Here is a 144,179-nt window from a genome sequence, read left to right as displayed (position 1 = left end):
GAGAAGCTCAAGACACAGTATATATCCCATGATGCTCCACTGTAAACCCCAGATCTAGTTTGCCACTGCAACGGATCTACAGACTCGTCGGAGCAAGCTCGGGCCAGTGTTAATTTTTTTTCTATATTTAGAAATATTTTTGGAAAATATTTTCTCTTGGAGTGTTAGCTAGTGTTATAGTATTTAAAAAATAGACTTTAGATAGACTTAGTGTGTAGATTAGAATACTTTTGGAGTGTTTTCTTAGTGGCTGTTTGTTCTAGGCCTTTCTTAGTTTTTTGGGCGTGACAGAGCTCTGTCAGCTCCTTTGTGTGTGCTAATTTTGTTAGTGGTAGTTTAAAATTAGTTAGAAATTAGCTAGTTATGTAGAGAGTTAAACTTATAAAAATAGTTAAATAACTTTTGTGTTTAATACTCAAAGTTTTGAGTTCAGGGATCTGAACTTATATATATATATATATATATATATATATATATATATATATATATATATATATATATATATATTCCTCTCTTTCTTCTAACATGTCTGAGAAGCAAAAGTCTGGCTTCAAAAGGTGTGAGTGTGGTCAAAAGATGTCTGTGACAGACAACCACTCCACCTGTGTCTATTGTTTAGGATCTATTCATTTGCAGGAAGTGTGCTCTATCTGCCACTCCTTTAGCACCAGGGTTCTTCTGGAAAGGTGCAGGAAGCTGGTGGATAGAGGACTCCTGAAGCCTGATTTTCAGGCTGCGTGGGACAAAACCGACCTTTCTTCCAAGTCTTCGAAGGGGTCGAAGTCGTCCAAGGGGTCCTCGGAGCCCAAGTCCTCGGCTCCGAGCTCCTCTAGTATGGTTCGATCATCGGCTCCACAGCCTTTGGAGCTGTGTACCGATCCTTTATCTTGGAGCCCAGTTGTGGATCCGGTGTTGGAGACTCCTCAGTCTCCGATTCTTCCATCGGTGCCGTCTTCGGCCCCTTTGACCCATCCCACGACCCATTCTTCGAGGTTATCTGATGTAGACCTGGACCACGTGGTTAAGAGATTGCTAGAGAACCAGGCCCTGAACAAAATGCTTTCTGATTCGAGCCACTCGGCTTCGAAGCCTGAAATTCCAGTCCTACTTTCTACTCCTCCTCCTCCGAAGCCAATCGAACTCTCGGAGCTGGTGCAGAGAGAACCGATGTTGGTAGAGCCCTCGGAGCCGAGGTTCAATCCAGCTCCCTTGGCTCCGTCGACCTTGATCTCCTCGGTTCCAACCAGGGAGTCTCAGAGCCGACTCTCCCTTGCTGGCTCCGGGGTGGAGAATCGGACCAAGACTTCGGTTCCGACCCTTCCCCTTGGGGCTTTGGCGCAGGTGGGTTCAGCTCCGTCCTCTGGATTGAAGCACAGGGTCTCGGCTCAGGGAGGGCTGCCGGCCTCTTCGGAGCTGACAGACTTCTCAGACCGGGATTCTGGTGCCTTTGATGCCATGAGGAAGGTCATGTCTTCTAAGACCACTACCTCCTCAGATCTTTCTTCCCCTCCCCCTAAAGAGCATCGTTCTGTCTCTTCCCCACAGGTCCCTACCAAGCGTCGAGACCCAGAGCCTCAGGTATCCCCATTGGGTGGCCCCTCCTCTACAGGGACTTCACCTGACGCTCCCAACGATGAAGTACCTAGGAAGAGACTGAGCAAGAGGAGGCACTTGGATTCCCCACAGGAATCCCTGACATCGGATACCGACTTGGAGGAATCAGAAGGGTCCCCATGATCCCCCTCAGACAATGTCTCATTTGCAGACATATTGGAGATCTTAAGGCAGAGGGGTGATTGGCAGTCCCTTGCCCCTACTGAGGATGAGTCGGTACTCCTGAAGGCCTTTGGGTCTCAACCATCCACCTCCTGGGTTACTCCTCCCTTCGACGAACTAATGGATCTAGTTGCTCGAAGGGCGTGGGAGTCCCCTGATTCAGTGGAACCGGTCCCTCGGAGGCCCAACAAGTTCATTACTTCCCCTGCTGACAAGGCCTTTCTTACCAAGGGAGTCCCAGTTGATGCCATGGTGGTGGTGGCAGCCACCAAGAAAGAGATGTTGGAAACCTCTTCTTCTGTCCATCCTCCTAATAGGGATTCTAGGACGATGGACAGGTATGGGAAATGCATATTTAGTTCTGCTGCATTTTCAATGAGATCGCTCAACTACCTGACCCATTTTACCCGCCTTCAATGAGATCTCCTTAAAGAGCTGGGAGATACTCTACAGGGTAACACAGCTGATGCAGTTTCTGAGAAAGTGACTGCACAACTCAACACCCTCAATTCTATAGTCAATTCATCCATGCGGCTCATTTCTTATGCCGCCGATGGATCGAGTAGGGTGGCAGGCTCAGCGATAGCTCTTCGGAGGCAGTCCTGGATGCGCCTTTGCTCCTTTCTGGAAGCCTTCAAGTCTTCCTTCGTTAATACCCCATTCGATGGTTCTGCCTTGTTCGGGCCTAAAGTTAAGGAGACGCTTACTAGGTGTGAACAAGAAGGAAAGACTCTGCTGTAGGAGTTCATTTTTCCACTCCAACTAGACCGTACCCCAAAGGGCAATGAAGTGGAAAAATGTGGTTTCCAAAGCCCCAAGGAGCTTTCCAGAACACACCTATGGATACCCCCTCTAGGGGCAGAGGAGGGGGTAAAAATGGAAGACGCCATCCAAACGGCAGAGGGGGTCCACAAAATCAGGGTGACAGGGAGCAGTTCTCTGGTAAGCCCTATCAATGTTCCTGAAAGGAAGCCCGGCTGTCCTCCTCTGGAGGCGATCGGGGGTCGCTTGGCTTTATACCCAAACGCCTGGCTAAACATTACAATGGATTCTTGAGTATAAAGCATCATTTCCAGAGGTTACTACATCCCCTTTACAAAATTCCCTCCCATGTGTACAAGTATTCCAGACGTTCCACCCAGTCTGCAAAAACTAGCAGCCATAGAGGTTCAAAACCTGCTAGACAAAAGAGTCATCCAGCCAGTCCTGGCGGACCAGATAGGATCCGGAACTTACTCAAGGTTCTTTTTAGTTCCAAAGAAAACAGGGGACTGGAGGCCCATATTAGACCTCAGCAATCTCAACACCTTCATCAAGAAGGAAAAGTTCCGGATGGTTATGCTTCAATTGTTACTTCGGTTCCTAGAAACGGGTGATTGTATGTGCTCTATAGATCTCAAGGATGCTTACTACCACATCAGAATGGCCAGATTATCCAGAGATCACTTGCGTTTCTGGCTGGGGGCCAGTCATTACCAATTCAGAGCCCTGCCTTTTGGTCTCACCACAGCCCCCAGAGTGTTCACCAAATGTATGGCAGTGGTCACGGCTCACCTGAGACGCTTAGGATTCTGGGTGTTTCCATATCTGGACGACTGGCTCCTCACCGCCACCTCCAGGCATCAACTAATTCAGGCAAGAGACTACACTATCAACCTGTGTTCCCAGTTGGGCATAACCTTAAACTTCGGAAAAATCTGCGTTATCGCCCTCGCAGCATATTACCTTTATAGGAGCAGAGCTAGACACTGTCAATTCAAGGATCAGGTTGCCTCAAACAAGGATCTTATCCCTAAGAGGTCAATTGTCCAGTCTGTTGACCCAGAACAAAGCTCATGCGTCCCAGATATTGAAGCTATTAGGCACAATGGCAGCGACGCTAATAGCAGTCCCATTAGGGCACATGCACATGCGGATACTTCAGTGGTTACTCTTCACACAATGGTCTTACCAACAACTGCCCATGTCGCATGGGATTCTGTTAACAAATCTTTGCAAGAAGGATCTCAATTGGTGGCTGAACAGCAACCAGATAGTAGTCGGACGTCCCCTTGTTCTTCCCCAGCCCACAGCCACAGTGACCACAGATGCTTCCCTGATAGGGTGGGGGGGGGGCTATTTCAGGGAAAGACTGTCCAAGGTACTTGGTCAAGCATGGAATCACATTTGCACATAAATGTCCTGGAGTTGAGAGCGATGTTCCAACACTTTCACGACTGTCTTCCTCCAGGGACAATTGCAATTCAGACGGACAACATGTCAGTAGTCTGGTACATCAACAAGCAAGGGGGAACCAGATCGTATCCCTTATGCCGAGAGGCCCTAAGAATTTGGCAGTGGGTTGTATCCACCAGGTGCTTTCTGATAACAACGCACATCCCGGGATCATCCAACGTGATAGCGGACAAAATGAGCAGGGCCATCCTGTTGCCTCATGAGTGGTCCCTCAAACAACAGGTGGCAGACAAGATTTTCCGCAGGTGGGGCCAGCCTTGCTGCGATCTGTTTGCATCTCCGATGAATGCCAAATGCAGAAGCTACTTTGCCCTTTATCCCCCACCAGGGAGCAACCCGAGGGACGCACTTGTACACAATTGGCCCCCGGGCCTCCTGTATGCCTTCCCGCCAATTCCCAAGTTCATACAGAAAGCCAAAAGTCTGGGATGGACTGTTATTCTGATAGCCCCATCTTGGCCCTGTCAGATTTGGTTCCCCTTCCTACAGAAGTATTAAGTGGAAGAACCATGGGTTCTGGACCCAGTGCCAGACCTTCAGACTCATTCGTCGGGGGTTCTTCATCCCTCCCTCATCTCCCTAAAACTGACAGCTTGGCTGCTCCAATTCCCATATTAGCCAGGTCTCAAGATTTGTCTCCCGTGGTCCAACATATTATAGTTTCCTCTCATAAACTGTCAACCAGGAAGCTATATAATAGCAAATGGAAACAATTTGTTCACTGGGCTTCTCACCACGACGTTGACCCATATGTTGCGCCTATTCATACCATATTAGAGTTCTTGTCCTCCTTGTTCTATGATGGCACAACAGCTGCCACCATAAGGGTTCAATTGGCTGCCATTTCCAACTTTCATGTAGGGTTTAACGGATCTAACATCATGTCCCACAGACTATGTAAGGCCTTTTTGAAAGGGACCCACTATCTCAGACCACCTATCAGACACCCTGTCTCTCCCTGGAATCTGAATCTTGTTTTATCCCAATTGATGCTTACCCCTTTCAAATCCGCATCATCTTGTGATTTGAAGTTTCTGTCAAAACAATATTTCTGGTAGCCATTACATCTGCGCGTAGGATCTCTGAACTCCAAGCTTTATTTTCCAGGCCCCCATATTTCATCTTCCACCCTGATAGGGTGTCCCTCAGGACAAATCCTACCTTTCTTCCTAAGGTCTGTTCAGAAACTAACTTAAATCAGTCCATTGAACTCCCAACTTTTTTTAGACACCATACCAACAGACTGGAATATATGTTATACAAGCTTGATGTTCACAGACAATTGAGATTCTACTTGGACAGAAAGAAAGATTTCAGGCAATCTGATCAACTCTTCTTCTCTTATGCAGAGAACAAGAAAGGTTCTGCGGTATCAAAAGTCTCATTATCTAAGTGGCTTTCTGATTGCATTAAATTCATTTATTCCTCCACTAACCAGCCATTACCAACTAAAGTCAAAGCCCATTCTACCCGGGCTGTTTCTACGTCATTAGCTCATGCAGCTCGTTTACCCTTGGATATCATCTGTGCAGCTGATACTTGGTCCAAACCTCACACGTTTATCACTCATTACAAAGTGGACAGGGCTTCCTTTGGTTCCACTGTGCTCAGGAATGTTCTCCCTTGAGCTGCCCAGGATTAGGGTGCTTGGGATGCTACCCACATGTAAGAACAAAACGGCGAGATAGAACAACTTCACATAAAGAAGTTATGTTCTTACCATAACATTCCATGTGAGTTGTTCATCTCACGTTTTTCTTCTTACATTCCCTCCCACCGTCCCCCTCCTGGTGAGAAAGATGGTTGTCTTGGTGGATTGGTTGGTCTTGTCAGCCTGTCTTCTTAAGACAAACTGTTTTCCTTTCTGAAAATCTAGAGGTACCTAGATAGGTAGGTATTGCAGTGCTTATTTTTTTAGGCTGTCTTTGGGTGCAGCATACTAGATCTGGGGTTTACAGTGGAGCATCATGGGATATAAACTGTGATTCGAGCTTCTCTGAGAGTTTGAGCTTGAAATGCGGCCGACTCGGAGCTGAGGGATTGGCTCTGAACCCACGTGTAAGAACAAAAAGGCGAGATGAACAACTCACATGGAACGTTATGGTAAGAACATAACTTCTTTTTTGGTTATGTATTGTGGACACTTATACAGGAGGTTTCACAAATTGTGAAGGAAAACTGGTATAGTGTACATCCATTGCGATTTTTAGTCACCTTAATATAAAACTTTTTATAGATTTAATAGTGAGTGATTGTGTGGTACATAAAGGTTACAGTATTTGAATGATGTTTCTTAGGTTGGTACTAGGCTATCAGCCCTAGGGCCTATACAAGCCTAGCCATAACAATTCCCTGGATGTTTCCTCCCACAATATTTACTTCTCTGGACCCCTGTCTAGCAGGGCGACTGACGTGATCCCCGGGGTGAATTTCGTATCTCCCATCCAATCATCAAGGTTCCTTTTGAAGAGGGCCAAGGAGGCGCTCTGCTTGACATGTATGGGCAGTCTTTTCCAGAGTATGGAGAGTCTCTGGGTCAGGAACCTATCCCTCCAGCATGTTTTGTTCATTGTGATGACAAGGTTTACTTCCCTGGAGCATGTAGCTCTGAGGGATTGGGATTTCTTTAAGTGGAGCATGTCCAACAGCTCAGGGTTTGACATTGCCTTGTATGTTAAGCAGAGATCGCCTCTGAGTAGACGATATGCCACAGAGTATAGCTTTTAGACGGTCAGCATATGGCGTCTGCTTTAGGCCTGTGATTCTTTTAGTGAGGTATTTCTGTGGCCTTTCCAGCTGTTGCAGATGTCTTGTGAGGGGCATACCAAATGGGGCATTATACTCTATAATGGGTCTAATGAAGGGTGAGTACAGTGGGACAATGACCTCCTTTTTTCTGGATGAAAAGCCCTTAGTGATGAGGTGTGCCACATAGAAGGATTTCCTGACTGTTGTGGCGATGTGGTTATCGAAAGTGAGACCACTGTCCACCTGTGTCCCTAAGTCACTCATTACACTTTCGATGTTTAGTGTACTGCCACCTATGTGGTAATTCATGGGTACATGTTTTTTTCCAAAGGGGATAACTATACATTTCTTGGCATTAAGCTTGAGCCCATGGCTCTGGCACCAGGCATCTGTTTCTGTAAGGCCCTTTTGTAGAATATCCACATAATTTGAGGATTCAATAATGGCTCCCAGTTTGCAGTCATCTGCAAACTTTGTTAGCCAGAGTCCCTTAGTGTTGGCCTGTACTTCAGAAAAGTAAATGCCAAACAAGAGTGGTCCCAGGACTAAACCTGAGGTACTCCACTTGTCTCTTGTCTGGAGCTGGATTTGGAGTCGGCTACTTTTACAGTCTGGATTCTGTCAGTAAGCCAGTTGGCAACCCATGGAGTGACGTAGGGATTTATGCCCAGCTTAGTAAGTTTATCTATGATTCCAGAGTGGGGATGGTGTTGAAGGCCTTGGCAAGGTCCAGATAGGCTGTGTGGACCGGCTTACCCCCGTCCACAGCTCTGGAGACTTATTCGAAGAAGTCAATCAGATTCAGGAGACAAGATTGACCCTTCACAAACCCAAACTTGGTGGGGTCCAGTGTTTGAAGGTTGCCAATGTCTTTGTTTATAAGTTCCATGATAATGCGTTTCATGCCCTTGCAGATCAGGCTTGTCAGACTGATGGGACTGTAGTTCCCGGGATCCAAGGTGGATCCCCCCTTGTGGAGTGGGATAACTGTAGCTGTGCGTCACTCAGTGGGCACGAAGCCTAAGGTGAGGCTATGATTAAACATGACACTTGGGTGAGTTGCCCGTTAATTTTGTAGTCCATGTAGTACACAGCCTGGGATGTCATCTGGTCCCATGGATGCAGTATTCTTAGCTTTGGAGAGTACGGTTTCTACCTGTGTGGCCGTGATTACCAGAATTTGGCAATCTTTTGGTATTGAGATGGGCCCTTTAGGGGGTGAACTTAGCAGTAAATTGATCTGCCAGGATAATGGCAATATCCTTGGGATCAGTATATTTAATGCCATTCTGTTGTATCTCAGAGCAGATCTGAGCATTACTATTTAGATTCTTGACATAACTATAGAATGCCTTGTGGTTGTCTTTGGAATCTTTGGCAATTTTATTTTCGTAACTAGCTTTTGAGGATTTTATGAGGGATCTCAGCTTCTTACTGAGGTTGGTGAGGGAGTTTTTTGCATCCTGGGATTTTCCTCTTTTCTGCAACAGTTTCTTCCTTCTGTTGTATAGTTTGTTTATAGCAGGGGACCACCAGATTGGCTTCCTTTTTTTGGAGAAGAGCATCTTGGTTCTATTTGGGATGGAACGATTCATGCACGAGTGGATGTGCTCATACAGTGCCTTAGTGTGGGATTTTGCAGTCGAGCTTTCAGATCCCGTCTGCATGGGTGTCATGAAGTTTGTCACTTCTGACTTCAGTAGCATGAAGTTGAATTTGGAGAAGTTTTTTAAGGAGGTTTCCTTACTGAGGGGGGGGGGTGTGGCTGTCAAGGGTGATTTGTTTATGGTGAGACCTGATCAATGAGGGGGTGACCACTGGTGTGGAGCATCTATCTCCCATGTTGGTAGTGACCAGGTCTAGGATATTGGAACCCCTGGTGGGACAATGGATTAGTTGATCCAGGGCATTGGAATTTATGAATTCCAAGAACTGTTGGGAAAAGGAGTTGGTACCTGAGTAGTTTTCCCAGTTAATGGCAGGGCAGTTGAAATCACCCAGTATTAGGGTGTTTGGTTGTATTTTAATATTTTCCAGTATGTTTAGAAAGGTGTAGTGAGAATCTTGGGGAATGGTGGAGGATCTGTAGCAAGCTACAATTTGGATTGCAGTCTTACCTAGTGTTAGTTGCACCTGGAGAATTTCAGATGCATTGTGTTGGGCAACTAGCCTGGAGGTGTGAATATCCTTGGTGAATATGGACACTCCTCCACCTTTAGTGTTTCAGTCTTGGTTTTGTGGCCGAAAAGTGTGGTAAGAGTTGTAACCTGGTATTGCAGGGGTGCTCTCTGGAGCCTTGAACCAGGTCTCAATTACTGCACAGATATCGATGTTCTCCATTTTTAGGAGTGCCTCGAGAGAGAGAGAGAGAGTGCATTTTGAGGTTTAGACTTCTAGCACTGAGTAGCATTACCTTCAGATTTTGCATGCTTGTATCTGTTACGGTGGTGGTTTTATCCTTTGAACCTTGCCTAAAAAAGGCACTATAGGGGTGGCAAGAGCTTTAGGCAATAACCTGAATCCCAGGGGTGACAGGTGCAGACCATCTCTGGAAAACCATCGTGGTTTGTCGATCATGTCTTCCCAGGCAGACAGATACTGGATCCCCTTTGAATGACACCAGAAGCTTAGCCAATTGTTGAAGTCAATCATTTTGTCCTTATACTGTGGTATCATTCTGGGCGAAGGCAGGATGCTACTCAGGGCTAGGGTCATACCTGCCTGGGCCACATGATCCAAGAGCTCTTCCATGGCTCTTTTCATGTAGTCCAGGGAGGTACATCTCAAGTCAATCACTCCAGCATGGACAATGACAGAGTCATATTTGTACTTGTGGAGTGACTTGAGTGCATGTGTTATGTGGCGGATCCTGGCACCCGACAGGCAGCTAACTGTAATTTTCTCTTTGTTCAGCCTGGTGAGTGGGACATCAGTGTGCCTGACTATAGAGTCACCTATGGCTAAAGTGTTGGGTACATTGTCTTGCCTTAGGGGCTGTTGTTGGGTGGCACACTGGTGTTGTGAGCTATGTGTCACTTTGGTTGTGACTGGTCTTTGCGTTTTAGCTTCGGAGGTCCTTGTTGCTTGGGCAGGTTAATGTTAAGGGCCTCTGCATATGTGGGTTCAGTGTTGCTATGTGTGGGTGTTGATGGTGTGGGTTTTGAAGGGCTATGAGTTGCTTGAGGTGTAGTGCAGGTGTTAACCTTCTCCTCTTGACTGTCTAGCACAATCTTGGCTGGAGAGAGCTTTGCTTCCAGGTTGGCTCTGTAAGTGCATCTCTCGCAGGTTGTAGTGTTGGGTGGTAGGAGGAGCGGATTGTCTGTGTACATGAGGCAGTTGCTGCATTGCCCCATGCCCAGATTCACCAGGTGAACAGGAGAAATCACCAGAAGCTGACCCTTGGACATGCCTGTTTAGGTGCTTTTTTTGTAAAGTACAAGAGCTGTTTTCCCTTACCTTTGCAAGGTACTTTGCAATTATAGGCTGTTTAGTACCTACGATTAATTTCTCCTTATTAACAAGGAGAGTTGAGTGCTTGTATCAGTTTCAGGCTTTCCAGCAGGTTCTAGAGCAAGTGCTGGTCACAGGGGTTCAGATTTTAGTGCTACTGCTGAGAAACCAGCTAGTTCTAAGGGAAAATTTGAAGAGCAGACTTTCTGGCACCTGGAATAGTTTAACTGTAGCCTCGCAGTGCTGCACGATGCGAAAAATGTGCAAACACACGTGTTTTTAAGCCAGAAAGTTGAAAGGGATAGAAATCAGCCCAAAAAGGCTAATAAAATTACAATTTCAGAGCTGGAAACCACTCCTCTAGCATTAGATAGGCAGCACAATGCTCACCACTCCCACTGGTAAGCAGTAGGACTTCCCTCTACCACAGCAATGTCTGGATAGCTCTGAACACAGAAAATAAATTCCTGAGACAAGCAAAGCCTGGGATATGGACTGGCTAGGAAAGGTGGGAAACGAGCAAGCGAGGTAGTATATATATGTATTTTTTTGTTAAAGCAAGCTAAACAATACAATAATACAGTAAATAAACACAGAAAAGGCTAACACACTTGAGTGTGTAGTCCTAAACAGTAAATGCAATTAAAACTCTACAAAATTAGCAATTTAAAACGTTTTAAATGAAGCAAGGCAAGTGCACAACTGAAAAACGATTTAAAGGAGTAAGAAAGGTAAAATGAGATTACTATGAGGATTAATTTTTACTCTGTATCTAAGAGCAGGAAGATAAAGTCCCATATTTTTTGATATGTAGCCCTTTTACAAAAATTAGTTATTAATAGTTTTTGTGAAGAGATATATTTAATGGCCAAAGACTTAAAATCCCTCCAGGATATTTTGGAGCGGTCCATCCAATGTTTGGTGATGTAGAATTTGATCAGGAGGCAGACGATAATTAATGCACGAAGTTTAAACTTAGGTATATAAATACTCGTGATATGTAATAGGGCCATCTCCCAGGACAATGTAGATTTATGGTATCCCATTTTCTCCAAACGAACCTTAAGTGAGCACCAGATACTGTGAGAGTACCTACAGGACCACAATATATGTATAATATCTGCATGTGAGTGCGAACAACAGGAGCATGCAGTGGAGATATTCGGGTTAAATTTGTTCAAATGTACTGGAGTTAAATATAGATTATTATAGATTACTCTTGGTTTCTGCATTGACTCACCTATTCTTTCTTAGAAACTACCCTGGTAGATGGATCTGGGAAAGAAAATTACGTGACACCTAAAGTACCCCCTTTCTGCAGGACTATAGGAATAAATTTAAGGGCAAAGGTAGCATACCACATGAAGGCTCAACAGGTCTTCACAAATACCTAAATGATATTGTTTCTTTACCCTTTCTGTTTCTGGCACATATGTAGATATGTGTATAGGTTATATTTTATTTATTCCTGTACTTTTTATGTAAAACTACTACACAAATTATTGTAACATGCTTATTCTTCCTTTTGTTTTCTGTAAAACAATAAAACTGTGTTTAAAAAAAAAAAAAAAAAAAACGATTTAAAGGAAAAGTCCGGGCTCAAACACAATTAAACTCAACCGCGAGTCTTTTTCTCTCCCTGTAAACTCATCCCAGCCGTCAGCAGTTACAGAACACACAAAGAAGTTTTCACTTCTACATTTCTGCCTTTTCCTAGCGTAGGTCAGGAAAGCCCATCCCCCAATTCTCTGGTATCGCATGCTTTCAGGTGGAGTTGGTGTCCACCTTCCTGACGTACCTTCGACATAATCAAATCAGTAGTCCCCTCTCATGCTGATCCTCCCACACTGTGACATCAACATTATGTAGCCCGGCCCGCTTAGCAGCCACTATAAACTACTGCAAAAGTTGTTGTGGAACTCTCTTCTGTCCACAGTTTCTATCTGGAGAAAAAAACGGCATTGGAGCCAGTAACTTCTCTAGCAAGACAGCAGACAAAGTTTGTTGGGAACGTACAGCTTTTGCTGCAGTTGTTTCGGTAACTTGATTTCCGTATCTAGACTGCATACAACATCTGCCCACAATGCTGCCATTAAAGTATAAAAACATATTTTTCTCCCTTGCATCTCCTTTTCAGCCTTAGCTTTGTACTGCAAATGTATGCATATTTCTTTCCAAGTTTTGTTATCCAAAGCATTGTAACAAAATCTATGCTTTGCTGTACGCTATCATTCTGCAACTACCCAGCTGCAGTCAGTGCTTGTATGTGTATGAGTGTTTCTGTCTGCATGTGTGCGAGTGAATGCGTGTCTGAAAGCAGTATGTACGTCTAGGTGAATGCAGAGTAGGTGAGTTTGCATGCATGTGATAAAGTGAGCACTGCAGGAGAGAATGAAGATTGCATGCGAGAAAGCAGTATGTATGTCTGTGAGCATGCAGAAAAGGTTGTGTCCGTGAAAACAGAATGCGTGTGTTTCTGAATGCAGAAGTCAGGGTGAATGTATGTGCCTGAACAAGAGCTACCATTATATGAGAGAGTGTTGAGTGCGTGCATGATAGCAGTGTATATCTCTGTAAGAATGCAGAAATGGCTGTGTAATGTGTATGCCTGTGTGTGACACAGTTACCATGCTTGAGAAAATGAACAGTGTGTGTGTGTGTGAGTGAGTGTGTGTGTGTAAGCAGAATGTCTGTGTGTACGAGAGACGGGTGTGCTTGTCCTGCATGTGGCCATCTACTTAGGGTGACAGCAAGGAACATAATTATATATTGTTTTTTGTATTTCTTCCCCTTACTGAGAACAGGGTAATGTAGATCTAACTATAATAAGCCGATCGCTTACAATGTATTGATCGGCTTATTATTGTGCAGTTCCTTTTTTTTTTTCTTTGATGCTTGCAAATTAATTATGGTGCTACCGAGCAGGGGGTGTAGATCTAACTGTAATAAGCCGATCACTTACAATGTAACAGTCGGCTTATTACAGTGCAGTCCGTTGTTTTATTTCTATTTTTTCTTTGCTGCTCGCTACAGAGTTATGCTGCTGCCTTGAATGACAGAGCAAGGGGGATGTACATCTCCGTGTAATAAGCCGATCGTTTACAATGTAACGATCGGCTTATTGCTGTGCAGTTCCTTTTTTTTTTTTTTTTAAGTTATTGGTTTCTTTTGCTTCTTGCAAAGGCGTTATGGTGCTGCATTACACGACAGAGCAGGGGGTGCAGATCTCACAGTAATAAGCCGATTGGTTACAATGTAACGATCAGCTTATTACTGTGCAGTCCATTGTATTTTGATTTATTTTTTTATTGCAGTTGATACTTGCTGAGGGGTTATGGGTAGGCCTTCTTGATCCAGGTGATCAACTTCTAAAGAATAATCCATTTTTTTTTTCTTTTGGTAGGAAGGGAAGGAAGATTTTGTCCTGGTTGCAAGGCTTAAATATCCTTTAGCAATCCTTTGTATAAAACAAACCAGTCAATCTTGAGAGGTTTAAGGATTCTTTTTTTTCCTAGAAGAAACCTGTCTAGCTGTACGAGGGGAAATGTGTTTTGTTTTCTGATACCTTTTTTGAGGGATGTCCACCTGAAGCTTCCTTGGAAAGTGTTAGACTTAAGTCTATACTGCAACCTTAAATCTCTTCTCTGATGAGTACCTGATGAAATTCCTCTTCAAATTTTATTTAATGACTTCTTGAGGGAGGTTGCCTTTGGATGGCGGACAGTAGAAGAGACAGGCTGGTCTGTAGTGATGGATGTGCCTTTATTCCTGATCATAGCGGCCTCATAGTGGCAGGGGCTGCAAAATTGCATCTCTGGGTTCTGCCATTTCAGATCTAGAAGAAGAAATGGAGGTCCAGCCTGAATTGTTCACTTCTTTGAGCACGTTTTTCCTTTACTTCTTTTTAGCTGTGGGATAAAACATTGAACCTGAAGAAGAAGCAGATGACATAGCTGCAACACCACCAGTGATAACCTCTTGTTCTCAAGATAATGGAGAAGGGTCCTAAGGTGACTTAGAGTTTAAACCCTGACAAACTTCACAGGGCTTAATGTCATGCTCCACCCTAGACAAAATAAACAACTAGTGTGGTAGCCACAATAAGGTATTTGTTAACCACGGTCACACTTCCCCTTTTTTGACACAAACATAATATTAACACCCCCAAGAAAGTCTTTAGTAAAGGAAGAAAAAATCCCCATTGGGTACTTATCTGCCTGAGGTTCAGAGATGGTAACAGGTGGTACAGAAAAATGCTTGTGATGCTGACTGATGTCTGCATATATGAATGTGGCATGAAAGTTCAGAAAATTGTTCAGATGCATGTATCTCTTACACCAGCACCCTGGTGCATGTCTAGGGTCAATGTATACCTCACAGGTGAAGGATCCTGAGCTTTACATGGTTGGCCAGATGGATAGGACCTTTGTGGTGAAAGTCCCTGATGTTAAGAATACTGCATCAGTGATCTAATGAAGAATACTTGCAGTGCTTATTAAATTTAATTTGTGTGTATTATGGTGATTCTACTGTTAGATTTTAGCTGTCTGTTTGCAAATAAAGAAAACATATTTCAGAATAATACAATCACATAACAATGATAATAATGGTAGTAATAGCAAAAGAAAATATTGAAGTGAGCTAGTTTCTGGTCTAACAGTAAAGACCATTAAATCTAATTACTAGTGAACCTCGATGATTGTATAGAGTGATAAAGCCCTGACTATGGCCCAAGTGAAACAAAGGTCAGTTAGCAGCTGGGACACTTGACAGCAAGACAGAAAGGATGGACTTGCCCATTCTGGGGGAGGGCACATAGTCAAGCACACATCTGTGATTGATCTCTGGTGGTTGGCGATACAAGAAGGTAGCATTTTTGTCTGAGTTGCACACAGAGGTGTGGATGATATTCCAGAACCCCATTCCATGTCACCACCTTGAGCTGCATGAGTGAGTGCAGGGATGGAGACAAACCTAAGCAGGAAAAAACTTAAATCACCAACATTGTGATGCTGCAACAGGAAGCTTTGACTTGACTTCAGAGTCAGTCCAAGGGCAGCTAAGGGGTTTCATAGATCCAATAGATGAGTTGATACACTAGGAGCAGACAGTGGTTAGCTGCAGGAAAAAAACACATAATATACAAGTTTTGTTATATATGCAGACCCCCCCCACCCAACCATATTCAATATGAAATCTAATCAAAGCAATATACAAGGGAATCGATACCTTAATGTCTCTGCTGTATATTGCTCTGAAGATGTCCTTCACAATTCTATAACAGCAGTGTACAACATAGAGCTCACATTCGCTGAAGTTAAAATGATTGTCCACTATTATTCAAAGATCCATTGCAATAGGTACTGTATCGATAATTACATGATCTATAACAGGGATATACATTGCTGGATTTTCTGAAATATAAAACATTACATTTTGAGGGTTAAACACTGTCTTATAAGTTACAAGCTAATTACATAAGCTGTCCATTATTTTGAGTAAAAGAGTTTGATCATCTACATTACCCACCACAGTCCCAATTTTAGTATCATGTGCATATTTAGTAGTCCAAACAACAACAGTGTGGCCAAGATGATGCAAAGGGGGCAGCCATCCTGGGCACAAAGTGTTAGGGGGTGTAACTAGCCGATTCCAATCTCTCTTTAGTCTATACTGGCATTTAAATGCTGATATTGCATTTGCCGTCTAAACTGAAGCACTGTAGTGATAGCAAGCAATTTATGCTGTCTGAGAAGAGCTAACAACTTTTTTTTGCTCTTCAACTATGAGAAGAACTGTTTTCTTCAGAGGGACACTAGATTGAAGGGACAGCACTGGGTGCACAAAACAACAAGCTACACCTCTGCCAAACTTTCCTTGTGGAGGAAGAAGTAGACATGAACACGTTAAAAAGCCTCAACACAGAAACCTGTGGCACACCTACATTAACAGTTACTTCCTCAAAATATTCACCTTTGACTTTCACTCTTTCTCTTCTCGTATGTAACCAGGCTGTTATCCATACTATTATTAAGTTATCAAAGTTTAGTGATTTCATCACTCAGTATCTTCCTATGTAAGAGAGTGTCAACTTACTTAGACAAATTGAAGTAGATGGCATCTGCCTGTAGGTAGACTGTATTCAAATGAGTATATCAACTTGATAAGAGCACCACTTAATTACTTTAACAACATCAGATGGATGTAAGCGCACATTGCGTGACATTAACTGACTGTTTAATAGTACTGGAAAATACTGGACAGGATGATCTTTGTGAAAAACCGAGGGGATGCCAGCCCAGCCAGATAGAATCTTGTAAATAATTCTATGTTATTTGTAAATATTAATATAATCCACAGGCTTGGTTTACAAATGTAAAGAGAACTATATGTTATGATTAAACTATATGTTGTACTGAGCTTCAAAACTATAACCACAGTGCACTCTGCTGGAAGAAAGCTGATAAGTCAAGCATTGTATGACTGATCTCAAGCTCAGAGACAGGATGTCTGGGCCAGGAAATTCTTTCTAGTGCCTTTCTTGATTTAAGAGGTAATTACTAAGATTTTACATGTATAATGTCTTTTATTGCTGTGGCTTACTGGCCAGGTGCAGCTTACTAAGAAATGTAAATTTTGAGTTTCTGTTAGCATAATGTGAAATGACTCAGCAGTAATGTGTTATCAATTTAAGACTTTCTCAGAGAGAGAATTAAGCATTTTGGATTTTGTCTGAACCTGAACACATCAACTGACCAGCTCTTGCTTGCTCTGTAAGTAAGATATTTATTTAGAACAATGATTTCTCATAGAGATAGATATAAATAGCCAGATTACTCTAGCTCTTTTTTATATTTATGACCGACTATTCTACAGTATTATTTTAAAGCATTTTTCTGTGATCTCTGAACTCTGTAATGTCATTGTGTTGAAGTAATAAGTATTGTTTTGTGTTCTTTATTATTTATTAATTATTTTTAAACCTTTCAATTGTGGCTGTTTTATGTAGAGATAATTTAAGCTCTAGAGTACTTGCATGTATTTATTGATACTGTACTAGGCCACTCCATAAAAGCCTTATCACTGGGTTACACTTACTATTTGGATAACAGTAGAATTACACAGTGAAATTGGTCACCCTGTGGGAAGGGCCTTATTAGTAGCTGATAAGAGTAGCTGGTGGCAGTGATTACTACCTTATAGCCTAGCTGGAGAACCTGTGCCAGCCTTCCCCAGGAGTGTGTGTTTGTATATAAACCAAGTTTCAAAGTGTGTGTGTGCGTGTGTGTGTCAGCTACTTGGGCAGGGACACGAAGCACTGGTTGGACAGAGAGGGTACTGGAGGTTTTGGCTTGACTATTCGGCTGAGATCTGAACCCTATAGCTGTTCCAGTGGGGGGGGGGTCTTATGGGGGATCTGGAGGGAAAGGGAGAAACCAGCCCCAGACTGACTGTAATCTCTGTGTGCTCTTAAGGGAAATTGTACTTTACTGTGTGTGTACTTATTATCCTTCCCAATGTGCACACCCCTCACTGGTGCTAGTGGTGAGGATTGAGGCTGCTTGATTACTGGGCCAGTGCACGGGTGTCACATATTAATTAGTTGGCAGTGGTGGGATATCCACATTACATATTAATTGCTTGATTGATTGATTGTGGTGAGTTAGCCACATCACATACTAACTGTATTGTAGCAGTGTGGACACTGAATTCCTGTAGCTTGTGTACAGTGATTACTGAAGTTTTTTTTGTACTCTAAATCAGCCACACAGTGAACATTCAGAGTTCAGATCACAATTGTTTTATTTCTTTTGTTAGCTTAGTCAGTCTGGGAGAGCAGGCAAGCATATCAGTAGAGGAGTATGGCAAGCTGACAAGGAGCCAATGGGCTGAGATGTGCCAGGCTAAGGGACTGGTACATGGAAACCTGACTAAAGCAGACATGAATGCAGCTCTGGTCCCAGCTGCTTCAGACAATAGCAACCAGGATGCTGATCAGACTGGCCGTGGAGATGTACAACACTCAGAGAATGGACAGCTCAACTTTTGTGCAGAAGACTTTAAAATCCATCTGGAGTTAAAGAGACGAGTTGGAGGCCAGGCATCTGGAAATGGAAGCTGAGGAGAAGGAGAGGCAACATGAAAAGGAGATGCTTACTCTTCGCCAGAGTCATGGAGTTAATTGGGGAAGGGAGTAACCGGACCCCAGAAGCACAAAAGGTCAGTAAATTTCTTCGACAGTTTACAGAGAGGTATAATTTTGATAGTTTTATTCATATGTTTGAGAGGCTATGTAAACAGTACGATGCTGACCAAAGGCTCTGGGTACGGCTACTGACCCCCTTATTCCATGGTAAAGTGGTTAACTGTGTTGTCCAAGATATCCGATCGATGATTCTTTTGATTATACTGCTAAGAGTTGTTTGCTAGAAGTTTTTAAGCCAACACCTGAAGCTTATAAAAAAAGTTTCATGAGCAGAGATGCAAGTCAGATGAAAGTGTGTGCGAATATGTTGTTGAACTGAGCACTTATTTTCATAGGTGGGTGAGTGGATGTGAGGTCACCACTTTTGAAGGGCTGGCAGACCTTTTGGTGAGGGGAACAAACCCTTAGCACTTTGCCCGAGGACATGAGGATCTGGTTAGTTGATAGACAATGTGCTACTTCAGATGAGTTGCGGAAGAAGGGAGACCTATACCTAGAATGCAGGGCATCACAGGCAAAGGCATCAAGGTGCTGCTCATTGGTGTAAAGGAGCCCATGGTGGGCAGTCAAGACTGCCCCAACAAAATCTGCCAGTAGCAGGGGAAGCCACTAGTCCAGGTACATGTCTGGGACCTAGGATTAAATGTTTTGAATGCAACCAGTGGTTACAAAGACAGACTTGAGACAGGCTCAGCTCTCAGACCCTACCATTGCAAGGCTTCATGCAGGTAGCTAGTGAGCCACATGAATCTCAAGGGAAAGGGGGAATCTGTATACTGGGGACAAAGGGTTATTGTATAGAGAGTGGACCCCTGAGGGAGGGCTAGAAGGTGAGAGAATACAGCAGTTGGTAGTGCCTAGAGCCTACCATCTGGCACTTCTAGCTGTAGCCCATGATATTCCCTTTGCAGGTCATATGGGCATAAAACGTACAAAGAGCTGTATTATGCAGAACTTCTATTGGCCTGGAATTTCCAGAGATGTAACAGGGTACTGCAGGACTTGTGAGCAGTGTCAAAAGGTAGGCAAGGTAGGAGACAAGGTGAGAGCTCCCTTGATGCCTTTGCCTGTGATTGAGGAGCCATTTCAGAGGGTAGCTATGGATATTGTGGGGACTCTGAGTACCGCAAGTTCCACAGGGAAAAAGTATATCCTAGTGGTAGTGGATTATGCTGCAAGATACCCTGAGGTAGTGGCTTTCTCCTCCATTGAGGTGGAAAAAGGTGGTAAATGCTTTGTTAGAGGTTTTCAGCAGGGTAGGTTTCCCAAAAGAAATACTGACTGACAGAGGTGCCAATTTCATGTCAGACCTGCTGGCTTGTCTGTGAAAGTACTGTAGGTTAAAGCACCTAAAGACCACCCCCTACCATCCCCAGACTACTGGTCTTGTTGAAAGGTTAAACTCTTACACTCAAGTCCATGCTACGGGCATTTGCCCCATCTGTTGTTTGCTTATGGAGAGGTTCCACAGGAATCCACAGTTTTTTCACCCTTTGAGTTGTTCTATGGGCGTAGGGTGAGGGGGCCTCTAGATTAAATTTGTGATGAATGGGAAGGTGACAGTGAATCTCTCTGGCTGACACAGATATCCTCTAAAAAGGCTTTACTGAGACAGACACTTGGTGTCAGTCATGGCCTCAAGCTAAATGCCAAAAAATGCATAGTCATCCCATTTGAGAAAAACAAAACACCCATGAATTACCACATAGGTGGCAGCCCCCTTAATACAGAAGAGGTAATAAGAGATCTGGGGACCCAGGTAGATAGTAATCTCTCCTTTGACAATCATATTGCCAAAGTAGTTAGGAAATCCTTCTATGTGGCCCATCTAATTAGTAAAGGGTATGCATCTAGAAATAGAGGTTATAGTGCCCCTGTACTCGTCACTCATCAGTCCCATCATAGAGTACAATGCCCCATATGGGATGTACCTCACAAGACACTTCCAACAGCTGGAAAGACCACAAAAGTACTTCAGCAACAGGATTACTGGCCTCAAACATATGTCCTATGCAGACCAACTGAAAAAACTCTGGCAGTACTCAGTGGCGTATCACTTACTCAGAGGTGATCTCTGCCTGACTTACAAAGCCATGTCCAACTCAGAATTGATGGACATGCTCCACCTAAAGAAATCCAAGTCACTGCGAGCTACACTCTCTAGTGAGCTAAACCTTACCACAACAATAAATAGAACATGCTGGCGGGATAGATTCCTGTCACAGAGACTCCCCATGCTTTGGAACAAAATTCATATCTACATTAGCTATAGTTAAGGAAGGCATTAGGAATGAAAGCAGGAACCCCCCAACAAACCCATGTAAGATTGTCTTGGCAAAACCTGCCCTGGCCTGGAAATGATGTCCACTCTGTCATGTTTTGTCAAAGTGTGAACCAAACACAAAGTACCAGCTTCAAGGATATAGTTCGTAAATAATCACCTGAAGTAATGCTCCGATGTAGCCACTGGCCTACTGGCATGTGCCCTGTCAGAAGAAGACAACTGCTTCCAATGAAAAGAATACCAAAGAAATGGTCTAGGAAATCCAGGAGGATGTAGTTTGCTTAGAAACTGCTAAACCCAATATCCTGGTATGAAAAGAAACAAAAAGTTGGTCAGATTTTAGAAAGGCCTTCGTTTTGTCCAAATAATATCTGAGCTGTCTATGCAAATCTAAGGTATGAAGAACCTTCTCACTTGCAGACTGCAGAGAAGTGAAAAAGGAAGGAAACTGGCCGGAGTGATTAATGGGTTGGCTCATTAACCACCTTTGGCATATAAGAAGCATTTCTACTGACAAACACCCTGTCTCTATGAAGTAAAACATAAGAAGCAGGACTGCCATCAAAGCCAGGGGTCAGACACCCTTCTGGCAGTATGACAAAATGAGCAATAAAGCAGTCTTTGAGACTCAATGTTGCCAAGAAGAAGCAGTGTTAGGCTAGAAAGGAGGGTCAATCAGTTTTTCAGTGACAAATATAAGAGCCCAAGAAGGAATACTGTGCTGATATGAAGAATGTCTTTCATTACTTGCTTGACATCAAATTTAGGTGCCAAAGGGGGAATTAGTAGCAGACATGCAGAAATTGGTGACAAGTGAGCTTTCACTGAAGAAAATGCCAAGCTAGCATGTAGCAGTTCACACAGGCAGGAAAGAACCAAGGGGAACCCCACTGAAAAAGATCCTGGTGATGCTTATGACACCAGACACAAAATCTCTTACACTTGGACATATATGATTTTTATGGTACTGGGATTGCTGGCCTCCAGCACGATCCTAAGCACAGCCTTGTGAAATTGGTGTCACAAAGGATTCAAAACCCTATCACGCAAAATATCAGTTGAAGTGTGGACAAATGAGGGTGAAGAAGAGATCCTTTGTTGTGTCAGCTTTTCGCAGAATGTCCAGATTTTTTACTCCAATTGTTGGTCTGTTCCGCATACAATATGTGGTTTCCTGTCAAATCAGTGGGGAGATGTAAGGATTGTAGTCATTAAGTAATGACATATATTTGCATTCCAAATGTCCAATCATTCAGAAAATGTATGTTAAAACAAAACACGCCTCCAGCCCTGTGGAGGCAGCAGCAGTATGATTATTCAACAGTGTGCGGACTGGAATGTAATTAATATTCAGCATCTGTGCTGATAGCAACCCAAATGATATTAATGTAATGTTGTATTAGGGACATAAAACTTCATTCAGTACCAAAAATGAAATGTTTTATCAGGGACATTAAAACTAAAATACGTGCAGTAAATCACCTTTGTCAATCAATCGGGCAGAGTTCACACCATTTCTCAAAATGATACTGCTACATTTTAACAGCTTTAAGGAGTGGTGCTTGCAAGGCATTGGGGGTGTGGGGGGCTCTGTGCAGGGGGGCTTGCCCCCCCTGAAAAACGAGAAAAAGTAAAAATTTATTAGAGGATGGAGTTCGTTGAGTGCCTGAATATTTAGCAGTTTACACAAACTGACATGCGAATTAGCATCCCTGTCAGTCTTCCTCGATATCCCCGCCCATTTGGCATGCCAATAAATGATGGCACGCCCAAAGCTGCGCAGAACTAAGTGTGAGGTACTACAGTTGTAGATTACCAAAGGGTATAAAGTAATACAAGTCAAAATTCAAATAATCTCTTAGAAGATAGGAAACTTAATCCGTTGCTCTAGATTCAGCTCATTGTTAACTGTCAAATTTGATTACTAGCCTGGTAGCCTTAGCAGATATATCATCACATCACAATAAGAATATTACAACAATGGGCATGTTGTGATCAAAGAAATGTACAAAAAATATACCCTGTGAGGTTTGTTTTATAAAACAATAAAATGTACAAACTTTGAGTCAAAATATGTCCGCCATCTGTAAATTAAAAATAAATTGTTAGACACAGGCAATAATGTATAAATACTAAAAATACATACAGTTTACTTGAAAACTTGTAGGTTCCTAGTAATTACATCACTGTCAAGTAAAAATCAGCTAAGGAGTTCTCATAGTATTCTGTAAAAAAATTGTAACTGTTCCCGTTTTTAATATGGTTTGAAATCAGTATGAACTTTTAACACAAACCTTTTGTTGGCATTTAACAACAGTTGCCAGTGGATTGCACCTAACAATTTCAAGGAAATAAAATGGCCTTTGATGCTCTTTTTAATTAGCTGCAGTAGGTGCATTTGAAAGTACATGAACCACATTTATTTTATGTTTAGCAGAAGCAGTGGTAATTTTGAATTTACGCATTTCTCTCAGGTGTTCATGTAAATATTTGTGAAATAGTGGTTCCGTTGTCCCTGCATAAAAACATTAAAACAAGGACCGTTACTGTATACCAGGTTACCACTGCAGTGGATGTACAGTCTGCCATTTCATATAAAACACATTTTCAGTCAGTCCCTGAATGCCTACAGTGGTCTGTCCTGGTTGTGAAAACCAAGCCTGTTGTTTTCACTGGCACTCAAGTTGCAAGTGAACTGCTCTTCTTTCAACTCTGAATAAGTTACATTCCGGTTGTTAAGCAAAAAAAGGTTCATAGGTTCATCGGTTCATAGTTGTGTAATAGCCTAATGGCCTTGGAGCCTTTACAAACCTAGCCCTTAGAAGTGCCTTAGCATCATGCCTCCCTAAGTTAGTTCCCAGTACCCCTCTCAAGTAGAGCCACTGCAGTGATCCCCAGGGTCACTTTTCCATGCCCATCCAATCATCACAATGCCTCTTTAAGAGGCACAGTGAGGTGCTCTGCTTGACATGTATGGGACGTGTATTCCAGAGCATGGGCAGTCTCTTGCTGAGGAATTTGGGCCACCAGCATGTTCTGTTGATTATTGTAATTGGAATTCGGGCAAAGATTGCCTCTTAGTAGGCGATATGAGACAGACAACAGCTGCATTCTTTTGAGTCTGTCCATATACGGCATGTGTCTAATGCCTAGGATTCTCTTCATGAGGTACTTCTGTGGCCTCTCCAGGTGTTGCAGGTGTCTAGTGAGGTACATGCCAAATGGGGCCTTACACTCAATGTTTGGTCCAATGAGGGAAGAGTAGAGAGAGAAACTCCACCTTGTCCGATTTTTGTCAGAAGTAAATCTCATGACCCTAGCTTACATAGCTGTGATGCTGTTGGCTGTACAAATGTGCCAAAGGCCATCATGGTCAGAGCTAAGCATGCCTTGTACAATAGGCACAGATTACCTCTCAGTAGTTTGTATGAAATAGGGTATAGACATATGTTTTGGAAGGGATCTATGTAAGTCATGTTGTTTACACACTGTACTTTCTTGAGAGGAGCCTCTATGGACATTCTAGTTGCTGCATGTGCCTCATCAGGTACATACCTAAGGGGACATTGTACTCAGTGATCCATCTGATGACTGAGAAATACACAGGAACTATGACCTTGCTGGACCTGGATGGCCAACCCTTGCTTGTAGGCGGAGCATCACAGAATGGTTTCCTTCCAATCTTAGACACATGTTGGCCAAAAGCAAGGCTACTGTCCACGTGCATCCCCACATCCCTGAGTAGTGCATCCCCACATCCCTGAGTACTGTGTCCACACACATGGTTGTTAGCAGTGAGTTAGTTTCCTAGGGGGGCTGATTTCCCTTAAGGGTACCATTGTGCAATTTTTGACGTTTAATTTTTAAGAAATAGCTTTGCCACAATTTATTTTTCTGTCTTACTCCTTCCTATAGGATGTCATCATCTTGGGTGGGGGTGGATTATGTGTATGATTCTATTGTTCAGTCATAGGAGTATACTAGGCTAATGATTACTGTGGCCCTTATACACATAGCCATGCAGTTCAGCCCAATTGAGTCCCTATAATATGTATCAACTGTCCATATTTTGCCTTCATGTTTTTGTTCTGCTCTTCATAAAATCTGTGGGTATCCTACAAATAACTGAGGACTGCAGTCTTTGAATATTGACACATCTTAGAGTTTCCGATTCTATATCCCCCAGAAAAAAGCATACTAACTGTCCGGATTTCTTGAGCTAAGAGGTTGAGCGGTATGTATCATGGGCATTTCGTTGAGGGGTACGTTTGTTAGGAAGATACTCTGTGCCTCTGTCTATCAGAGACATGGGGGCCAGACGTGGTATGATTTTCCAATTGGCCATCTATCACTCAAGGTTACATTCAAATATGGATAGGGGTGCACTCTGCTTCACATGGAGGGGCATCTAGCTCCCGAGCATGGAGATTCTGTGAGACACATATCTATCTCAGCAACATGTCTTATTCATGTCACAATCAAAATGTAAACCCTTGGATCTAGTGGTTCATAGGTAGGTACTAGGCTATTGGCCCAAGGGCCTACATAAGCCTAGCCAACAAGGTTCCCTGGCTTATGCCACCAAAGAAAGTTATTTTCCTGTGCCACTGTCGAGCAGAGACACAGAAATGATCCCCGGAGTGTATTTCCTATTTCTCATCCACTCATCAAGATTTTTCTTGGAGTGCTAATGAACTTTGCTTGACATAGATGGGTAGCCTGTTCCAGAGTATGGGAAGTCTCTGGGACAGGAATCTGTGGTTCTGATGCTGCTTGTTAATGCCATTTAAAAAAAGTCCATCAGAGGTGGATCAAAGAGGCTTGTCTGCTAGACATAGATCGCCTCACAGTAATATGTGGGAGACCCATTATACAGATATGGCTTTAAGGTGCTCCATATAGAGCAATAAGGGCAATGTGTTTATAACCTGGATTCTCCAGGTAAGGAACCCTTTGGAGGCATTCCAACTGTTGCATATGTCTGATCGGGTTCATGTCAAAGGGGGCATTAGATTCAATGATGTGTGTGAGAAGGGCCAAAAACGGTGGCACTATGACTTCCTTTGACCTGGCATTTACATTTTATCATGCATTTCATTATTTAAGGAATTTCAAATGGTATTTACTCTAAAGCCTCAGAGACGAACTAATGCTAGGCCTCAAGTCTGCACACAGGCATCTTCTTGACTTGCTATCAGTTTCCTGCTGTGAAATACTATTCAAACACCATTAATCACCTTAGAAAGTGTTTACTACACATTAGCATTTTACCCTCAGCTGCATATGTAAAATTGTCAAGAGGTGTTGAATAACTGTGTTTGGCTGAATAGTGTCTGCTGCCAATTAACAACTCGATATATTACCAGTGTAGCAGTAAGATTGGAAGTGTGCACAAAGACAGGGAGTGCCTCAAAGTAAATTTACTAATACGGTTAAAGGAATAGAGGATTGCTAAATAGTTTCAGCTGAATTAGATAAGATCATATTAAGTTCCCAAAATGCATCAGTTATCTGCATTATGCAAGTGATACATACATGCACAAAATAATTAGTAGCACCCCCCCCCCAGAAAAAAAAATCACTGCATGGAGTATAGAATGCAGTGAGTTTTCAGTACATTCTTTTACTGTGCCAGCATCATAGACACAGGGTTGTAATCTACTGTTTTGCAATCCTTTAAAATATGTGGAGATGATGCAAATGTCAGGAAATTATAGAAACAGCATGTCACTAGACATAGAAACAGCACGTCACTAGACTGGTGTTCCTCAAAGAGATTGGAAAGCAAAAATAAGTTAACATAATAATGTCTTGTGGAAATCAGGGGAACTAAAAAAATCAACACAATGAAATAATAAAAAATTATCTGAAACTGGTTTACGAAAATAATTTGAAATTGTTTACATAAATTTTTCTGCTGCTGCCAAACAAATTAAAGAACTAAATGATTCTGCAGACAGAGAGGAAGACATTTGAAATGACACTCCCTTCCTTTCAATTCTGAGCTGTCAGTTGCCGTGACAGTTTTCACACCTCTGCAGTAGTGTGGGAGGAGGGGACTGTCAATTCATGTTGGACTACAAAAGAACACTTAGAACAAAGGCATCCAATTTAGCTACAACTCTGGCTGCTCTGGATCTTCTTCTTCTTTCGGCTTTTTCCCAGTTAGGGGTCGCCACAGCGGATCACCTGTCCACTCATGACTGGCAGTGGAGTTTTACAGTGTCGAGTTGCCAGCCCGGTGCCCAACCTTCCACAGAAGGCACACACACACACTCTCACACCTAGGGCCAATTTAGAGTGTCCAATCCACCTGCAGCATGTCTTTGGGATGTGGGAGGAAACTGGAGCACCTGGAGGAAACCCACGCAACCACAGGGAGGACATGCAGACTCTGCACAGAAGGCACCTCAGCTGAGGATCGAACCAGAGAACCTCTTGCTGTGAGGTGACAATGCTAACCACTGCACCACTGTGGCTGCCCTTAACTCTGGCTGCTGGTGGATAACTTCAAATTATACTGTAAAGCAAGCTCTGAGCTAAACATAAATGAGGGTCATTAGCAACAGGAAAGAAGCAGGCCTAACACAGAAGGAATACAAACTGACAGTGAGTCACAGATTTCCCATTGTATGTCAGTGGCATGGAAATTCACAGTTACTTCCTTATGTCTGGCATGAGTCACAGAAAGAAGACTTGAAATGCTTTATGGGAAAGAGAAAGGCTTGAAGGAGAAGATCACGTTGATATAGCAAGCCCCTTCGGTAGCCATGTTGTGGTAAACAGGCTAAAATTACAAATAAAGCACTTGAGTCATTTTTAGGTGTTAAAATATGTCTGTAAACAAAGATAGACTGAAAAAAAACATTTTTTTTTTTTTAGTTCTAGGGTGGAGTTTTCCTTTAAGAGGCAGTAATACAGCAAAATAAGTAGCTAGTCTGTAATCTACATATACAGAGAAGTCTATATATACAGAAAAGCAGCTAAAACACACGGCAGTGCAACCTAGAGCACTTGAGTTGTAGCAATATTAAGGCAATTACAGTTATAATAAATGCTCTAAAATATACTCTATATTTCCAAAATGTTTAAGAAGCACAGTCAGAACACAAGGAGATTCAGGCAATTTTTTTTTTTCCTTTTTTTTTTTTTTGAAAGGGAAAAAGGAGAAACAGAAGACCTTCTCAGATGTTCTCTTTGTATTAGGTAGAATGAGCTAATGACACTAGACTGGGAGGAGTGTCCCAGATCATATTTACAGTAAGGGCGGGCAACTGCAAAGCCACCAAGTATAACAACAAGACACGAATGGGAGGAAGGGTGGGGACCAATACTAAAGCTATTAACCTACACTCTTTAGACAGTAAACACTACAGAAAGCCACAAAATGAACGTTTTTAAACAGATAAAGGAGCAAAGAGACTCTGCAGAATGCTTTTAACTGCAAACAAATCTGTTACCCGTGCAGATTAGTTAATAGCAATAAAATGCACTAAAAACTGTGCAGCAGGCAATAAAAAGTGCTGTATATAAATTGCTAGAAACAATAATCAGTATAAATAATCCAAAAAAACAGGATACTTGTATATCTCAGATCAGAGTTGTAGTCAATGCCCCTCCTCCACTCAGTTCACATTTTTTTTTTTTTATTATTATTAGTGGTCATTTTAAAAATCTTGGGCATAGGAATTCTCAGAAAGTGGTAGTACATGGCTTAGATGCCCTTTAGATAAAAAAAATATTTTGGGCAAAGTATAAGGCAGATGAGGAAAACAGTGCAAGAACATGAGGGATATCAAAAGTACCCTTATTTTTAGCACTGTAGCAATACATTTCCAGGAGTAATGTAACAGTGATGCAAGAGGGTTAAGATTTATTATGTATATTTACCATAATTCTGACATTATTTTGAGTGAGTCTGATCTCATGTTAAAAAGAAAGCCTGGCTGACCTTTGTTTATGGTACATTGCGACCAAATAGCTTAAATAGTAAAGTACATTTATTATGAATTTTACAGTGTATATTGTAATTTGAGAGGGAACTTTAATTGGGGTTTCTGATTGTTCATTTAATGGGAATGGCATAACTGGATTGCTTTTAGAATAATGAATTTAGAACCACTGAAGGCATGTGCTGAGGCTCCAGTTTGTTTAAGTGATGAAGTTAGCATTTAGCACTAAGTCAATTAATGAAGGCAACAGGAATAGGACTCTTAGACTGCTTCAATTAGCACATAATATTTTCAGTAACTTTTCAGATGTTGCCTCAGCAGAATGAAAGAACATATTTGGACAAATATGATATCAAGATCATGTCATAACATTCTCCCATCAATCCTGAGTAATAAATTACAAGTGATAAAAGAGATATAAAACCACTTCTGCTGTAATGTATATTTGTCAGTGTCTAATCAATTTTTCAAGTTAGGATTCCATTGTCTATTTGATCCATATTGCACAGATGTAGTCATTGCTGTTCAGTACATCTTTTTCGCAGCTGAGTGACTCCTCCTTAATATCTCTAACTCAGGTCAGCATTGAAAGTTGCGGAGTAGTTTGCATGTACTGGTGGAACAGATGGATAAAGCTCTGACTGTGGCCAAGGTAATCCAAGTTAGAAAAGGTCTTAGGTAGTTCATGACATAGGCAGAGAAAATTTGCATGTCTATTCTGTGGTCAGGGGGCACACTCACTTGGAGCACATGTGCGCAGGTCAAGTTCACTGGTGGAGACTGTGAATAAAATGTATGGTACTCCCTGTGGGTGGGCAAGCAGTCCAGCTGTGAAAGTGGGTGGTGGTATAGCACTAATGCCATTGTATACCCCTTAGACAGATTTTTATTCATGTGCAAGAAGATAGAGCAAAAAAAAATTGAACCACCCCAGTGAGCTCTCTAAAATATGGTCCCTCTTGAGCTCAGTGATAAGGGAAAAAAAATGGGCCACTGGCTGAGAAGGGTATGATGATCAGCAGACAGTGGGGGCAAAAATAAAAAGAATGAAAACAGTTGTAGGTCTAGGCATTCACAGATATATTGCATTGTGTACAAGCATCTTGTGCAGTGTGTCTTGAACACTGGTGCCCAGTGCTACAATTCATGAGCATGAAACATGGTAGAGGGAATCGGTGTACAGCTGTGATCCTGTGTTCTTGAATGGTGCAAAAGCATCCTTATAACCTGCTCAGGATGTGTGGTAGTGCTGGGGATCAAAACAGTACTGCACAGTACAGCAGTAACGGGTACAAGACAGTACTACATAGTACAGTGGTAACAGGTAGCCTAGTAAGTTCTTTTTAACCTTACCATGGAGCTACATGTAGGAAGTCAATGTGTACCTTATAAATATAGCATACGTTTCTGAACAACCTGTCACTAATTTACTGTGCTCCATCTTTTTGTCTCAAAGTGCTTAAAAAAATCATTCCCTAGATGAATGCAGACCAAGGGTCATTATAATTATGATAATGAAGGGGATATGGTGCCGTGCAGTGTCTCACTGATAAGAGCTTGTCAGCTTCAGTGCAAGGGGAATGGGACACATTTAGTTTGATAGCAGGTTTGCCTCATCAGATGTTGCCGATAAGGATTTTCTTAAATGCCACAAAACTTTTCTATACTTTTTTGTTTTATTTTATCCTTGCTAATAGTTACTCAGCTCTGTCTTTTGGGCAGCATATTATCTCAGAAGCAGGATTGTTGCATTGCTCTGGGCATCATTATCTTTGGGTAAGTGGTTTAATACCTGGGGGTTACCACATTGGAACCAGACAGTACTCTTAAGAATATTTCTTTGACTGGAATACATGAGGGAAGACCTGATTATCAGCTATATGTATGTCTTTAAATCATTAGTAGATTATTGTAAGCACTTGGCAGTTTGCTGTGGTGACAACCACTGGCAGTTCATGCATTGCATTGGTACAGACATCTCCCATACATTTCCTACATACATTCCAGTGCACCATACACACACACACACACACACACACAAAATCCCTTACCTCTCAGCTACCATAATAGAGAATGTCCATCACTTTGCCTGCATTATTGCCCTGTACAGAGATGCAGATCATCACAGTCTGTTAATAATGGCTGACGTTAGTATTTCATATGTCTTTTTGTTTGGAATATGCTACCTGCTGCAGAAAGTTTGTTGTATTGACTTTTAACATCACTTGTAATATTTAACAGTCCTTGGTGTCTGGTATCCCCCACCATATCACAGTGACAGTCTTTACTTTTTAGTTTTGGGGAGTTTAGAGACATGGCATCCCCTCATAGTGCACACACACACACAATAGATCGGACATTCTCCACCCAATCGCAGTCATGGACACAATCATGTATGCGTGCACAAAACATCTGTATTTATCAGCTAATTAACCCTATGCTACTATAACTACTCAGGCAGACACATACACTCATGTGAGACCACTCATGCCTCTGCAGACACTCAGACACACACTGCTACAGACACACACATGCACACACTACCACCTACCACCACCCCAGGTGGTGTTCAGGCTTTGTCTTTGTTTATTGAGTTGTTTAGTTACTAAGGATAGCCATGGGACAGGGTTGGCTTTGACTGTTTTTATTGGGGGGTGGCAGTGTGTTTAAAATTCCTGGGAATATTCTGTTGAGCTCAGAATCATCATAATGTATGGGGACAGTCTTGCAGTTAGAGATGTAGTGCATTAATAAGTATCTTTATGAAAAGTAGTACATTTTCCCACCAGGTTGTAATGTCGTCTTTGGGGCTGTTGCTTTGGTATCTTATGATGTAGATTGGTAAGTCATCACTTGTTCTGTCCGACAGAGTTCCTTGGGAAGGTATTTTATTTAGAAAGGATGTTAGGATCCAATCAAGGGTTGATTGTCTGGTTATGACTTTGCTAAATCTAGCTGGTGTATTTATAAGTTGGGTGAACTTGTACAGAGGTATATTATTGTTTAGATTTTTAGATTGTATTGTTTGCCACTCTATATTAACATCACCTAATATTACAGTTTCATGAAGGATTTTTGTGCATCCCCAGCAAAAAATCACTTCGGGTGTTTTAGCATTCTTACCAGGGGGTATATATTTGTGTGTGTGTGTCTATATATGTATATATATATATATATATATATATATATATATATATATATATATATATATATATATATAGTTTACTACTGAAATGTCGAACGGCACTACATCGACTGTACTATAGTCGAACACGGAAGTTCAAAAATACTAATGTCGACGACAAAAAAACAATCTAGGGCTGTGTTTTAACATAGGTTGAGGTAGGGGAGATGTTTGTAGTTCTGAATAATACTGAACACCTACCTTGACCCATGTTAAAACCATTCCTAGATTGTTTTTTTGACGTTGACATTACTATTTTCGAACTTCCGTGTTCGACTATAGTACAGTCGATGTAGTACCGTTCGACATTTCAGTAGTAAACCTACATATATATATATATATATATATATATATATATATATATATATATATATATATATTCACACACACACACACACACCCATGATTGCAAGTGTCTTGTGAGTTTTTACTTTAGCATGGTTAGTACAGTTTCTAAGTTGGGTAAGGGAGATATCTAATGTGTTTTTGTAGGATATAGTGCCACTGTCTATTTTTTTTTTAGCTCTGTCTCTACCAATTCTTTGTGTTTATTTAATTTACTATGAAAGCGTGTGCAGAAATTTTGAGCACGTTGTCTTCCCAGTACCTAGGAATGTTCAAAATCTTTTCAGCCTGAGACTTCATTTTTAGCTAGCTTTCTTTTTCTAAAAAAATGTGTAATTGTGCCATTTTGGATGTTTCATTGATCCTGAATCATTGTAGTTTTTTCTGAAGCTAAACCATCTACTGCTTCAGCAATGGTCAGTGTTCAACAGTGGGTTGTGCATTATTTACCCAAGAATGCTGGTCCTAAATCATAAAGGTAAGGTCCAAGTGGTCTTATAAAAGTCACAAATAGATAAATGCTAGACAACTCACACTCAAAACTCTGCTTATTATTGTTATGGCATGGTTATTTTTTATTTAAAATTGTTTTTGAGAGTTGTGTAGTAGTGGTAGCATAGCAGGGAATGTCTAATGCTTAATGTGTCAGTAAAATATGACTGTTTTTTTCCAAGTTTCTTTCTTTCTTTATTGAACTTTTAAATATCTTGCTCCTGTCTTCCCCTAAACCATTATACCTCATTCCTCCTGTAGGGCCAATCATTTACTTCTTTTACTGGGTTTTTGAAAGTGACAGCTTGAGGTCCTATATCTGTGATCTTGTATGGGATAGCAGATTTTGTTATGTTCCTGTCTCCCTCACTTTTTAAATAGTAAATACCAATTCAGTGTCTGTTCAGCCAACCCCCCCCCCCCCAATTGGTGGTTGTTATGTAAATACAAGCCCTCCTTGTTGGTTCATACTTCTGAGCCTATTATAAGAATATGGTTATTTACCTTTCCCTTGATGACACTCCTGGCAGCAGGACCTTACCATCACCCTTCCTCAAAGATATGTGGGCTGGCATTGACAAAACAATTGAGTTACTCCTCGTCTGGCTGTTTCAAAGCCCAGGCCTGGTCAGCTGAGGTACAGTCAGGGTTCTGTTTCTTTCACTGAATTTTTTAATTTAGTGAAAGATCTGAGAATATTTAACGATAGCCATAGCTAAAGTGCTAAAAGTAACACCTGTATTTAAAAAAAGACAGATAGCATTTCTCTATCTGGCACCTAAGAGAAGGATGTTGACATAAATAAAAGCAGGTTTGGTGAGAGAGCTTGAACTGCATTGTTTTTTGTGGTGCCATTTGCAAAAAGGTATAAAATGTTTGTAGTTTGCTCACATATCGAACTGGAACAGTGTTGTGTACTGCTCCTTTTCTGAAGTTGAAATTGTTTGAGCTTACATTAATGTCTGTGGGATATTTTTTTGTGGAATTGTTCTGCAGCAGTGATACTTTGAACAGCTCTGTCTTTTCTGTGTGATAGTGTAGCAATGTAACATGTTTTGTGGAAGTATATTTGTCATATAATTTGTAGTATAACTATTTGAACTGTACCATATAGGGCCACCCAAGAGAGATAGGTCATAGCAAAGAAAATAGGATGAATGGTGGTTCACTGGAGAAAGTAATGCCAGGCCAGGCCAGTCCAGTCCTGTATTTTTGTCAGGAAACACCTATGGGCAAAAGCAACCAGAAAGATTTTGAAATGACACAATATGAGACTGTTAATTCTGATGACACCCAGCAAACTGCTAGGGGTGAACCGAGGACATCTACGAGTACTGATAGTTTCACAAAGGTGGATTAAACACAAAAGAATGTCCTTCTGATGTGCTTAGAGGTAAAAAAAAATAATAAAAAAATAAAAAACTATTATTTTCAAAGAACACACACACAAAAAAAACCTTGGAATGTGGGAAGTTGAAACCAAGGTAAACTTGAAGTGTTTAGGTATGACTTGAGGAGAACATTGAAAACTTTGGACTTAGTGAACTAAAATGGACTGGAATGAGTCATTTACATTGGATAATCACCAAGTAAAAACTTCAACAAAAACAGCCAAGCTAGAGTTTTCACTGTGTTATAAATTAAACCTCCTTGAGGGTGATTTGCATATATCCTATGGGCCTCCATTAGAGTTGCAACTCTAGCTTGTCTTGTTTTCTTCTTGTAGTTTTTAGACCAGGTAATTATAAGATCTTCTTTAGTCAGCAGCCTTGCTAAAGTAATGGAGGAGCCATCATAGTTAATAAAAAGGTGTCAAAATCATTGCTTCATTGCAACCCCAGAAGTGATATCAGTCAGACTACAAGGTAAGACATTTAACATCACAGCTCCAACTACAGATCCTCTTCAGGGAGAGGATGGCCAGTTTTATGATGCTCTGCAGAAACTATTAGAAAAAGCACCAAAAAAAGATGCTACATTCAGCTTGCATAACTAGACTGTTAAAGCTGGTAGTCAGTATACAACTGGAATAATAGGCAGGTTTGTCATTGGGGTATGAAATGAAGTAGGACATAGACTAATAGAACTCTGTCCAGATAATTCATTGATCATAGCAAACACTGTTTTTCAACAGCCTAAGAGAAGGCTTTATACAAGGTTATCACCAGATTTTCAATATCAAGATCAGATTGACTATGTACTTTGCAGCCAAAGAGTTCTATACATAAAGCAGGAACAACATCCAGTGCTGACTGTCGCTCAGACCATCCATGTCTTATTGCAGAGTTTAGAATTAAATAAAACAGGAAAACGTTCTATGTCCGGATCTTACAAGCTCAATAAATTTCCAATGGATATATATAGTAGAGATTAAGAATGGGTTTAAGTGATTACACCTGATGGATAGAGTACCTAAACAACTAGTGGTGGATGTTAGTGATATCCAAGAGGTCGCCTTTAAAAAGTATTCTGTAGAACAGTGTGTCTGTGTGCTGTGTCTTTAAGAAGCATTTCAAGGACTGAATGTGCATACATAAATAGCGAGCATGTCCTATACTCGGTGCCATTTTGAGAGTGCAGCCAGAGAGTGAACCTGAGTATAATAGCTAGTATGTTATAACTTTACCTACATTAATGTATTAAGCCTAAATCCTGATGTGTTTGTACATAATAAAGCTACTTGAACAGACTCCTTGGGGGTTGGGAGGGTGGCCTAATGGTTAAAGGTGTTTGCCTTACAAACACAAGGTACAGGGTTTGAATCTCACAGGGGATAATTGGCTAGGCTTAAAATGGTCCGCAAGGGCAGTTAGCCTAGTACTAATCTATGAACCCACTAAATCTCGTCTATTGTGTCCTGACTAGACGAGTGACATGGAGTCAGAAGAGGGATGCCAAAAACTGATATTCAGAGCCGCGAGGTGCAGAGATGAGTGAAGATAAACTAAAAGAAATGAGCATGTAAACAAGCCAGAAAAACAACTAAGGTAACAAAAAAATTGCACGAACAGTTTATATTGTATATAAGATGAAACGGAGCATTACAAGGGCACAAACCGCATTATTAAGCAGGCATAAGGCACAAAAGGTTTATTAACTAAGTGAAATGTTTAAGGCAAACAGAACACAGCTCTGGATAAAGTGCCCCTGATAAGTAAAAGAGCAAATCCAATGAAAAAAACTCCAGAGGCACACCACAACAAACGGAGCCGACCTGATGAAAATCTTTTTATTCACACAAAGAGCACAGAACAATGGCCAGTAAGCGCTTTCACGTTTCTCTGAATGCTTCTTCAGACTTAAAAAGTACTCCTTCTAAAGTACATCAATATAAAGGCAGGTTTAACCAGCTTGCACCAATCAAGATCATCCCATTACATTGTTAATTAATGCAGTAATCAAGAATCAGTTAAATCATCTCTGCCTAGTAATGTTTACAATACTGAAAAATGTAGTGTGTCATCACATAACAATGCATATAGAAAGCATATGCAAATGTGTGCATGCAATAAAAACAAACATATATATATATATATATATATATATATATATATATATATATATATATATATATACACTAACTAATAAAATGTGCATAGAAAATATATATAACTAGATACAACCATTGACATATAAGATATGTGCATTCATATAAATGTCCTACATCTAAAAGCATGTTTATTCTGGCCATTTAACATTCATAATGTCAGTAAAATTTCATTACTATAAAAATCTGCTATTCCAAATAAAAACTACTATTCCATAAAAACTTCATACAAGTGTATATATAAAAACATGTATTCATGCTTGTGTACCAAGGTAATAAATAGGGGTCTGCCCATTAAAGGTGACTAGTGAGTAAGGGGTCTATCTTTAAGGAAGGGTTTCAGTGAAACCCTATCATTTAGGCCGTGTAACCTATCTGCTTGTAACCTCAGGATCCATCTAGCTTCCTCCTTCTCAGTATGTTTCCTGACATCACCTAACCTTACTGTTTTGTATATTAATTCCATCACCGTAAACCAAAACATGTGTGTTGTATCTGTATGCATTACATGTCTTGCAAGAGCATTACTCTCATCTTCTCTACTGATTTCATAAATATGTTCCCTCACACGCTCTGTCAGCATTCTATTGTTTTTGCCAACATAGAAGCAACTGCATTTCTGACATACAGCTAGATACACGAGATCCCTTGTCTTACAGTCTGCATATATCCTAAAAGACAATACATGACCTGTGTCACGGTGAACAAATTCCTTGCTCCCAGACATGAAACTGCAATAGTTGCATGACCTACATGGAAACGTCCCTACTATGACAGATCTGGTCCTATCCCTTCCAGTCTTCTCATAGCACAATATCCTTTTCAATGATGGAGTATTCCTGTATGTAAGATTCGGTGTATTCCCTGCTGCTTCTCTGACTTTACTGTCCAAAGTGAGTATGTGCCAATTATTATGATTGATGATCTTAATCTTTCTACTATTGTTTGTGTAGGGTATCACTATCCCATTGATATTACCAGTACCTCTGGTTCCATTAGTCAATGTACATAATCTCACTCTCTTCCTCTTAATGTATGGGTTACCTGTGGTGTCCCTACTGGTCACAGTCTCATCATGAATATCATCAGTTTCATAGCTATGGTACCCTCTCCTTAAATTCATTCTCTAAACTGTCTAACCTGAGCTGAAACACAGAATCTTTACTGGTGAGCCTGGAGGCCCTTAGGGCCTGACCTTTAATTATATTTCGGTAGATGTGTGGAGGGTGCATGCTTGTGCAATGTAACAATGCATTCTTCCTACAAGTCTTCCTAAACATCTCTGTCTTTATCCGTTCATCTTGTTTACAAACTAACACATCTAGAAATTCTATTTCTTTCCTGGACCAATTCCCTGTAAAAGAAAGAAGTGGTAGTGCCATTTATATACTCTACATAACTTTTTAAACTATCATCATCACCCCTCCAAACCAAAAAAACATCATCTACAAAGCATTTATAGTATTTGATCTGAGTTGTATACTGTGTATTCTGCATCACATAGGTATCCTCCCAATGCGCCATTACCAAATTGGCATAAGAATTGGTGCCCGGAGTCCTCATCGCTACACCTTTCAATTGTAGAAAATAGTTGTCATCATATATAAAGACATTGTTTTTCAAGATAACATCCACGAGCATTGCACATCTAATTATCAAATCTCTTGGCATACTTTTCTCTATCAAGAACAACCTCATATATTCCACACCTGTTTGATTTGGTATACTAGTAAACAATGAGGTGACATCTAAAGTGACTAACAAATCTGAGGATATATCACCTCCTGTTGTCACATACTCTGTCAGAGATTCCAAGAAATGCTGAGTATCTCTAATCACTACTGTTGTCGCATCGACTACCTGTCTTAATTGCTTCTCAACATAAATAGATACAGACTCTGTTAGCCATCCTTTACTCGAGACAATGGGTCTCATAGCAGGATTTAGCAAGCATTTGTGTACCTTAGGTAGTCCCCTTATGATTGGAATCACAGGTTTCTCGATCAAAAAATACTTGTACAGCTCAAAATCTATAACATTACATATAAACATATCATATAATGTGCTATGGACATCTTTTATAATCCTGTCTAACTGTACAGCCTTCAAATTCTGATAGGTCCCTTGCTCTCCCAATAAATCACTCATTTTACTTGCATAAACATTTCTATCCATTAGAACAATAGCTCCGCCTTTATTGGCGGGTCTAATAACCATTCCTTCGTTGCCTTCAAGAGTCTTGAGTGCTTCTCTTTCCCTGATATTCAAATTGTAAAACATCTTTCCTATCAGCTGTACCTCTCCAATAAGTTCAGTAAATCCCCCTCACAAGCTTTCTCAAACACCTCTAACAAGGGATGTAACTGGGGTGTAAAGGTGGATGGTTTAAAATGTTTAAGATTGTTATTTGATGAAACAATTGTTAGAGAAGCTCATAAAGGATCAGAAATTACCTCAGAGTTGCAAAAGGAGTACGTTTAGAGCAAAACGGGCATGTTTAGAGTAAAACAGGCACAAGAAAAGTACAATGGGCATAAAAAAAATTACGACTGCATGTTTTGGGCAAAGTGTTGTTTTGACATAAAACTACTGTTTCGCATTAACTAAAGCCCTAAAAATCATAACTAAAGTTATTTGAAGTATTTCACAGTGTGCAAAAGTGTGTGCTTATTACTGTGCATTTATTCAGAAGAATCTGTTAGTGTGCGAAGTGGGATTATTTCATGGCGTACAGTCAAAGTACAGCTATTTCAAAAAGTTTCTTGTTCTGGATGTGTCTGTTTGCAAAGTGGCACCATTACAGACGGTGTTTTGCACTGTAAAGAGTTGCTTAGTGAAGTACAGCCATGTTGGGGAAGTTTGTGTGCTGTGTACTGTTTATTCACAAAATGCAATTACTTCGAAATGTTACTTATTCCGAGCTTCTCCTCCCTAGTTCATTCACACAGTACAGTTATTTGAAATGTTTCTTAGACTGATAGGAGTGATTTCTTACAGTACAGTGATTTCAATAGTGTTGCAGTGTCCGGGAGACTCATTTCGCAAAGTTCAGTTATCCACAGGCTTATTGTGCTATTGAGCATAGTTACAAGTGATGGCATACATTTCTGGCATATGTGTATGTCTGTGCATATTAACAAAACCCTTTACTGGTATCTGTTAATATGGCAGATGGATTTTGAAAGCCCTCACCACTTGTATTTGATCAGAATATTGCAGAGAATTGGAGAATATTTGAGCAAGAGTATGATTTTTTTATACAAGCCAGCTTATTCAGATAAAGATGCATGCACTAGGGCATTCAGTTTGCTAAACCTAGCTGGGTCAAAGGTGATAGAAAGAGAGTGTTCATTTGTGTATGCACCAGCAGTATATGAAGGCGAAGGTGAAAACCATCATATTGTTGTACAGGCTGAATCAAGGGAAGACCCTGAGTGTTTGAAGCGCAGATTCAGAGAAATGTGTAAACCCCAGACAAATATTACATGAGAGAGGCATTTGTTTTACACAAGAGATCAGAAACCAGGGGGAAACATTTGCAGCTTTTATAACTGACCTGAGAAACAAAGCTAAAACGTGTCAGTTTGGTGACCTAAAGGATAAGCTGATAAGGGACAGGCTTGTGTGTGGTATTAATAGTGCTGCGGTGAGAAAGATTTTGCTTTATGACAGTGATTTAATGTTAAGCAAAACTATAGAAATTTGTCAAATCCATGAAGTCACAGAAAGGCACACAAGTATGCTTGCAGGTGATAAGAGTATGGTTTCAACAAGCTGTAGAGTATATGTAGACAGCATGCAACATGTGGCAAACAGAAGCAAGCCTAAGCACATGGCAGCCACAGCCCCTGGGGGTTCGCCAGGGAAACCACACAGTGTTCCAGCAAGTTCTAAGAAGGGTTCATGCTCAGTGCAGTACAAGCATGAGTCAGCAAAACCCAAGTCCAACATTATTGTTAACTGTCATAATTGTGGAGCCATTCATGAGTCTGAAAGACAGAAATGTTTAGCATTTGGTCAGCAATGCCAGAAGTGTAGAAAATGGAATCATTTTTAAGTTTTGCAAATCAAGTAAACCTCACACAGTTGTAAAGAAAGGTCACTCAAGAAAGAAAACTGATCAAGTAGAATTGCAGCAGTCAACTTTCCTAGTAGATGCTGTATCAGTAGTTGGTGAAAAGGTTGGTGCAGTGAATTTGTTAACAAGAAGCGTTTTGTACTGTCCGGATCAATGGTAAAGCCACTAAGCTCAAAGTAAACATGGGTTCAAACTGTAATGTTATGTCCACAGACATATTTACTAAAGTGAGAGCTAATGAACAATTCAGTGTGGTCATTTGTGTGAAACTTGTTGCTTATGGAGGTGAATTAATTCAAACCGAAGGCTCAGTAGTACTTTCATGTTATTTGGCCAAGAGCTGTTACAACTTATGATTCTATGTAGTTCGAAGACCTGTACACTCCTTATTGGGTCTCAGAGACACTGTGAGAATGAATCTACTTTCTTTTACCAAAGAAGTTCATCAGGTATGCACATATCATAGTTCCAGTTTCTCCAAAGCCATTTTCTTAGAATATGCTGATGTTTTCGATGACAAGTTGGGCAAACTTCCAGTTGTGTAGTCTATGAAGTTAGACCCAGAAGTCAATCCAGTGGTCAGACCAGCAAGAAAAGTTCTAATAGCCATGTAGGATAGATTCAAAGCTCAGTTGGATAATATGATGCTGCAAGGTATAATTTGTCCAGTCACAGAACCAACTGAATAGGTTTCGTCCATGGTGGCAGCTCACAAAAAAGATTCAGATGAAATCAGAATATGTATTGACTCGAGATTTGAACAAAGCATTGAAGAACACATCATCCAATGTGACAGTCGAAGAGGTTGTAGCCCTAGTACCGAATGCCACTGTTTTTTTTTTGTCTTAGATGCAGAGAGTTCCTTTTGGCAAGTGATGCTTGATCACAAATCCTCATTGTTGACTACTTTCAGTACCCTGTTTGGCAGATATAGATTCCTAAGGATGTCATTTGGAATAAATTCTGCAAGTGAAGGCTTTCAGGGTGCAATGGAGCAATTTTTTCAGGATACTCCTGTGCCATAATAGTAGATGGTTTATTGGTCGGAGGCAGTGAAGCAGAGCATGACAGAAATTTTAAGAAAGTTCCATATGTTGGTCATTTATTTACCAGTACTGGCTTGCAACCAGACCTGTCTGAACAGGTAGCCATTCTCAAGATGCCAGTGCTAGATAATATTCATTGGTATGGTCAACTATTTAGACAAGTTTATATCAGACTTCAGTGAGTTGACAGCATCTTTGAGAGGGCTGATGCGCAAAAATGTTACATGGTCTTGGTTAGAACAGCATCAGAAAGCATTTGATGACCTTAAGTGGAAAATTGCCATTCCACCTACATTAGGATATTATGATGTTAAACCAGTAACCCTTTCCTGTGATGCTTCAAAATTTTGTCTTGGCACAGTCATTCTTCAGGAAGGTAGACCGGTAGCCGGTGAATCAAGAACTCTTACTCAGACTGAGATGCATTATGATCAAATTGAGAAATAACTTTTGGCAATAGTGTTTGCACATTCCAAGTTTCATGATTATATTTGTGGCCAAGCTATTCAGATTGAGACTCATCACCAACCTCTAGTTACTATTTTAAAGAAGCCTATGCATTCCACTCTGTCAAGATTACAAAAATGATGCTCAAATTGCAAAAGTACAACTTCAAAATGGTTTATACAAAAGGCAAACTTCTTCATCTGGCTAATTCCTTATCTAGATCGTCCAGAAAAACAATGGAACATCATCATGAAGAGAATTTTGACTTTGACGTAATGGAAGTGCATAATGTTTCTACAAGACTTGATGAGCTGAGAGATCATTCAAAGACTGGTCAGATAACCCCTACATTAATGCTGGATGGCTATCAGTGCAATCTAGTATACCACCTCACATGACTCAAGCTTCCAAAAATGGTTTAACCATGAATTTGTATTTTGGCAACCACCCTTCTCCAGTCCTTCCATCCAGGATTGGTGGGTTAGCACAAGCTACCCAGTCCTTCCCTGACAAGGTCTTCTTTTGCTGTTTGATTTGTAGCAAAGATAGGTAGTCCATATTACATAATCTGAAGTGCAAATGTATTTTCCTTACAGAGATGAGATGTTGATGGAAGAAGGCATTATCTTCAAAGGTCCTAAAATTGTTGTTCCTGCTTCCTTGCAACATGAATATATCCAGATTTTGCATCATGGTCACCCAGGTTCCAAATCTACCAAAAGGACAAGAGGACTAATATTTTGGCCTTCTCTAACAAAAGACATGTTCACTGTGTAATAGTATTAAACTGCATCTGCAAAAAAAAACACTTCAGCTAAGTCAAGTTCCTGAACTACCTTGGTCAACAGTAGGCACTGATATATTTGCGTGGAACAATCAGCATTACTTAGCATTGGTAGACTCTTACTCGAACTGGTTTGAGATTGGTCTACTACCTAACCTAATGTCCACTGCTGTTATTACGGAGTTGAAACATAATTTCTCGGTCCATGGTAGTCCACACAAAGTTATTTCTGACAGTGGTACTCAGTTTACTAATCAATGGTTTCAGAAATTTGCAAGAGAATGGGACTTTGTGCATGGTACTAGTAGTCCAGAATATCCACAGTCTAATGGTCTAGCTGAACGTGCACTGCATAGTGCAAAGCAATTACTTGAGAGGTCAAAGTGTGACAATACAAATGTCTATTTGAATCTACTTAATCTCCGAAACATACCCCGTGATGATATACTTGGCTCACCTGCTCAGAGACTTCTATCTAAGCAAATTAGAACAACATTGACTATCAGTTCCAGTTTGTTGAGGCCTAAAGCTAAGAACAGCAAGGCAATTAGAGCTTAGACACTCCGAAAGCATTCTTTCCAGAAGTCCAGCTATGCTAAATTAAGCAGATTTTCTTCATCCACTGAAAGGAGGAGAAAGAGTGAAGATACAAACTGTGAAAGGTTTCAACTGGATTAGTCAAGTTTCAGGTATATGTACCAGGCCGAGATCCTACCTTGTAGAATGTGAGGGTGTGGAGTATAGGAGAAATTGCAGACATCTTCTTCCTGTAGCAGAACCGATAACACAGCATCATTCCTGTGATACAGACTCTAGATCTCAGAGCAACCCAGATAATGTTCCTGTTCCAGAACATGTCTTAACTTCTACATCCACTTCTAATGATGTTCCTGATGTCCCAAAAGTTGAACATTCTGCAGAGACAGTCCTAGTTGCTAAGTCTGATTCTAGTTTCTATGTCACATGATTTGGTCATATTTCTAGACCTAGTGTTAAATGCACAGCGACCTGGACTTAACTGTATAGATGTGTATTTAGTTCTGTGTAATTGCATGACGAAGAATTATTTATATCGATTGCATGTCAGTTACTGTTTTAACATTGCATGACAATCTCTCAGAGGGAGGATGTAGAACAGAGTGTATGTGCTGTGTCTTTAAGAAGCATTTCAAGGACTAAACGTGCATATATAAATAGCAAGGACGTGTATACTCAGTGCCATTTTGAGAGTGCAGCCAGACAGTGAACATGTAAGTGTAATAGCTAGATTGTTTATAACTTTACCTAAGTTAAAGTATTATCCTCAATCCTGATGTGTTTGTACATAATAAAGCTGCTTGAACAGAACCCATGAAATCTTGTCTATTGTGTCCTGACTAGACGAGCGACGTATTCCTAACAGAACGAAGATTAAAAATGGAAAATAGCTGTCTGTGGAAGGTTCTGAAGTGGACAAGGAAATAAAAAGAGAGAGAGACAGAGTACAAAGATAATGGAGGTAGAATAAATATGTCCAACTGAATGCCATTTCGGAGAACAGCAAGAAGAGACAAACAGGCATATTTATAGTATGTCCAGCTGAATTCAAATTTCAGAAAATAGCAAGAAGAGATGCGGCATATTTAAATTATCAGGGCAAAGAACTGAAAAACAACAATAGAATGGAAAAGGCAAGATGTTTGTTCAATTGGTGATGTCAAAAGAAACTTCCAAGTAAAATGGGTGTGATTAAAGACAACGATGAGAGAGCTCTAACAAAAGCAGGAGATGTTAAGAAGAGGTAGTAGAAATATGTAAAGTGTCTATATCAAAGGACTCTAACATCCCTTATACATACAGTTGTATGTTCTCACTTTTAGAGGCAGATGTTCTGGAAAGTTACGTTAAATGGACCATAGAGTGCCATGTTAATAACAAGGGCGCAAGACGTTAACAGATGAATTGCTTAAAGTCGTACAAAAATGAAGCTATTATAGTGTTGCTTAGAATTTGCCAATAAATTTGAAACGCATGGCAATGGCCATTATATTAAAAAAAGATTGGTTTATATTCCAGTCCCAATAAAACAATGCTAAAGAGTGCTTAAAAACTATTGAATAATTGCACTTGTTTCGCATGCTAGCAAGATGATTCAAGGTTCTGTAAGCTAGACTCCACAAATGCACAAGTTGGTTTTAAAAGGGGGCAGAGGCACAAGAGATCAAATTATCAACATCTGCTAGATAACGGGGTTGCAGATACAGATTTCATTCTGCCTTTTTGACTACCCTAAAACTTTTGATGGTGTGGTTCATAATGAACTCTGGCAAGTTGTTATGGAAATGGGATACTGTGTCATCTTATTTGACTCCTAGGGAATCAGTATGCAAAATAAGAAGCAACAGTTAGAACCAAATATGGAATAACTGGTTCAGGATTGTGACAGGAGTATGAGAAGCTTCACCCTACTTATTCAGTTTATATGCTGAATAAATCAAATGAAATAGTAAGCTAGATTAATCAGATACTGGAATCAGACTTGCCAGGGGAAATATTAACAGCATTAAATCTGCAGATGATAATCACTCTGGTGACTGAAAGTGGGGAAGATACGAAGAGCCTGTTGAAGGTAAAAACAGCACCAAAGCTGCCTTTTTACTCAACACCAAAGAAACTAAAATAATTTAAACTAGCCCCATCAATTATTTGCAATTAGACAAAGAGGATGTGGAGACTGGCTGATTTTATATTTCTGCAGGTGTTGATTGCAGCCATGACATTAGAAAAATGCTTGTTTTTTTGTTTGTTTTTTATTTGAAGGAAAGTTATCCAAAACTGGATAAAATATTAATGAACAAAAACATCACATTGTCAGCAAAGGTCTGTGTAGTCATAGCTATGCTTTTACCAGTAACAACATGTGGCTTTAAGAGGTGGAATATAAAGAAGGCTGTTCACCAGAAAACCATTTCTTTTGTACCTGTGGTGGTGTAGAAAACGTGAGAATTCTGTGAACTGCAGGTAATGACTTAAACAACAGCTGTTTGGTGCTGGTTAGTTGACTGATGCTCAGAATGTTGTCATTTGGAAGTTGCCAGCATTTTGTCATACTTTCTGCCTCTTCTCCAACTTTGTGTGTTCTTGGAGTTGGTGTATACATAATTCATTGGTGTGGGAGCTTGCTTCTGTATCGGGAGGGTGCACCCTTGGTAAAATCACTTTTTTGACCTTTCAAGGTTTTTAGTTATTCTGTAGGTGAATAATTAGGTGTTAATTAAATATGATAAGATTATTCATCCTAAACTCCATGTTTTGGTTTGTGTTTCAGTGGTGTAGTTACCCTCATGACCAAACTTCAGAGTCAAACATAAGGAAATGACATCATAACCCACACTACCTGCAAACTATCTGGCCATGGCCAATTAATTTCGTGGTAGGTGAAAGTGGTTTCCAGCTCATTCATTCTTATGGGGTAACAGCCAGTCACAAGCTGTCATTTGGCCCTCCATCAGGGCTATTCTCTTTCCTTATTCCATGAATTTCTATAGAGTCCAAATATAAGGCATTTACTGGGCTCACTGCAAGTTGTTACATGCCATCATGCACAACTCAGTCAAAGCTCTCCTCCACCTTACGGACTACATGCTCACATGACTCAGGTTTCCAAAAATGGTTTAACCATGAATATGTATTTTGGCAAGCACCCTTCTCCAGTCCTTCTCCCAGGATTGGTGGGTTAGCACAAGCTACCCAGTCCCTCCCTGACAAGGTCTTCTTTTGCTGTTTGATTTGTAGCAAAGACAGGTAGTCCCTATTACATAATCTGATGTTAATCTTTCCATACATCACTGATGGGTTCTGTTCCGAGCCCTCAGAACCGAGTCGGCCTTTTTACCAAGCTCGTGCCAGCCGAAAAATTCTAGAGCTAAGTTTTTACCCAGAAAGCCCTTCTCCCTATTATCCCAGATCTCGTTTGCCATGTAACTGTAAAGCCACGTTTCAGCCGAGCTCTCAGCTAAGTGGAACATTATTTGATATTTTTGTGGAAAACTTTTGATAAGTTAATTTTTTATTGAGCGATTAGTATTTCTAGTCTGTTTTCTTCTGTCAGACCTTGTTTTTTCCCCTCTACTCTACCCATTGTTACCATTGGTAAACTTTCAAGTACCATTGTTGGTATGGCCTTTCCTCCCTTACCCTTGTGGTATTTTTTCAATACCATAGCTGGTATTTTTTCTTTCCTGTCTAGCCTGTTAGGATTGGTTTTTAGTAAGGTGTTTCTTTTCTCACTCTTACATATCACTGTACTGGTACAAGTGTGACCTTTTTGAACAGTGTTTGACTTATTTGTTCTGACTGGTTATACTGTTGGCCTGTGGTGTCACTCTGTCAAGATGTCAGATAAGAAAGGTACTTCAAGTTTTAAGCATTGCGCTTCATGTAATGGCAAGTTACCTAATAGTGATTCTCACAATGATTGTGTATACCGTTTGGGGGTGCCACACCTTTCCGTGCAGCCTCCTTGTGACATTTGTCAGAGTTTCAGTCAACGCATTTGTAATGAGCGCAAAAATAAACTAATACTGAAGAGGTTACTTAAGTCTCCCTTTTCAGAAGCCATTTGTACGATGGAGGTCTCAACCCCTCCTACTAAAGACAAAAAGAGGTCCCAATGAGTTCCCTCCTCACCATCGGGTGATCAGGGTGAGCCTGTCAAATCAAAAGTCTCAAAAAGTTGTCTTCGGAGCATAAATCTGCCTCTACGGCTCCATCTTCCTTGGCTCCGAGGATCTCGAAACCTTCGATACCGGCACCAGTTTTGGCACTGGTCCTGCCTCCGGCACCGATTATAGACCTCACCACACCTATTTTGACTTTGGCACCTGTAGCCATTTCGTCTCAGGGCACACCTTCTTTCGATACCTTCATCAGTTACGATTTTGGAACAGACCGTTTCGTCAACAAGTGCCACTTCAGCTCTGAGCATTTTACCAACTAAACTGGATTTGACCCTATTACTCCCGGTTTCAAAACTTGAGACTTCAGTGCCAGCAGACCTTGCACCGTGGACCCAATACTCCTCTTCCGTAGATCGGTTTCTGGGCCAGGTGTATAGCCCGTTCATTGAAAGTCCAGACTCCCCATCCGGAGTATCCACTAGATCCAGCAGAAGCCTGTCGGAACATGATGTGGTGCGTCTTGTGGACCAGCTGTTGTTAGCCAGGGGGATACCCACACTTTCTAAGACCCATTCGCCTGCAGGACTTGGGTTGGTTTCTCCACGGATTCCATCTTACACTCCATCGACCATTTTGGTTCTGAAGCCTTATACTCCGACATCCTTCTCAGAATCCATTATCTCGGTGCCTATAGTGCACCTCACTCTGGCTCTGAGTTTGTCCCCTTGGTCTTCGGTTCCTGTGGAACTGAACCTTCCTCAGTCTGGGGATTGGGGGCCTGGGGCACAGAGCCATGTTTCCCCTCGGTTCCATCATCGGTGCTAATAGCCACATACACACCGATCCTGCTTGAGGCTCCATCTGTGGGGGTGGGTTCATCTGAGCAGGGTGTGACCCCGGTCCCGAGGTTGTCTCTCTCTGTTCCAGGCTCCCATCCCTCTTTGGGCGGACCTGCTTTCCGTGCGATGGAGAGGGTTCTGGCTTCTGGAAGCACTCCTTTGATGTTGGAACTCCAGTTTTCACCTCTTGAGCTGCAGCTGCCATAGACCACCCCCGGGACACCAAGCAGAGAAGCCGCAGGACACACCTATTCAGGGTACCCACTCTTCCGAGTCATCCACAGAGACCCCCACTGAGGAGGCCCCTTGAAAGAAGACATGCAAGAGGAAGCACATGGTTGGGAGGGTGGCCTAGTAATTGTTAGTTTGTTTTAAACACAGGTGCAGGGTTTAGTCGTCTCACAAGGATTTGGGCTAGGCTTAAAATGGCTGGCTTGCAAGGGCAGTTTAGCTTAGTACTACCTAACCCTATGGACTCACCCAAGGAGTCCGTAACGGAAGACACTAATTACGATGATGGTGAAGGGTCCCCTCGGTCACCTCCTGATGTCTAATTCGAAGATATCCTGGAAATGCTAAAACAGAGAGGTGACTGGAAGGCCTCCAACCCTTCATCTGAGAAGTCCATATTCCTGCAGGCTTTTCGCACCCGCCCTTCTACCTCTTGGGTGACCCCGCCTGGCAACGAGATTGTCCAGCTCATCATGCAGCATGCTTGGAAGAACCCTAATAACATTGAGGCAGTCCCTTGGAAGCCAGACAAAATTCTTTCCCCTCCTGAGGAGAACACGCATTGGTCCAAAGGGTTACCAGTCAATGCTATGGTGGTGGTGGTGGCCACAAACAAGGACTTGGCTGAAAAAGGTCCCACTGTCCACCCACTCAACAGGAAGTCCCAGATGGTGGACAGACTTGGGAAGTGAGTTTTTGCCTCAGGGACCTTTGCTATATGGTCCCTGAACTATTTGGCACATTTTACGAGGCTCCAGAGGGAGTTGATCTCCAAACTCTCTGGGGCACTCGCAGGACAGTTGTCTGATGAGGTCAGGGACAAGGTGGCCTCGCAGCTTGCAACCCTGGAATATATATCCAACTCGTCCATGAGGTTGCTTTCACATGCGACCAAAGGGGCAGCCAGAGCAGCAGGTTCAGTCATTGTCATGAGGCGTCATGCCTGGATGCACATTTGTGACTATGTGGACCCCTTCAAGTCTTCCTTTTTGAATTTTCCCATCAAAGTATAGTCCCTTTTTGGCACCAAAGTGATGGACACACTAGCCAGGTGTGAGCAAGATGGAAAGACGCTGTCTTTCATAGGTCTACAGTTTTCTAGTCCTCAATGTACCTTCTCCAGGAATCAGAGGAGTGGGAAAATGTGGCAAAAAAAATCTCAGAGTCTTTTCCGTGCTGCATGTGGTGATGATACCCCCAGGGGCAGAGGGGGTAACAATTCTGGAAGATGCCCCTACAGAGGCAGAGGTGGGGTTCTCATAACCAAGGCTCCAGGGATTCCTTCTCTGGACAACCTTAACAGTGCTCCTGAGGAGCAGCCCGATTGCTTACCTCTGGAAGCAGTTGGGGGGTCATTTCTCTCTGCACCAAGCTACCTGGCAATCTATTACCACCGATCATTGGGTGCAGAGTATCTTCACCAGAGGTTACACCATTCCCCTTTCTTGTCAACAAAATCTTCTGAGAAGGCTTCCCAACATTCCACCCAGTCAGAGGGAAGCAGCAGCTTCAGAGATGATAAAGCTGTCTCAAAAAAAGAGTCATCCAACCAGTCCCACCAGACCAACGCAGATCCGGATTTAACTCAAGATTCTTTTTGGTGCCAAAACAGACAGGGGACTGGAGACCCATTTTGGATCTCAGCAGCTTAAACAAGTCTGTCACCCAAACCAAATTCTGGTTGGTCATGGTTCAGTCCATTCTCCCCTTTTTGAGAGAAGGTGATTGGATGTGCTCAATAGATATCCGGGATGCGTATTACCGCATCAAGATGGACAAATGCTGCAGGAGTCTGCTTCACTTCTGGTTAGGGGCCAGTCATTATCAATTTCGTGCCATGCCATTCGGTCTCTCTACAGCCCCCAGTGTATTCACGAAATGCATGGCAGTGGTCACAGCTCACTTGAGACTACAAGGATTTTGTGTGTTTCCATATTTGACTGGCTCCTCACTGTGCTCCCACCAAGCATCTTCTGGTAACAGCACTGCATTATACTCTCTCTGCCAAAATGGCTGGGAATAATGATACATTGGGGGGAAATCAAACCTTACTCCTATACAACAAATAGAATTTGTTGGAGCAGTGTTCAATACCCAGTCCTGTCTAGTATCACTCCCAAATCACAGACCCCAGCATTTGAGGCTCCAGCTCTGAGTGATACTCTGCCATACAAAAGTTTCAGCAAGGGAGGTTCTTCAGTCCTTGGGTTCTATGGCAGCTTCGATTCCAATAGTGCCTCTAGTGAAGCTACATATGCGGATCCTAAAATGGCTCCTTTGTCAATGGTTCCCAAACGATCATCCCCTCTGTTACCAGATTTAAATAACCATCTCCTGCAAACAGGACCTCCTTTGGTGGATGAGGCCAGACGCAGAACTTTGGAGTTGCCCATTTCAATCCCCTCAGCCCAGAGCCATTGTGACCATGAATGCTTCCCTGATTGGGTGGGGGGGGTATTTCCAGGGGAAGACAGTCCAAGATACATGGTCCACCTCAGAGGCCCACCTGCATATCAGTGTTCTGGAACTGAGAACAGTGCTGTTAGCATTGCAGGCGTTTCATTCAGCTCTCCTTTTGGGACAATTGCAATTCAGTCAGACAATATGTCAGTGGTCTGGTATATCACCAAGCAAGGATGACCCTACCCCTGTGTCGAGAAGCCATGAGAATTTGTCAGTGAGCGATAGCTTCCAACAGCTTTCTGATAGCAATGCATATCCTGGGGAGCTCCAACATAATTGTGGACAAACTGAGCAGATGCATCCTCCTGCCTCACGAGTGGTCCCTCAACCCCGAGGTAGCGACAGTAATCTTCAGCCACTGGGGCCAGCCTTGCTGCAATTTTTTTGCCTCTCCTTCGAACAAGTATAGCAGCTATTTTGCCCTTCTTCCCCTGGAGGGACACTCTAATCCACGATTGGCCCACGGGACTTCTTTACGCCTATTCTCACATTCCCCTGATTCCACAATTTCTAAAGAAAGCTCTTAGGTTGAGATGCAAGGTGATCCTCATAGCTCTGTTCTGGCCTCAACATGTTTGGTTCCCCTTCCTTCAGTCTCACCTAGTATATCCGTCGTGAATTCTGGACCCTCTTTCAGATCTGATTACTCACCCCCAAGGGTTGAGCCACCCAAATCTGTCCAGTATCAAGCTGACAGCTTGGTTTCTCCACTTTCACTAGTTGCCAGGCAAGCTAATCTCTCCTCGCCTGTTCAAGACATCATTTTGGCCTCTCAAAAACCGTCCACCAGAAAACTATATCAGGATAAATGGAGAAGGTTCTCCATCTGGTCTAAGGATAACATGCTAGACCCGTATTCTGCTCCAGTAACTGCGGTACTTCAATACTTGGCTAAGTTTTTTGATAATGGAGCCTCTGCCTCTACTGTACGAATACACCTAGAGGCAATTTCTAATTTCCACAATGGTATAGATGGCACTCCTCTTATCTCTTTACATCTATGCAAGGCCTTCCTCAAGGGAACCTCTCATATCAGGCCTCCTGTCAGACATCCTGTGGAACAATGGAACCTCACTTTAGTCCTTCAGTCTTTGACTCAAAAACCTTTTGAACCTGCTGCGAAGTGTGACCTAAAGTTTTTGTCTGGGAAATGTTTGTTCTTGGTAGCCATCATGTCTGCCAGAAGGGCCTTGGAGCTGCAGGCATTGTGTATCAAGAGGCCATATCTGGTCTTCCATAAAAACAGAGTATCACTTTGGATGAATCCATCCTTCCTTCCAAAAAAGTTGTTTCTAATTCTCCATTAACCAGACCATTGACCTACCAGTGTTCTTTCCTAATTTTTCCAATAAAAGAGAGTACTGCCTTCACTCCTTGGATGTATATAGGCAACTGAGATTTTACCTAGACAGAACTAAACCTAAGTCTGAACAGCTATTCATCTCCTTTTCTAGGCCCAGAATGGGAGAGACTGTTTCCAAAGTTACATTATCAAAATGGCTAAGGGACTGCATACGTTTCATCTATTTCCTCAGTAATGAACCTATGCCAAAAGTTAAAGCTCACTCCACTAGATCTATGGCAACATCTGTAGATTTCCATTTCAGGGCTTCCATGGATGACATCTGCGCAGCAGCTACTTGGGCTAATCCTCATACCTTTATCAATCATTACAAATTGGACTTGGTTTCCAGAGGGAGAGCTGCCTTCGGCTCAATGGTACTCAGGAATGTTCTTCTGTAAGGGCCACCCATGGACCTCAAGGTAGTCTGGGATTCTGTCCCATCAGTGATAAAAGGAAAGAAGATTAACAACATCAGATAGACGTTATGGCTTACCATAACATTCCATCTGTGTTGTTCATCTTCTTTCATTCATCACTTCCCACCCTCCTTCCCCCTTCATAGGCTCCTGGGGATGCTTTGGGTTCAAGTGGTGTCCTAGGGTATTTGCGCAAAAGTGTCCTTGGCTTTACTTCTCTTTCTCTAGTAAACTCAATCTGAGGTAACGGGGAGAAGGGCATTCTGGGTAGAAACTTAACTCGAGAGAGTTTTTTTGGCTGGAGTGAGCTTGGTAAAAAGGCTGACTTGGTTCCGAGGGCTTGGAACCGAACCCATCAGTGATGAATGAAAGATGATGAACAACACAGATGGAACGTTATGGTAAGACATAACTTCTTTTTTCTACCCCTGCCCACTTTATTTATGTATTTTATTTTATTTTTAAATTCCAGGCATCTCTCTATTGTAAGATATAAGCCGCATGTTTTAGTAAAACGTTTTCAGTTGCAATGTTTTGTAGAAGCTGAGTATGTTGTGTAATACAAGATACTGAGCAGTACAGAATCTCTGGGATCAGTGAATACTGTCTGGTACTTCAGTGCAACAAAAAAATATAAGCTTTGTTAATAACAATATTTTAATAGCAGAGTGTAAGTTACTTGGATTGTAAGGAGTACAACTGTTTATGGAATGATTTTATTATGATGCTAACATTTGGCAGTTTTAGCTGCTAAAAGGTGAACAGCACTGAATATCTTTTTTTATTATAGCCAGAACAGTTTTCCTTCTTTTGATTTTTAATGGTGACAGTAAAAGACTATAATAAGATGCTAAGTAAGATGAAGTGTCAAAGTACTAAAAGCCTGCTGAAAGGATATTGCAACTCAAAGATGTATTTCTCAGTGGAGTTCCACCATTCCCTTAATTTCCAGAAAAACTAGATACAGACTGTCTGCTTTTTATTTTGTTAAAGTAATGGTTGTATGTATACAGGTGTGTATGTATGTGTGTGTGTGTGTGTGTATATATATATATATATATATATTTTTTTGTTTGTGTATATATATATATATATATATATATATATATATATATACATATATACACACACACACACACAAAATATATATATATATATATATTATATATATATATATATATATATGTCCCATACAGAACGCCGACACCCATATGGCCAATGCCATATGGTTGACGTTCAGAATATCGACATTGGGGAAATGCTATCTCCCAATAGTGCGGTATGGAAAAATTTCCATTCTTGCACTGTAGTGCGATCATGGAGTTGGTATATTAAAGGTATGGGTGGGGTGGGGGTGCAGGGGGGCAGAGCCCCCTGCTAGCACAAAAAAGGAAATTTTGTTTTCCTTTTTTGTGAAGTTGTGGTGCTGTTGATATTGAGTGTCGACCATATGGCATCGGCCATATGGGTGACTGTGTTTTGGGCTGTCGGTGTTCTGTAGGTGATCTATCTCTCTCTCTCTATATATATATATATATATACATACATACATACATATATGGACACAGGTCAGAAAACATTTATTGTCTTTACTTCTGTTGGCCTGCGTTAAACAGTACAATGATTTATCTAGCATATATTGTTGACTTGTAGGGGGGACTATATTGTTGACCTGTAGAGGGGACCATGTTTTTCATTTGTGATGGAGTGAGCGAGCTGTTTAATTGTCATCATATTTTGCAAATGCTTTCATGGACTATTCAGTAAATAAAAGTGACTCACATTACCTTGTATCTAACCATCTGCAATTCCATTTTCTATCACATGATTACTGTGAGAATAACATTTGGAGGAGTGCAGTCCATATTAATGACATGCTCGACATGTACTTAATGGCAGTTATTGTTTGACATCTGTAATCAAATGCATAGCAAAGAGCCAGGCCTCTCATGTGGTGCTGAAGGATAAAGTTCTGACTGTGACCCATTTGGCCTAAGTTTGACTAGCAACTCAAGGTAACTGACGAAGTAGCATGGAGGGATGAGTGTTACCATCCATGTTGGGAGGGTAGTTCTATGGACATCTGCAAACATCTCTGGTGGAGTCTGGGGATGTTGCTGTTGAGAGACATAGTCCAAAGCGGGATAGGATTGTGGACACAGCTGAGCTGCTGCAGAAGCTGGGTGATGCACTTCTTGTCCACATTGCATACCCTCCACGTGGACATTACCACTAAGAATGGTGGGGAGGGAGGAGTAATTAGGTAGTCCATAAGTGAAACCTCTGAGTGGTTGTAGATGGCCAGACCTCCAGCATGCCCTTAGGATCCACACTGGCCCCCAGCCCTACATGTCAAAGAAAGTCTGGGAATTAGGAATTGGCTGATAGACTCAATGATGGATATAGACCAATGGGTAGAGGGCTGTGGGATGATGCAAAGGAAAGGAACCCCCACCCAAAAAAAAAATCCACAGATAGTATAAAGCCTTGGTATTTATCAGGGAGATATTACTTTTTATTATCTACATTTTGTAGATCTCTAACTCAAATAATGTACCTCAGAAATGGGAAAAATAAATGCTTTAAATCTGCTACATAGCAAAAAAGAAAAATGGCTGCTGTTTATGCTGATTATTTATTTTTCCTTACTAAGCAGCACTTCTTGATTTATGTGGTTGCTAGTCTCAATGGGAATCAATATGAACCAACTTGTGGATAATTGGGGGAGCTTATCCAATATGGTATGTTTCAAAACTGGCTTCTGACTGGTTGGTTTCTTTTACTATGGAATATTTGAATGAGTCATCTTGTAGCTCTTCGGTAAATTTTAATAGTTGTGGTATTGAGTCAGTTTATTAAAAAATATATTGGTTTAAGAAAACAAATTTAATAGCCATTTATTAAAAAATAACATTTGTCTTGGTTTTGTTTATTCAGGTAGCATTTTATATGTCTTTTTGTTGCTGTAGACACAATATCCCAAGCACTACTGGTGCTCTGTGTCCTTGAGATTAAGTGGTTTAAAGTCACTCATGTAATGCAAATGCAGAAAACATTAAACTAGGAAGATGGAGAAAGCTCTTAGGGCCATTTTTTGAAATGTGTCTCTGCACTAATTAAGGACAATGACAATGTTCATCACAGTATTCACTGCTGAAGTCCTCACTTCTTGATCTATCCTACCTGCAGATATCCTGCAGCTGGTCAGTCTGCCAGAACTCTACCCTTTCCCAGTGCTTTGACCAAAGACCTCCATTTGACATGTGGATGCTGGTACTATAAAGGATCTGTTGTCTGACACAATTTTCATATCTTGCTTGCTGTGTAGTTAGCATTTGTTACATGCTTTTCACAACATGAGTAGTCTTGTCAGTTGACTCCAGGGAGTCAGAGAAGTGCTCCACAAAATTTATTTTCTTTTCTTGGTTTGCTAATTTTATTTGTAATAACTAACATCTGATTCAAAATTTAGCTCTGAATAATTGATAAATGAAATAACTGTTTAGTGTATAGAAGACAAATCCTTAATAAAGACTTTAATAACAAGTGCCAGCTGTGTTTAGTTCAGAGTGCATCATTCACCCAAAGGACAATCTGACATCATCAAATGTCTCTCCAGAAGTTTGTTACCAAAGTAAGGGTGCATTGTCTGAGGTGCCTACGAACCATCCTCTGAAGGAAGAGCCTTCACTGAAAAGGAAAAGGCATATGGAAAATAAGAAAACAACCAAAACTCTGATTTTCAAAAGTCCCATGACTCTGTATAAGGTGAGGTGCTTTTGCATTTCCTGACTGCAGAGTCCATATTGGCAGAGGCTTCTGATGCCACTACTTTGCAGATGCCCCTCCTTTTCATTTCTTGCATGTCCTCCCAGACTGGCATAACAAAGGCCATTTTGACAGTTGAAGACCCTTCAATATCAGTGACTTACATAGTGAATACAGAAGGTGAAGGCAGAATCCATAGGATCTTTGTGAGGAAGCTCCTAGTGTCTGCATTGAGATTTCAGTTCCTTAGCCATGACCTAAGGATTTGAAGGTGCCCATAACTGATTATGGGAGGTACAAAGTACCAAAAGCTAAGTACAGCCCAGCTTAACTAGTCCTAGTTCAGGCTGTGCCTCATCCCAAGCCCCCCAAACTACTACTTCTTTGTGTTCTGTGGTTCATTTGGTCAAACATATGTTCTGTATTAGGTCCAAGGGGCCCTTCTAAGAAGGAAAAACATAGATGATCTAGTGGAGGAGTATTTCCATCCTGACTTGTGAGGCTAAGAAACTGGCATATGTGTGAGTGCTTTCCCATTGGTAGAAGACCTGCATTCAGACACTGAAAGCAATATGTCCTCTGCTGCTTCTCCAATGGACTTTTCCTTTGGAGATGTCTTTCATAGGATAAAGGAAACCTTCCAGTGAGAATCTAAAGATTATGTGAAACCCAGTAGAGATATAAGGCATTCATGGGTCTTTCTGAACCCAGGCTGCTAGCTGCCTGTCCAGTCCTAGATGTTCTGGAAGATATTTCTTAATACATCAGTCGAACCTGACTCCCTTCCCCTGCCCCTAGCAAGCCTAACCAGTTCTATAGGGTCAAGCATTCTCATTAGTACCTGTACTGAAGTCCGCTAACTAATCCAGATGTGGTGTCCATGGATCCTAACAAGAGATCAGTCTTGGCTTACCGTATCCCAAATGACACGGAGAACAGAATCACTGGTAGATCTGTTAAGAAAGTGTATACTGTTGATACTCTGTTCTTCAGGGCTTTAAACTGCGATACCCACAGGCTTTCTTTTCAAGATACCTTGTCAGAGCAGATGAGGACTAAGGTGCAGGAGATGGTGCATGTAAGAATTTAGACAAGAGTGCATGATTCATGTGACCCCCAGGTCATTAAGATTCTAGAAAATGTAGCTATGATAGTGTGGATATATGCAGAACAGCAGCTATAGTATCAACTATTATTAGTTTGTATTAGCTACTTTGCATGCTCTTGCATGCACTTAGTGCACCATTACATACCACCACACAGAGGGGGTAACTCTTGGTGGTTATGGATGCAAAAGCATCAGTACAAGTATTTTCACTTAGAAGCAGCTGCTATCTAGCAGAGCAGTTCCTGAATAGCTCTCTCTGTTCAGTGAACCACCCAGCAGAGATTTTACCTCTTACCTGTCAACATGAGACCCTATAGATCCCCTCTTTTATAGACCTACTATACACCCCAGAGGTTAGTCACCCTGAATAGCTCCTGGCCTAATACCCCCATATTTTTCTCCTTATCTGCTGAGATGCCAGGTTCAAACCTTGCATTATGGACTGTCAGTTTCCCTATGTTTCTCCTGCCAGCCTGGTGGACATTTATGGCAGTGTAGCGACTGCTTCATGTAAACTGACAACACCCTTAGTCCTAAGTCACTCAAGTACAATTTCAAGAGATGTTCGAACACTAAGAATCTGGAATCACTGATTTCTCATGCCTGAAACAGCAACACTAAACAGGTTGTCTGCTGGCACACCATGACTCCTATTTGTAATATGCACCCAACACATAAACCTTCATATGCAGAGGTACACTGCAGAAACCTACCTAAACACCAGAGACCTCCAAAACACAAACATGCTACACCTAACACAACACCCAAAGCACCCAATATGCATAAAAACACTAGCACTGTTATCTCATCAAATAGGTCCTTAAGGCAACTATTCCAAATGTTTTTGTTATCGGTGAGACATACAGATGCCCCACTTACCACATTGAACAAGGTTATGGTCAGCTGCCTGTCTGGTGTAAGGATTCACCAGATCACACATGCACACAAGTCTCTCAATAACAAGTACCATTATGACTCTGTCATAGTTCATGTGGTGTGAATGACTTGAGGCGTACCTCTCGGGAGTATATCAAGAGAGACATGATTGAGCTCTCTGAATGTGCCCCAGATGGCTGTGTGCCTAAATCTGAGTAGCAATTTACCCTTGCCTAGGATGATACCACAATATAAAGAGAAAATTATTGACTTCAGTAATTGGCTTAGTTCCTGGTGTCATTCTAAGGGGGTCCAGTTCCTATCAGCCTGGGATGACATGGTTGATAGACTACACTGCTTTGCCAGAGATGGTCTTCACCACCTGGCACCTCTAAGCTTTCATTTCCTGTCTAAGTCACTTGCCTCTCCTATAATGCCTTTTTTAGGAAAGGTCACAACAACAAAATTCCCAATGTGAAAATATCAAACACAAAGAAACTAAGGGTCATGCTGCTAAATGCTAGGAGTTTAAATAAGAAACTGGACTCTATGGAAGTGCTCCTCTTCCTGGAAGATGTTGACATCTCTGCAGTCACAGAAACCTGGTTCAAGGTCACAGAAAGTACCCCGGCCTTGCAAGGCTGCAATGCCTTCCACTCTTTCAGACCACATATTGAAGGAGTGAGAACCAAAGGAGGTGGAGTATCTGTCTTCATTAAAGATAATTACACCTCTAGACTGGTTAGACAAGAAGCCTCTATGGAGCTACTCCAAGTCCAAATTACCATGAGTAAGATCCGCCTTCAGGTCATCATCAGTGACAGATCCCCTTACATGAACCAAGATGCCCACACAGCTTATTTAGACCTACTTGGGACAATTAAGGAACAACCTAACACCCTAGTCATGGATGACTTGAACTGTCTTTCCATTAATTGGGAAACTTCTATGAGCCTAAACTCACTCGCACAAAAGTTCCTCGACTTTAACTCAAATGCCATGGAACAAATAGTGCATCATCCCACAAGGGGCTCCAATATTCTAGACCTGGTCCTCACCAATATGAGTGGCCAGTGTAACGCCTCAAGTGTAGGGCCTGCACTGATTAAATCTAACCATAAATCAGTCATTTTTTTGAAGTAGCAAGAGCTCCAGAACTCCACAAAGGATAAGTCAGGCTAAAAAACTTCACCAAAGCTAACTATACCTTCCTAAGAGAACAGATAATCGACTTCCAAGCTCCAGTTTCCACAGTTGGCATTGACGGCTATACTAAGGTATACACTGATGCCCTGTATAAACATCTACCCAAATGTATAGACAGCTGTGCCAGACAGGATTAAAGCAAGAACCTAAAGGGGAAAAAAAAACATCCTAGTGAATGTCTAGTACTAATAAATTATACAATAAGTGATAGAAGCTGTTGCCTAAAAATACAAAAGTGAGATCCCAGAACTGTAAGACCACACTCCTTGGCCTAAACAAGAAAATAAGACAACTTGTAAAATCTTCAAAGAATAACTATGAAAAAAATTTAGCAACCATAGCAAAGGATAACCATAAGGCTATCTTCAGTTACGTCCACAACCTAAAGGGTAGGACTCAGACTGAACTAATTGTGGATGTCATCACACACACACACACACACACACACACACACACACACACACACACACACACACACACACTGATCCTGCATAAATTGCAAACCTGCTAGCCGACAGGATTGGCAAACATTTCACCCCCATCCCCCCCAAGCATACCACAAACCATGTCTTCATCATCTCCTCCTCCCTGCATCTCCTAAGAGCAAGTCATCAATGCTCTCTCCAAGGCTAAGAACACAGACTTCATGCGACCAGATGGCATTCCAGGCTGTGTTCTTAATGTTCTAAAACAAGACCTAGCTACTTCATTAGGAACTCTACTCAACCACAGCCTGAGTACTGGCTTTGTCCCCACTGAATGGAAACAGTAACTGTTACCCCCCTCCACAAGTGCGGTTCACATACAGACCTGGGTAACTATAGTCCCATAAGTTTAACCACCCTCATCTGTAAGGCAATGGAACGAATTATCATGGACAGCATAAATAAGGCTATAGGTGACCTCCAAAGCCCCTGCAAACTGGCTCACAGATTGACAACACTCAAAGTGGGAGACTTTACCTCTACCAGCAGACATGTCATCAGTGGGGTCCCACAAGGGTGAGTGCTGGGCCCCCTCTTGTTTGCCATATATTTCTCAGTAGTCCAGGCCAAAATGGAGGTACAGTGGCTAACCAAGTTTGTGGATGACTGCAAATTATGTGCTATCATTTAATCCCCTAATGATGTCAGCATACTTCAAAAGGAGCTTACGTAGACCAACTATTGGTGCCAAAGCCATGGTGTTAAACTAAATGCTAAAAAATGCATCATTATTCTCTTTGGTAAAAACAACATCCCTGGTGATTATAAAAAAAAACAATAATACCCTAAGTACCAATTCAGTAGAGAGAGACCTGGGAACACAAGTTGACTGTGACCTCAGCTTTAACTCCCAAGTGTCTACTCTGGTGAGGAAGGTATTCTGTTACTCACCTGATTAGCAAAGTCATCAGCTCAAGAGCAAAATAGGTTATAACTCCTCTGTACTTGTCCCTCATCAGGCCTATTATTGTATATAATGCTTGATTTGGTATGTACCATACCAGATACCTGCAGCAACTTAAGAGACCTCAGAGATTTCTAACTAAGAAAATTCAGGGCATCCAGTATGTGTCTTATATGGACAGACTGAAGTCGCTGTCACTGTGCTCAGTAGCATATAGACCTCTTAGTGGTAACTTATGTCTGGCTTACAGGGCTATCTCTGACCTAAATCTAATGGAAATGCTACACATCTGTAAGTCAAATGGGACTAGAGTTGCTCATTCCAGGGACGTCAGTGTAGCCTGCAACATAAACAGGACCTGCTGAAGAGAGAGAGAGAGAGAGAGAGACATCTCTTAGAGGTTGCCACTTCTCTGGAACAGGCTTCCAGTCTATATTAAACAGAGCACGTCCATGACCCTATTTAAGTGTAACCTAGATGACTGGATGGGAAACCATACATTTCTGTTGGGGATTGCCCCTGCTTCTCTCCTGAACATGGGTAGTCCTTGCTAAAAAACCTTGGGTATAGACAATATCGCTCATCTAGTATTATATTGGGATTTAACAGCTAGGCTTGTATAGTAACATCCTATGAACCTACGAACCTATTAAATGATATGCCTGGTTGAGGACCATGCCTTTACCAGACAATATGAGGATGGTGGTTCTCAGTGCTCCTTTAAGTATGGATCTACTCTTTGAACTTCCTGCTCATCAGTTGTAAAAGAATCAGGAAGAAAACCTTTGAACCTGTGAAAAGGGTAAAATCACTCCATCAATTAAACAGATTTTTCAGACCTCTCTGCCTAAGTACAGTAGAAGTTTCTGGTTAGGATTGGCCTTTTAAACCTAGACAAGTGCCCACAAGATCTGACAAAGGTAAAAACTGTAAGTACAAAAATGAATGGAAAGCAAAACCTGTTGAGAAGTATGGGGCTCACTAGCCTTTTGCTCCTAAAAAGATCAGCCATGACTCAGCTCCTTTCTCTGTCTTTCAAGCCTATCACCACTTTCTGTCTAAAATTTGGATAGGACTTATCCTCTTTGTAAACTGATGGGATGAAGTCACTTAGGGCATACAAGTGTTAAACATTATAAAAAAAGTACAGATTTCAATGTTTTTAGAGAAACCTTGGTTTAAAGGCATTTCAGATGGAAAGAAGTCACTCAGGATGGATAGGTGCTAAACATTGTTTAAAAAAGTAGGTATAGTCTTTATTTTAAGTGTTCCAGCAGTTCCCAGAAATCAGCGGCAGTTCAACCCTCAGATTCTCAAAGACATGTTAGGGGACCATAGAATACTGTTAGAAAAATATGTACTTAAACATATACAGAATGTTAGGAAAATATGTGTTTAGACATATAAACTATTAGAAGAATATGTACTCAGACATATATGCAGTGCAAAGTTTAGAAACAGTATAATATGTAATGCATTTAATTCTATTTTACTAGAATGGCAGTAGAAATGATCTTGCATGTAATTGCTTGAAGCCTAGCTGTAGTGTAATCAAAACATTGACCCTGACAGTAGCCAGCTCAGCAGGCTTATGTCTTTCAGCATTATTATCTGCAGAGTTAGAGAGAAATTAATATGTATGCATGTGTATCTTTCTTCCTTCCACCGAGAAGGATGGCCTTGTGAACACTATCTGAGATAGTGCGCAGCTGGCAGCCAGAGAGACAAAGGGACGATTAAGAAAAGACTTGACCATTGTGTTCGAACTAATCTAAGATCCTTGAAAAAGTAACATCTACAGGAAGACGTTATGATGGACCAGGTGCCTCGCAAGGCTGTGTTATTCTCATGGGAAAGTTTCTAAAAACATTACCTAAGCATCTTCTTATGAATGAAGTATTATGGACTATAGTGATGTAAATGCCCTGTGACTGACCACGTCAGTAAGGTGGGCAAAAGCTGATTGCAAATAGTATATAATTGAGAGTATTTCCTGAATGTAATTAGTCAAAACTCTATACTGTTTCTGTATAGTTTTTTGCCTCCTAATGTACATTAGTAAAGCAATATTGTTTGAACCTGAGCATCCTGTGTTATTGACTGTCATTTTGAAAAGCCTAATGATTTTTACAGTTTGATTCTAACAATTTATTTGACATTTTGGTCCTTCGAGCCAGATTTCCCTTGGTAAGCTGCAGGTCAGAGTGCATGAGTGGTAACAAATCTGCGCAGGGGAAGCTGCCAAAACAAATGGTTCTTCTTGAGTAAAAAGACCTCCGACTGAATTGTTGTGTGCAAAGAGGCTGTCCACTTTCTGATCTGTGGCTGAAAAGCAGAAAACTGGATCCCAAGAAGAAAGCGAACAGTCATAAATGGGAGGCTCAGGTAAGGAGAGTTTCCCTCTTTGTCTTTGTTTTAGATCAGGGACCAGGTTAAACTGTGCTGTTGCTAAGGTTTGTGATAGCAGGGAGAGAGAGAGTTGAAGTATTGTATCTTGAGTCATAGATCAGGAAATAACAAAGCAAAGTAAACAGTCATTCTAGACACTACTGTGGATATGGGGAAATAAGATACCACGTGGTACAAGAGAAGGGTTACGTAACAGTCTTTTTAAGACATGGAAAATCAGTGCACTAAAAGATCGCGAGATCCGCCTTTGACGGATGATGCGAAATACATGCAATTGCAGAGAGCAGATAATGTGAGATATTTTGCAAAATGGGTTAATAAATATGGATTTGATGGTAAATTAGACAAAATTTCGTTAGTGAAACTTTTGAAACAGTTAAAATCTGACGCGGAGGGTCAGGCAAAAACAGCGACAGTTGGGTATTCCTCAAGCACACAGGTGGATTGAGGAAGTAAACCAAGGAACAGAAGTTTAAAAATGCGAAAGCATTATTCTTAGATAAAGAAGATAATAATATAGTAGTAGCGACGGCCCCTCCCCCTCCGCCACCACCGATACTTTACCCAGGGTATGAAGCGGGAGGACAGGCTGGTCCCCCCCCACGATATCCTGAGGCAACAGGGGCATTTAAACAACTATTTGTAAGAGAACCTATTGAGACTAGGTCCCGGACACATAAAACACTTAGGGACACTCAAGTGAGGACTCACTAGAAGAGAGTGAGGAAATCTGTCCATTAATTGAAGTACCAAACCCTCAGGCAGGACAGGAAGGCCAGGATCCAACCCTTTTAGTATATAGACCATGGACACCGGAGGATATCTGGAAGGCCACAGAGGGTATTCCCCATCCAAAAATTAATCATGAAAAGTTTATACAAGATTTACAAGGTATGCGATTGAGTTACCACTTGAATGGGGAAGAAGTAGAGAAAGTTATTAGACAAATTATTGGCCCTGACTGGCACATGGTTTGTGGCAACTGGAATGCGCGTGACGCGCAACTTAAGCCCCTCCTACATAGTGACGCAGAGTTAGACACTAGGTTGAAGGGTCTTATGGACCGAATTACTGAAAAATGGAAACCTAGAGCAGATTGGACCTGTATTAATCAATGTATACAACAGGACAATGAATCTGTGGATGGGTATTTTGGTAGATTATTAGAATGTTTTAATAACCATAGCGGTATGCCTATTCCCGAAAATCAGAAAAATGATAGCTCATATGAACAACAGTTAAAAAATGCATTTTTGAAAGGATGCATTGCTCCTATCAGTAGCTTTATCACAAAGCATATGATAGATCATCGAACAAGTAGGCTACAAGCCTTACTAGAGTATGCTAGGCATGCTGAAAGACACTTTAACAGTAAGAAGAAAAAGAAGACGCAGGTCTTCACAGCTGAAGACGGAGCAGAAGTCTTCATAGTACAGTCAGGTAAAAAGGGGAAGAAAAACGTTCAGAGCAATAAACGCTCTGACAGAGACTCAGAGGTTTTTGAGGAGAGGAAAAGAAAGGGTGAGTGCTTCAAGTGCGGGAAGAAAGGACATTTAGCAAGGGACTGCATATCGAATAAAAAAACAACTGTAGAAGGGAAGGACAAGAGTGATGAGAATTGACTATATGATAGTCATAACGTTCGACAGTCATCAGGAGAGAGTAATGAGCAGGGAGAAAATATAAACACAGTAGTAGGAATAGAGGAAGTGCAAGTAGATAATGAAGAAAGTGAAGTTTTAGATTTAGCCTTATTGAGCTTAGAGCTCTATTTGGCGGACAAAACCAGAAGTTACACTTCTGGTGGAAGGGAGGAAGTGAAATTTTGTGTGATTCAGGGCATCACGGACTTTGATACATCCTTCAAAGTTACCGAACACTCTGAATCACCTGATTATATATTAGTGAAAGCAGCAAACGGACAGCTATACAGGGAACCACTTTCCCATGATATAGCAATAACTGACCCTATTTCAGGTATGACCCAGAGAAGTAAGATAGTACTTTCTACCAAATGTCCAGTGAATTTACTGGGAAGAGACCTTATGCAGCTTTTTGGCATAGCAGTAGTTCCTACCATGAAAGGTATGGAGGCACAAAGACAAATGGATACTTTTGTGATGCGATCGGAGGGTGAAGCCTACTATTGGTACAGCCAGGACCTAGTTACGACTGGTCCAGGGGCAGTAACCGAAGAACTGATGAACGTAGCCATCAGTAAGGTACCCTCCCTTCACATTGATCAACAGCATTTATTACATTGTACTCTGTACTATTGTGGTACACCAGGACCTGATAAAGAATATGAGGAGAAATTGTTCAGAAATCCTGCAAATAGGTTAGTATTACGAACCCTGTACTGGGATACTGAAGGTAATAGTGTGGTGAGTTGTTCATTACCCCAGGAATTCACGGACTGTATAAGTCCAACTGGCTACCGCATGTCAGCTTAACCAAACATAAAAATGCCAGATGGGTAGATCTGGGTGAAAAAGTGACAAGATGGGAAAGGCAAACCGACTTAGAGTTGTCAGAACAAGGAATACAAAAGCAAAACTGAATTGGTTAACGAAGCACGCCCAGCTGTTCACTTACAACAAAGTGAGGGCAGCTGATTGATGTTCCTACTGGAAGAGGACGAAAAAGCTTTGTGTGATATACCAAGCACTCTTTGGTTAACAGGAAATCAGATGTAGGGCTTATTCGGACAGCAGGTCCAGTAACTATCACACCAAAGTCAGCATTTAGACCACAAAAGAAACAATACCCTTTGAGAAAAGATGCAGAGCAGGGAATTAAGCCTATAATAGCAGCATTACTTAAGAAAGGAGTACTGGTAGAATCTTTGGATTCAACATGTAATACCCTCTATTTCCTGTTAGGAAAGCAAACGGGAATGGCGGATGGTACAGGATTTACAAGCTGTAAATGATGCAGTAATACCTAGGGCACCTACGGTGCCAGACCCGCACACTTTATTGAATGATTTGAAACCAGAACAGAAGTATTTTACCGTGGTAGATATAAGCAATGCTTTCTTTTCAATACCTATACATCCAGATAGTCAGTATTGGTTTGCTTTTACATTTCAGGGTAACAGATATACCTATATTCGACTACCACAGGGATACTGTGAAAGTCCAACAATATTCGCACAAGAGATGGCTAGCAACCTGGTGGGATTTACTCCGCCAGGGGGCAGTCAAGTTCTACTTTATGTGGATGACATCCTGCTTGCGGCCCCTACCCAGCAGCAGTGTAGGGAAGATACAATAGCATTATTGAGGTTTTTAGCAGAACAGGGACATAAAGTAAAAAAGCATAAATTGCAACTTTGGAAAACACAGGTCAAGTACCTGGGATATATGATATCCAAGGGGGGTAGAACATTAGATGAAGACAGAAAGATATCAATCTTACAAACACCCAAGCCAACTACCAAGAAGGAAATGATGTCCTTCCTGGGACGACTAATTTTGTCGGGTTGGATACCAAACTATGCTGAGGAGTCGGCTCCATTGGCTGATTTAATATTTAAAACACCTATGGCAGCACAAGATATACTACATTGGACTCCAGTGGCAGAAGCAGCCTTCTGCAGGCTAAAACAATTGATAGCTTCATCATCAGTGTTGGGGCTTCCGAATTATCATAAGAGATTTTTTCAGACTGTAGATTGTAAGCAGGGGTACATGACGTCAGTTCTGACGCAACAGCATGGGAATAAGCAACGCCCCATAGCTTACTATTCATCACAGTTGGACCCGGTGGCACGATCATTGCCACATTGTGTACAGGCAGTTGTTGCAGCTGCCATGGCAGTACAGGCTTCGGCCTCAATGGTATTATTTCACCCTCTTACCTTGAGGGTGCCTCATGCAGTTGCGATAATTTTACTGCAAGAGAAAATTGCATTTTTATCTCCGGCTAGACATCTTTCTTGTATGACCATACTGCTGAGTCAACCACACATGGTGATTGAACGTTGTACGACATTAAATCCATCAACGTTGCTTCCGACTCCTGTGGATGGAACACCACACAGTTGCCTACGGGAAATGGAGCAAATAACTTTACCCCGACAGGATCTTACTGATATACCTTTAGCTGATGCAGAGGTAACATTTTATGTGGACGGATCTTGTAGGAAGGGTCCTACAGGAAAAATCTAGTAGGTTATGCAGTGGTTACTGATGTTGAGATTGTAGAAGCCCAACCCCTGCAACCTAACTTGTCTGCTCAAGCAGCAGAATTGATAGCTTTGACACGAGCTTGCACTCTAGCAAAGGACAGATGTGTGAACATATATACTGATAGTCAATATGCCTTCTCCACAGTGCATGTTTTTGCAGCAGTGGAAGAATAGGGGAATGATAACATCCACTGGTAAACCGATCAATCATGCGCAACTAATCTTGAATTTATTAGACTCTATTCAGTTACCTACTAGAGTAGCTATTTGTAAATGTGCAGCTCATACAAAACAACAGGATAAGATTTCAAAGGCAATGCACGAGCTGATGCAGCTGCGGCAGGCAGCCTCAGACTCAGAAACTTTACTTCTGAATGAGGAGTTACAACCCTCCGAGATTTTAGATTTAGAAATGTTAAAGACAATGCAAACATTAGCTACAAAAACAGAAAACAGAAATGGGTAAAACGAGGAGCAATCCTTGAAGACGGATTGTATATCTCCAAAGAGAGAAAGCCGATATTACCATCTAATTTGTTTAGGTATGCGGCTTTGTTGAGCCATGGGCAGAGCCATGTCTCAACAGGGGGGATGGTACAGCTAGTTAATAGAATATTCCAAACATATGGATTCACAAACTACACACAAAAATTTTGTGCAGCATGCCATATTTGTAGTAAACATCATGCGCAGGGAGCATTCAAACCGAAACGAGGGAGTTTCCCTACACCACCATATCCGTTCCATACTATTTGTATGGATTTTATAGAACTGAATAAATGTGAAGGAAAGAAATACTGTTTAGTGATCATAGATATGTTTTCAAAATGGGTAGAAGCTTTTCCAACCAGGAATCCGGATGCTGCAACAGTGGCAAAGGCCTTAGTAAAGGAAATCATTCCTAGATTTGGCATACCGGAGAGAATTTATAGTGATAATGGAACACATTTTGTCAACCAGACAATCCAACAACTTGGGAGGTTCTTCGATTTCTTTGAAGAACCATTGTGCTTATCACCCCCAGTCAGCAGGACTGGTGGAGAGGTACAATGGGATTTTGAAAAATAAGTTAAGGAAATTGATGAGTGAGACTCAGAAAAATTGGATTTGCTGTCTACCTTTAGCACTGCTGAGCATGAGAACAGTTCCAAATGCAAAGGGTTTGACCCCCTTTGAAGTAGTATTCGGAAGAGCATATTATGTGCCACAGTAGAAAGCCCTCATGCCTGCAGAGCTGGAAGCCGATAGCTCATTAGCCAGTTTTATGAAAAGATTGTTAACAAATAAGACTGTTTTGCAGTTGAACTCTTTTTCAGATAAAGAAGAAACAAAACCGGAAGCCGTGCTGACCCCGGGGTCCTGGATTTGGCTGAAGGTTATAAAACGGAAAAATTGGACAAGTCCAAAGTGGGAAGGTCCGTACCAGGTACTGTTGGCAACGCCTACTGCAGTAAAAGTTGCTGAGAGATCATCCTGGGTTCATCTGACGCATTGTAAACCGCTCAAGGAATTTAAGTTAGATAAACATTTTGTAGCTGATAAACCACAGAAACAGGATGACCAGGGGCAGAGTGTATAAAAATGCAAAACAACCCCAAAGACATTGGGTTACTGTCCTGCTGATCATACACTTATTAACCATGTTGGTAGTGACTTTTCTTTTGTTGGGGGTTTTCCTGCAAATAACTGCACAAATAAAAGTGATGGACTGGCCACAGATTGGCATCCAAACTTTAACACGTACCTAGCTATGAAACGTGTGTATGTAGAGACTATGAACATTTCAAATTGTTGGGTTTGTACAGCCATACCTACAGCATATGGAGGACTTTTGATGTCCGCTGTCCCTTTGGGGATAAATGAGACTTGGGAGAATTTACTTTTTGATACAGGTTCTGTGAGATCACAGGACAAAGTGGCATTGTATTTACCTGTTACACAAAAGGGAATTGTTTGTTTTTACAAAAATGATAGACTCCAAGTTGGTTGGAGTAATTGCAACATAACTGTGTCCTATAAATGTTATATAAAAGCAAAAGATCAAAGTATTAGTTGTAGTACGAATTACGATTCGTATTTGAGCTCAATGAAAACAACACTGAAAGATGTACAGAAAAATCCTGAATTGTATAAACAATTGTCTGTTATAGACAGGAAAATGTTTCATCCAGAGTTAACCCACATCAGTACTAAAGTAGAAAATTGTTATTTTGTTTGTGGAAAAAAAGCATATAAGTGGTTACCTGAGAATTGGTCCGGCAGTTGTTTTTTGGGTTATCTGGTTCCAGCAATAAGACATACTGCAGAATTGCCTCTGGGTAAGATACGGAATGTGAGAGATATAGCTCAGAAAACGGGGAACTCAGTCAAGAAACCTGCTAATCCAGTGGGTAAAATCGAAGCTGATTGGAAAGATCATTCATCCGTAAAAGATAAAGAGAAATTAACTCATATGGACTTGAGTGACAGTGTTATTTCCTGGGCTGGAATATTCCCAGCCTATGGAGCAGTCAAATCGATCTGGGAACTGAGAAAATTGTCGAAACTTCTCGAAGTAATGAGTAATGCGACCTTTTCTGCTCTCGAACTTGTAACTGATGAACTGAATGCAATGAGAACTGTTGTGTTACAGAACCGAATGGCTCTTGACTTCACCCTAGCGGCGAGAGGTGGTACTTGCGCGCTTATCAAAGAAGAATGCTGTGCGTACATCCCAGACAATGAGCACGAAATCAATGATCACCTAGAGGTAATTCAGCAAGTATCAGCAATGGCGGAACCAGGCCCAAACCCACTGACAAACTTTTTCCAGAATCTTTTTGGGGGGTGGGGTTCAATCCTAATGAATATTTTGATAGCTATTTGTGTAGTTTTGCTCATATTGGGAGCATGTGTTTGTTGCGGGATACCTTGTGTGAAAAGATTAGTTAGAGATTTTGTTGACGTATCCGTAACTGAAACCATGTATCAAGACTTGGAGTTAAATCTGTTATTACCAAATGAAATTCTTTCTGAAATATAAAACAAATGACTTGCCTAGTTGAAAGTCCTAGAGGGGAAGAGACTAGGAAATGAAATAATGTTGTTTATGTTTCTGAATAGAATGAAAAGCATTAAAAGGAGGGAGAATGTTAGAAAAATATGTACTTAAACATATACAGAATGTTAGGAAAATATGTGTTTAGACATATAAACTATTAGAAGAATATGTACTCAGACATATATGCAGTGCAAAGTTTAGAAACAGTATAATATGTAATGCATTTAATTCTATTTTACTAGAATGGCAGTAGAAATGATCTTGCATGTAATTGCTTGAAGCCTAGCTGTAGTGTAATCAAAACATTGACCCTGACAGTAGCCAGCTCAGCAGGCTTATGTCTTTCAGCATTATTATCTGCAGAGTTAGAGAGAAATTAATATGTATGCATGTGTATCTTTCTTCCTTCCACCGAGAAGGATGGCCTTGTGAACACTATCTGAGATAGTGCACAGCTGGCAACCAGAGAGACAAAGGGACGTATTAAGAAAAGACTTGACCATTGTGTTCGAACTAATCTAAGATCCTTGAAAAAGTAACATCTACAGGAAGACGTTATGATGGACCAGGTGCCTCGCAAGGCTGTGTTATTCTCATGGGAAAGTTTCTAAAAACATTGCCTAAGCATCTTCTTATGAATGAAGTATTATGGACTATAGTGATGTAAATGCCCTGTGACTGACCACGTCAGTAAGGTGGGCAAAAGCTGATTGCAAATAGTATATAATTGAGAGTATTTCCTGAATGTAATTAGTCAAAACTCTATACTGTTTCTGTATAGTTTTTTGCCTCCTAATGTACATTAGTAAAGCAATATTGTTTGAACCTGAGCATCCTGTGTTATTGACTGTCATTTTGAAAAGCCTAATGATTTTTACAGTTTGATTCTAACAATTTATTTGACAAATACATTCCCTCAGGAGAGAAAGACTCTAAATTTTACTCCATGACTATTCTTGGTAACAAGGAAAGAGATGCCTTTGAGACCCATTCTGGATCTTTCCTTCTTAAACAAATTCCTAAAGGTGCTCAAGTTCAAAATGCTCACTGCTCAAGGACATCTGCTCATCCCTTAAGTGGCCTTTATGGTGACCCTAGATTTGAAGAACATGTACCTTCATTTTCCCATAAACAAAACTCATAGAATGTACCTAAGGTCTGCAGCAGGGTTAGAACATCATCAGTCCACTGCCTTTTTCTTTGGCAGGTTGACGACACCCAAAATATTTTGAAAATGTCTCACTCCAGTGATGATATTTTGCACCAATTAGATGATTCTATGATTTTTCTACCATAGTTCTTCTGAGGTGCTTGGAATGCTGTAAAATCCACTCCAAATTGCTTCAGAGACCTTGGACTGACTGACAGTAGAGGAAAAATTCTCCATCTTGTCCTTTCAAGGGATAAATTTTTAGCGCTGGCATTTAATATAAACAGTATCAGAAGTACTGACAGATATCTAACTATATGTAAAATGGTGTTGACAGTTAACTAAAAGATATAATAGTCATGTTAGATATTAAAATTCAAGAATGTCAAAAGGAATGCAAGAACAGTGAGAAAGGCTTGTTTGGTTTATGTGCAATGAAAATTGCTCAAGCATTGTGGTATTATGAGGCTCCATCTGAAAATTTTAGATGTTAAAAATAATAGTGTTATGGATAATGGTGGTAGATTGTCTTTTGGGGCAGTGTTATATGCTGATTGTGCTAGAAGTTAGTATAGTATGAAGGAACAGTGTAATACGTTTGCATACTTAAAAAATACTTGTTTAAGTATGAAATACTTATTTAAATATGGATGTATTACTGCTTGGAGACTGTGAGTTGTGACAAAAAATGAAAAAGTGTTATAAAATGTTGAGACATTATTAATATTTTTTATCTGAATATAAAGATTTAAAAAACTAAAGTAGACTATCGTAGGGATTCATTAACAGCACATATATGTCATGCTAAAATAAACATGATTGGCTGTCTGTGTGTAATGACCAGTAGCACTAATTGAATATGCAGGAGTCCAAGCTACTCCACATGTCAAGCAGCACCTGGTCATGGTCAGACCACATGCTGACAGCCATCATGAGGTGTAGCTGGGCTCATGTCGACAGTGAAAACACAAGACTGTAAACAAGATTAAGCCCAGTAACCTGGAATATATGAAAGTCAGATAACAGTCACTGCTATCAACTGAATCAGGGACATACTAATAAATGAGGGACAAATCTAGAAGTAGTCATTTTTTCCCAAACATCTTTATTGAATTATCACTTGTAACACAGGCAAATTTACATTCATATAAAAGTCATCAAACTATAATTACCATAACAAACATACGTCACATATATTGCAATATATCATACAACCTAAGTGACATTACATACATTATTCAATTCCTGTCTTTTTTTAAACAAGAAACATCTTTATTGAACTGTCACTTACTACATAGGCAATCATACATTTATATAAATGAAAACAAACCACAACACAACCCTAGTTGCAAACTTTTTACATCACCAACCATAATGACACACTCCCAGTTACAAACATTACAGTTACAAGTTACAAAACATGGTCCTGATGGAGAGATGAAAAGTCAGCAAGCAAAAGAGAGTAGTAGTGTTGAAATTGAATTTGTCCTCAAGTCTTTGGTGAGTACCTTCGTGAGGTGGACCCTGTTTTTCACAAAATCTCACCAAGGCAACACTGATATATACACTGTATTTATATAGCATATATCATGGAAAGAAGTAAATCAAAAATAAAAAGATAGTTGGGTGCACCCAGGATAAAAAAGTGCCCAATCCTGGTAGGCGCACTGGTGCCAGGACTGGAAAAAATGACAGTGTAGAATCCTCAAAATACAGAAACATTCCTACAGTGGGGGCCAGGCTCAGGGGGAGGATGGCCCACTTGTTGTAGAAGGAAGTATCAGTCCAGAAAAACGACAAAAATTGATTGGCCAAAGAAGAGCCATAAAGACGATAATGGACTATTGAGGATAAGAAAGAAATTATGTATTGTTACGATTATATGAAAAGCCCAGAATTTCCAGACACAAGATGTACAAAACAATTGAGAGAAATTAGAGGAAAGAAAAATATTTCTGCAGGAAAAACTGCAAGAAGCTTCAAATAAAAATGTGCCTTCATTAATAGAACAATTTTTTGAAAAACGGTATATAGATCAAGACATTTTGATCTGTTTGGAAAAAGACTCATCTGAGAAAGTGAGGAAAATATAAACAAAACCTAGAGATATTTGAAAAATATAAAAAAGAAATATGGACATGGGAAAGAGAGAGATTTGATATGGTGCAATATTTATGCAAAGGAGAAAGCCAAGTTAACTAATATAGAGAAGGCAGTCTCAAAGATATTCAAAGAGAAATAAAGGCAAAGGCATTCAGATATGGAAAAATTCACAATAAAATTATTAATAGCACAAAGATGTAATGTAGAAAAGACTACTAGTAAAGCAGAAGTTAAAGAAATAGAAGTTGAAGTTAGAGTGCCTGCAAAGTGAGGGATTTAATGTAGAAGATCTAAAACAGACTACATCACAGCATGTGAGTACATGATCACATCAGAGGGAGTGGTAAGCACTAGGTAGCCTGTCTACCATAGGAGGAGAGGTTTCTGGCCCAGAAATTGTAGTTTATTGGCCATTTGGGAAGCTCTTCCATCTCTTTCAACCTTTTGATTCAAAAGCCTGTGTTTGTGCTTGTTTCCTGCCTTTCCCCTTACTAGTCTAGTCCAGGTACAGAATTGCTGTATCCAGGACTCTTTGTAAGCTTCTGAGCCCCCCCCCCCCAAGCCTTTCTGTGTTGGAGGGAACCCTTCTAGCTTATCAGTGGGAGTGGTAAGCATCAGATAGCCTATCTACCATGGGAAGAATGGGTTTTGGCCCATAAATTGTAGTTTATTGGCCGTTTAGGCAGTTTTCCATCTCTTTCAACTTGCTGGCTTAAAAGCCTGTGTTTGTGCTTGTTCTCCACCTGTCCTGTAACTAGTCTAGTCCAGGTACAGATTTGCTGTATCCAGGACTCTTTGTAAGCTTCTGAGCCCCCAAGCCTTTCTGTGTTGGAGGGAAGCCTTCTAGCTTATCAGTGGGAGTGGTAAGCATTAGGTAGCCTATCTACCACAAGAGGAGTGGTTCTGGCCCAGAAATTGTAGTTTATTGGCCGTTTGGGCAGTTTTTTCCATCTCTCTCAACTTTCTGGTTTTAAAGCCCATGTTTGCACTTGATCCCCACCTTTCCCGTAACTAGTCTAGTCCAGGTACAGATTTGCTGTATCCAGGACTGTTTGTAAGCTTCTGTGCCCCCCAAGCCTTTGTGTTGGAGTGCAGCCTTCTAGCTTATCAGTGGGAGTGGTAAGTACTAGGTAGCCTATCTACCACAAGAGGAGTGGTTCCTGGCCCAGAAATTGCAGCTACTGGCCGTTTGGGCGGTTTGTTCCCATCTCTTTCAACTTTCTAATTTAAAAGCCGCACTTGCGCTGTTTCCCACCTTTCCTCTTACTAGCCTAGTCCAGATACAGAGTTGCTGTATCCAGGACTGTTGGTAAGCTTTTGAGCCCCACAAGCCTTTCTGTGTTGGAGGGAAGCCTTCTAGCTTATCAATGGGAGTGGTAAGCACTAGGTAGCCTATCTACCACAAGAGGAGTGGTTCTGGCCCAGAAATTGTAGTTTATTGGCCGTTTGGGCAGTTTTTTCCATCTCTCTCAACTTTCTGGTTTTAAAGCCCATGTTTGCACTTGATCCCCACCTTTCCAGTAACTAGTCTAGTCTAGGTACAGATTTGCTGCAATCAGGACTGTTTGTAAGCTTCTGTGCCCCCAAGCCTTTGTGTTGGAGTGCAGCCTTCTAGCTTATCAGTGGGAGTGGTAAGTACTAGGTAGCCTGTCTACCACAAGAGGAGTGGTTCTTTGCCCAGGAATTGTAGTTTATTGATCGTTGGGAAAGTTGTCCATCTCTTTTTAACTTTCTGGTTGAAAAGACCGCATCTGCGCTTGTTTCCCATCGTTCCTGTAACTAACCTACTGGAAAGCACTAGAAAGCCTTAAACTGATACAAGCCTTCTAGCTTAAAAGAGAGACTTTGGAGTGATTATCAGTTTTCTGTATTTTCTTGCTGTACTTAACTGTTTTCCACCTAAACTCTGATTTTTCCAGCACTTATTGTGATTTAAAAGCTTATTTTTTTCACATATTGTACTTATTTGACTGCCTGCACTTTTAAAAAGTTTTTTGTTTAAATAAATTGTTTAACTGTTGTAGGCTACACATTTAGTTGATAGCCTTTTCTGATCGCTTGTAGTCATTTAAAGCTGTTTTAAGTTTACTTTTTACTGTTTTTGCCTTTTCAAAAAAAAAAATTCTTGTTTCCCGCCTTTCTAAGCTAGTATAGTCCAGTTTTCAAGCTAGTGCTGAATTCAGGGCTGTGTTACAAGTTTCTGAGTTGCCCATACCTTACTTGGATAGAGGGAAGTTTCTCTGTTCACCTGTGAGAGAGGGGAACTTTGAGCAGCCATCTGTCCCTGGAGGAGTGGCTCCAGCCCAGAAGTTAGTAGTTTAAAAACCGCGTTTGCACGGTTTTGAGCACCGGGCAGCACCGGTTAGCTAGGGTTAAATTATTCCCAGCTCCACTAAGTCTCCTCTTCAGTTTTTCACTTGAAACTAGTCTAACTCTCAACCTAAGCACTCAAAAAGCATCCTACAGTCCAGCACTTGCTCAGACCTAATAGCAAGCACTAATATACCATGACACTTGACTGCCCAGCAGAGCAAGGCTCTATATCCACCCCTCACCAACCAAACAGCTAAGCAGCTCACCCTATTATTCAGGCATGACCAAAGGACAACTTCAGGTGTACTCTCCAGTCCAGATGGTGAATCTGGGTATCATGAGACAATGTTACAACTGCCTGATGTACACAGACAGCCCTCTCCTCCTACCACAAAACACGAACATATGCAAGAGATGCAATTATACAGCCAAACTGGAGGCTAAGGTCTCTCCACCCAAGACTGGAACAGACAGTTATGAGGAGAAGGTTAAGACTTGCACCACACCTCCAGCCTCACATAGACCTACTAAACCAGCACTGGCAAAAAATACACATAAATACATGAAATCATACTTAGAGGCTCTAAATAAAAACCTGCAAAAGCATCAGAGACCTCCAAAGCAGACACCCACAAAACCTGTACCTCCTGTCACAAACCAGACAACACATAAAACACAAAATCAATGTGCCGCACAATCACAGCCCTTAAGGCAAAATAACATACCTAACATACAAGTAATAGGTGACTCAATAGTCAGGCACATTGATGCCCCACTCACTAGGCTGGACAAGGAGAAGGTTATTGTTAGCTGTCTATCGGGAACCAGAATCCGCCACATAACACATGCACTCAGGTCAGTCCAGAACAAGCAGAAATATGACTCTGTTATTGTTCATGTTGGTGTGAATGACCTGAGATGTACCTCTCTGGACTACATGAAAAGAGACATGGAAGAGCTCTCTGATCATGTAGCCTAGGCAGGTATGATCCTGACCCTGAGTAGCATCCTGCCCTCACCAAGAATGATACCTCAGTATAAAGAAAAAAATATCAATTTCAACAATTGGCTAAGCTTCTGGTGTCATTCAAAGGGGATCCAGTGTCTGTCAGCCTGGGATGACATGCTCAACAAGCCGCATTGCTTCGCAAGAGATGGCTTGCACCTGTCACCCCTTGGCTTTCGAATACTGGCCAAGACTCTTGCTGCCCCTATAGTGCCTTTTTTAGGCAAGGCTCAAAATTCAAACCCACCACCGTAAACAGCACAAGTAAAAAAAAGAGGGCTATGCTACTCAACGCCAGGAGTTTAAATCTCAAAATGCATGCACTCGAAGCACTCCTAAGTATGGAGAACATCGACATCTGTGCAGTAACTGAAACTTGGTTCAAGGCTCCAGAGAGCACTCCAGCACTACTGGGCTACAACTCATACCACACATTTCGGCCACAGAACATGGACCAAAACACACAAGGAGGGGGTGTATTCATATTCATCAAGAATACTGACACCTCCACGTTAGTGGCGCAGAGGGTTGGGAGGGTGGCCTAATGGTTAAGGTGTTTGCCTTACAAACACAAGGTGCAGGGTTTGAATCTCACAAGGGATAATTGGCTAGACTTAAAATGGCTTACAAGGGCAGTTAGCTTAGTACTAATCTATGAACCTATGAACCTATGAGCATGATATCTCTGAGATCATCCATGTGCAACTAACATCGGGCAAATCTGCAATGCAAATTGTGGCCTGCTACAGATCACCCTCCATGACCCAGGACCACCATTCCGCCTTTCTGGAGACACTGGAAAACATGAAGGTCCTACCGAACACCCTGATATTGGGCAAGTTCAATTACCCTACCATTAACTGGGAAAACTACTTGAGTACAAACAACCAGGCTCAGCGCTTCCTGGAATTTATCAACTCAAATGCCCTGGATCAGCTGGCAAACTCCCCTAACAGAGGCCACAACATATTGGACCTGGTCATCAGCAACATGGGTGACAGGTGTTTTGTGCCGGAGGTCAACCCGTCACTGGGTAGATCAGATTATAAACTAATCACCCTGGATGTTCACACCCCACCACCACCCCAACCAAGGAAACCACAGTGAAAGACTTTTCTAAAGCAAACTTCACCTTACTTAAGGCAGAGGTGGTAAGTTTCACAGCCCGCACGCTAAAGGATAACACTGCCCAAGATGCAGAATCCTTTACAGTTGCACTCTATGATCACCTACAAGGATGCATGGATCGTGCCATCCCTAGCAAGACCAAGACTCACCCCCCCTAAGAGAAGGAAACCAGTCTGGTGGACCCCTGCCATAAACAGGTTATACAACAGAAGGAGGAAACTGGTTCAGAAAAAAAGAAAATCCCAAGAAGGAAAGACATCCCTGATCAGTATCAGTAAGAAACTAAGGTCCCTCATAAAATCATCCAAGGCTAACTTCGAAAGAAAAATAGCCAAGTATTCAAAAGATAACCACAAAGCTTTGTTTAGCTATTTCAAGAATCTGAGTGGCAACTCACAGATATGCTCTGAGCTAGTGTAAAATAGCACAAAATATAATGAACCTACTGATATTGCCAACATCCTGGCAGATAGATTCAGTGCAAACGTCACCTCTCTCTCACCTTCAAAAGGGCCCACAACAATACCGGAAAAGTGTAGTGTCCCGGAAATCACGGAAGCACTGGTGAAAACAGCCCTTTCAAAAGCTAAAAATACAGCATCAATGGGGCCAGATGGTGTCTCAGGCTGCGTCTTGCATGAACTACAGAATGAACTAACCCACCTAAACACTGGAAAAACTACTTGAGTACAAACCTCAGCCTCTCCACAGGCTACATGTCCATAGAATGGCGCACAGCAATGGTTATTCTGCTCCACAAAGGAGGGGCCACAACTGACCCTGGTAACTATCGCCCCATAAGCCTGACTAGCTTGGGCTGCAAGGCTATGGAGCGCATCATCATGGAACTCATTAACAAAGACATTGGGAACCTCCAAACACTTGACCCAATCCAGTTCGGCTTTGTTAAAGGCAGATCATGCCTACTAAACCTGGTTGACTTCTTCGAGAGAGTCACCAAGGCCATAGATGAGGGAAAGGTGGTTCACACAGCCTACATTGATCTCGCCAAGGTGTTCAACACCATTTCTCACTTGAGTATTATAGAAAAACTCACCAGCCTGAACATAAACCCCTACGTGACAAGATGGGTTGCCAACTGGCTTACAGACAGAACTCACACAGTAACAATAGCGGGCTCCAGGTCCAACTCTAAACCAGTCACAAGTGGTATCCCGCAAGGCTTGGTTCTGGGACCCCTACTGTTCGCCATATTTCTCAGAAGTACAGGCAAACACAGGAGGACTATGGCTAACCAAGTTCGCCGATGACTGCAAACTGGGAGCCATAATTGACTCTCTGGCTGACATGGACATCCTTCAAAAAGGCCTTACTGAGACAGACACCTGGTGTCAAAGTCATGGCCTCAAGCTACATGCCAAAAAATGCGTAGTCATCCCGTTTGCGAAAAACAAAACACCCACGAATTACCACATAGGCAGCAGCCCCCTTAATGCAGAAGAGGTAATAAGAGATCTGGGGACCCAGGTAGATAGTAATCTCTCCTTTGACAATAATATTGCCAAAGTAGTTGGTAAATCCTTCCATGTGGCCCATTTAATTACTAAGGGGTTTGCATCTAGAAATAAAGAGGTTATAATGCCCCTCTACTTGTCACTCATCAGGCCCATCAGAGTGTACAATGCCCCATTTGGGAGGTACCTGACAAGACACTTCCAACAGCTGAAAAGACCACAAAAGCACCTCACCAAGAGGATTACTGGCCTCAAACATATGTCCTATGCAGCCCGACTGAAAAAACTCCGGCTGTACTCATTGGCATATTGCTTACTCAGAGGTGATCTGTGCCTGACTTACAAAGCCATGTCCAACTCAGAATTGATGGACATGCACCACCTAAAGAAATCCAAGTCACTGCAAGCCATGCCCTCTAGTGAGCTAAACCTCGCCACAACAATAAATTGAACATGCTAGAGGGATAGATTCCTGTCACAGAGACTCCCCTTGCTTTGGAACAAATTTCCTAACTACATTAGGCAGAGCCCTTCACTAACACTCTTCAAGAGAAGCCTTGACGAGTGGATAGGTAACAGAAAATACACCCCTGAGATTGCTTCATTGCCTCTGCTTGACAGAGGCTCAGTTAATCAATGGGGCGGCGAAAGCCAATACACTCTGGCTAGGCTTAAAAATGCCCTTGGGCAGATATCTTAGTACCTACCTATGAACCTATGAACCTGTGATGAAGTGAGTCCCCTGAATAAGGAAAAGCAGGAGACGTGGAGAAGAAATATGGACAGGGGAAAGAAAAAGAGATTTAATATGGTGTAATATTTATGAAAGGAAAAAACAAAACTAACCAATACAAAAAGAGCAGCACCAAAGATATTTGAAGAAAATTATAGGGAAAGGAATCTGGATATGGAAAACTTCACAATACAAAAAATAAGAAGACTAAGAGGAAAAGTAGAAAAAGAGATTAGTAATGGAGAAGTAAAAAAAAATAGAAATTGAGGTTGTGGAACAGCTGCAAAGAGAAGGATTCAGTGTAGTAAACTGAATACAGGAAGCACCATAACATGATAGAGCAATGGATATCCAAATTAAGGGGAAACCAGTGGAACAGGAAGCAATTGGTCAGGTGCCATATCAAGATATTTTGGAGCCTTCCACAGGAAATCAATATAAACGTTCATTTGAAGCTAGACAGCAAAGAAAGGAACAGGAAACTCTGATGCAGTCAGTGTTGAGGAGTGATCGGCCAGTGAGTTCCCATATGACAGAACAGATGATACAGGATGAAATTGAAGAGAATGTGCCACAGGAAGATGCTAGAGAACTTTCTATAGAATGCCCACAGGAAATGCAAAACAAGGGATGTGCTCTTAGTATGGAAGAAAATGATTTAAGAGAAGAGTTGCTTGATTTAATAGACAAAGACAGATATATCAAGATCAATGAAAGAAATAGACTGCAGAAGGTTAATAAAACCCCAAAAGTCAGAAGCTTGATTAAACAAACACAGTAATTAGGACTGTCCATAGAGATCCATGCGATATAACAGAAGTACACAGAATATATTACTGTGCTGCTAAATTAATAACTGAAAGTTCTACCACAGGAATACAGGGCAGCGAGGGAAAAGAAGGGGTGAAAGCGGATACCATCATGGAAATATCGAACAGAGAAAACTATAAAGCAGTTAAGACAAGAAGTGTCATTGTTAGAAGATTATAGAAGAGGGAATAAATCAACAAAAATACTAAGAAAGATAGATGTGATAAAAGCAATGTGAAGTATTAGAACAGACCAGGATCTATTATGCTGCTAGACAGGGGTCCAGGGAAGTAAATAGTGTGGGAAGAAATAGCCAGGGAATTGTTATGGCTAGGCTTGTATAGACCCTAGGGCCGATAGCCTAGTACCAACCTATGAACCTATACACTATTGGAGATGACTTTCGGCTTTCCCGGTTAGGGGTCGCCACAGCGGAACTCCGGTCCGCTCATGATTGGCAGTAGATTTTTACGGTGCATAGTTGCCAACCCGATACCCAACCTGCAAAGAAGGCACACCCATTCATGCTCACACCTACCTGCATGTCTTTAATGTCACTCGATCATGGAGAGGACATGTAGACTCCACACAGAAGGCATTTCAGCCGAGAATCAAATGGGAGAACCTCTTGCTGTGAGGCGACAACACTAACCGCTGCACCACCATGGCTACACTATTGGAGATAAACTAAAATTTCAAAACAAACTAAAATTTCAAAACCGGTGGAAAGACTTAAAAAAAACAAAGATAAATATAAGGGAAAAGCACAAAATAAGCAATTTATTGATGACCCAAAAAGGTTTTATAGAGAATTGTGAAATGAGGTAAAAGGAATTGAATTGAAAGACTGCCAAAAAACGAGGAAGTAGATACATTTTGGAGAAGTATCTGTGAAGATCCTGTGGAACATAACAAAGATGCTAAATGGATAGAAGAAGTAAAAGAAAAAATAAGAAGTTTAAAGGTACAGGATATGAAATGGGATGAAATAACAGCCAGAGAGATTGAAACAAAGTTGAGAAAAGCCTCTAATTGGAAAACCCTAGGCCCAGATGCAGTACCTAACTTTTGGCTTAAAGTATTAACTTCTTTACATGAGGATTTAGTCATGAGTAAGAACTATTTATATGCGCCCCCTGGACACACACCGCACTGGTTAACAACAGGAAAAACAATGCTGTTACTTAAGAGTGAACCTGCAAGCTACCCTAAAAATTATAGACCAATAACTTGTCTTCCAATGACATATAAACTATACATGGGAATTGACGCCAGCAGAGTTTATAGTCATTTAGAAGAAAACTCAATTATGGCAGTAGAACAAAAGGGCAATAAAAGAAAGGCATGTGGAACAAAGGATCATGTGTTGTTAAACAAAGTTATAGTGGAGAACTGTAAGAAGGGCAAGAATCTAAGTATGTCATGGATTGACTACAAAAAAAGCATTTGATAGTATCCCACATTCATGGATAAAAGAGTGCTTAAAAATGTATAAGATACACCCTACACTGATTGACTACATTACAGTAACCATGAAACAGTGGCAGACCACTTTGCAATTAAGCCATGATAAAGGACAGATTATTTATCCGAGGGATAAAAATTCAAAGGGGGATATTCCAGGGTAACTTTGTCACTGTTGCTATTCTGCCTTGCCATTAATCCATTAAGTTGTTTACTTAACAGCTTAGGCCATGGCTACAATTTGGCTCCTAGAAAGCAAAGTTTAATGACTTCTTATCTTCTTGTTGTTGCTGATTTAAAACTGCATAGATCATCAGATGAGGAACTGAAAGCACAGCTGTAGGTTGTCAAAACTTTTTCAGATGATATTGGAATGTCATTTGGTCTTGATAAATGTGCAAAAGCAACCTTTAAAAAAGGAAAGGAAAACTGCAGTACCAGGAAAACATCAGTTTGGGACAAGAATGTGATATAAAACAACTTGACTAAGAGGGAGTGTATAAATACTTCAGAATTGATGAAGGATCAGCAATAAAACATGAACAAATGTGAATAAAGCTCAGTAAGGAGTACTTTAGAAGACTTAAATTAATCCTGAAAACAGCATTGACATCTAGGAACAAGATCCAAGCCATAAATCAGTTTGCTCTTCCTGTCCTAACTTATAGTTTGAGTGATTGACTGGCTCCAAAAAGTGTTGGGTAGATTAAATATTAAAACAAGAAGGATGCTTCATGCTCACGAAATGATTTATAAAAATCAGTGTATACCAGGATTATATATTCCCCGTTCTGAAGGAGGGATTGGCCTCCTTGAAATTAATTACATGTATAGATCTGCAGTCATCGGACTCCACACATATCTACTGACCTCACAAGATCCAAATATAGTGAAAGTTTTGAAACATGAAAATAAATCTAAGATGACATCTCTGCTTAATTTAGCAGAAGCATATCGACATCAAGAAGGAATGGAAATCAAATCAGAAGTAGATAAAAAACAGGCAGCAATTGAATCTGCCCAAACAAAAGAAAGAATATAAGGTTAAGGACCAGATGAAAAGGCAAGAAATATGGAAAATGCATAAATATACTTGCAAGTATAGAAAACTTCAGGAAGAGCCTCATGTTGATCAAGAATGAACACAGGAATGGTTAAGGAGAGGCGAATTCACATCAAGAAATGAAAGGTTAATATTGGCAGCCCAAGATAGTGGGGCTATGTACACGCTGGTTTACAAAGTCCATTGAACATGTGGGAGAAACAGGCATATGTAGGTTTTCATAAAACTGAATTGGAAACAGTCACACACCTTGTTGCTGGTTGAGATGCACTAATGGCAGAGGGACTGTATACTGAAAGGCGGGTCTATATTATATGAACGAAAGTTCATATAGGCAAATGCTCTTTGAGCGAAAATCCCTGATATTGAAAACGATATTGTGGGGGGCTGTGCCCCCCACAAAATTTATAATCCAGCTCTGAGATCGCACTACATTGAGGAAAGGGCAAATACCCAACTCAGCACCGTATTGCGACCCAACAACACACACCCCCCATGTCCCAAACTTTCACTCATTTGAACTTTCGTTCATATAATATAGACCCCTGAAAGGCATAATAATGTGGCAAGACTGTTACACTGGAAATTGTGCAAACATTATGGTATTGAAGTGGCTGAAAAACACTGGAAACATGAGCCACACAAATTATAGAAGATGATGGTTTATATCACATGGGATCACCCAATACCAAAAGTTCAAAATATAGATGCTAGAAAACTGTATATAGTGGTCCAAGAAAAGAAGACAAAGTAGCATTGATCATTGAAATTGCCACATCAAGTGACTACAGTGTCTTGCATACAGAAAGACATAAAATACCTTGATCTACAGGCAGAAACGAGAGCCATGTGGAAGAAAGATACTCAGACATTTCCAATAGTAGTAGGAGCAACTGGTCATATAAAAAAGAATTTACAGTCGTATTTAGATATGTTACCAATTCATGTAGCACCGTAAGAATTGCAGATGGAGTCATTACTGGGCATGTTGCTGGTGCTGCGAAGAACACTACTGGCTAACATCAAAGACTGAAACAATACTAATTTCATGAACTTTAAACATACTTTGACTTAGGAATGGGGTCCATTCCCATCATGGTATTAGAAACCCAGAAGATTTGGAGAAATTAAAAAAAAAAAATACAAACATTATACATCACTTATGTTGTTTGTCTTTTCGGCTTTTCCTGGTTAGGGGTCACCTTAGTGCAACTCCGATCCGCTAATGATTGACAATAGATTTTTATGGTGCCAAGTTGCCAGCCTGACGCCCAACCTTCAGCGAAGGCACGCCCATTCACACATGTCTTTTGGAGGTCACTCGACTGTGGGGAGGACATGCAGACTCCACACAGAAGGCACTCCAGCCGAGAATTGAACAGGAGAACCTCTTGCTCTGAGGCAACAACGCTACCACTATAGCACCATGGCTTATCTTTTTCAGTCAAGCATTACATAGCTCATTTAAGTCATGCCACCTTTTAAACCTCATTCCTCCCTTGTTTGTATTATTCTCATAATTCCCATTTTTGCAATGTAGTTTGCCCCTCCCCTTTTCTAAAGATTGCAATTTGAGTTGTTTATCTCTGGTACTATATTCACTACTTCTAGTATAGGTGGTTTAGATTTTAATTTCCATTTTCTAGTAATTGCTTTTTTGGCAGTCTAGGCAATTCTGATTCTGTATCATAGCTCAGAAAAATCATCTCCCTTGTTAGACCAATCTGCCCATCCAACATCTCTGACAGTGCTTCCTGCAGGGAATCCTTAAAGTCCGCCAATTCACTGCACTCCCAGAAAATATGTTCCCAATTTTCTTTCTTCCCCATCACACCTTCAACGCTTGCTGTCTGCTGAGGAAAAATTCTCTGTAGTCTACCTGAGGTATAAAAATATCTGTGTAAACACTTCCAAGAAAAATCTGGTCTTTCATTAAGGACCCCACTATGTCTTTCTCTTTGCTTTTATTCTGATGTCAATCCCTGATAGGGAAGGCAATCTCTAACCTGCAGTCCAAATCAATTCTTGGTGTCTTCCCATTCTATCATCTTTCTCTCTCTAATTATTTGCTCCCAATATCTTGGTTTCTTTGCCAGTTTTCTCCAATAAATTCCAGCCTCCTCTTGCCTATTGTCTCTATCAGCAGAATCTGCTTTCTCCAATCCCGTGTTTTCTTAGTTCTTAGAATACTTTCTGCTACTTTATGGATATAATATTCTGTATGATTATTGTTATTCTCCTTAAAAGCCTGTATCCAAAATCCCAGTCTCAATGTTTCTTGAGCTTCCCCCCCTATTTTATCATCATTATCCCTTTCCACTTTGAATTGCAGTTTTCTGCTTGTGCTATGTATAGGAGTTTTAACTGTGTAGCTCTGAAATACCCCTTCATATTGGGTAATCACAATCTACCCTGTTGCCACTTGCCATATTTTCCTCCCAGATAAAGTCGCAACTTCTCCTCTGGTTGATAAAAACATGCTTGACCTGTGTATAAGACTAAAGGGACTAAAAACATTTTAACTGCTCGTATCTTGCAATCCTTATCACAAAGCTTCAACTTTTTCAGTTTTTGTATTATCTTTTGTTTAGTCTCTTCCCACATGTCCTTAGCTACCACACTAGAATCGTTTTAATCCATACTTCCAAATGCTTCATTTTAACATGTCCCCTGTAGAATATGAATGACCAAAGTATGTGTTTAAGGAAATTGAGTATGTGACAATCTGTATGCATTGAGATGAACTTTGTACTGTGAACTCTGAGTAAACTGTGAATAGTGGAAAGCACTGAAAAACAGGAGCCTGCTTGAAAGCAGGAAATGTGCCTTATATGGAAGTCTATCCGATTTTCTTTCTCTGCCTAGAGATGTAATAATGAGAACTGTTTTAAGCCTACAGGTAAACCATTGATTGGTTAATTGTCTTGTGTATTAATTTAATTGGTCTAGTTTATATTTTTGTACTGTCAGCAGTATCACCATTATATAAGGTTATGCATTCCTTTGTTCGGGGAGTCTCCCTGGTACTTTACATGAGGCTCCCACACATGTGTAATAAATACCACTGAAAGAGAGGAAGAAGTGTCTTGTCTTCATTTGAAATAAAAATTTTAAATGCAACAATTGGTGCCGTTTACTCTGATCTGAATTGACAACAGCTGTGGTAGTTGGGGATTGAATGAAGTACTGCTAGTAAAAGGGCCCATGACAGAATTTTCTGTTCTGGCAGTGTTTCTTTCATTTCCTATACTTGCCTGCTTTAAAATTTGGACTATATAATTTGATAGAAATGCAATGATTCCTCTCATTCAGTTGTTTTGAGGTAAGTGGCATGCAATTTTTTTTCTCTGCTATTGATTGTGCAGTATGAGAGTGGGTTAAAACAAAAAACTGGCGACATAAAGAGTGAAAGGAGATACGAGAATGGGGAAAACGACGTTTACAAAAGTCACAGCTACATCTGTAAAATACAGTATAGCTTATTGTGTGAAAATGGGAGCAAGTGTGGGAACCATAAAGGAGCCAGAAAGAGGTACACGAGCTGGTTATATGTATTTTTGTGTGTCCCGGGACAGTTGTATGTTTATAAGTCAGTGGGTCGCCCTCACTGAGGGTGATGGTAAACTCGCCTTTCCAGAAAATGGAAGTTTTAATAAACATATTTTGCTTAATCTCCAAGGAAAATTAAAGAAAAAAGGGAGAAGAATACCAGGGTTGTGCTGGGCAGCATTTAATGATTGGATGACAGAGGCGAAAGAAAGAAAAGGATTCGGTTATTAGTAGTTTAAAAGATAATCAGTAGAAATTAAAAGGACAATTGAGGGAATTACAACAAACTGCTAGTAATTTAGATGTAGTAAATGGTAAATGCTTGAAGGATCCACCCTTTAAGGGGCTTTATCCTGTAAAGGAATTAGCTAAATTGCAGATAATTGAATCATCAGAAGATGATAATGCCTGGCTCCCCCCACCACCAACTGCACCACCGATTGCACCCTTGCAGTATCAGCCCCCCCTCGCTCAACAAGGAGTGGAAGTACAGCGGCCAGATTCCACCACTAAAGATTCCACCCCTAGAGAAGGGGAACAAGCTGTGGACAGTCACTCTAGTGAATGTGATCCAGACACGAGCGATAGAAAAAAGGGTCCAAAAACTCGTAGTAAGACTTATAAAGAAGCAAAGGCAGTAATGTATTTTAGAGCTAAACCTTATTACAAAGGAAAAGGGAAACGACATTTACACTGATGAAGGCATTTTGGCCAGTTCCCCGCTATAATTAACAGTGGGGATGGGTATTTTTGGGCCAGATAAATTTAATCCAGATTCAGGATCTGAGTCGTCAGACGATGACAGATTGTTACCTTTGAGAGAGGTACCTAACCCAGCCCATGCTAGAAGTGCACAGGAACCACCGACCATTGTAGTACCTAGGGCATGGTCGGCGGTTGATTTTCAAGCCATTACCAAATTGTTACCGCCCATTCGTACTAATCCAGCTAAGTTCCAGCATGTGCTGGCGGGACATATTTGTTTGCAAAATCCTACAATAGAAGAAGTCAGGGCAGTTCTTCAGTACGCCATACCGGCTGATCTGATGAAATGGATTTGGGACTGTGCTAATGTCCCTACTCTGATTCCAAAACATGATGCACAAGAGAAAATGGGTTTGAAGTGGTAAGACAGCGAATAGTAAATGCTAATACAGTGATAGTTCCACCCACACCCAACTGGTCCAAAATTAAGTCAGTTCTTCAAAAAGAAGACAAACCTGTGGACAAATATTTAAATTGTCTCACTGAAGCCTTTGAGACTTACTCTGGATACCAAGAACCCACCGAAGGGCCGGCACAGAGCGGATTGTCGGCTGCTTTCATAGATGGGTTATGCCCACAAGTACGGGATAAGCTAAAAGAAGTATGTTTAAACTGGCCTAGTCTTGGATTGCATAAATTAGTCATGCAAGTACAATACCTCTCCGACCACTTAGCACAGGAAAAAAAGGATTTACAGGAAAAATTGGTCAAAGCACAGATTCAGATGTGTACTGCCTTCGGGCAGCGTGGACTGGGAGGACGAGGATGGGGAAGAGGGAGAGGTGGATGCCAAGGGGCTGGAAACCAAAATAGACAAAACTGGCAGGAAAATCTATCAGCCACATCCCAAAGCTATAATAATCAGATAGAGTGTTTCAATTGTGGCCAAGTAGGCCATTGGAGAAATGAATGTCCGTATCTGGCTGAGCACCCTGCCCCATCCACTGATACGTCACCACAGTGGAATTCTAATTGGACTCCATCCATTCGGCAGCCATCACAATGAAGGTTCCCTGAACACAGACAACAGCAGTTGTGCCCCTTCATCCCTGTGGATCAAGATGGACCACATGTTATGTTACTGGTCAAAAATAAACCGTACCCAATTTTGCTTGACACTGGGGCATCCAAATCTATGTTAGCTGGCAAAGCAGCAATAAATGTCCCCCTCTCTAATAACATAACTAGAGGGGTAGGTGTCTCTAGCATTCGTATTGAATATTCTGAAACTGTCCCAGTAACTTTGGGACCTTTACAAGACAATCATGCATTTTTAGTAGGACCCTCAGCACCTTTAAATTTATTGGGAAGAGATTTGCTCTGTAAGATGGGAGCAACCATCTTCTGCACTGCTGAAGGAGTATATTTACAAGTACCTTCAGATGAACAAGATAGTATTTTGACTACTTTAGATGAAAATGTCACTCTGCAGACAATGTGTATGCAGTCTGACCTCGATAAGAATAAGCACCTAAATTCATTACCCTCTCATCTATGGACCACTCATGACAATAACGTTGGATTTCTGATTTCAGCCACTCCTGTCAAAATAACTTTAAAACTCAGAGCAAAGTTACCTCAGGTACCACAGTACTGTTTGACGGTAGAGGCCACATCTGGTATTTCCCGTCATTTCTTCTTTAGTACAACAAGGAATTACAGTACCTACAACAAGTCCATGTAATACTCCAATTTTACCGGTAAAGAAACCTGGTAAACAAGCTTACAGATTTGTGCAAGACTTGCGGGAAGTCAATAAGGCTATCTTGCCTGTTTTTCCAATTGTACCAAACCCAGCTATGATTTTAAGCTGCATTCCACCTACAGCACATTGTTTTACAGTTATAGATATCTCATCAGCTTTTTTCTCTATCCCAGTACATCCAGATAGTCAGTGTTTGTTTGCATTCACTTATAAAGGCCAACAGTGTACTTGGACCCGACTACCCCAAGGATATGTAGAATCTCAAACCTTATTCTCTAGAGAAATGCACAGACAACTGCAGGATTTACAGTTACTACTACATTCAGTATTGGTCCAATATGTAGATGATATTCTTATAGCTTCGCAAGATACCAAGTCTTGTATTGAGGACTTACTTTTAGTTTTAAAGTTTTTAGCCGAATGAGGTTTTAAGGTAAATAAATCTAAACTGCAGTTCTGTCAAGAAAAGGTACAATACCTGGGAGACATCATTTCTATGGGTTCACGTCAAATACTTCCAGGTAGAATCACCTCCATCCAGACTACCCCCCACCCTGTAACTCAGAGGATTCCTTGGCCTAGCAGGTTATTGTAGACAGTGGGTGCCCACTTTTTCAGAAAATTCGGCCCCTCTGTTACAGCTTCTAAAAAAGGAGGTCACAGACCCTCTGCCTTGGTCCCCTGAACATGAAAATGCCTTTCAGGCAGTTACAATGGCACTAGTAAATCCACCTGCTCTGGGGCTCCCAGATTATTCTAAACCCTTTGTTTTCTTCTGTTGTGAAAGAAATAAAACTGCCCTGGGCCTGTTGGCACAAGCACGCACAGGAGGCTATCGACCTATAGCATATTACAGCACTCAGCTTGACCCTGTTGCTTCTGGCTATCCACCCTGTTTACGAGCAGTGGCAGCTGCTGCTGTTTTGATCGATATGGCAGCACCATTGACATTAGGACATGACACTATACTAGCAGTACATTAGGACATGACACTATACTAGCAGTACCTCATGCGGTGCAAGCATTACTTTTAAAAACAAAAACACATTATCTTTCCAATGCTCGCCTCACTAAATATGAGTTAAGTTTATTAACTAATCCTGCTGTTCAAATTACACGTTGCCCACCACTAAACCCTGCTTCATTAATTCCAACCAGTGACGAGGGCGAACCACATGACTGTGTGCTTGTAGTTAACACTGTTCTTTCTCCTAGGTTGGATTTACAAGATGTTCCTTTGCTTAATCCTGATTTATTTCTTTTTGTAGATGTATCCTGTTTATGAAATAATCTTGGCGAACTCCAGGCTGCATGGTCAGTCTGCTCGCCATCTGCAGTTTTACAAACTAGACAATTACCACCTGGCACATCCGCACAAGCTGCGGAATTAGTAGCACTTTTGCATGCATGTAAAATGGCAAAAGACAGATCTGTTGCTATTTATACTGATTCACGTTATGCCCATGGTGTTGTTCATGATTTTGGTACCTTATGGAAGGAAAGGGGGTTTTTGACATCCTCTGGGGCACCAATTAAAAATTACCTGTATATTGATCACCTCTTACAGGATTTATTATTACCTTCCAACATTGCTGTTAAGTGTGCAGCTCACCAGTCTAACAACTCCCTAGTAGCTAAGGGAAACAATTTGGCTGACTGGGCTGCTAAGCAGGCTGCTCTTTCACATACTGTTCAGAGACAATTTCTGCAGCCTATCCTGCAAATGGTTACTTTTGACACTACTGTTTTGAAAGCTTTACAAAGTGAAGCACCGGAATCAGAAAGAAAAACATGGCTGGCCCACAGTTGTTTCCAACGCTCTGATTCAATTTGGCAACATCCTGATGGCAGATTAATTTGCCCTATATCTATGTTAAATTCTCTTATAAAAGCATATCATTTGCCAGCTTATGTCGGGGTACGTGCATTAATCAAACAAATCCAGAAGGATTGGTTTGCCCCAGGACTTTCTGCTTCTGTGCAACATTTCTTGAGCACGTGCTCCATTTGTTTACAGCATAACATTTCAAAGAGCACTCTGGTTCCTGCTTAACCGGTGCCAAAACTAATGGGACCATTTTGTGCTTTACAGTAGGACTTTATTGAACTCCCACCTTGTACTCATTTTAAATATGTTTTGACTATTGCTGATATTTTTTTGGGGTGGTTAGAAGCCTACCCATGTGCTAAAAATGATGCTATTTCAGTTGCAAAAAAATTGTGTTATGAATTAATACCTCGTTTTGATGTTCCTTGTCAAATATACTCTTGACCGTGGAACACATTTTACTGCTAAGTTAGTTGAATCATTGTGTACAATGCTAGGCATTACTTTGAAATTTCATTGTCCATATAGACCACAGGCATCAGGTATTATTGAATGCATGAACCAGACTTTGAAAACTAGACTTGCTAAAGTCACTTCAGAAACAGGCCTAACTTGGGTGCAGGCCTTACCACTAGCCTTAGTTTCTATGTGGTCACAACCGCATCCTACTAAGGGTCTTTCTTCACATGAAATTCTCATGGGTCGCCCTTTGTGTATGCCCATGACACCACCACCACCCTTTTCTGAATATGATGCATTTAATAATGATATTCTTTTGTACTGCAAATCTCCTGTTTTTTTTCCTACAGTTTCACCATCGACAAGTAGCAGCTGCTCAGCATCTTCCTGATCCTTTTCTGACATCTGCTCTACAACCAGGGGATTGTGGTCTACGTTAAGTCCTTCTCTAGAAAAACAGTGCTCCAGCCACGCTGGAAGGGGCCCTTCCTGGTTCTTCTGACAACGTCATCTGCTGTGCGACTGCAAGGATCTCCAACTTGGATCCATATTTCACACATCAAAAAAGTTGTGCCGTCTGAAGATCAACAACCTTTACCTTTTTCAACTCCAGATTCTCCTCCCATTGCTACTTGTATTCGAAGTAGAACTGCTCCAGTACCTGACGATGCCTAACATTTACCCTTTTGGAAAACTCCAAACTACTGACACTCCGCAGACTCAACAACCATTTCCACAAAAATATCGGACAGCCATTTTGATGATCATTCTTGTCGTACTGTTATTTTTAATGTGGCCATTTTTATTTCCTGCTCCATCGACACATCACACCATGCGAGCTAGTTGGCATCTACCTTTCAACACCTACCAAGCTATTAAATTTGCCTATGCATCATCTATCAATGTCTCTGACTGTTGGATCTGTACTGTTTTAGCTACTGTTCATGGGGGATTGATGCTAAGTACAGTCCCTTTAGGGGCTAATGAAACCTGGATGAATCTGATCTATGACACTTCAAATGTCACTTCAAAAGACAGGATAGCATTACATCTGTTTAACCGTCGAAATGGAACTGTGTGTTTTCAGAAATTTGGTAAAGTTAAGGTAGGATGGAGTTTTTGTAATGTGACAGTTCCCTACAGGTGTAACAATAACTCCTCCTACTGTAACACTACCTATGATTCATTTTGTGAACTGGTGCATAAAACATACGAAGAGGTAAGAAATAATTCCATTCTATACCAACAGCTAGGATTGATCAATAAGAAGGTGTTTCATTCTGAACAAGGTTATATAAATAGTAATATCACCACTAAGGTGGAAGATTGTTACTTTGTGTGTGGTAGAAGAGCCTATAATGGCTACCAGGAAACTGGTCTGGTAGCTGTTTCTTAGGCTATTTAGTCCCAGCCATTCGACATACATCTGCTTTACCTCAAGGAAAAATTCGGAATGTTCGAGAAGTCAAAAAACCTGCCAATCTGGTAGGCCAAATTGACGCTTCATGGATTTATCATCATGACTTAGCTCATGCTGGCACCAAAGGACTATCTCATATGGACTTGGGTGATGACGTCATATCATGGGCTGGTATAATTCCAGCATATGGAGCAGTAAAATCAATTTGGGAATTGAGAAAACTGTCTAAATTGCTTGAAGTAATAAGCAATGCCACATTTTCTGCTTTAGAACTAGTGACTGATGAACTGACTGCCATGAGAGCTGTAGTCCTTCAAAACCGTATGGCTCTCGATTTCACCCTAGCAGTGAAAGGCAGAACTTGTGCTTTAATCCAGGAGGAGTGTTGTACGTTTATTCCTGACAATCAGCACAAAATTGAAAGCCATCTCAAACTCATTCAGAGAGTCTCTGAACTCTCTAAGACCAAGGAGGCCAATAACTCCAAATGGGCATGGTTAACCAACCTGTTCTCAGGTTGGGGAGGTGGACTATTGAAGTTAATTTTATTAATTGCAGTATTAGCTCTTACTGCTTTTCTTGTTGTGTTCTTAATCAAAGCATTGATTTTGAAATTAGTCTTTTAAGACTACTAAAAAGGTGCCAACGTTTTATATGCCTGCAGTTATGAATATGGATGATGAAATAAAAATGTGTGACAATGTTGAAGGAACCAGCCACATGGTTATGTTAGATTTAGGGCAAATGTATGATCGACTAAATGGTGATGCTTACACAGCATCAAATGGGGGATTGTAGAATATGAATGACCAAAGTATGTGTTTAAGGAAATTGAGTACGTGACAATCTGTATGCATTGAGATGAACTTTGTACTGTGAACTCTGAGTAAACTGTGAATAGTGGAAAGCACTGAAAAACAGGAGCCTGCTTGAAAGCAGGAAATTTGCCTTATATGGAAGTGTATCTGATTTTCTTTCTCTGCCTAGAGATGTAGTAATGTGAACTGCTTTAAGCCTACGGGTAAACCATTGATTGGTTAATTGTCTTGTGTATTAATTTAATTGGTCTAATTTATATTTTTGTACTGTCAGCAGTATCACCAGTATATAAGCTTATGCATTTCTTTGTTCGGGGAGTCTCCCTGGTACTTTCCATGAGGCTCCCACACCTGTGTAATAAATACCACTGAAAGAGAGGAAGAAGTGTCTTGTCTTCATTTGAAATAAAAATGTTAAATGCAACACCCCATAAATATGGATATTATTGAACCAATCTGTGTGTGTACATAATTTACTGCTATTGCTTTTGTTTTAGCTTCATTAATTTTTTATCCTGAAAAGATCTGAAACTGCCTCAAAATGCTCCACGACACTGTAATGTCTTTTTTTGGTTTTGTCAGTTATAAAATAATATCATCTGCAAATAAAGCCAGCTTTTTTTGACTACCGTGCCAATTATATCCTTGAATTTCTGAGTCCCTATTTTCTTTGCCAGTGGTTCTAAAAATAATGCTAATAATAAAGGGGAAAGAGGACACCCCTGCCTGGTAAATACAGAAATAATCATGGGCACTTTTTAAACTGTTAGTATTATTAACATGAGATGTTCATAGAACGAGTGTGTGAATTAATATACATTTTCAAAAGTGAAATAAGAGTACACTGCTCATTAGTGCCATTATTTACTTATGGAAAATACACCACCTTTCTCCAAATTCACACATTTGTACAAGGGATTAAGAGGAACAGAGCTAAAATTGGAGTCAGAATTCGGGGACATAGAGTTATGATACCAGTGGACAGAGAAACATCATACTGCAGAACATTGCATTCAATGCAGGTAGTCAACATGTTAGAAATTCATTAGCACTGTCAGATGTATTGGAACTTAAAACACAGACAGTAAGTGTTTTAAATGAATCAGTTGTTTTGTCAACAAAAATACAGGTAACACAAGTGCACAAATTGCCATGTGTTATATCTGTTGAAGTAATAGTGTAAGGGTAATTGGAAGCAACATACATAAAACTCTGGACCAATTAAGAAAAATAAGGAACACTCCTGGACAAAATTCCTATACAAGTACTGATAGTGGAAACAATAATAGTTGTTGCAGCAGGGGAGTAATTAGGATAGTTAATGCATCCCAAATCAATATGTGGTGCAATCCAAAAGGAACTGTCAAAGAAACCGAACTGCCACTTTGAACAACATATTATTCAAAGGATATGTTGCAATGTATTGGTACAGATATATAACTATAAAAGATGGGATGTAAGTAGATGAGAGGTATGGGACATGTCATGAGAAATTTACTAAGATAGAAATCGTGGAAGATAAAAGTCATGTGGAGGCAGTCCGTTAACATCAGGGTTGAATGTGTATGAATGTCAGTGTATGCTTATGGACATGATTAGGTATGTCTGAAAGCAAGACAACTCATGATAGTTATCCTCTAGGAGAAATAATCACAAGAATAATTTTCCTGATGTCAGTGTTGTGTAATGACAACTGCTGGATGCACTTTTTCACTTTATTACTTATGTGTAGGGAGTTCTTGCTGCTGCCACACATACATAAGTACATCCCTGAAGGCAGTACACTATCATGTCCTGAATCAAATGTCTCCTAACTGAGCATTGTGCAACACATCTGTAATGCCTGGATTATAACACGCAACATACCTCACAAACAGGTGCAAGATTACCATCTGGTAGTAAGTAGACTGTAGAAAATGCTAGAGGTCACACTCAGCAGGTATACAATGACCTAGAACAATGTTTGCTGCCTCACATTGGCCACTACCTCCATTGAGCAGTTAATCAGCACAGCTATGCTGCCAGAGGCAAATTCTCAGCACTTTTTCTCAAAAACAGAAACCTAATAATAATTAGTCTACAAATTTGATTATTATTTATTTATGAATTTGTCTTTGTTTACTGTGAAAGTCCAAATGGGTAAATCCCATTATCAGCAGAGGCCCAAGGAGAAAAGCTTCATTTGATTACATTGCATTATACTAAGTTCCAGTTAAACATAGAGTAGTTACATTTCTATTTACATGTATAAACAAACAGTAATTATGTATCTGATATTGTCAATCTTCATTCCATCCTCAACAAATGGGTTCAGATCCAGTCTGTCTGATACAACTCAGCCAATGCTAAAGCTTGCAGCCACCAGATCTCTAGAGATTCTCCCTTACTCACAATGCACCCTGCCAATTACCTCATATCTCATTTGCCACTTCTAGCTAACAGACATGGTCTGCCAGTCTCTCTCAAGCTTTTTGGATAAATAACATTTTTTTCTTCATAATTTCTCCATTTAACAGTCTTTCTGTTTAGATTACCTTTTATCATTAATCCTTTGCTTTTTTTTTGTGGTTTAGAACCTTCTCCGCTTTTTTCTCCCTTGCCCTTATGACTTAGTCATATTTCCAACATACAATTGTTGGTATTTCCTTGCCTTCTGTCTCTTCTACTGTGTTGTGGTTCTTCTGCCATCTTTCTGCTCCCTTTCTCCTTTCTCTTACAACCTGTTTGTAGTTCTTCATATCGTTACTGGTATTCCTTTGCTTTCTTCTTCCTGTTTAAAAAAAAAAGTTACTTACTTTTTCGAATTGCCCTACTTTAAGATTTTTCTCTTATTATTAGTGTAGTTACACATATTACATGATGAGTGACAATCCTGCGGGTTTCAAGAAATGTTCCAAATGTGGACATAAGTTGCCTGTCTCGGATGCACATTCGCTTTGCATGTACTGCTTGGGTCCATTACACTTACAGGAAGACTGCTCAGTTTGCCACAGATTTAATCCGCGAGCCTTAACTGAATGTAAAAACAAGTTGATATTAAAAGGTCTCCTGCGTTTCTCTTTTGGAGAAGCCATATCCCAGTCTCCAAAGTTGAAGCCTTCCGCTTCATCAAAATCTTCCTCAGACTCTTCCCGGAAATGGAGTGCTAAACATCCAGTCTCAACCTTGGATCAGAAAAAGATAATTCAGGATCCGCCTGTTCCTACAGATCCTACGACTTCAAAAACAATTACTATGGGTCTGGCACAATCAAAGTTGGATCAGACAAAACCTTTGGATCAGACACAGCCTTCAGAGATTCTATACTGTCCTCAAATGAGATATTCTCTGCCAGTTGACCCAGTACCAGTCAAGCTTCTATCTCCTTTTTTTGCAGAGACAGCATACCCCTCCATTTGCTCTATTCAATCTTCCAGATGTCTCACAGAAGAAAATGTGGAGAGAGCAGTTAGAAAGATCCTCTTGGCACAGGGGCAGATTGGTTTTCCCTTGACACCTACTCCTCTGGTTCAGGTTGCCCGACCTTCACCACACCACCCTTGAAAGTCCCTTCTCTGTCACCATCTGTTGTCTTAGAGCATCAGTATCCCAGTCAACTGGATCTGTCAGTCTTTGATCAGAAGACTTCTGTATCTTTGGATCCAACATCATCTCTGAGACCTTTGATCTTTTCAGACCTGCAGAGCTCCTGGAGCTGAAGCCTACCTGCCGGGTCCATGGTACAGCAATCGACTCAGGAGTTTTCTGAGCCATCTCTGTTCCTCAGCATCTCAGTGTGACAAAATGAAATGCTGCCAACCTAGCTAGCTGTAATTTTGTAAACAATTGCCACTTGAAAATATTAATATGATTTATATAGAAATGTGACACTGCCAACCCAGCTACCTGGAATTTTGTAATCATATGTAAAGTGGTGACCAGAGAAAATGTAGTTAGGCAGCATAGGATGGTGGTTTGCAGGATGACAGTGATCAAGAAGAGGAGGAGTGTGAGGGCAGCACCAAGGATCAAATGGTGGAAATTGAAAAAGGATAATTTTGAGGTGGAGTTCAGGGATGAGTTAAGACAGGCACTGGGTGGCAGTGAAGAGTTGCCAAATAGCTGGGTAACTACAGCAGAGCTAGTAAGGGAGATGGCTAGAAAGGTGCTTGGTATCACATCTGGACAGAGGAAAGATGACAAGGACACATGGTGGAATGAGGAAGTACAGGGGAGTATACAGACAAAGAGGTTGGCAAAGAAGAAGTGGGATTGTCAGAGAGATGAAGAAAGTAGACAGGAGTATAAGGAGATGAGGTGCATGGCAAAGAGAGAGGTAGTGAAGGCTAAGGATAAGGCATATGAAGAGTTGTATGAAAGGTTGGACACTAAGGAGGGAGAAAATGACCTGTACCGATTGGCTAGACAGAGGGACTGAGCTAGGAACGATGTGCAGCAGGTAAAGGTGATAAAGGATAATGAGGGAAACATACTCACAAGCGAGGAGAGTGTGTTGAGGAGATGGAAAGAGTACTTTGAGGGGTTGATGAATGAAGAGAATGAGAGGGAGAGAATGTTGGATGATGTAGGGATAGTGAATCATGAAGTACAATGGATTAGCAAGGAGGAAGTAAGGATAGCTATGAAGAGAATAAAGAATGGAAAGGCTGTTGGCCCAGCTGACATACCTGTGGAACCATGGAGGTGTTTAGGTGAAATGGCAGTGGAGTTTTTAACCAGATTGTTTAATGAAATCTTGGAAAGTGAGAGGATGCCTGAGGAATGGAGAAAAAGTGTTTGGTACCGATTTTTAAGAATAAGGGTGATGTGCAGAGCTGTAGTAACTACAGAGGGATTAAATTGATCAGTCACAGCATGAAGTTATGGGAAAGAGCACTGGAAGCTATTTTAAGAAGCGACGTGATGATTAGTGATCAGCAGTATGGTTTCATGCTGGGAAAGAGCACTACAGATGCAATGTTTGCTCTGAGAGTGTTGATGGAGAAGTACAGAGAATGTCAGAAGGAGTTACATTGTGTTTTTGTAGACTTAGAGAAAGCATATGACAGGGTGCCTAGAGAGGAGTTGTGGTATTGTATGAGGAAGTCAGGAGTGTCAGAGAAGTATATGAGTGGTACAGGATATGTACGAGGGTAGTGTGACAGCGGTGAGGTCTGCGGTGGGAGTGATGGATGCGTTTAAGGTGGAGGTGGGGTTACATCAAGGATCAGCTCTGAGCCCTTTCTAATTTGCAATGGTTATGGACAGGTTGACAGACAAGATCAGACAGGAGTCCCTGTGGACTATGATGTTTGCAGATGACATTGTGATCTGTAGTGAGAGTAGGGAACAGGTGGAGGAGACCCTGAAGAGATGGAGATATGCTCTAGATAGAAGAGGAATGAAGGTCAGCAAGACTAAGACAGAATATATGTGTGTGAATGAGAGGGAAGATAGAGGAATGGTGAGGATGCAAGGAGTAGAGGTGGCGAAGGTGGATGAGTTTAAATACTTGGGGTCAATAGTTCAGAGTAATGGTGAGTGTGGAAGAGAGGTGAAGAAGAGAATACAGGCAGGATGGAGTGGGTGGAGAAGAGTGTCAGGAATGATTTGTGACAGACGAGTACCAGTAAGAGTGAAAGGGAAGGTCTACAAGAGAGTAGTGAGACCAGCTATGTTATATGAGTTGGAGACAGTGGCATTGACAAAAAGGCAGGAGTTTGAGCTGGATGTGGCAGAATTAAAGATGTTAAGATTTGCACTGGGTGTGACAAGGGTGGACAGGATTAGGAATAAGTATATTAGAGGGTCAGCTCAGGTTGGAAGGTTTGGAGACAAAGCCAGAGAGGCAAGATTACGTTGGTTTGGACATGTGCTGAGGAGGGATGATGAGTATATTGGGAAAAAGATGCTAAGGATGAAGCTACCAGGTAACAGGAAAAGAGGAAGGCCTAAGATAAGGTTTATGGACATGGTGAGAGAGGATATGCTGGTGGTTGGTATGACAGAGCAAGATGCAGAGGACAGGAAGAAATGGAAACAGGTGATCCGCTGTGGCAACCCCTAACGGGAACAGCTGAAAGAAGATGATGATGTCATTTGTGAATAATATGATCCATAGGCTTATCTTACAAATGTAAGAGAACTATATATTATGTGTTTATAAAACTACTGGTGCAGAAGTGTGTGTTGAACTGTATGTTCTGTACTGAGCTTCAATAATGTAACCACAGTGTACCCTACTGGAAAAGAACATAATTAACTTGCAAACTCTAAGAAAATAAGTAAATTGTTTTATGATTGTGTTTATCTCTCAGCTTCACTGAAGGAGACAGTCTGTCTACAGCTAGAGGTTTCTTTCTATTGTCTTGAAACAGAAATAATTACTAGGTTTCAGATGTAAAGTGTTTTTATTGCTGTGTTACTTCCTGGCAGCTGCACATGTGAGAGATAAGTATTTTTGACACAGATGGTTTCTGTTAGCCTGGGAACTGAAGGCAGGTGACAGAGTGATGTCATCCAGCTGACCCAGCAGTAATGCTTTGATGTTAATTTGGGAAGTCGCACAGAGTTTGTGCATTTTGTATTTGGCTTTGGACCTAGAAAGATCCCACTCATCAGCACTTTTGCTTGCATCTTGCTAATAGTAAGTAAGAGGGGAAAAGTGATCTCTTAGATATAGATAGGAATATGGTAAAGATGAGTTTAGAGTCGAACTTCCATAAGTTTGAATGCCATAAGTTCGAACTGGAAAGTTCAAAATGTGATATTGAAAACTCAGAACAGCGTTTTTTTCCCCAGGGAAATAAATCACTGTTCTGACACACACACACACAGAACAAACTATATTTAATGTGGGGGGCTTTCCCCCCACACCCCCTTACTTAAATATACCAACTCCGAGACTGCACCACAGTGGAGGAAATAGTGAAGCCGCAGAAACGGCCCACTGAATTATTTCCCTGGGAAAGAATTTGATATTCCACGGCTTCGATATTTTTGCACTTTGAACTTCCCAGTTCAAACTTATGGGAGTTTGAAGTTCTGATATAGACCCTTTCTGTATTTGTGAGACTGTCCTGCAATGTTGCTTTAAAATATTTTCTGTGATTCTGAGCTCTGTAGTCACTGTGTTGAGTTACTGACTATTGTCTTGTTCTTTTATTTATTATTACATATATTTAAACATTTTAATTGTGACTGGTTTGTTTAGAGATATTTAAGCTCTTAGCGTACTTGCATATGTATTTGGTGATACTGTACAGGCCACTCTTAAATAGCCTTGCAAGTCTTGGTCACACTTATTGGATAATAGTAACATTACACAGTAGGATTAGTCACCCTTTGTAAAGGCCTTAGAGTAGCTGATAGAGATCTGGCTGGTGACAGTGATAACTATCTTATAGTCTGGGCAGAAGGGGGCATAGCTAGTAAACCTGTGCTAGTCTTCCCCAGGAGTGCCTGTGGGTTTGTATATAAGTCAGTGTGTGTGTGTGTGTGTGTGTGTGTGTGTGTCAGCTACTTGGGTAGAGACATGAAGCACTGGTTGGACAGAGAGAGTGGTGGAGGTCTTAGCTTATCCACTCAGCTGAGATCTTAACCCTGTAGCTGTGCCAGTGGGGAGTCTTACTGGAGAAAGAGGCAGAAGCCAGCCCCAGACTGACTGTGATCTCTGTGTGCTCTTAAGGGAAATTGTACTTTACTGTGTGTGTACTTGTCATCCTCCCAATGAGGACGTCCCTCACTGGTGCTAGTGGTGAGGATTGTGGCACCTTGATTACTGGGGCAGTGTAAGGGCATCACATATTAATTGGTTAGCAGTGGTGGGGTCTCCACATCACATATTAATTGGCTTGAAGTGGTGTGGATATTGAATTCATGTAAGCTGTGTACAGTGGTCACTGAAGGTGTTTGTACTCTGTCAGCCATGCAGTGAACATTCAGAGTTCATATCATAATTGTTTTATTTTTTTTTTTGTTAGCTTAGTTAGTCAGGGAGAGCAGGCAAGCATGTCAGCAGAGGAGTATGGCAAGCTGACAAGGAGCCAGTTGGCTGAGATGTACCAGGCTAAAGGACTGGTGCATGGCAACCTGACTAAAGCAGAAATTATTGCAGCTTTAGTCACAGCTGCATCACAGAATAGCAACCAGGAGGACAATCAGACTGGCCGTGGAGATGTACAACTCTCAGAAAATGAACAGCTTAACTTTCCACAGAGGACTTAAAATATGTCTGGAGTTAGAGACTTGAGGCCAAGCATTTGTAAATAGAAGCAACAGATAGACTGAGACACCTGGAAGCTGAAGAGATGGAGAGCCAGAGGCAACATGAAAAGGAGATGATGACTTTGCCAGAGTCATGGAGGTAATTTGAAGAAAGAGGCAGAAACCAGCCCCAGACTGACTGTGATCTCTGTGTGCTCTTAAGGGAAATTGTACTTTACTGTGTGTGTACTTGTCATCCTCTCAGTGAGGACATCCCTTACTGGTGCTAGTGATGAGGATTGCGGCTCTTTGATTACTGAGTCAATGCAGGAGTGACACACTTGGCATAGGACATTTTGGCTCCAACTTCTGCTTCGGGTTGGTGCCAATGGGTCAGAGAGATGGGATGATTCGAAAACGTGGCTTTTTGGATCAGAACCTCTCTCTGGCTCCTTCGAGTTCTGCCTTTAAGGGTGTGAAGAGAGTGTTGGCTGCCTCAGCAGTCCTGATGGACCCTTCCTTGTTAGATCCTACCTATTCCACCATGATGCCCCAGTGCTTAAAGCCTCAACAACTCTCTCCATGGGGACATCCTGTACCGAAACTTTTATTTCCTTTTCTGAGACTTCCCCAGAACATCCAACTGAGGAAGTACCCAGGAAAAGGACATGCAAGAGGAAGCACCTAGACTCCCCTCGGGTCTGTTACTGAAGACACTGATTTTGCTGAAGGTGAAGGGTCCCCACAGTCACCTCCTGAAGATGTTCTGTTTGGAAACATCCTAGAAATCCTGAAACAGAGAGGTTGCTGGGCATCCTCCAACCCTACACTGGAGGAATGTGTTCTCCTAGAGGCTTTTGGTACAGGACCCTCTACCCACTGACAATCTTGTGGACATGATCTCTAGGTGGGCATGGAAGGAGCCTGACTCCCTAGAACTGATACCTCACAGACTAGACAAGATAATGGCACCACCTCTGGGCAGACAGTTTTGTGGGAGATGAGTTCCAGTTGATGTCATGGTCATTGTGGTAGCCACAAAGAAGGAGCTAGCTGACAAGAGTTCCACTGTCATTTCTCCCAGCAGGGAGTCATGGGTGATGGACAGACTAGGGAAGCATGTCTTTGCTTCAGTGAGCTTTGCCCTGTGATCACTGAACTATCTGGCATATTCTGTTAGACTTCAGAGATTTGACCAAGGAATTATCAAATAGTCTCTCAGGAACCAACTCTGCAGAAGTTAGATATTCAGTAACTTCTCAGTTGGCAACCCTACAGGCTATATCTAATAGTTCCATTTTCCAGTATAGCGGGATAAACCTCAAGATCTGTGGGTTCAGGCATTTCCATGAGGAGACATGCCTCGATGCACTTGTGCAATTTTGCAAAGCCATTATGTCTAGTTTCATCAATGCTCCCTTTTATGGAAAGAAATGGTGTCCAGGTGTGAAAAAAAGGGAAAGACCATGTCTGCTGTGGGCAAACGATTTTTGGCTCTCCAAAGATCCTTCTCCAGGAATCAACAGAGTGGCTGGAAAATGTAGTTCAAAAAGTCCCAAGGTCCATTCCATGACACACATGAACCAAGTGCCCCCAGAGGCAGAGGGGCAATCTCCAATGGATGTTGTCACCCTCTTGGCAGAGGTGGCCCACAAAACCAGGGTTCACGAGAATCCTTCTTTGATAAACCCTACCAGTGCTCCTGAATGGTGGCTGAACTGTTCACCTCTGGAGACAGTCAGGGGAAGGTTGTCCCTACAGGAGACAGCCTGGCTAGAATTAACAAAAGATACTTGGGGCAGAGGATTATATCCAGAGGTTGGATAATACCATTTTCCCTACCACCTCCAATTCCAAGGAAAATCCCCAATGTTCCACCTAGTCAGAGGGATCAGGCAGCAATTCAGATTTGAAAGCTGATAGAAAAAAAAGAGTCTTCCAGTAGGTCCCACCATACCAGATAGAATCCGAAATTTACTCAAGGTTCTTTTTAGTTCCAAAAAAGACAGGGAACTGGAAAACAGTTTTAGATCTCAGAAATCTAAACAAATCAGTTCAAAGAACTAAATTCCAGATGGTTACTGCTCAGGCCATTCTTCCTGTTCTGGGCAGCGATGGCTGGATGTGCTCAATAGATCATCAGGATGCCTACTATCACATAAAGATGAACAGTTGATCCAGAAATTGCCTATGCTTCTGGCTGGAAGCCAATCAGTATCAGTTCAGGGTATTGCCCTTTGGACTCACCACAGCCCCCAGGGTGTTTACCAAATGCATGGCAGTAGTAGCAGCATTCCTCAGACTGCAGGGAATTCTGGGTGTTTCCCCACCAGGATGACTGGCTCATTACTGCTCCGACCAGTCATCAGCTCGTACATTCATGAGATCAGGTACTCCATGCCTGTGCTTTCATAGGTATAGCCATAAACTACAACAAATCTCAACCTTTACCAACTCAACATTGGAATTCATTGGAGCACTGCTCCACACAAAGACTGCCATTGCTTCTCTTCCACCACACTGAGTTCTAATTATAAGGTCACAGGTCAACAAGGTTGTAGACAACACATCAATCTCAGCCCACACAGTTCTTTGAAATTTAGGCTTCATGATGGCAACAATAACCTTAGTTCTGTTGGCCAGGTTTTGTATGCAGTTCCTACAGTGGATGTTGGCTACCCAATGGTCAGTCTTCCATCAGTCAGTGTTGTATCAGATAACAATTACCAACACTTGCAGAAGAGATCTGCTTTGGTGGATCCAGTGCGATCAACTGCTCCATGACTGTCCATTCATTCTCCAACAAGCCAAGGCCATAGTGACTACAGATGCTTCCCAAATAGGGTGGGTGGACATTATCTGGCGAAGACTGTCCATGGTACTTGGTCCCCCGAGGAGGCCAATTTGCATATAAATGTCCTAGAGATGAGAGCAATGCTCTTGGTGGTGTGAACATTTCAAGATCTTCTTCCCTCTGGGCAATTGCGATTCAAACAGATATGTCAGTCATCTAGTACATCAAAAAACAAAGGGAACCAAATCTTACCCATTGTGTCAAGAAGTGCTCAGGGTCTGGCAGTAGGTGATCTCTTCAGACCATTTTCTTTTAGTGACATACATTTTGGGGAGATCCATCGTGATTGCAGACAAACTGAGCAACTTTTTACTTCTTCCACACAAGTGGTTCCTCAAAGAGAAAGTGGATGACAAGATTTTCCATCAATGGGGCCAGCCTCTCCCCTAAACAACAAGTGCATGACTATTTTGCCCTGATTCATGCAAAGGAGCAGTGACAAGAATGTCCTACTTAATGACTGGCCCCCTGGTCTTCTTTATGCCTTCCCACCAAACCCATTGATCCACAAATTACTGTAGAAAGCTGCCAGGTCAAAGAGCGCAGTAATCCTAATTGCCCCTATTGGCCTCAACAGATTTGGTTCCCCTTCCTCTGGCCTCACCTGGTTCAACCACAGTGGAACCTAGATATGACTCCAGACCTCCTGTCCCACTCGACGGGCATGTCACACCCAGATATACCGAATCTCAAGCCAAGTTCTTGGCTTTTCCTGTTCCCTTAGTAGCCAGACAATCTATGCTGTCATCACCTGTCCGACATATAATTCTGTCTTCCCATAAACCCTTGACAAGTAAAACATATTCAAGTAAATAGAAAGGATTTGCCATTTGGGCTCAGCAATGTACATTTGACCCCTTTTCAGCATCTGTTAATCACTTCTTAGATTTCCTTGCTCACTTTTTTCAAGATGGTGCTAGTACCTCAACCATTAGGGTACAGGTATCAGCAATTTCAAATTACCATACAGGATTGAATGGTGCATCCATAGCTTCTCACAAATTGGGTAAGGCCTTCTTAAAATTGAGCCACTCCTTCTAAAGCCTCCTTTTAGAGACCCAACACCTCCATGGGACCTAAGTTCGATGCTTCAGTCTCTCACACAACCTCCCTTTGAACCAACAGCTACATGTGACCTTAAATACCTGTCATGGAAGACTATTTTCCTGGTTGCCATCACTTCTACAAGAAGAATTAACGAGATCCAAGCACTATCCTCTTAACCTCCTTAATTGTTTTTTCGCAAGAGTGGCCTTAAAGTACCAACCCGTCCTTTCTTCCAAAGGTGGTGTCAGAATCCAACATAAATAGTACTATCAATTTGCCAATGTTTTTTTCCTAAATTTGCCAACAAAGGAAACTAAATCTTACATTTACTGGCTGTTCATAGACAACTGGAATTATATCTGCATAGAACAGATAAAAATCAGGAAAGCAGATCAACTATTTGTTTCCTTTTCTGGGCCAAAATTGGGACGATTGATTTCTAAAGTTACTCTATCAAAGTGGTTGACAAATTGCATCTCCTTTGTCCATACTAAACTGGGTATTTCTCTTACACACCCATTGAAACCACACTCCACTAGATCTGTGGCTACTTCAACAGTTTTTCAGTCTAGGATGTCTATGGATGACATTTATGCAGCAGGAACTGGGGCTAATCCTAATACCTTTATCACTCATTACAAATTGGATCTGGTCTCCAGAGGTAGAGCATCATTTGGTTTTGTGGTGCTCAGGAATATCCTTCTTTGAGTTCATCCTGGATACAAGTAACTAGGGACACTGTCCCTTTTACTGAGGATCGAATAAAGATTGACAACATCAGATAAAGAAGTTATGTGCTCACCATAACTTTCCATCTGTGTTGATGATCTTCATTCATCCTCAGCTTCCCTTCCACCTACCCCCGTTCATGATTTCTGGAGGAAAGAGTATTTACATGGTCTCTCAGTAGGTATGTTTATATATATATATATATATATATATATATATATATATATATATATATATATATATATATATATATATATATATATATATATATATATATATATATATATACACACACACACACACACACACACACACACACACACACACACACACACACACACACACACACACACACACACACAATATGGCTTTCCATAATTATTTTCATCCTTTCTACACTAATATAGCAGCAAACAAGATCTGAGGTAATTGGCAGTTGCATTGTGGGTAAGGGAAAAGCTCGAGAGATCTGGTGGCTGTGAGCACATTGGCTGAGTCAGATGCGATGGATGGGATCCGAACAAATTTGTTGAGGATGAATGAAGATCGACAACACAGAAGGAAGGTTATGGTGAGTACATAACTTATTTTTATACATTCTAAGGTTTTACAGAGTGGAAGTTACTAAAGAGAAAACCCATGTGTAACTTAGTGGATTGTAAAGGCAGCAGTTATGTATAAGAATTGTTTTGTCATTTCAGAGAGAAGTCCAAAGTATTCTGGGAGTATTTGAAGAATATTGTATGGTGAACACAAAGTCCTAACCCCTTGATGAACACGTGCAGGACCAGGATTGGTTGCAATGTTGTTTAAGCAGTAGTGTAAAGTTATTGAGGAGTTTTATTTGTTTGGAGATACTATTCCAGAGTTTAACAATGTGCTGGGAGTAGAGCATGTCTCCTGTAATATTATTTGACTTATTTTTAAGTAATAAGAATTTGTTAATGGTACGGAGGTCTCTTGCTGGGCAGTAGTGCAGTAATATTTGTAGTGCATGGCATTTTTTTGGATGATAAATTAATTTATGTGCTGTAGTTAGTTGTGAATATGTTAGATAGTTGTCTAATTCAATCAAGTCAGTTTGTTTTAAGCTATGACAGTGCCTAGAAGTTTACTGTGAGTTACAATTCCAATGACAGTATTGTTTGCTGACTTTATGGTAAAATATTACTTTTGATTTTGGCACCTTTTTGAAGTAAAAAGCATTAACTTTTCTTGGGGTTGAGTAGAAGTTTTTATTCTTTGAGTCAGGTTTCTACAAATGAAAAAAAAATTGGGGTAATGTTTTGGAGCTTATTTAGTGTTGAGGCTGCACATATTAATGTTGAGTCATCTGCATACTGAACTAAACTAGCATGCTTTCTGCTAACCATTGTGCAATGGAAAACATCAGATAAACTGGGCATGCTGATTAGGAAATACAGAAATTTCTGGAAGACCATTACTACTTATCTCAAAACATTAACAAAATATAAGAAGAAAAGTCCTGTTATGCTTTGTGACCACTATGCAGTATACAACACATCAACATCTGTTGAATAAACCATTCTTTCCTGTAACCATTGCAATGCGAACAAATTAAAAGGCATACACCACTGGATTTGAACATATGCAATGTAGGTCAAGCTCCTCTCGACTTGTGCACTAACTGAAGACACCACACAAGAATTATCACACTTGTTGGACAGCACACACTTGAAGGGTTAGTCTGAGCATTGTGTTTGAATACCTATGGCTTCCATTAATGGGATTACAAAACTTGACCTACCTCACTTCAGTTCTAAAGGTTTACAGTAAGTAACACTGTAAAAAATTGCTTTTGAGAAGCCAGTCATAGATGTTACCAGTCTGTTATATTGTCAGTGATTACATGTCAACAGACTTAACTCATTCACTCCAATGAGCTCAGGAAGTTTGTACTGTGACTTCCAATGGGCGGAGCCTAAGCCTTTTGATAGAATAAATTGTCATCACATTTCAAACAAATCTTCATATTTCTGGAACCATAGGGGTTATGAAATAATATAAATGGCAAACTCTTCAGCACAAACTATTTTTATAGTGGTAGTATTCTTTAGGTTCTAGGTCTTAAACCAAATTTTATAAGTCACAGTAAACACAGTAACTATTAGCAACCACTCAAGTTACATACATGCTGTCTGCAGAGTTTTATTCATGTACCCGAGAGCTTTCATATGATGCTAAGGAGTTCTGTCTATGTTACTTGTGTTGTGATATTTAGAAAAATGTGAAAAGTATATCTATATAAATTAATATAATAAAACAACAGTTAATATTTATTTACCTGCACTAAACAGAGGTCAAATATTAATGCAGTTGAGTTTGCCATTGTGAAAGGTTTAATAAGTCTTTCAAAACCTTGTACATAGCATGGGTTCAGAATTATTGATGCAAATATGAACAAGTAATATTTGATGCCTAGAGGCGTCAGTAGGAGTTAAATCAGATGCACTTGTAGGCGTCACTTGGATATAATGAGTTTAACATCTGCCTGCCCAGGCTCATTGTTTATAGAACTGTATCTCAAGCACTGCTTCCACAGACATAACTGAATTTGAAGTCTCATGAAGCACACACTTAAAGGGATGACCTCAGTGGTATGCTTGTACCTATATGACTAACCTAAAATGTGGTTGAGTTATCCAAATGGTGTAGCCATGTAACTGTTTGCCCTGTATTAATTCATCCACATCATATCTGTTGATGAACCCATTACTATACAACTCAGAGGATTTCTGTTACACAACCACAGTAGGATAAAACTGTTGAATTTGAACCACTTCCTATCTACATCCACACTATATGGAGCTGTGTATTAACTACTGCTGACACAGGAGTCTTTAACTACAGCTGTCAGAAGCCACACACTTTGAGGTCTGACTTAAGCTTTGTTTTGGAATGCTAATGTATGTTGAGGGATCAAAATCCTGCAGCCGTATAAGTGTTCACACAAGTGTGAGTCAGCCATATCATCATCAGTAGGGTAATACAGTCCTGTCTGTCACTGTTGTGTTGCAAGGCAAGTGTGTGCCTTAAAACTGAGTGAATTAGTTGTTGGAGCCATCTCTCACATATAAATATTTCCATTGAGCTGAAGTGTACACACAAGATCTGTCATATAGGCCACCCCTACCAAGTACTACAGTCACACACACACACACACACACACACACACACACACACACACACACACACACACACACACACACACACACACTAGTTCACCATTCCTGGATTTGAACACCTGTCATTCTATGTCCACAATCTGGAAACATTGTGTCAACTACCAATGCCACAGGAGAACCCTTTGTGTGACAGAACATGTTTGAAGGGATGACCTCATTATTGGGTTACAAAGCAGATGTTTGGGCTACAAGATTGGAGAAGGCCTTTCCTGGTGTATATGTTTTTCCTGGGTAGAACTGTACACAGAAAATCAGTTGGATATGCCAGCCCTACCTGTTACTACAGCCACTCACACTTATACTAATTAGTCAATAGTGGATTTGAACAGCTACCTTTCTAGGTCCATAATCTAGAGAGCACTGTATCAACTACTGATGCCACAGGAGAAATCTTAATATGAGTGTGAGGCAGAGCACCTATGAAGGGATGACATCATTGTATTGGGAAGCAGATGATAGGGCTAAAAGGAACTGAAATCATTGGGAGAGCCTTCTCCCACTGTTAATGTTTCTCCAGAGTGGAAGTAGGCATATCAGATATGTTGGGTAAGCCAGGCCTAACTAGCACTATAGTCACACCCAGATTTACAGTTGTCAGTCATACCTGGATTTGAACACCTGCCTAAGCCCACCTCTAGTGAACATTGACACCACAAGAAAAGTCTTAATGCAAGTGTTGGACAGCCCATAGCTGTAGTGTACATTACTTGTGTTGATGAAGAGAATGCATTTTGACAAACAGACAAAACAGGAATGTGTTGATCACTGTTCACTACATACTGCAGCAATAACTCGTACATCATTTCATTTATAGACATTGTAGCATGAGTGATATCTGTGTGTGTCATACTTATGTGGATTGACCATTTACATGAGGATAATCACAGTTGTCAATCAGTGATGTACCACCCATGCATTCCAGACTGATTACCCCAAGATGTTTGTATGCAATTCTTACATAAACTAAATTATCATTGTGCAGACTTTTTTGTGATGTGTGTACTTGTGCAAGGTAACTACAAGGCATACATGCCACGTATATGACGGTACATGTATTACTACATCCCTGGAACTATGTGTCCAAAGGTTCCACTTCACTGGAACACATTTAAAAGGGTAGTGTGTTTCAGTACAAAAATCATTGACATTCTAAAGTAAGTAGGCAGCATTACATTGAACCCATCATATCTTAACATCAGCAAGCCAATAAATCATATACGGTTAATACTGACCACTGACATTACTTTCTGATCAAGTCATTTACTGAAGCACACCAATGGCAAATTAATTTGTGTAATCAATGTCAAAGTATTAGCGCATGAGGAATTACTTTTTGAGTTTTTTTTAAACTAAGACCGAGAGGTAGCTGTGGTATGTGGCACTCCATGGCAAGTGTCAGGCAAGTGATGCTAACAGTCATAAATACGTGTCTGATTGTGAGCTGTTTAAGAACTTGATGTGATTTGTTAATAGGTTTATAGGTTCATAGTTTAGTACATATATGTTTTCAATTTCATATCCTTTATTAATGCACACTAATGGTAAAATTTTATTGCAGCAACTCCATATGTGTATATGTACAGTGACTGTAATCTCTCCCTAGGTGTTGAGCCTTTGATCCTCCATAACCTTTGACCTTGTCTAGATGTATTGCACTTAGATGTAGAAAGGCATGAGCAGGGGTAGAACACTGGTAGACTATATAAAAGATTAAACAGGACACTGTTGGGGAATAACATATCTATCCATTACTTCAGAAGGGAAAACATTATGAGACAGAGGACCTTAACTTCTGTGGAACATAGTACTAGAATCATATACTTGCCAGTCTGTATCAACAGTTTATAGACCAGAGCATTAGCTGAGCACACCACGCAGCAAGTCATATGTCAGCAATTAAAACTTACATGTCTAAAGGGACAATGGAAACAGTAGGAAGCAAGGGAGTATGTGTGCATCAGGCTTCATTACAGTGATGGGAATTGAAACTTCTCATATGGTGTACATTAAAAAAACTGACACAGTCTTCCCTTGTTTAAGTACAAAAACAACTGACAGCAGAAAATAGCACTGACCAGAAATGAAACTCCAGTGTCTTAATGGGTTCTGTAAAAATGTATTTATGAATACAACAATGAAACACAGACAGGAAAACTGTCAGTAAGAGCTTTTATCTTTTTAGTGGTCATAACAGACTGGAGACTTCATGAGATTCACCACACTCTTAGAACAAAACCCTAGAATGTAATACATATAAATAGATTAAGTAACATAAATCAAAGAATTAACATTTAAAGGACATGTCTTTTTAAATAGCTTTTAAAATTAATGGTTGTATTCAAACCATATGTATTAGTTACATGAAGTATAAATATTCTAAAATTCTAAATAATCCTCCCTACTTCCAACTTCACTCATTCTGCTTGGTATGATCAAAAACAATAAAACAAACTTTATGAAACCTTGACAAACTGTAGAGTGCCTATTTAAAGCATTAAGTTTATCTTTATAACCCTTATGTGCTCTTGTATTTTTTCCTTTAATTTTCTCATGCTTTAACCCACATAGAAACTATTACACAATGTACATATTGCACAATAAATATGAACTCTGATGGACATATAAAAAACAGGTGGTTGATATGTCCTAAATGTGTTGGCATAATAAATGTGTGGGGCATCATGAATGTACCTACAAATGTTGCACTTGTACATTAAACCCTACAGTCTGTTAAACATGTAAGAATACTTGATCATAGTACTATCAGTCTTCTGTTTGTCATTCAGATGGGGTAAGTGCAGTTGGATGATAAAGACTGTATTACTGCAGCTGAAGATAAAATCTTCAGTTTTTGCCATAGGACACAAACTCTCATTGACCATCATTTAGCATTTGCTCATGATACCAAGCATTGCACAAATTCTGAGGACATAAATAGAATGGTTGGTATTATGGGCCATTTCTGGCCATGTGTGTGTGTGAATCTATTTTTTGACCAAATTAAAGATGAGAAAAAGGGTTAATAGGCCAGTGGTGAAAATGGAGGGCAAGCAGTGGATAGACACTGGGGAAAGAATAAAGGAATGAGCAGGGTAGTTGTGGGAGATGAGCATATGTATCCACTTTTTCAGTATCTAACAGTGCATTTCTATGGATAATTTGAGGAATTTGGATAGTCACCTCATCAGGGGTATGTAACAACAAGTTAGTGTGTGACCATTTGGACCAAATCAATTATATCATACATATACACACACACACACACACACACACACACACACACACACACACACACACACAAAGGGGGGAGTTATGTATGGGGCATAATTTTATTTATTTATTTATTTTTGTGGGACAGGCAGCTTTTTATTTTATTTATTAAGAGGGGAATGTTGGGGAATTAGGAATAAGAGGAGTAGGTAAGGTAGATTAGGTAGCAGGTGCAGACATATAAGACATACAGGGATGGTGAAGTACACAAAAGGTGGAGGGACACCATGATTGGGGATAGGTAGGGGTCTTCAGTGGCATGTCCTCATCCAGCATGAGTATACTGAGACTCTAGTCCTCATCCTCTGAACTGTCATCACAGATGAAGCATCAGTTGGACTATTAAGTGCAGGACTTTTCTATTCTGATGATGGGGCACCAAGACCTCCGTCCATTATCTCCACCAGCCCTGTCAGCTCTTGACAGGTGATGTAATTGCCACATGCGCTGGCAGTACTCCTGGTGGGTACTAGTTCAACAGAGCCCATGACACAGCTATCTGATGCAGCTGGAGCAAACAGTGCAGGTGTTGTGGAGGCAACACTGCTAGGTTGTGACCCAGAAGTGCTGGATGTCTGAGCTACCTGTGGTGGTGCCACTGCAGACACCTGTGGACGGATGGTGGTCTGATCCCCATGACCAACTCCATGTGCTCATGACCATTCATGTTGCAGCTGGAATTATGGACAAATATCATTAAGAAATTAAGATTTATAGTATACACATATGAATATGAAGCTATACACGTGTTAAACTACACATTAATCTCCTTAGTATTATTATACACATTAGGTAAAGAGTTGCATGATTATTGCATGTATGCTTTATGCATTCCAAATCATACAATATCCATGTGAAATGATTACTGTGTTGTTCTAAATTACTGATTACAGAATAATAAATCTAATAGGCAATACACAATAATTACTGCTGCTTATATCTGAACCCACACCCAGCTGCAGAGACTGAAACATTGGTTAATGCAATGTTCAAGAGCTATTTAAAAAGGCAGGTATGTTTGTTGTATACAGAGTAATATATAGAACGAAACCAATGGTTAAGGTGTTTACCTCACAAATACAAATTACAGGGTTTGATTATCATGAAAAGGAGATTGGATAGGTGTAAAATGGCTCGCAAGGATAGCTAAGCTACTATTTGCTTATAAATAAAATACCCCATGTGGGGCATTGTAGTCTCTCTTGGTGTGCCTCCTCATTCCTTTCTATCTGTTCTGAAGCAATAAAATTGGAGTGAACACATTTTTGTGTTGGCAAGCCACAGTGTTATATTGGCTGGTAATGGGCTATTATACTTGCACAACTCAAGCAATCATTGGTTCTAAAATATTAAGTCCCATCATTGAAGGAGGTCTTGCACACTCCTTTTCAAGTCAGTGTAATGGTGATGACCTTGTTCACCAGTGCATGGGATGCCAGTTGCACTCTTGACAGCCTTGGCCAAGCTATACTATGCCAAGCCTCAGCCTTATACTGGGACCCAGTAGAGTGTTCCTGCAATAGGCTTCAGCTTTAAATCTTTAGGAGGAGTCCAAAAAAAGATCTTGGACTACTCTTGACACCACCTTTGTGGTCTAAGTTGAGGAATATCCTCACCCATCACCTGCCATGTCTTCTCAAGGATATCAGGAAAAATGGCAGGGAATTGGGGCTCATTTCAGATCTGGTGTGTACCAGCTTGTGCACAATGATGGACAAGCTAGACAACTGCATTTTCTCAATAGAAAGCACACAAATGTAACTGAATGAAATTTGGGGGTGATTTCTTCAGTGTAAACTTTAGATGTGAAACATGCCAGTCAGACTTGGCCTTGTGTGATGGTCAGTGAATGTACAAATGTTCCACAGTGCTCCATCAAGATGTTTAATGGTGATGTCTCAGTTACAGTTCACGTGCTATGCTGGCACTACTGAGCATGTTTTCTGTGATGGTTGATGGCAGTCATAACTGGAACATTGTCACAAACAAAAATGACATATCTGTGTCACTGATTTTTTATTTTTTTTTTGTCATTCAGTGATGACCTTATGTGAATTTCCTTTAAGTAGTGCATAATGCCTTGGTGGCACATACATTGTAAAAACCAGGAGTGGTAGCACCTGGGACTTAAACCCATGAGAAAAAAAGATCCATAAATTATTTTTCCTGTGTAATACCACAGGAGAATTAACATTCTCAGGATGTAAGTTAAGGTGTACAATTTTGAACATGACTAGAGCTACACCAAATTCTGACAACCTTGTAACTGATGCACATTGAGTTCTTTTATTGGAGTAATTGAAGGTATATATTTATTCCTGTGGAAAATGTTCTATAACGTTCATTTTTGTAATATCTGTAATACTAACTGATGCATGCCAAAATAAGCATATTTGAGCAGAAGATGGCTAAGTCTTAGCATGTGCATAATAATTTTGTGAGTTTTTGTCAGAGGACATAAAGTAACATTTATTTACTGGTATTCCTGCATACTGCAGTGCTCCATGCCAAATGTTGCACAAAGAAAAAAATAACACTTTTAAAATGCTGTTTTTTGTGATGACCTCTTGTTTTCATTAAAAACATTACACCACATTTTGAGGAAGGTGACATAAAGAGTTTACAGGGCATGTTCTGCACAGCAAACACCAGTACAGTATACACTTAAGGTAATGACAAACCTTATCCCACTTTTGCCCTTTTCAGGCATATGTTTAAACCTGTGTTGCTAACCTCTTCAGATTTCTTTACCCCTTGTGTTGCTAATTGTAATGCCTCATACCTTTATACATAAAACTGTTAACATCATACAAGTGCAAGTGTGCTTTAACATTACTATGTACTGTGACAGATACATATGACACAAATCACAGTTAACTTGATTAAAATTCATTAAACACATTTGTGTTGCAACATTCATCTTTTAAGTTGTAAGTGTACTTCAGATTCAAGTACTGAAAAATAAATGACAAATCTTTGTTTAAATTTGAGTCAGAATAATCTTCCAGTGTGGATTCAAACCATGAAAGTCGTTTGTTCTTCAGACCTTACTGCATTGACACCTTGAGACAGTTGGAAAGTTACATGAAAGGTGTATTTTCTGCATTCAGTACTGTCCAGAGTTCTGACTGAAGTGCACCACTAACACTCTCATTTGCATGAATCATGGCTAAGTTTTTGTGCATGTGAAAGACATTTTTGAATTTTTGCCTTGGAAAGTGGACTGTCACTCAGTGAGAGTCACTGCTGACAGTCACTTATGTGCAATACTAAATGTCATGCAAAGGATGAAGTAAAAAATATATAAAGCACTTGGATAATTTGTCAACTTTGTGGCCTTATAGAATTAAAATGTTGGCAGACAGGATCCTTACTTGCACAGAGATGTCTGCATCCCTAGATTTGAACCCAAAAATGGCATAACAATGAAACACTGACATGATTAACAGTGTTTTGCACCTCAACATTGCCAATAGTAATGCATAGAAAATGGAGCACATATACCCAGCTTTGTACTGCTATAATTTTCCATTGAGAGCAATATTTACCTATGCTATCACACACTTGTCATTTCTCTTTTCACAGTAAGAAGTCTTGCTGAATGTAATCCTTGTAGAAAGTATGATACTGAAGCATGTGAAAGTACAAACAAATTTCAGCAAGCCAGGTTATCTTATTTCATTATTTGTGTGCTTTACTCCATTGTGATCCCTTTATACTCTTTTGGAGTAAGTTTGACTTTTTTCTATATGTTTACATTGTATACATTTGATATGACTTACAGCCACTTTGTCTTCACAGGTATATTATTTTCTTACAATATTTTAATTAAGGGTGTATAAAGGCTATTTCCTAAGTCAGTAAATGTACATAAAACCTTGTCAGTAAGCCTATTCTCAATGACACATTCTCTGTAAGTGTACTTCCCTTTAGCAGGAGAGAGAAACAAGTAATTAACATGTAAAATTAAGTTTTGAATACTCACTCTTGTACTGCTCAGGTGTGTACATGGCATAGTGTAGGTCATAACATCATATTTACTTGCCCAGCACCTTAAGCAGATTGAGCGATTCAGGAATGATAATGAGCTGACACTTGATTTGCATATTCAACATGCCTAGAGGGGTTAATCTACATGATGTAAGCAGAACCTTGGGCTGTCAATCATATTAGGGAAGACTGCCTGGTTTCCTAAGTGCTGTTAAGCAAAACCACTGATGGTGTTACGACTGCTGCATTTGGAGAACTCTTATACAGTCTGTCAAGGTATGTTTTGTTCTATACAACTACTGCTTACAGATTTATTTTAGAAAATTGAATGACAAAACAAGTGCTGTCTTTAATTTGCAAAGCTGTGTTTGTACTGAAAATATAACATCTGCATTACTCCTTAACGTCTATATTATGGGTTTCTGTCAAGATTCTGAGGCTGTTGAGACATGTCCAACTTGTTAAAGTTACATTAAGAAACTATTCACTGTTAATGCTGCTCTATATCAATGATATCAGATTCTGTTCCATTCTGTGGTTGTGTTATAGCCATTGGGGAGAGGAGAATATGGGGGATTTTAGGGATATTGCTTAGATCTTCTTATTCAGATATATTAACATTTTAAATGGTGATGCCAGCGTAATGATCTTTTTCTGCTAGGCACTAGATCAGCTTGTGACGCCCCCCACCATGTGCTGTGTTGCGTCATGTCTGATGTATTTCTTTTTTATTTCACTACAGGGATAAAGTTCCTAAACCAATAAAGATGGCAGCAGTCCCACACAAACCTGCATTCTGAGATGCACAGAATTAGTTAATTGTCCAGGCTGTCCATCCGCATAGGGAATATATCTTAAATCTTCACTTAACTGGCAAGCCCTTCTGTGACCATGTCTGCCAGCAGGTTGTTGATAATGACAGTGCTGTAGGTGGCATTGACTATAACTATAAGAGTGTTACAAGGGCCAGTGATATGATAAAGGATGCTATCAACAGAGTCAAAGCTGTGACATGGGAATGAAGAGCTACTGGGGGTGGGCCTGCTACTAAATCACCACTTACTGAGAAAGAGGAGTTTCTGTCAACTGTAAGGGATGCAGACAGCTCAGAGGAGTTACCTAGTGCTGCCATAGATGTGGTGGCAGAAGTGGAAGACAGCCACAGGGTGTCCACTAGAGATGCTCCAGGTATGCCATATATATATATATATATATATATATATATATATATATATATATATATATATATCGATAGATATAGATATATAATTGGTGTAAAGTATATTTTTAAGTTGTCATCTTATGTGTAATGCTTATCTTACCTCTGTCAAATGCAAATGTACAGTATATGTCTAGGGGCATCTGGCACTGAGGTTCAATGACCACCTGCACATGGTATGGGAATAGGTTATGTTTCATTTATATTATATGTAAATATACATTACTGTACAGTTTATTTGCATGTATTGTTTCTTTATACTGTGATCATTTGTATTTCTTTTTTTTTTTTTTCTGTTTTCTTGGTTACTCACATGTGAGGTTGGCACCAGTGCTGTGGAGCTCTACCTGTCTGATGGTATAGCATCACTAGCCTCTGATGATGGCAGTGATGAGCAGGTACAGTCTGGGGTTGCAGAGTATATGTTTAACACGGAGGTTGTGGCTCCCACATTTCCTCCCCAAAATCTGGACATAGTAGTCCTGTGCGCATACTCATAACATAGAACCATCTGAGGTTGGACAGGTGGAGTCGGACACAGTTGATAATTGTAGAGTGGTTACTCCAGTTGCAGAGCTGGCAGATTCTCCCTTAGTCTTTTTGAGTGTGAAGTACCACACAGGGGTGTAGGTAGAGTGCTCAGAGGAGGCATGCTTATAACCTTCCTCCTGATGTTGGTGTGTCAGTATCGGTCATCCAAAGGATGTGCAGGGCCATCTTAGAAACACAGGCACAGAAGAGACAATCAAGAGTACTGCATGTTGTACATCATGACTACACAAACCTTGTGCTTGAATCTTTGGACCAGGTGATGACACATTGGATCATGCAGTGTCTATTATTGAATGTCTAGTGGGGGAGGATTAGTATCCTTTGGGCTGAAGAGCTGGAACATCATCAGATGTTAGCTGATGTGACCATGCCAGATCCTACTCTTATAGTACTACTACCTCCACTGCTCTGTCAGGGGTGGAGGTGTCCATACCCAGAGGTGTTAGGCCATGTGGTTGTGGCCATAGATGAACTCAGGATGAGTGCTCATCCAGCATTGTTCACAGTCAAGTAGGACCCCAACTTCTAGGCAGTCTCATGAAACTAGCAGCTCTACCGCTGGCAGAGGTAGGTCATATGGCCCTGGAGGGGTAGCAATGATTAATTGAATTCTTTACCATTAATGGGTCATGTCTGCCCAGGATGCCAGGGCATAGTACAAGCACAACTGCTTTGGCTGTGTAGCTGCAGCCCAACACACAGTATACCTCATATTGCCCATGTCACTTCACACACACACACACACACACACACACACACACACACACACACACACACACACTTATTAAAAACTGACTTATTTATATCTGGAGCTGCTAGTCCTGACATTGCATATTTGCTCTGACCCTCATTTCACAAACATACACACACACACACTTTTGTGTCAAGCTTGCCATTCTGTAATACATACCTGACCTGCAAGTGATGACTGTGTCCTGCCATTTGTACAATTCTTTGTGATTTAGGGTTGCTTTTGTCTAAATGCACAGAGTTCATAGCTAATGTTTCCTTAGTCAGATGTATTCTTCAAGATTATGTACAGAATTTCCATTTAGATTAGTCTGCTTACGTTCAACAGTGTTATTAGTTAGTAGTAATATTAATAGTAGTGGTAGTACAGAATTATTATTTACGAATTACTGCTTGCTCAGCCCCTTGTGCAGACAATGCTGAAATTACCCTGATCCCTGCTGGTATGACTTGGGCTACTTATGTCTGATCTACAGTAATGGAGAGGCTGAGTATGTTTCTGGACAATACCTTTTTTATTCCGGTGTGGTACTCCAACTCCCTCATTTCTGTCTTAATTAGTTTGTCCTTTTATAGGTTCATAAGTTCATAGGTAAGTACTAGACTAGCTGCCCTTGTGGGCCATTTTAGGCAAGCCAGTTTTCCTCTTTTGTGCCAAATTAACCTATCCAATTTGGTTAGAAACTAGACTTGCTCATCCCATGGTAGATAATAATATATTAACCCTAATGAGAGTAACTGAGATCATACCACATGTAATTTGAGCAGACCCATGCATGGGATATGCATTTAGGAATTTTCTCTGTGTATTAGTAGTACAGGGGGCAGTCCTGGGGTAACTTTTCTGTTTCCAATCCATAGATTCAAGCTGCTTTTGAATATAGATAGGGATGAATTTTGTTTTATGTGGATGGGGAGTCTGTTTCAGAGCAGTGGGTTCCACTATGAGATATACCCCCTCTTCCAACCATTCTGCTGATATTGCAGAAGAGGTTTAAATCCCTAGAATGAGTATTTCTGATGACATTTGACTTGGTAATGTGCATTAAATCCATCAGTATTGAGTCAGAGGATGACTTGTATGCCAGACACAAGTCACCTCTTAGCAGTCTGTAGGATTCCAAGTATAGTGACATGGCTTTGAGACAGTCTATGCAGGACTTGTTGTTTATGACTTGTATCCTTTCACTAAGGTATCTCTGTGGGCTTTTCAGTTGTACTTGTCTGGACAGGTTCATGCCAAAGGGGGTATTGTGTTTAATGACTGGCCTAATGACAGGTGAGTAAAAGGGGACAGTGACATCCTTAGAACTTGACACAATCCCTTTGTTTATAAGCTGTGCAACACAGGAGAATGTTCTTACAAGAATGGACACATGTTGGTTAAATGTTAGGTCACTCCCCTCAAAGTTCCCAAATCCCGAACAACTGGGCCAACTATTAAAGGCGTACTGTCAATGTGGTAGTTCTCAGTGGTAGATGGCTACCCAAAGGATGCAGTAATACACTTTTTGGCATTTAGTTTCAGTCCATTATTTTGGTACCAGTTATTTATTTGGGAAAATCTTTCCTGCAGGATGGCTAAGTCGTTTGGAAATTCAGTGACTGCTCCTAGCTTGCAGTCATCTGTAAACTTATTCAACCATAGGCCTTTGGTATTGACTTTTACTTCAGAAAAGCAGATGCCATACAGGAGAGGTCCCAAACACAGATTCCTGAGAGACTTCACTAGTCACTGGTCTCTTTTTGGAGGTAACTTCCCCTATTTTGATGTCCTGAATCTTATCTCTGAGCCACGTGGCATTCCACTGGGTGACACAGGACTTTATTCCCAGTTTAGTTAACTTTTCTACTATTCCTGAGTGAGGAATTGTGTTAAAACCTTTGGCCAAGTTGAGGTATATAGAGTGTACAGTTTTGCTTTCATGCATTGCGTTGGTAACCCCTTCAAAAAAATCTGCCTGGCTGAGTAAGCATGACCTGCCTCGATTAACCCAAACTGAGACAGGTCCAACGTTTGGAGGTTACCTGTGTCCTGAATGATTAGTTCCATGATAAATCTTTCCATGGCTTTGCATATGAGGCTAGTCAGACTTATGGGTCTGTAATTGTATGAGTCTGTGGAGGGTCCTCCCTTATTCAGGGGAATGACTGTAGCTGTTCTCCATTTGCTTGGTACAAAACCTGTATGGAAGCTTAAATTGACCAGTATTGTTATGGGTGTGGTTAAATCATTTTTCATGCTATTAAAGATCCATCCAGGGATATTGTCAAGATCCACTGATGCAGTATTTCTATCTTTTGATATCAGTTTTAGGACTTGGTTTTGTGTGATAGCTGGAGGCAAGCCAGTTTCAGTTATAGCTTGAGGGACAGGCAGAGGGAAGAGAGGGGTAAAGTTAGAGCTAAATTTATCAGGCAGTAGGTTTGCTATATCTTCAGCCTCAGTGTAAGTAACATTATTTGCAGTCAGCTCTGCGGATTCCTGAATTGTGTGTTTGATATTCTGAACATAATTAAAAATTCCTTGTGATTGTCTTTGGCTTGGGTAACTGTTTCAATCTCAAACTTGGCTTTGGTGGATTTTATTATGCTCCTGAGTTGTTTGTTTATTTCAGTGACAAGGACTCTAACATTATGGAAATTACTCCTCTTACTTTTGGTCAAAATTAATTTCCTTTTGTTATAACTCTTGTTGATATTATGATTCCACCATCTGGGTTTGTTTCTGGGGTTTCCCCTGCACTTATTCCTCTGGGGTGAAGTTGCTTCTGTGCAGCTGTTTACATGCTGGTATAGTGTGGTGGTGTATGTTTCTGTGTATTCAGTGGAGTTAACTGGGTTTAATGGGGATTTAAACCTTGCTAATGTATCACTTAGGAGTACGTAGTTTGTCTTAAAGAAATTTCTAAAGGTACCTTGAGTGGATTGGATCTCTGGTTTCAGCTTTATTTCAAAGGAGACTGCTTTATGGTCAGACTGAACAAGTGATGAAGATATACAAGGGATGGTGCAAGATGCTCTCATATTAGTAAGTTGGAGCTATGACTGATTGTTTCAAGGTGTTTGTATTGTCAAAGTCCAATAATCTCTCTGCTTGTGCACAAGAGATGACATAGGAAAATGGTATTGGGTTTAATACTGAGTGATTCTCATTTCTATAGATAGGTGTTGTGTCTTTCTTGTGTCATACATGGAGTTATATAGCTTGCTAATACATGGTACTGTACCTTTCTGATGGTTATTTAGACATGAAGATGCTCTAGTGCATCATGCTGCTTTATAAGCCTTGATGAGAGTCTCTTGTGGATGAAGATTGAGACACCTCCACCTTTTTCCCCTCGGATATTAGCTGGTGTAAATGAGTGGAAGATGTTAAAATCCTGCACTGCTGGACTACTCTCTGCTATTTTAAACCAAATCTCAGTCACTGCACAGACACCAGTGTCCTCCAAGGTGAGACGGGCTTGTAGGGTGTGGAGTTTCTTGTTTAGGCTCCTAGTATTGATCAGTGACACCTTTATAGTTTCCTTTGCTTGTTTCATTATGTTGGTATGTTTATTATGTTGTTATTGCCTACAAAAGGCACTAAGGGGTGGACGGCATCTTTGCCAATAATCAAAACCTAGTGGGACCAGATGCAGACCATCCCCAGCAAACCATTGTGGTCTGTCAGTATTATCCTCCTAGACTGACACATGTTGGACCCTCCCCTTTGCATGACACCAAAAAGTGATCCAATTATTGAAGTCCTTTTTTGCTCATATCACTGCATCATCCTTGGAGAACGTGGGCTTATTCCTTCCTTGCACACATAATCTGAGAGCTCCATCATGTCTGTCTTCATATAGACCAAGGAGGTACACCTCATCTGACTGACACGAGTATAAACTATGACAGAGTAATACTGGTACCTGTCATTCAAGGACTTGAGTGCATGTGTGACCTGAAGGATATGGCACCAGACAAGCAACTAACCATCACCCTTTCCTTGCTCAGCCTGGTAAACTGCACACTGTACATCTTACAATGGAGTCACCTATAAAAAGAATGTTTAATTGGGTTGATTCCTTCAAATGGACTCAACTTCTCTGGCTTTGGGACTGCTTGTGCTATGTGAGCAGGTAGGTTTAGGATCATAAGATCATAGGAAGTTACTAAGCTATTGGCCTTGAGGTTCTTACAAGCCTAGCCAAGAATATGACCCATATTACAACAAGTCAGCACCAGATGCCCCTGTCCAGCAGGGACACAGGTGGAATCCCAGGGGTGTGTTTTCTGTTCCCCATCCAGTTATCCAGGTTGCACTTAGAAAGGGTTAATGAGGTACTCTGCTTGACGTGCAGGTGGAGTCTCTAGGACACAAATCTGTCTGACCAAGTCCTTTTGATGTCACAGACCAGGATGAGGTTCCACATGCTGGTTACTCGAGTGGAGCTTGACTTGCAGATATGCAGCAGTTCCATCAAGGTGGCATCTGAGATTGCTTTGTATGCCAGACAGGTCATCTCTGAGGAGTTTGTATGAGACTGAGTAGAAGGACAGGGCCTTTAGCCTATCTGTGTAGAGTAGATGTTTGAGGCCATGGATTCTCCTGGTGAGCAACCTCTGTGGTCTGTCCAGCTGCTGCATGTGCTTTGTGAGGTACATGCCGAAGGGGGCATTGTACTCAGTAATGGATCTTATAAGGGAAGAATACAGGGATGTTATAACCACCTTATTCCTGGATGAGATACCCTTACTAACGAGGTGGTCCATGCAGAAAGCTTTCCATTCAGTGGAGGCAATATGGTGGTCAAACATCAGTTTGCTATCAACTTGGGTGCCCAAGTCCTTCACGACAGATTGCATACTTAAGATCTTGTTATTAATGTGATAATTTGTGGGGAAGTCAGTCTCCCCAAAGGGGATGATGATGCATTTTTTGACATTCAGTTTGAGGCCATGTTTCTGGCACCAGTCATTTGTTTGAGTGAGACCCTCTTGGAGGATGTCCACATCACTAGGGGAATTTATGACAGCACCCAGCTTGCAGCCATCTGCAAACTTGGTCAGCCATAGCCCACTGGTTTTGGCCTGCACCTCAAAAAGGTATGTCCCAAACAACAGAAGCCCCAAGACTGATCCCTGGGGTACATCACTCATTATGGGTCTACTGCTTGAGGTGGCTTCCCCTACTTTGACTAGGGTTCTATCAGTGACCCAGTTTGCTACCCATCTGGTAACATATGGATTGATGCCTAGTTGAGAGAGTTTATCTATTATACCCGAGTGGAGAATAGTATCAAAGGCTTTGGCCAGGTCAAGGTAGGCTGTGTGCACCGTCTCCCCCCCTCCATGGCTTTGGTAACTGTCTCAAAGAAGTCGACCAAATTTAACAGGCATGACCTCCCCTTGATGAAACCAAACTGTGTGGGATCGAGTGTTTGGAGGTTGCCAATGTCCTTGTTAATGAGGTCCATGATAATCTGCTCCATGGCCTTGCAGATCAGGCTACTTAGGATGATGGGGCTATAATTTCCTGGATTGGTGTATGCCCCACCTTTGTGCAAAGGAATGACAGTGGCTCTCCTCCATTCCACTGGGCGAAACCGGTACTCAAGCTTTGGTTGAATGGAGTACCTAATGGTGCTGCAAGTTCCTGCCTGAGTTCATGTAGGATGCAGCCTGGGATGTTTTGCGTCCCATAGAGGCTGTATGTTTTGCCTTTGAGAGGGCAGTAATGACTTGCTCCCTAGAGATAAGGGCAGGGGGGCAGGTGCTGGGGATGTCCTGGTTTACTGATGGGGGGACAGAGGGGTGAAGTTTTCACTGAACCTGTCTGCTAGCAGGTTGGCTCAATCTACGGCATTTGTGTATGTGGTGTCCTTGACCACCATTTGAGTGCTTCTTTTGAGTTTGCGGACATATGTGAAGAAGGCCTTATGACTGTCTTTAGTAGATGTGGCCAGTTTGGACTGTGTTTGCTTTTGAGGATTTCACTAGTGCTCTTACTTGCCTGTTCAGACTAAGGAGAAATTGCTTTCATTTAGGCACTTGCTCCAGGACAGCATTTTTTTTTCTTTTATTATAGAGTTTATTTATTGCAGATGTCCACCAGACAGGTTTACTCTTCCTTGAGGAGGAGGATTTTGTCCTGTCTGGTATTCCTGATTCAATGCAGCATTATAAATGCTTGTATAGTACTTTGGTGTAGGATTGGACATATATGCCAGTTCCTATGGAGGGAGAAGGGGCTGTGAAGCTGGTTATACCTTCCCTCAGGAGGTTGTAATCAGCTTTGGAGAAGTTCTTTTGTTTGACCCTAGTTGGGGGGTTGGGGGAGGTGGTGACTTCGAAAGCGACTGCCTTGTGATAGAATGAAACTATAGGGATGCAGCAGTGGTTACTCATGTTGGTTAATACCAAGTCCATGATATTTTCACCTCTTGTGTGAGTGTCAACCCAGCTGGTCCAAGGCATTTCATTGATGAAATCAATGAATCTCTGGGCATTTGTGTTTTGGCATGAATAGTTTTTCCATGCTATGGTTGGATAGTTAGTTGCCCATGATAAGGGTAAAGGGTTGAATCTTGATAGAGTCAAAGAGGTCCGGATAGGTGGAGTGGGCATCCTGAGTCAAAGTTGGGGGCCTGTAGCTAGTTGTGATTTGAAAACGGTCTTGTCAATAGTTAACTGCACCTGGAGTGCCTCCTGTGCATCATACTGTTTGAACAGCCTGGAGGTGTGCATGTCTTTTGTATATATTGCAACTCCACCTCCTTTTGCTTTGCTGCTGACAGTTTGGAGTCTGAATGTAAGATAGAGTGAGTAACCTGGTATGGCTGGGGTGCTGTCTGCAGCTTTGAGCCAGGTTTCTGTAACTGCACATATTTCAGCATCTTCCAGGGTTAAGAATGCTTGCAGTGAGTGCAGTTTTATGTTTAGACTCCTAGCATTTAGCAGCATGACCTTTAATTTGTGTTTTGATGAAATTTTCACATTGGTAGTTTTGACCTCATGGCATTGCCTAACAAAGGCACTAACTATGGGGGAGGCAAGAGCCTTTGTCAGGAGCCTGCAGGCCATCTCTGGCAAAGGATCGTGGTTTGTCAACCATGTCTTCCCAGTCTGTCAGGTATTGGATTCCCTTGGAATGAAGCCAGAAACTAAGCCAATTGTTAGTCAATCATTTTCTCTTTTATTTGAGGCATCAATCTGGGTGACAGTAAAATGCGGCTTAAGGCTAGGAACATACCTGCCTGGGACACACATTCAGTGAGCTTGATCATGTCACTCTTCATATAGTCCAGGGAGGTATGTCTCAAGGCATTCTTGCCAACATGAACTATGATAGAGTCATAACTGTACCTGTTGTTGAGAGACTTGAGTGCATGGGTGATATGGCAGAGTCTGGCACCTGACAAACTAACCATGACTTTCTCCTTACCCAGCTTGGTGAGAGGCACATCTGTGTGTCTCACAATGGAGTATCCTATGATGACTATATTGGGTTTATGTTTAGGTCTTAGAGGCTGTGAGACAGAGGTGTGTGGACTATGGGTGGTGTGATGGGCAGTGGAGTTAGTTTGTTTTTGCCTCAGAGGTCTCTCTTGTTTGGGTTTGTTTTTGTTGAGGACCTCTGCATATGTGGATGTGTGTTGTGTAGGTGTGGATGGTGGTTCAGGTGTGGTGTTTGTGCTGACAACCTTCTCGGTGCCAGATATACTGGTGTGTATGGGAGGGAGCATTGACTCTAGGTTCTTAATGTAATTGCATCTCTCATAAATTGTGTTCCTACATGATAGTAGTAGAGGGTTGTCTGTGTACATGAGACAGTTGCTACACTGTCTCAAGATGCCCATATCAACCAGACTGGCAGAAGAAAATGTAGGTAATTGTCTATCCATATCTGTCAGAATCTGAGGGAGCGAGGTCAGAGAGAGCTAAGATGGTAAAGGGTGGAAGGTCTAAGATCAGTACTACTAGGTGATCACACAAGTGCTACTAAGTTAAAACTTGTAGCTGGAATACCACACAAAGGGTTAAAAACAGTGCAGCTGCAGCTCTGGATGCAACAGACCTGTATCCAGACTGTGGTACTCAATTTAAGGGTTAAGAACACAGTAAAGCTCACAAAAAAGCCCAGATTAACAACTTACAGACTAAAACAGAACTCGCAGTATGAAAAATACAGTTAAATAGTAATGAAATGCAGTAAAATGCAGTTACAGTAATGAATTGCAGTAAATAGCAATGAAATATAGTTAAACAGTAATGAAATGCAATTAATCAGTAAATTGCTATAAAACAATGCATATGTGATAAATTGGCTCACAATCACAACAGTGAAAAACAGCTCAAATAAATTTGGCTCACAATCACAACAGTGAAAAACAGCTCAAATAAAGCGGCAATTCAGTAGAATACTGTCATCAATTTAATAAGGCTACCAAAAAGAAGTAACAAATACGGCAAACTAAATGCAGTTGAACTAAGCACAAGCAGCAAAATAAAGTAGGAAGAGTCACATTATTATGTATTTATTTTTTTAAATAAAAAGTGAGGAGACAGATTATAATTCAAGGTTAAGAAGCTAAAGAAATGGGCCTTCACAACTGATCTCACTGTACTCAGTAGAATGAGTTGCTGTAATGGGACTGGGGCAGTGTTCAGTATCAAATTTATAGTAGAGGCAGGCAACTCTGAAGCCAACAAGCTTTAATACCACAACAACAGTTGAGCAGGTGGGTGGTTGGGATACAAGATCATAACAGAGGTAAAGATTGAATTCACTCAGCCTAAAAAACAGTTGCACAGTTTAAACAGATATGCAGCAAATATTGTTTTAGTTAATCAGAAGCGCAGAAAACACTTGAAAATAATCACTTATCTTTTGTAATTGCACAGCAGTTTTTGTAAAACAGCAGAGGAACTGCAAAAGGCCTAACTCACTGCAGCATTGAGCAAACAGGTACAAACTGGTTTAAACACTGGCTATTTAAGGCAGAGAAACAGGAACCAACCAAATTATCCAGTCAGAAAAACAGAGCCCTGTAGTAGTAACTCTAGCCAGATCAGACCAGATGAACCCCCCTCCATGAGAAACAGCTAGGCCTTTCTAGACAAAGGATTGTACTACAAGCTCCAAAGGTCACAGACAGTAATAGATATTCAGCTCTATGCTAGTGTTTTTCAAGTACAGCAACAACTGAATAGAACAAACAGAGAAACAAAATTTAGGCAAATATCAGAACAGAGTTAAGGAATGAATTCACTCAGCCTAAATAACAGTTGCACAGTTTAAACAGATATGCAGCAAATATTGTTTTAGTTAATCAGAAGTGTAGAAAATAGCTGAAAATAAATACTTATCTTTTGTAGTCACACAGCAATTTTTGTAAAACAGTAGAGCAAGGGCAGAAGGCCTAACTCACTGCAGCTTTGAGCAAACAAGTATAAATTGGTTTAAACACACTGGCTTAACTTGCTGAGTGTGTTTGTGCCTGCCTGTGTTATGTTTTAGAGGTCTTTGAGGATTAGGCAAAGTAATCTTTAGAACCTCAGCATATGATGGATTATGCATATTATGATGGCCTTAGAGAAGTGTGGTGTTTGGTGCACTGCTGACAGGTTTGGTGTCTTAGTTCACTGTGTGTAAGATTTTCACTTCCAAGGATATTATATATTTACAGTTTTTGTCACTCCTGTTTATTTATATAATTAGCATTATACAATGACTATCCATTAACATTCCAAAATGAGCATACTGATTGGTCAGCCCAAGCAGTGTGCCCGTCGTAAATTAAGCATATACCAATGGAAAAAATTCTGGTTGCACGGACTTTCTTGCATTAATATATGGTATTAAAATTTAATTTTTCTTTCATTTTTTTAAAGAAACTTACAAAAACCAGAGACTTAAAGTGAACAAGAGACAAATACAAGGATAATTGGGTATGTTATACAAAACTAGAACAACATACCTAATTATCCTTATATTTTCTCTCTCCTGTCTGTCCCATTCATTTGAAATCTCTAGATTTCATTGTTTTAATAAAAAAAAGCAACAGAGATCTTCCTTTCTCCATTGCTTACTTTACACAGCACTGATATACTGCAAGTGTAATAATGTAAGTCTGATACTCATATGCCGTAACCCAGGAAAGCCCCAGGATACCAGGGAAAATGCGGAAGAGCACCACAGCACTGTTATTACAAGTACATTATTTAAAAAAAGCAAGTAACATTATGAAAACAAGTGACAGTTTGATGGTGTAATTGTGCAATGGTTGCATTTTCACTTCATAGCAAGAGGTTCTTTAGTTCAATTCTCAGCTGGGGTGCCTTCTGTGTGGAGTCTGCATGTCCTCCCTGCCTTTGTGTGGGTTTCCACAGGGTGCTCCGGTTTCCTCCCACATTACAAAGACCTGCATCTGGAGTTTTTCTTCCTGGGCCTCTGCTGAAAAGTGGCTCGTTCCAAGTCACTTTCCAGGTAAACAAATATTAAATAAATAAAAATAAATAAATTGTACAATATCAATAACCGACTGCTAGGTGTGGGTAACTCCAGCATTACCCACACCCAGCCGTGGGTTATTGCTATATTATTTTTTTGTCTGAATAGCACTGTGCTTGGGCTGTGTGTCTTCTATATCTCCTGCAATCACCTTGCACACCTTCATTAATTTCAGCTGTGGGGAGGTGTGTCCTGCTTCACTCCTCTCCCATCCCCAATTCCCCAGCCTTCCCTAGGCTCATCAATTTGTATATCACTGTCTCTACCCTCCTCTTTTCCACTTATGTCCACCCATTAAAGGGACACACACCTACATCTTACTTTCTCAACCACCTCATTGTGATATTTTCCAACCCTAAACATCCGTGTGCCTTCATCACCATCCACAACTAAATAAATCCAGCAAGAAACAAACATCATCCTCACCCTATTCACCTTCCCATATACATTTTCTGGTCCTCTCACATTCGTTCGCCTCTTACTGTCAGAACTCCTTTTCTACCCCACATTCTACAATGCCTATCCACCTCACCATCTTACACTTCCTTCCTTAAACACAGTACATTATACACTACACAACATTACACTACACTACACACTGCACCATCATTAACCCCGTTTCTTCTCCCATCTCTCAATCTACTCTATCCTAGAATACCACAAAGCTCCCCAAACATTCACTTGACCCCAAGACCTACTCCACCCATTTATACCCTCCACTCATCACCTACCACTCTCACTCAACTCCAGCTTCTCCATTCCTTTATCTAATCTCCTCCAGCCCTACCAGACCACAGCTATCCCACCTGAAACGTCCTAAACACCTCCATAAAGTCATCCCATCCCATTCATACTCTTTCTCAGATCCAAAACTGAATCCAATCCAGGTTTCTCCCACCATATACCACCCATAACCTTTCCTGACATTGCCACCTCTCATGTGCATTAATTAACACCCAAAGCATCTTTAATGAACTTGATCAGATACACACCTGCCATACAGCCCACTCACCCGATGTCACAGCTGTCACTGAAACATGGCTCAAACAAAACAGTCCTAATATTCATAATCTACTTCCCTCCTACAAATACCTCCAAGATACCACACCTGGCAGTAGACAAGGTGGAGGCACTCTCATTCTTTATAAAAACAACCTTAAGCTATCATTCCACAAGCAAATGCCTGCTCAGATACTGAACCCAAATGGATCCTTCTGAAACTTCTTTCATCCAGCCTATCTTAAATTTAAATCCCTTATTCTTACTACCCCATTCAGCTGTCCAAAACTATAACAATATTGTAATTCTAGGTGATTTTAACCTAAACTACGTAGGTCCCCTAAGCAGTGACATTGCTGAATTCCTAACCAGTATCAACCTTATACAGTTAGTGAATGCTACTCGTCCAAATCTCCAAACCAAGAACCATTCACTTGTGGATCTGCTAATCACTAACAATCCTACCATCATCTCCAATGTGTCTGTTCTTTTACCCTCATTCAGAGACCACTGCCCAATAACCTTTCAAATTATCCATCAGTCACCAAAATTGTTCCTCAAGCTATTTACCTTCTTACCAAGATCCACCTTAAAAGATGACCTTAAATAACACCTAGCAACTTTCAGATGGTCTCCCATTACCAACTTACAGAACACTAACATGGCTGTAACAGCTCTGACACATAGCCTCCTTCAACTTCAAAGCAAACTCTTCCTTCTCAGACAGTGCCTTTTCAAATACTACAAATCCCCCCTGGCTAACCACTGCACTGAAGGCTCTTCTCAAACTTATATACAATGTGTGGTTTTCATGAAGCCAAACCACTCATCAGAAAATCATACTGCTTTTACTTCTGTATGTAACCTAGATAAGCAGGCATATGCAGGCACAAAACTAATTACTTCAAAATCAACCAACTTGCTGTTCTAGGCAAACCCAAACATTTTTGGCAGCAAGTAAATCTTTTCAGAAGCCACAAATCCACTGATCCCATTTCCTCTTCTGTCACCAACCTGACCTCTCAAGTCCAACTCTTAATGTCTGACTTTCTGAAAGAATTCATCCACTTCCCAAGTACCGCAACCTTTACCTTCCCCAACTCACCTAGCCCCCTTCTTTGTATCCCCCCTCTTTTATTTTAAGAAATTTACACATGAAGAACTTGTTCCCCTTCTAGAGGACATATTCCTAACTTGCTACATATTTATAACATCTCTTTGACATATTTATAACTTTTGCTTAATTCAAAATACGTCAGATGTATGGAAAACTGCTCTGGTTAAACCCCTTCCCAAGCAGCCTCAGCCAGTAAATACTGCCCACTTCCTCCCTACACTTGGGAAAATACTTGAAAAATTAATCTACAGCCAACTGTCCACTTGCATCCAACAGTACCACCTTCTCACTCATAAACTGCATGGATTATGGGCTGCCCAGAGTACAATGGCAGCATTATGGTCACTTACAGATGATATCCTTCTCAACATGGATAAAGGAAACATTTTAGGAGCCCTCTTCATTGACCTTACCAAAGTTTTTGATCTAACTGACCACTTCTTCCTCCTTCAGTCCCTCCAGGAAATCAGGGTTAGCTCCAGCACTGTCACCTGGTTCCAACATGTCTTAAATAGCTATTTCAGAGTCAAATTAGGCCCATCCCTATTGTCATCAGTACTCCTTACCAAATAAGTGCCCCAGGGATCCATATTCGGCCCTTTTTTGTTTTCAGTATTTATTAACAAGCTGCTCTCTGATCTGTCTAACCTTCCTATTACTGTTTACGCAGATAACATGGTTAATCTTTAATCCAGTCCCTCACAGCTTCAGTATGACTTTCACTCCCTTAATTCTTAGCTAAACAAGCATAAGCTCCTCCTAAATTTCTCTAAACCAAAGTGTGTGATATTTGAAACCTCACAAAAGCCTGAAAGTCTCCACATTGCAGACCTCAGTGGTTGCCCAATAGAAAAAATCCTTTAAATACTTAGCTTTATGGCTAGACCAGCCACTTAACTTCCAAAACCACATTGAAAACACCAGGAAAAAAATTGCTTCTCGTTTATTCTAGAACTAAAAAATATCTCTCTTTCTGTACAGAATAGATGGAGCTGCAACAGGGAAAAGTTTTCCTTGCTCAACTTGAATATGGGCTCCCATCACAGTCGCAGCCTCTAAAAAAACTCATCCACTCTACAGTCCATTGAAAACAAAATTTGCCATTTTATTTCCAGTTCCTGCCCACAGGAACACCACTGCATCACCCTGTAGAGGCTGACAGTCTCCTATAGAGTTGAGCTACTCTTGGGAGTGTGTTGTTTTCAAACTACTTCAACTAGGTGCTTTTCCACCTTTAGCTGCTAAACTCCAATAATAAAATCACCACTACAACCTCTGCAACATCTCACAATTAATTCCCTCATTCTGGACACCCCAAATTAAACTGCAATGTACTTGACCATTCCTTCTCCATTCTTGTACCTAAGCTCTGGCACCCCCTTCACTTTAAAGAAGTCTCTTTTTTCTCTACCTTCAGAGCTCAGCTCAACAGACACCTTTATCAAAAATCTGACTGCAAGTGCTTGTCCACCGTACACATAACCTAACTCCCTCCTCCCCTGCATCACTTCGACTTTGATCCTCTCTTCTCAGCTGCTGCTTCCGTCTCATATTTACTACTGAAATTAATTTGCATTTGATTTTCTATTCTGCTAATATTATTTACATAGTATATGAATTGTCTGTGGGGTTATCTACCTTCTGTGATTACTCTCTGTTTGTGAATTTGTTTTTTTTTTTTCTTTTTTTGTGAATCTCTTCACCTGAACTGTGCCTGTAAATGGTCTATAGTTATCAGTGTACAGTCCTGGTAAAACTAAAGTAAACTAAAATAATAAAATAAAAATACCTCTCTCACACACTGTGTTATGCTGTTTTAGTAATAGATGATCAACAGACAGCATGAGACAAATCTTACACTGTCTGAGGATAACCATCTCAGTCAGGCTGGCTAGAGAAGTTGTGGCGAAGTGCTGGCCCATGATACCAATGTGAGTAACACTGGGGGAAGGGGTAACTATAACTGCTTGGAGTTTGGGTTTAGAATAATGTTTGGGTGGACTTGCTATGGAATATTTAAAGTTCAATACAAAACTACTAGTCTGGAATCTGCTACTAGCAAGAACCAATAAACTATTTATAGTAAAAACAAACTCACTAATTTGATATTAAAAGCAGTGCAAACAGTATTAGTACACTCAATATTAAGCAATTTTATCAAATGTCATTTAGCCTAGTGAGTAGTTTAAGGGGAAAGACTTTGCAAAATGACACTTATGTGCTTATTGTCAATAGCCAGTAAATAGGAAGAGGGTGGGAATTATGCCGTCATATTACCATAAGGGGCAGTCAACAACAGATGCACTGGGGTTTAACAACATGCATACAACAGGGTATGTTTAGGGAAAACAATTAGACTATATCTGAAATGACTGGCGTGGACCCGCCTTAATGCAAAAACTAGTCCTGTGCTAGCCTGACATACAGCTTGTACGTAAGAAGGAACTAGGGTTTAATACCAGCAGTTAGACCTTTTAAACAGCAAAATGCAGTGCATCTATGTACCGGATTGACTAATATAGGCTTAAAGACCTTAGTTAAAGCAGATACAGACTATTAAAATAAATTTAAAACCAGATCAAGAAATGAAAACACTTATTTGCCATTCTCTATGTAATGGAACTCTTAGAATGCAACAGCAATTTAAAAGATCATAGGAAATAGATGCTTTGGAATTCTTAGACCCTTAACTGTAATACACCTCACATTGCCCATGTCACTCACACACACACACACACACACACACACACACACACACACACACACACACACACACACACACACACACACACACACACACAGTTATTCTTCAGAATTAACTTTACATCTGAAGCTACTGGTCCTAGCAGTCCCTACTTGCTCTAATCCTTCTTTCTCATATGCACATACATACACTCCTTTTGTGTCAGGTTTGCCGTCATGCAAGCCCTCCCCCCTCTGTGGAAGTGATGACTGTTCCCTGCCCTTTGCACAGTTCTTTCTGATACAGGGTTGCCTTTGCCTGATTCACAGAGTGGATAGCTAACATTTGCTTAGTCAAATGTTAGTTTTCCTTAAGATGATGCACAGAATTTCTGTTTGGTTTAATCTACTTAAGTTCAACAGCATTTGTACTTTTAGTGAAACAAACAAAAACACACTGAAATGAGGGCATATGGTGGAAAAAACACCGATATTGTAGAAAACACACAAGTAGTAAGTGCTTTCATCCCTAACATACTTGTAGTAGTAGTATTAATAAGAGTAGTTATAGTAGTATTAGTATTAATAGTAGTAGTTGAAGTAATGGTATTAATAGTAGTACTAGTTATTGTAGTGGCAGTAGTATTAGTAGTAGCTGAAACAGTAGTAGTTGTAATAGAAGTGTTAGTAGTATTAATCATAGTAATAGTATTAGTATTAATACTACTAGCAGTAATAGTATTTCTAGTAGTAGTTGTAGTATTAGTAGTTATAGTGGTAGTAGCATTAATAGTATTAGTATTGATAATAGTACTATCAATAGTAGTAGTAGTTGTAGTATTAGTGTTAATTGTAATAGACTAGTAGCATTAATAGTAGTAATTGTAGTAATAGTAATATTAGTAATAGGTAGTAGTAATAATAGCAGTAGTAGTTGTAGTACTGGTAATATTAATAATAGTAATTATAGTAGTAGTAATGACAACCGCGGTGGTGCAGCGGTTAGCATTGTCACCTCACAGCAAGAGGTTTGCCCGTTTGATTCTCGGCTGGAGCAGCATCTGTGTGGAGTCACATCTGTGTGGAGTCTGCATATCCTCCCCATGGTCGAGTGATGTTTAAAGACATGTAGGTAGGTGCGTGCATGAATGGGTGTGCCTTCTTTGAAAAAAAAATGATCTCCCCAGTCAGTTCAATCCACCCACTCAGCATCTCCGAAAGAGCGGCCCACAGGGAATCCCAAGTCTGCCAGCTCATCACACCTCCAAAACATATGTTCTCAGCTATCCACCTGAGGAAAAATTATTTGGAGTCTACTTGAGGTATAAAAATACCTATGTAAACATTTCCAGGCAAAGATCCTAAATCTTCTACACTTTGTTGCATATTTGGGAGATATACATATATCCCCCCATTGTCTCTTTGTGAATTGCTTATCGAGTCTCTCTTCCCAATCCTTTCTAAGCTCCTCTGATTGATTCTTGTAATTATCATATAGTATTTTATATATTTTACTAAATATTCCTTTTCTAATGGCAGCTTCTGTTCTAGATTCTATTAAAAACTCTACCAGTGCTAATCTTTTATTTAGGAGCCCCCTATTTCTTTCCCTTTGCCTATACTCTGATATCAATCCTTGATAGGGAAGGTAATCTCTAACCTGCAGTCCAAATAATTTTTTGGCCTCTTCCCATTATATTACCTGTCCCTTTCTAGTTATTTTCTCCCAATACCTTGGTTCCTTTGCCAATATTCTCCAATAAATTCCAGCCCCGTCTTGCCTATTATTTGTATCCCTGACCACAGTCAACCATATTGGCATAATCTCTTTTCTCCATTCTTGTGCTGGTTTGGTTCTTAGAATACCCCCTGCTATATTATGAATATAATACTCTGTATGATTTTGGTTGTTCTCCTTAAGAGTCTGCATCCAAAATCCCAATCTCTCCTTATTTCTTGAGCTTCCTCCCTGCATCACCATCATCTGTTTCCACCTTGAATTATAGTTTTCTGCCTGTGCTATGTATAAGAGCCTTAACTGTGTTGCTCTAAAATACCCCCTCAAATTAGGTAGTCCTAGTCTACCTTGTTCTATTGGTAGAATCAGCTTATCCCACTTGACCCTTGTTGTCTTACCTTCCCAGATAAAATCCTTCAACTCTTTTTTAATTGCTATCCACAATTTCTCCTCCAGTTGATAAAAGCATGCCTGACCTGTGTATAAGACTAATGGAACTAAAAACATTTTAATGGCTTGTATCTTAGTATCCATATCCATATAACAAAACTTCCAGTTTCTCAATTTTTGTATTATCTTCTGTTTAGTCTCTTCCCACATATCCTTAGCTGCCACTACAGAGTCATTTCTAATCCATACTCCTAAATACTTAATTTTATCATGTCGCCATAAATATGGATATTGTTGGATCAATTAGTGTGTGGGTACATAATTTACCGCTACTGCCTTTCTTTTAGCTTCATTAATTTTGCATCCCGAGAAGATTTGAAACTATCTTAAAATGTTCCACAACACTGTAATATCCCTTTCTGGTTTTGTCATTTATAAAATAATATCTGCAAATAGAGCCAGCTTTTCTTGACTACCATACCAATCACATCATTGAATTTCTGAGTCCCTTATTTACTTTGCCAGTGGTTCTAAATATAATGCAAACAACAAAGGGGGAAGCAGGCAACCCTGACTGGTTCCTCTACTCAAGCAGAAAGTATCGCAGAAGACCCTACCCACTTTAATTCGTGCCTCCGATCCCTCATATATTCTTCTAATCAACTTTATAATTATAGCAGGAAAAGCAAATGCTCCCATTGCTCTGCTAATGAAGTCCCAGTCTTCTCTATCAAATGCTTTCTCTGCATCAAGACCCACCAATAAAAGTGGTACTTTCTTACCTTCTGCTTCCCTCTGGATCATCAGTGTTCTGTTAATATTGCCACATGTTTCTCTCCCTTTCACAAAACCACACTGATCCATATCTATCAATTTTGGTATCACATTTGCCATTCTTTTAGGCATTATAGATATAAATATTTTATAATCATGGTTTAGTATTGAAATGGGCCTGTATGAAGCTGGATCTGATGGATCTTTACCCTCTTTAGGTATTACCGTTACCACCACCTTCTTCCAGGATGCTGGAACTTCTCCTCCTCTTAAAATACTGTTAAACAAAACCTCCCGGATCTTTATCATTTTCCCTCCTAACTTCCAAACTTCCACAGGAATTCCATCTATTCCTGGGGACTTTCCTGTAGATTGGTTATATATAGCCATTTTTATTTCATACCTTCCTATCCTAACTGTTACTAATTGAGCCTTATCTACCTCTAACTTTGGCATATTTAATTCTTCCATAAACATTTCCATTTGTACCCTTTTCCTTGATTTCCATATTTCTCTGATTTACACAAATTTTCATAAAATTTCTGAAATATTTCTAATATTTGTACATAGTCTCTTGTTATCTTCCTTGTTATAGTCCCCCTAAGCTTAGTGACTGCCCCTTCCACTTTTTGTTGCCTGAGTTGTGCTAAAAGTTTTTGTGCTCTAGAATTATCAAAAAACAGTTGCTTAACAGCAATCTTTCTAAACTCATGCATATTATCCAGGTAATCCCTGATTTTCTGTTTAGCACTCTGCAGTTGCTCCTTTTCTTGTTCTGAGAGATTTCCCCTATTTTGCAATACTTTAACATTTGTCAATCCCTCTAAATAATTCTTGTTACTGTTTAGTCATATCTCCCTTAAACTCCACTTTAATTTTATCCCACTCCTTAGCTATGTTTTCAGGAGACAAATCATTCTTCTCTAGTAGCTCCTAAATTAAGTCCACACCCCTTTCCTTAAATTCTTCTCTTTTCAACTGGTAGGTAGGAAAGTGCCAGGGTCTCATTTTCATTTCATTACCTTGCGTTTTTATTTTAGTTATTATTGGTGGATGATCTGAAATAGTTACTGGGTGAGTTTCAAGACCTTTAACTAAATGCACATGTTCCTGTGAGGTATAAATTCTATCTAGACTGGCCCAGTTTTGTAACTTGGTGAGTAATATGTAAATTCACTCCGAACTCCTTGTACCGAATTCACATCTTCCATGCCCAACATTTTCATAAATTTCTTAAAATCTACCCTCCCTTGTTATATTATCCCTTCTAGGCCCCCAGACACATCTTCACTGTTGCAAACCAAATTCCACTCTCCACCTATAAGTAATATTCCTTGCTGAAAGCTGATTATTTCTCCCAAAATTTTCTTAAGCTCCATTGTAGCAGGTTTAGGGTGGATGTAAATGCATGCCAGTGTAATCCTCCTCCCTAGCCAGTAGCCCCTCAGTACTATCTATCTTCCATTATTATCTTTTTTTCCCCTATTCTAACACTATTGGTGGTACTCTTGCAATTAATGTAAGTACTCCTCTTTTCCTTTGCCCCAGATATCCCACTGAATAACCATCCTAAAAACATTTCTTTATCAAATTCACACATTCAATTCTTTCCAAGTACGTGTCCTGTAACATAGCTATTTGCACTCTACATTTTTTAATATAGTTCACTACTCTTTCTTTTTTATATTTATCTGTAAGACCATTTAGATTGAAAGACATTACAGAAAACATCATTTTCTTAGTTATTATTACCAGCTTTTATATATAACTGCTTTTTTGCTAAATGTCTAGTTCCATCTTTTATGTTACATGTATATACTGTTCGGTAGGTTGGTCTTTTATACAGTTGTTTCATGTCATATCCATTTGCGCCTATGTCACAACTTACATAACTTTGTTTTTTTTTGAAAGCCCTCAAACAGAACAAACAACCCCCCCAAAAAACTCTCCTAAAATCTAACTTTACAATAACATACACCACTATGTACATCTTCAAATATTGAAGTTTTTGCTTCCTAATAAGAACATAAGTTCTAAGTTGATAGCTAAACAGACAGGCTAAAATTAACCAAAACGAAAGGCTAGTCATGCTAAGACACATGGTACAGCCTGTGCTATTAGTAAATGCTATTTAATTTTTTATATCTATATAACTCTCACAGTTGAGAAAATACTTGAATGCTTTCAATAAACACTTTCTCCAAGCCATTTTTCTTTATCAAATTGTCTTCTAGTGACATGCAAACCAGACACTGAACTACTAAGGGTACCTTGTTTATCGGAAGGATAAGAGTTACAGTATTCAATATTCTTTTTCATTTTCATGCTTTGTAATAAACTCATTACTGGATAATGCCTATGTTTTTTTACCCAGTCATTTCCCTATGCAAACATGGAAAAAAGCACACTGATTTTTACTTTGTCATACTTTCTTAACCAGACCCTTGTGCTCTCCCCCCTTCTCCTCCCCTCCTTATTCTTTTTTCATTGCAGTGCCTACATTTTGCAAAACTGGACAAAGAACAAGAGAGAAGAAGGGTGAACAAGAAAAAAAACAAAAGCACCTGTTTATATTGGTATCCCCATTGCATTTAAAAAAACTAATCAAACTTTACTTCTTCTAACTGGTTTTGTATTATTTTTCAACACTACAAAAAGAAAGAAGCCAGTGATTACCTTTATATTTTATTAAAATTCCAGCCCAGTAGTTGATCCAAAATGCAGTCCCATAGCACAGGTAAAATAAACACACATCTGGATCCAATAAAATCTAGTCAACAGCATACATACTGCATAAAAGTAAACTTCTCTAGTGCTTCGGCTCTTCAGCCTTTACAGAGTATATCCCTACTTATGCATCCCATCTTTAAATAGTGTAATCACAAACAACCAATCACAAATTCTGAATTAATTAAAGGAAACACTTCCAATGACATTCTTTATTCATTCCATTTGGAATTAAAGTGTTAAATTTCAGAATTAAAATAGATTCCAGTTTCCAAAGTTGCTTTTTGATATCAAAATTGTACATTTGTTGCACTTGCCCTAAAATTGTAGCCTGCAAATCCTGTATATCTCCATTGTGACATTTCTTAATGTGTAATGCAACAGAACTTTCTTCTTTACCTTTCTTAACATCCCTAACATGTTCCTTTAATCTTTGTTTAAAACTTCTCTTACTTTCCCCTATATATACCTTACCGTAGGAACATTTCAAACCATATAGTATACCTACACTGTCACAAGAAAACCTTCCTTTACATGTAAAATTTTTTCCATTGATTTTATCAAAACTTTTTACATTGTATTGACAACAACTACAATTTCCACAAGGGAAAGTGCCTATTGCATCTAACTGGGTTTGTATTATCTTTAAAGCTATCACACCTGGGAAAACCCCCTGATTGTTTTTAGGGAACATTATGTCCTAGCCAGTTTCTCTCTTCTTTTTCCTCAACCAATCCCCTTCCACCATACTGTCTCCAGTCTCTCTTTACCCGATTGTCTCCATGGAGACATGCTGCAGAAATTCTACTTAGTATACATATTTGCAAGGGCTAGAAAAACAGCCTTATGTCCAATATTCTTTTTTTTCATTTACTTGCTGTCTATTTTAAAACAAAGGTCCTTAATCAGTCATTTTCCCATGCAAGAATGAAAAATCAGGCTCCCTTTTTCATTTTTTTTTGTTAATCATTACATTGTCTGTTTCTCAAAACTGCACAAGAAAAAGAGGAGGGGAGAAAATTAAAAACACCTGTTTACAATCCCCATTACACCCAAAAATAGCATGCAAAGAATACTATGCAACACAGATACAATACTATTAAGAAAAGGTGTTTTCTTTACTTACAGTTAGCATTCTCCCCTCTCTTCCCCACCCCAAAGCATTTTTTTCAAACATTAATGACATGAAGTAGGGCATATACTTGAGTCACCCACTCAGCAAACAAATTTTGAAGAAGTCCAATGTTTCCAGATTTTCTTGTACTATCATATTTCACAAATATAATTAATACTTTGTAATCCCACATTGTTACTGATTATATTACTGCTCTTCCCCATCACCCAGATCCTCTCACTGCTTCATTTCCAACTTACTCTCGATTCTTCTGGTCAACTCTCATGGCTCCCTTTCTTCTCTTCAACATTTTCCATTAAAATACTGGAAAAGGTTTCACAGGTGCAGTCTCTCTGTGGCATTTATTACCAGAGGAGGGAGTTTTCTGTTTCTCAGCTCAGTTTTTATTGGACAGACTTCTATATTTCCTCCTTAGCATGCTCTTCATCAAAAAATGATTTTGTCTTACCAGGGAAGAATACCTTGAAGACAGCTGGATGTGGCAGTTCGAATCTCACACCTGCATCTCAGCATTCTCTGAATAGAGGGATGAATTTACTTCTCTTTTGCCTGGTGTACAATGAGTAATCATTCTCCACAAACACTCTGCTGTCACCTACTTTTAGTATTTTGTCCTTCTGCCACAGTTTTGACAAGATCAGTTCTTTCTGCTGGTAGGATTGCATCCTTAAGGTCTAGGTTGCTTTCTTATGGCTAGATTTGGAGCATACACATGATGTGCCCATTCAGCTAATAAATCCTGCTCTGGAATACCAGTCCAGCTGCTTATTTGTGCTTTCATAAATTTAATGCAGTGTGTTTCTTCCAGCTTCTCTGGTATAGATGAACATCTCCAGTTTTCCCTACGTGCTCTGTCCTCTAATTCTATTCTTTTTGAAACATCTCTTCCTGAGCAGTCTCATATTCAGTCAGCCTTTTCTTCATTTCGACCTCTGACTTTTGCCGCTTTATCATCTCATCTGAATATCTGTTTAAAGCTTCTTCCATTTGTTTCAGCCAGTGTTTTGTTTAGTTTAACCAGGTCTGTATGCAGTTGTCTTATATCATCCTGTAGGTTACTGGAAGTCGTGTCTAAAGGTTGGATTACTTTTTTATCTGAGCAGCTGCAGAACTCTCCCTACCCAGTGTTTCTTCCCTCACTTTTTGTAGCTGATTTTTTCCTGGTCTTCTGCATTTATTTATTCTTGGCATTCAGGCAGTGTTCTTATTAGCCAGTTACCGAAATTCACCCATAAACACAAGTCTACTGGCCTTTTCTGCTAAGTTTCTGTTTTCACACTGGGAGAGCTAAAAACAAGCTGTTGCTCAGTGTGCATGCATCTTGGAACTCCAAAAGTTCCTGTAGCTTGAATGCATAGTGCTACACACACCCTAGTTTCCACTGAGATGGGTTTCTTATGACTCCCACAGTGCCTCAGTTGAGGGTGGCAGATGTTCACTATTTGTTCTGTGGTATCATATCCACCCTGTAATGCTCTGTTATTTCTGTGTTGTGAAATTCATGGTAGGTCAAACATGATCAGAAAACCCTATGCCTTCTATGCCAAGGCTTAGCAGCAACATCTTGAATTAAAGCCTGTTGCACATACAGATTTATGATGGTTGCAGCAACCCCTAATATTTTTAAAGTTTCCTCATAGCTATATTCCAGCACATGCTGGAATTCAGAGCCAAAGACAGTGTGACATGTAGGTGCTCGATTTATAAGTTTCTAAGTCACTCTGCCATGATTATTACTTCATTAGCATGTACTTTAGCTCTTTATGTAGAACTGTTTCCTAAATTGCATTTCACTCATCATGCTAATGGTCTCAGTGTGACATGTAGGCATTCATGAATCATGGCCTATATCTTATATAGCATATGCTTATGGGAAATAAATAGTGGACAGTTGGTAAATAAATTTTTGGATCATTTAGCATAATGGGTGGAGTTTGAGGATAATACCAACTGTAGGAAGAAGAGTAAAGGAATAAATTGATTGATAGGTTGATGAAAGACACTGACTACAGCTA

The sequence above is a fragment of the Protopterus annectens genome, chromosome 3.part1, assembly GCF_019279795.1.
Source record: "Protopterus annectens isolate FY-2018-M chromosome 3.part1, PAN1.0, whole genome shotgun sequence".
In the NCBI taxonomy this organism is placed as follows: Eukaryota; Metazoa; Chordata; order Ceratodontiformes; family Protopteridae; genus Protopterus; species Protopterus annectens.
Note: the sequence above shows the minus strand (reverse complement) of the source record.